Raw genomic sequence first — 144,179 nt, forward strand, 5'->3', positions numbered from 1 at the left:
AATTATGGCTCATGGGAATCCTGCTGCTATGTTCACTGTTTACTATGGGAACAATTCTCTATTACTATGTGAGCTACTCATTCACATCTAATAATGAATATTTTAGCTTATTACCTACACTGCTATTTTCTGTTTAATGTTGGTCTTTTTTTAGGCTAAGTTAACTGGTTCTTGGAGCTGTCAGTCGTGATGGAGATGTGGCCCTGGAATGCTTGGTTGTAGCTGGTACCACATGACCAGTACCCCATCCATTCCAACCCTTTCCCAGGGTGCTGGTGGATCCAATACCAGGGGTAACTGCTGGTGACAGAGCCCCCAGAGACAGAGCAGGTGAGGGAGAGGGTCTGGGAGGAGGCCACCACGCCTGTGCTCAGCTCCTGCATGGTCAGAGCAGACACAGCACCTGGGGACAAAGGCAGTCAGTCCCTGCAGTCACTCCCTCCCCTAGACCCTGTCACATCTGGGACAATCAGCCAGGGGGGCTGTCACCAGGCAGAAGAGAAGACCCCACAGAATCATCTTCTCGACCATAGCTCTGCCCTCCCCAGAGACTCAACCCTGTTTGAGTTTGTGAGCTCCACAGTCCAGAGAGCATTTGACCCCAGAGCCTGAGAGGGATTTGCATGAGGTGCCCCAGTCTGTTATATGGGGAAACTTTCTTACCTTGAACCTCCTTTTCCCAGTGGGACACTGATCTCACACACGCTGTCTGGTGGATTGAGCACTTGCCGAAGAAGCACATTGGAACAGCTCATAGGAGTGTCCTCACTTGTTTTAATAATCTGTCTTAGACAAGTTAAAATGATCACAATTATTTCAATTTCAAGTTGCTAATGAAAATAAATTGCATTGTTTACGGTTCAAAAAACTTTTTAATATAACCACCATTTAGAATGCTTATAATCATAATTATATTTAAATTTATTTCATATCTGTGTCTCTAAAAATAATACCCAAATGAAAATGATCACTTGACTTCCCGTTAATCGTTGATTTGCTTGAGCGGGCGCCAGTAACGTCTCCATTTGTCCCTGTCGCGTGCTAGTGTAGCCCAATGGCATCTGTTCGCTCTAGGAACATGAAAAGCCTCAAACCTATCGTTCAGGATCTTGACTAAGAAGTCTGACCATCTGGTAGGTGGGCGGCCACGCAGTCTTTTGACATCCCGAGGAATCCATTTGGTAACAGCTCTAGTCCAGCGGTCGTCTTTAAATCTCATTACATGACCAGCCCATCTGATTTTTAACACCTTGGCAAATGAGACAGCGTCCCTGATTCTTGATCATCGACAGATGTCGGAACTCCGGATTCTTTCTCTCATTTTAGTGAAACGTGATATTCCAAGCATATATCTTTCAATTCTTCTTTGGGAGACCCAAATAGCATTCTCATCCTGTTTGCGTAGGGCCCAGGTCTCTGAGGTATATGTTAGTGCAGGAAGAACAGTGGAATCAAAGAGTTGTGCCCAGAGCAGGAGGTTCTTCGTCCTCTTAGATATTTCTTCGACACTCTTGAAGGCATTCTAAGCCGCTCTCTTCCTCCTGCGCAGCTTGGGTGCCAGGTCATTTGTCACGTTAACTTCTCGACCTAGGTACACGTAGCTGTTGCATTCAGAGATAGTCGTTCCATTGTGAGCAAATGGGGCATCAGGAACGAGACTGTTTCTCATAAACATTGTCTTCGTAAGATTCAGCTGTAGACCGACCTTTCCACACTCACGGTCAAAGTCGGCCAACATTTGTGCCGCTTGGCTGATGTTTGGTGATATTAAACCAATGTCATCAGCAAAGCAGAAGTGGTGTAGTTGCCGACCATCTATCTTCACTCCCATGTCTTCCTATTCCAGTTGTCACATGATGTTCTCGAGGGTGGCACTGAAGAATTTCGGTGAAATGGTATCACCCTGCCGAACCCCTCTCTTGACATTGATGATTACTACTTTGTAGAATGGTGAGATCCTGGTAGTGAATCTGCAATACAGCTCACGGAGGATCTTGATGTATTGAGCTTGAATGCCCTGATTGGCTAATACTTCAATGACCGCTTCTGTCTCAACAGAATCAAAGGCCCTTTTTAAATCAATGAACGTTAGACAGAGCTGCATCTTGAACTCCCGAGAAACCTCAATGAAAATACCCAAATGAAATTGCTCTTCCCAGTACTTATTTCTTTCCATAAAGAATTATGACATAGTTATATCTAATAACTGTTTACAAAGTCCCTAGTTAATAGAAAATTCTCTTTGTGTTTTATTTATTTATTTTTGTGCCACAGTCAGTGATGCTTGGTGGTAACTCATAGCTTTGCACTCAAGAATTACTCCTGACAGTGGCTGTTTTATTTGAAGCAACCCAGGAGTTTGGGTGAGGCCCGTCCTACCCCAACCAAGCCAGCCCCAAAAGCCAAAAACCTCCAGAACTCAACTGCCGCCCTACTCACAGCCACTTTCTACATGCTTGGACATTCCTCAGTTAGGAGTGAATGTATTCTTGGACATCACACACTTTACAACACAATGTACCAAGAGTAGCATACCACATTTGATGTGGTATAAGTAGAAGGCAACCATCTCAGTGGGAAGTATATTTATACAGATGTATATAAAATCATACAAGGCCTAATCTTTAGCAACTTGTTACTAATCTATTATAGAAGGGTTTAGTGTCTCCTGGGTGAACTACAACAATCTTCCCACACTTTCTTCTAAGAAATCTTTTTCTTTCATTTTTAGTGGACTATTAATAACAAGCAATACAAAATAAATTATTTTGTTTTGCTTTGATGGCAGGTTTTGGGATTTTGGATGGAAAATATGGCAGTGGGAAGGTGAAATGGTGGTAGGAATATGCTGTTCAAAGCACATGTGGTGGGAATCGTGCTGTTCGAATATTAAATGTAATTTAATTATATATTAAATGTAATCAAATGTTTTGAACAACTTTATAAAAGCACTGCACTGTCCTCCCATTGTTCATCAATTTGCTCCAGCGGGCCCAGTAACGTCCCCATTGTGAGACTTGTTACTGTGTTTGGCATATCCAATACCTCACAGGGCAGAGCGGGGCATCGTGCGGTGGCAGGGTGGAGGATGCTCCAGGGAGACATGGTGGTGGCGCACAGGAGGGGCCTGGCTCAGTAGGCGGCAGCAGACTCCCCTTGCTCCTCACCCGTGTGCACAGGTCGCTAGTAAGCATGGTGCATTCTTGGACAAAGCCAAAAAGGAGAAGCACAATGCGCATGGTGCTGGCAAGGGCCTGTGCTATGGCCTCAGCAGCATGCATGGCTGCAGATTGAGATGGAAGGTGCGCACACGGCAGTCGGGGGCATCTACCAGGGCTTGGAAGACTGCTCCTTCTTCGCCATTTACGACGGTCAGGCCAGGACCCGCATAGCGAATTATTGCTAGACTCACTTACTAGAGCACATCACCAAGTTTTGTTTTTTTTTAATTGAATCACCGTGAGAACAGTCACAAATCCTTTCAGTTCATGGTTGGTCATACAATGACCCGTCCCTTCACCAGTGCACATTTTCCACCACCAAGAACCCCAGTATACCCCCCCTCCTACCCTCCTGTTGGAGTACACGGAGCTTAGATTTGTCAGGTTGCACCCATAACAGTGCTCCCAAGTCATTACCATTACTACATTTGTCTGTAACCACTTCTATGCTCTCTTTCCCAACCAAAAAGTTCAGTCTCATCCAAGCTAGTCAGGACACACGGAAAAGTTTCTAGGGCAGACTCTTACTTAGCAGATCTACTCACCCTAGAACAGAATTCCCTGTGTGTTTCTCCTCTCCTTGTCCAATAAACATATAAGCATACATAATGTAAATCATTTTGTATGGACACAGTAAGAAATACTTTACACTTATAGAATTGCTACCCTAGTGCCATCTCGATCTCAGACTGCAGTGCTCAGGCCAGATATCTTTCCTATTCCTAGCAGCAGGGTCCTAGTCTTATCTGTACTTTTGAATCATGACAGCATTTTTCTATGATCAAACTCTTAACCTATAGTTAAGAATCGTGGCACCTTGACCTGGCCCATCTCAATGCCAGGGTATCACAAACTTACTGGCTTGCCCTGGTTCCATCCAGTCCCTCGTCAGGACCCTGCCCTTGGAGTGCTAGGAAGTGAGGGCAACTGAGGCTTAAGTTGAGAAGGCAGATGCCCAGGAGTGAATAATATTGAAGGCCAATTAAATCCTAAGTTATAAAGCATAATATTAGTTATATTTCTGTATCTATACAAAAAGGACATTACATTAAACTATTCAAAAGACATAAGGAGAGGAGAAAGGCAATATTAACTTACAGTACAAGTTCAGTGTCCTAGAAGGATGAGACCTTACAAATCGGTTGAGGAAGAGAGCATAGAAGTGGTTACGGGCAAATGTAGTAATGGTAATGACTCGGAAGCACTGTGATGGGTGCAACCTGACAAACCTAAGCTTCGTGTACTCCAACACCCACCCCCTGCTTGTGTGGCAGATTTCCACTTTACTCTCTCTCTCTACATTGATCATATTCAATATTACGACAAAAGACCCAACATTATTATTTGGAATTTTCCCCAACATTCAGACTTGCCAAAAAGATATCATTAGATAATTTGTTTTCTATTGCTAATTATAAAGAGTATATAATGTAGTGTGACCACAATAGTGGCCACGCAAATTTGGATTTTTGATATTTTAGTAATAAAACTAGAGAGATTACTGCCAAAAGCCCCTGGGTTCCAAGACTGGTTTGTGTGCCTCTGGGATCATGGTCGTTCAGAAGCCGAAGGAGGCGTTTGAGGGTGGCAACCTAGAGCATTGTCATGGCGAGGAGCAGGGCCAACTCCACCCTTCATCTCACGAGACCTCACATGCCTCTTCAATGCAGTTTCATACCTGGCTGTTCATTAGGCTCTAAAAGATGCAGGTCACCGTGTTGTCACCGCAAGGGGGTCAGGTGGAGGGACAGACACCCTTCCCTCCCAGAAGCATAGCACCATAGTTAAATGCACAGTCAAGATGCATTTTGGTTAGGCATTATATTTTGCTCAGATTTTTCCCATCACCATTCAAACCTGTTTTTCAGGGACAAACGCTAGATCATTTACTTTCCATTTATCACTTTGCAGATCAAGAAATATCAGAAAATAGTCCTCGTTCCCGCATACCAGAGCCATGCTTATAGAAGCTCATGGTCACCGGGATTCCATCGGGTGTAGGCGGGGAGACAACACCTACCCCATCTGGGACCTCTCGGTGATATCGGCTTAGTATGGGGCTTGGAGGATTCTCCTGGAGTTGTGGAGCCCACCAGCCAGTTTTATTCTCTTCTGTGTGCTGTAAGATGGCGCTTGGGGTGGGTTGTGGGCATGACTTCCAGAATCAGAGGTTGCCTGGGAACCAGGGCAATCCCCACGCGGTCCCCACACATCACTACCTTTATAAAAATAAAATTAAATTAAGAAGAAAGAATTACTCCTGGTAGTGGTCAGGGGGACCATTTGGGATGTTGAGGATGACCCCCATTGGCGAGGGCAAGAAAAGCACTCTACAAATTGTACTATCACTCTGGCTCTGACTTTTGCATTTTGGAGACGGGATCTACCGTGCATTCTCAAGGGGTAGAAATTTATTATAGATTATATTTAAACTATTCATATACTTCTTTTAAAATATTCATGGAATCTGTGGTTTTTCTAACTTTCAAAAATTTTCCACAACTGCCCTGTCTCAATGTTTCCACTGAAGTCATTCTGCTTCTGTTTGTATCTGCATATCTTTTATCTCTATCAGAGCTTGGCTGTCCCTGCTCAAGGGTCCTGCTGTTCCCATACTTGTCACCCTCCACCAAGGCTATGGTCGGTTCTTTTGCTCCTCAGGTGCCTCTGCCATTTAACATCAAATGACACTGAAGTAGAACAAATGTCCCGGGAGGAGTGGATTTCTGGAGATGACTGAAGGGAGTGTGACAGACACTTTTCCCCAAATCCCCTCTTCACTGCAGACCAGGCACGAGCTCAGTCTGAACTGATCTGTTCATACTTGGTCATTGTTGGAAACGCTGTCCTCTCTGTCTGTCTGTCTGTCTCCTTTCTTACTTTAAACACTGTGATTTAGAAAGCTGTTTCAGGTATTCAGCATGCCAACACCAGTCCCAACACCCACGTGCTCTTCCCTCCACCAAAAACCCCACTGCCCAAGACGGCTCCCTGAGCAGGCACTAATTCATTGACTTTACACTGTTTGTTACAGCAACTGTATCCTAATGGTGTTGCTACAATCCCAGCCTGAGGAGTTCCTGAGCTTTAAGGAGCACTTTGACTTTCTGTGGTAGTGTTTCACTCATGAGCCCAGTGGGTTTCCACTCAATATTCCCATCTAATTCCCGCATTTCTCCAGGGCATCCCTGTGAAGTTTGGGGCTGTTGCACAGCTTCATAGGTGACGGCAGGCCTCAGGCTTTGAGCTGGAAAGCTCAAGTGCAGGTGATTCTCTGGCCTCTCTGAGATCAATCCTGAAGACGAGCCATTTTCTTGCAATACTGAGAGCCAGATGTGGGTTTCCCTCAGTGTGTCTCCTGCACAATAATACATGCCTTTGTCCTCCATTACTGAGTTGCTCAGTTTTAGGTAAACTTGGTTCTTGGAGGTGTCACTAGTGATGCTGAGTAGGGACTTAAGCTTTGGGTAATAGTTATTGCTTCCATCACCCCATATACAACCAATCCAATCCAGCCCCTTTGCAGGGGCCTGGCAGATACAGCTCACGCTATAGCTGGTTATAGAGAATCCAGAGACAGAGCAGATGAGGGACAGCGTCTGGGAGGGTGTCACACTAGACTTGGTCCTAACTCCTGAAGCTGTACCTGGGGCAGGACACCTGGGGTCAGAGACCCACAGTGAGTCACGGGCTCAGAGGCCCCATACCCATATTGGAGCCTGTGTCCAGGGGACACTCACATTCGGGAACTGCCACCAGAAAGCGGAGGAACCAGCACTGATGCACGTTCCTGTCCACTAGGTCCATAATCTCAGACACCATGTCAGGGGGAGAGGGAGGCCGAGTTGGGGTGAGTGTGAATGTGGTTTTAATCCTGAGTCCCGAGTATAGATTTGCATGGGGGAGCCTCTGTAGAGAAAGGAGGGGATCCAGGGGAGGCTGGTGTGTGTGCTCCCTGGGAGGAGGTGCTGAGTGTGGTTCAGAGCACTCAGGCCTGTACCTGGGGCCCTCTCAGAGCTGGGCCTTTTCCTGCAGCACAGGAAACGTACTGAGGAACTCTCAGGAAATAGGAATTGCTGAAAGGGAAACGGCAGCTGGGGAGGAGAGTCCCCGTGTCTTAGGTCCCTGATTACCAAATCCAGATGTTCTGTAAACAGTCCCCTGCCTCTCTGTGCTCCTCAGTGGTGGCTCCTGTTCTCTATCCGACTTTGCAATGTTTGTTGTAGAAATATGGTGGTAGCCAGGTTTGTTGCAGTGAATTCTGACAGAGCTTAATTCAACCCAAAGTCATTCAAATATTACAGTCATTTCTTCTCACACTTATCTTGGATTAAAATTCCTTTTCCTGGGCATATTTACCTGTAACTATTTATTCAGGGTATTTGTTAGAACGTGTATGCTACCTGATGATGGGTTTATAGCTGGACAAAAAGAGCCTCTGCACAGTGACCTGCCTGGTGTGGTTTTCTAGGTAACAGCACCTGATGCTACTCTGTCCTGTCTATAACTCAGTGTCCATAGACCAGCATGAACCTCAGGACCTTGCACTGGGTCATCACTGAGGAATCCTGACCCTGTCAGGAGCATAGAAAGAGCTAGTGGAGGACCTTCAGCACACAATCTATTGGGCCTGGAACCGGGTCTTAGTGCTCAGACTCACATATTCTATAAGTGTACAAGTGTGCTGGCCCTGAGCAGCGCCAGGCATGACCCGCCACACCCTCCCAAATGCACGGAACCTAGACATAGGCTGTGTCACATACGTGGGCCCCCTACTTCCATGAAGGACCAGAGGTTTGAATTCAATCTAAGGGGCCAGAAAATATGCTCTAAAATTTGATGTTTAAAAAGTTAGCATTGACCCGTTCGTCCTTCACACTCTACCGAGGTCACGAGTTGTCCCCCATGAGCAGCTCTCCAGCGCGACCATGGCTCCAGAGACACAATGACTTAATCCAGAGCCCGGCAGCTTGCGGCAGAAAAGTGAATGGACTATGTGTTAAACTATAGCGCCATGCCTTTCTGGGAGGGAAAGGGTGTCTGTCCCTTCTGCCTCCCCTCCGCCTCAGAGCTTATTGGAAAACCAGGTATGAGCCAGCAGGCACTGGGAAACTGCAGCCTCATGGGATGGGGAGCAGTACCGGCTTGGCCTTCATGCCCTACCGAGATCATGAGTTGCCCCCACGAGTGGCTCTCCAGCATCGCCATAGTACCAGATGCACAGAAACCAATCTCTTAAGAATCTGGCTGTTGGCAGAAATCCTTCCAGACTTAATTAGTAAAATATCAGAAATCCAAAATCATCATGTGATTCTCATAACCAGCTATAGAAAGCAAATTATTTCACAATGCCTTTTCAGTAGTTCTTATTGTTGGGGAGGAAATCTAAACAATAATGGTGCATCTTTCGAAATAATGAATGTAATCAAAGTAGAGAGAGAGAGAGTTAAAAGAAATCATATGCCTCACAGGCATAGGGAAGGGTGGGAAGGGGGTACATTGGGGTTCTTGGTGAAAAATAAGTACTGGTGAAGGGAAGGGTGTTTGATCATTGTATGACCAAGACTTAACCCTGAAAACTTTGTAACTTTTCCCAGTGATTCAATAAATTAATATGACAAAAAACAAAAAATGTCAGCATTAAGTATCAGAAGCAATCTACACACTCATTAGGCTCTACAAAATTCTGCTAAGATAGACATAAAGACACACAAACACCAACACAGGCAAAGTGAGGATTGAGATGGATGATGTCACACCTCAGGGACCAGGTGGCTATAGAATTCATAACCACTCTTGTGTATAAACACGTGACCCACAGTGTCTGTCCCCAGGTGTCCTGTCCCAGAGCTCCTGCAGGGCTTAGACAGTGAATTTTCACAGACCTGACCCACCTGTGCTGTCTCTGTATCTCCACAGTCAGCATTTCCAGGGGACCTGGACCCCCAGACCTCAGCAAGGATGCTGGGGTGCCTGGGGAATGTTGAGATTATTTCCTAAAGCTGCTGCACCAAAATCAACAGGACACTTTCTTAAAAACTGCTTAAAAATTTGTTAGAAATGCCAAAAAGTCTGCACATAGATCTTGTTTACAGTACTGGCTCTATGCAACACTTGCCACAGAACAGTGTACTGATCACCCACCCCAGGTGTTTTCTGTTGTCCTAGTAATTCCTCTTTCCCACCCTACCCAGCCTCCCACATGCTGCCAGACCATGCATACAGGTTAGACGGGTCAGATAGACACTGATTCATTGCTGAGGAGTGATCCACTGTATCAACATATTGAGCTTGTTTCTCCACACATGGATGTGCACCTGGAATTTGCTCAGTGCCTGGCTGTTATAAAGACACTCAGTCTCACTCTGTAGATTTGGAGAGGTGAAGGTATTTTGATAGCATTATGGAAAAAGCATCACGATCACGATCACGACCAGCCTGTTGTTTGTCGATTGCCTCGAGCAGGCCCCAGTAACATCTCCTTCGTCCTAGACCTGAGATTTTTTTAAAAAGTGCCATATTCAAGGCTCTTTCAGGGTTAGAAGAATGAGACTCATCATTGTTACTGGTATTTGGCATATTGGGTATACCACGGGGAGTTTGCCAGACTCTGCCATGTGGGCAGGTTACATTCGGTAGCCTGCCAGTTTGTCCAAAGTAGGAATGAGATGATAAGATGTCGCACGGCCGCAAATGTGGCCGCACGCTTCCGGGAGCTGAGTGTGATAATCTCTGGATCCTGGCCATTGTTGGGGTTACACGGCAGTTGGTGGGTGTAACTGTCTAGCTACTGGCAGGTCCAGTCCCAAACCGTGCAGGCTTGGAGATCTCAGCCCCGGGTCCCACAGACCTGGGTTCCTCTGCCAGTTCTTTTATGCGTGAGGCTCATCCAAGTGTGTGGAGAGTGGTCCCAGCATGACCTTGACTGGGGCCCGAAGGTCTTCAGCTGTTGGGCCCTGGTGGAGACAGTCAGGCACAGGTAGGAGACTCTGCCTTGTTCTCTCCTGGGAGCTGAGTGTGATAATCTCTGGACCTTGGCCGTTGTTGGGTTACATACGGAAAAAGCATAACAGAAGAAAATTAGGGAGAAGCTAAGGAACAAGTATCTCTCACTTAACAGAGAACTGAAGTAATGTCGCCAAACTCAAAGTAGAAATGGGACAACACAGATTCTGTTTTAACTAACTACTATAAAGTCAAAGACTTTGGTGACTTTGTCCTCTGTCCCTCATGGTTAGTCTTAAAAGGTTAGACAGGCTCTTTAGCATGTCCTGTCCGCAAGTTATCCTCAACAGCCTTGACCAAGGAAATAGCCTGAAAAGTTTTTTAATTGATTTTTTTCAAAAACATGTAGGGGGAGATCTTAAGCATGGCTGTGGCAGAGGAACCCAGGTGTGCAGGACCCGGGGCTTAGATCTCCAAGCCTACTCGGATCAGGACTGGGCCTCCTCCACCCAGATTGCCCATCTTCCAGCATGTAGGCATTACACTCACCAACTGCCCCCAGTGCCGTGTAATCTCATCAATGGCCAAGACCTATAGACTATAAAATTCATCTCCCGGAAACAGGAGCGCGACATCTTATTATAAAGTTCTTACTCTGGAGAACCTGGCAGGCTACTGAAAGTATCCCGCTCGCATGGCAGAGTCTGGAAAACTCCCTGTGGCATATTGAATATGCCAAAAACCAGTAATAATGATGGGTCTCATACTCCTGACCCTGAAAGAGCTTCATCTCAGGGCTAGGACGAAGGAAACATTACTGCTTCGTGCTTGAGGAAATCGATGAACAACAGGATGACAGTGAAACAGTGATACAGTGATGAAGGGGGAGAAGGTGGACCACACTTGGTGGTGATCAGGGGTTCTTCCTGACTCTGTGCTTAGAGAATCACCGTTGTGGGGCTCAGGGTTTGTGTGTGTGTTCGGGGAAAGAGAATGAGGGGTGGCAAATGATATCCAGATTGATCAAGCCAAATTGAAAGGCAAGGCCCTTCCCACTGTACCATCTCTCTGCCCCCAGTTAGGCCATTTGTTGAACACAAAATCTGATCCATTTCCCCAGTGCCTTGGCTCCAGACACATGAACCATTGTTTCCTTTAACACGTGGAAGAGTTAGATAGCTTAAGAGCAGGACTGGGATATTCACACAGCTGTGGCTTTAGGGTGATAACACAACCAGCTATTACATTTAAAGCATGACACTGGTGGTAATTTCCTACTCTGTTCTTGCCTGGAGCACAGCCCTGAGAGTTTTCTAATCTTACCTGCTTTAGAATCCCTTTAGATAGTCCCAGAATACTCAGGGGACAACTCCAACATTAGGCTCCTTATTAAGGGAACAGTGTCCCATTAGTTTCCTGGAGGTTTGAAGTTCTCCCTGGCACAGCCCTTTGGCCACTAGAGAACTCGACCTGTAGAGAGTTCCCCAGGCCCCAACTTCTCTGAAATTTCTAAGTATAGCGTAGATTATTTGGCCTTGATTTACTGGTGCCCAATGGCTTGAGATTTGTGAAAGAGGCAGCTCTGTTTTCAGCAATGCTTCAACCTTGCCTCTGTCTTAGAGCATCAAGGCCAGCGCTCTAGCTTCTTCCAGTCATAACAATTCCCTGCTTCTCTCTGCCATCTGCTCCATAGTGCTCACAGGCATTCTCCCTCTGCCCCTATGGACCATTGCTCCCCTAATAAACTGTCATATGACTAAGGGTCTAGGGCCCATGTGGGTGGCTATGTCTCGACCATGCTGCACTCATAAATCTTTGAGCAGCTACTGCTCAGACAGACTGACCATCTCCTTATTCCCAGAGTCCCTGTAGTTAGGAGGTAACAGCATTCAGGGAGACGTGGGTCCAAGTATTTTATCAATGGCTGCTGCAAGGGGGATATTTCCACAGTTCCACGGTGATGCTTCTCACTTAATGCTGAAACCTCATCAGGGAAGACAGGGCATGGAAGAAACTATCTGGGATTTTTAAACTCAACACCTTTGAGAGGAGAGGATTTTACTGAGACACTAGAAAGGCCAGAAAACATGCCCTCAGTGTCAGCCAAAACATTTCCTTTCTTTCTGTCATTTAGAATGTGACCTGAGGGTCCCTGAAGGAGATGTTGAACACAGGAGTCTGTGTGCCTTGGGCCTCCCCAGAACAGTAAACTGAAAGTCTCCTCCAGGGACTGAGTGAGGGGAACTGAGGTTCCTGTCTGTCCCTGGACACAGAAAGATGGTTAGACCTGGGTCAGGCTGAGACTCCCCCACACCTCTAATCACCAGGGAGCACTTCCTGTGGCCCATCTGTGTGCAGCTGGGACAACCATTCTGTGACCCTGGCACTGGGTGTGGGGCCTGGGAGATTGAAACAGGTTGAAGTCTTGGAGTTCAGGGAATAGGATGCTGTGAGGAATCAGAGATTGAAGTCAGGATAAAAGCCCCTTCTCCCAAAACATTCAACCCTGTGGATCAGTTCTCCTATTGCGCTGATCTTAGCCCTTGTTGCTACCTTGCTGTGGGTCCTTTAAGCCCCATAATATGAGACAGCTTTCTCTGCACGTGAAAGCCAACAGATTCAGCCCCAGAGTGGCCTTTGGATGCAATTACGCTGACTAAAAGAAGCCAGATTTGGGGAGATCTGGGGGGCTCCCAAGAATTGCCGAGGCACCCGCTGCCTGCCCTACTTGGCCAGCATGGCGGGGTTTTTCAGTGGCCCAGCTCAGCCCCTAACCCGGGGCTCACACAGGCCAGAGTTCGCTTCAGGCCCCCAAAGCAGCCCAGGTTTTTTTTTGTTTGTTTGTTTGTTTTCTGCTCGAGCGGGCCCAGTAACGTCTCCACTGGAGACTTTGTTGTTACTGTGTCTGGCATATCGAATACTCTCGGTAGCTTGCTGGGCTCTCCGAGAGGGGCGGACGAATCGAACTCGGGTCGGCCATATTGGCCGCTTGTAAGGCGAATGCCCTACCGCTGTGCTATCAGTCCAGGTCGTTCGCCTTACAAGCGGCCAACATGGCCGACCCGAGTTCGATTCCTCCGCCCCTCTCGGAGAGCCCGGCAAGCTACCGAGAGTATTTGATATGCCAAACACAGTAACAACAAAGTCTCCAATGGAGACGTTACTGGGCCTGCTCGAACATATCCACGATCAACGGGAGGGCCTTTACCTTTACCTTGTTTGTTATTTGCTTTTTGTGTCACGCCCGGCGTTGCTTAGTGGTTACTCCTGACTCTTCTAAACTCTGGAATTAATCCTGGTAGTGCTCCGGAGACCATATGGGATGCTGGGATTCGAGCCGGGTCGACTGCATGCAAGGCAGACACCCTACCAGCTGTGCTATCACTCCAATGGTAGGGCGTTTTTCCCTATCATGAGGCCAACCCGGGTTCTATTCCCCAGTCTCTCTTGGAGAGCCCAGCAAGCTATCTAGAATATCCTGCCCGCATGGCAGAGCCTGGCAATCTACCCATGGTGTATTCGATATGCCATAAACAGTAACAACAAGTTTCATAATGGAGACATTACTGGTGTCTGCTCTAGCAAAGTGATGAACAATAGGATGACAGTGCCACAGTGCTATTATGAAACAGATCATTCTGTATCTCTCCCGTTCCTTCTGAGTCATTCACTGAGCATGATATCCTTTAGTTTTTTCTATATTTTAGAAAGTTGAGTGATTTTCAGCTCAGTAAGAACAGTAAGACCCACAGAGAGTAGACAGCATTATGACTCTTTCCAGGTGTTCCTCATGGATGTGAAATTTATGAGTAAAATGTCTTCAGGGCAATGTCCTAGACTTTCTGGATTCAGTTGGAAGTGTGTAGCACTAGGAGAGTGGTTGATGATTTGAGAACGTGGCATTCCCAGTGTCATTTGAAGTTGTCACTACACACAGAGGGCAGTGGGAGACGGAGAACAGTCTAACACTTCAAACTGTAGGTAGCAGTTCAGTCACCAAGGAGCCCCATCTAGGTGCCTGCTCTGTGCAGAGGCAGGAAGGGTGCATTGAGAACAATCTAGAGGTCTGACTTATGGACTGCCCTTTCCCAGGAATCTGTATGTGCTTTTCTGCTCAACCACACTGACAATCCAGGCTGGCCTTCAGGTCGTACCCTTTAAGGTCCCTTGGGACCCCAGGGAAATTCCAGCGCTAAACTCTGCTAATTAGTAACTCTTCCTTACTTGCCCCCTCCCTGGTAAAGCCTTGAGATGTAAATTCTGTCTCCATTTGTTGACTCTTCCTAATTGGGATGTAAATTCTGTCTCCATTTGTTGACCCTTTCTTATTGGGATGTAAATTCTGAAACCATTTGTTGGCCCTTCCTTATCTGTTACCTCAGTTAGGAACTTTTCCCTTATCCAACTCCACCAGAATGCAGGGGCCATGAGCTGAGAATCAAAGGGAGTCAGGTGATAACCAAATGTCTGAGTTACCAGATACCCACTAGCCACAATGGCTATGTACATAAATGCTGATCTTTGAATCTATAGGCTAAGGAGTGATATACTTTTAAATGGATTGGTTAAGAAAGTATATGTTGTTACAAATCTATTGGCTATGAAATGTGCGGGCTTTGCTGTAACGGCCAGTGAAGGCCTATATAAGATCCCTTTTGAAGAAGCTCGAGGTCTTCCCTGACAGCTTGACCCTAGCTAGCCAGCTCAATAAGCTACCTTCTTGCTGATTGCATTCCTGCTTGGTGCTTGCTTGCGGTCGGAGATCCAGAGTCATGCCCTAACAGGCCCCTGCTTCTGTACTCTGGATTGACCTCGGTTGGAACTTTAGCCCATATTGTGCTTATCGTGCCTTCAGGAATTGAAGTGTTATCCTGATTCATGTATGTTCAATGTTCTTCTAGCGGAGTGAAGGAAAATACTCTCACTCAGATATGAGCATTTTTCTCTGTTGTTGGGAAGGAAGGGTTTTGCTCATTTTTTGTAAATTGACCATTTTGATAAATTTGGTAATATTTTTCAAAGTGGGGGTATGAATCTTGGTTTCAACCTAAGAATCAAACCTCATAGCTCAACTACAGAAGCACGAATATTCCCAGTAATACTCTGGTCTGCATGACAGATAGCTCATTATGTAGTCATGCTGTCTGAGACTTCCCAGTGGACATAAATAGGAGACATATATATGAATATGCACAAAATTAATGTATTGATCAATTAGTGACATCAGATATGAGGTAAACTCAGCTGGGATGCATGACCTGGGGTGGAGGAAGCAGCCCCTGAGGCCTCTCTCTAGATCCTGTCTGCTGGTTCATGCTACTGAAAGCCCTCCTGGGCACACCCCAGAACCTGTATCTGTCATTTGGTTATGACATTCCTCTGATCTGGGCTGAAATGCCCCCAACATCAGGACTTCACAGATCCTGACCCTGACCATTTCCATTCCAGCATGTGATAGGAGAAATGTGACTTTTGTCCCTTTAATATAGGGTCATCTCCTCCACTGGCTCTTGTTCAATGGCAGGATTCCAACTCAGGAATATAGAAATAGGGTGAAGATGTACAAAGGGTTAGGGCTGCACAAAAACTCCAGAAGTGGATCTGACCAACACCAGGATTTCATTCATTCATTCATTCATTCATTCATCATCCTGTTATTCGTCGATTGCCTCGAGCAGGCCCCAGTAACGTCTCTTTCATCCTAGCCCTGAGATTATATTCAAGGCTCTTTAGGAGAATGAGACCCATCATTGTTACTGGTATTTGGCATATTTGGTACGTCACGGGGAGTTTGCCAGACTCTGCCAGGATTTCATCTCCAAGAAAAGGATTTCTTGCAGATACAGAATTTAAAACAAAATGTGTAGACCTACAGTTCAGGAACCTGCAATAACCCCAGCTCAAACATCCATGTAGTTATTCCTGTACCATCTGGGGTGCTCCACACAAAATCCTAGACAAAAATATGAGTGACACCAGGAGTTTTAGAGAGAAGCCATCTCCCTCTGGCTGTTGCTGAAGGACAGAGAGAGATCCTGAGCTTTTCCCTCAGATGAAGCCTGACCCTGTGAGCCCCATTCTATGTCTCAGATCCTGACTCTCTGAGGAGGAAGTCAGGAGGATCAGCGTTCCTTACATCTTAAGTGGCGCAGCTGCCTCCCCTTCAGTTTTCTGACACTCTCAGGATGTGGTTGTCACACTGTGTCTCTCGCACAGTAATACACGGCCGTGTCCTCAGTGCTCAGCCTGCTCAGTTCCATGTAGGCTGTGTTCTTGGACTTGTCTGCAGTGAGTTTGAGTCTTCCCTGGAACTTTGGTGGGTAGCTTGTACCATCATTGTAAGGATATATGTAACCCATCCACTCAAGCCCTTGTCCTGGTGCCTGCCGCACCCAGTGCATATAGTTGTCAGTGAAGGTGTATCCGGACGCCTTGCAGGAGATCTTCACTGATGTCCCAGGTTTTCCCACCTCAGCCCCCGACTGCACCAGCTGCACTTGGGAGTTCACACCTGTGGACAGCAGACAGGAGTGGGTGGACTCCACCTGACTGGCCCCGTTCCCTCAGCCCAAGGCATGGGGAAGCTTACCTGCAGCCACTGCCACCAGGAAGAGAATTCTCCAGGTCCAGTCCATGGTGGAGACCGTGCACTCAGGGGCTTCTGAAGGTGTGGGTGTGCCTGCTGTGTGAGGTTGTCAGGACACAGACACATCTGTATTTAACTCAGTGTCCCTCGTGTAATTTGCATATTCATGAGGAGGGAGAATTCATAGCTGAAGGCCTGGTCCAACCTGAGAAGTGGCTGGTGGAAGCCACCCAGTTCATCCTCAAGGGAAGGGAAGAAGTCCAGGTTCTGATCCTTGTTTGAGGAGATTAGACCCTGTCCTGTCCCAGGATTCTGTGAACACAGAGCTCCCTCAGGGTCCCCCACATCTATATGCCTGGATACATCTGGACACACCTGGGCTTTGAGGTTATTTCTGGGATTCTGTAACTGCACAATGGATACTACAATGAGATTACAAAACCATCCCAATGCATGGGTGGTTTCCATTGGATATATTAAGAATTCCAGAAACACCCCCTGCATACAGGTTTTGCTGCCTTATCAATATGATAAAGGGATATCTATATGCCTCTGTGTTCTATACTTATATTAATTTTAGTTTTCTTGACAAAGCAAAATTTAGTTAGTTATTTTGAAGAAGGAAATACAGTTTCTTAGAAGATTTCTACATCGCTGCATCTCTGCCCCCATTCCCCCATCTTTCCACCCCTTCTAGCCTGCAACTCAGTGCTCTTGGGACTTGGCTCCCCCACAGCCCGGCCCCCACTCTGCAGGAAGAGCCTCTGAGCTCTCAGGGGCTTTAACCTCTTGGGTCTCTAACACAGGATTGAATCCTGGGACTTCACTTCAGAAGCCTTGCTCAGGAGTCATATTTTTTTATTGACCTTTTTGCTTGGGTTTGGAGTCACACTTGGCAGTTCTGAAGACTTACTCCTGGTTCTGTGCTCAGGAATCCCTGAGGTGAATGCATCCTAGAAAATATTGGCAAATCAAATTGTTTTATATATGTATGTAATATATATTATGTATATAACTTAAAACATGACCCTGAGTGTTCTTTGCTGAGATTATGTAAAAGTGATACAATAAATCATTGTATCACTGTCATTCCATTTATTGTCGAATTACTTGAGCAGGCACCAGTAAAGTCTCTATTCCCTCCAGCCCTGAGATTTTAGCAGCTGGTTCCCTTGGGGTGGGAAAGGCTCTCATCCACCCCCAGCCAGGCACAAAGTCCAGTGGTAGGTTCTGGGAGCCTCCTTTATGGAGATTATCTGGTGACGGCAGGGTGTGGCTTATGGATGTGATCTCTGAGTCACCGGACCTCTATCGCCCAACCACCTCCAAGCTCCAAGCTGCTTTCTGGACGCTCAAGCTGAGCCTCACGCAAGAATAAAGTCCCATGGAACCCAGACAATGCAGAAATTTGTGACCTTGGACTCTGGACTCAACAGGACCCAGAACAGAGATCCCCTGCCTGCTTCCCCCAGTCTCCAGTGACTCAGGGATACAATAAATGATTTACTCAAATAAAAATAGAAAAAGCAGTCAAAAGAGGATTTAAGTCTTTAAATAAAGACTTTAATATAAACAAAAATTATGTTAAATTTTCTAACTTAATGAAAAAATTTAAAAACCGGGCTTGAGTCTAACACAGCTGCCAACGACTTTATTACATAGTAGTATTAGTGGAAAAAGTATAAGTAAATATGATGAATAGGATGGGCTAGAGCGATAGCACAGCAGGTAGGGCGTTTGCCTTGCACGCAGTCAACATGGCTGACGCGAGTTCGATACCGAGAGTATCTCTCCCGCACGGCAAAGCCTGGCAAGCTACCCGTGATGTATTCGATATGCCAAACACAGGAACAAGTGTCACAATGGAGACATTACTAGGACCGCTCGAGCAAATCGATGAACAGTGGGAGGACAGTGACAGTGACAGTGATGAATAGGATAAAATTAATAGAATTTTATTCACATATGACTTGAACTCTGCTTTTTCAGTGATACAGAATAGTATTATTTAAAGAAATTTGCTTAGAGAATTGCAAGGGGAGAGAAAGAGAGAGGTTCACGAGAGAACATGGGCTTCTCCAAATGGGAAAAAATCCTTGAGTCCTAATTTCTGGTCAGACAGGCTAAAAGTCTGGAAACTTCTTTCCACCCAGCGCACGTGAAAACCTGAACAAGTGAAACTCAGAGATTCACTTTACATCTCTCTGTGAATAGTAGGAAAAGGGAGATGGAGAGATAAGTTAAATAGTATTATCTAACTAATGGTCCTTCTCTGTCCTTCACCCCCATACAATGAAAGCAAGCTTCCAAACCTTGACTAGTCATTAAGGTCCCTGTGTTTCCTAGCACTTAATATAATCTTTAGAAAAGTAGAAATGCAATGGAAGAGTGCAATTATTCGATATCATCCATTTCTTTCTGACTCATTTCACTCAGCCTGAAATCTTCATGTCCATCCATTTATAAGCGAATTTCGTGATTTCATTTTTCCTGGTGGCTGCATAGTATTCCATTGTGTAGATGTACTACATTTCATCTAGTTATCTGTTCTCAGATAATCAGGGATGCAGTCTTGTTTGCCAAGGCGTCAAAACTCAGATGGGCTGGACACATAATGCGATCTGAAGACTACCACTGGCCTAGAGCTGTTACTGACTAGATTCCACTCCGTCAAAGGAACACGTGGCCCCCCACCTACGAGATAGTCAGACTTCTTCAAGAATGATTTGAAGTTCTTCGTCCTGGAGCAAGTAGATGCCATTGGGCTACACTAGCCCGCAACAGGGACAAATGGAGACGTTACTGGCACCCACTCTAGCAAATAGATGAGTAATGGGATGTCAAGTGATCAAGTGATGGAAGGTCAATTTTACATATTTGGGGCAGTATCCAAGATTTTTCCAAAGAGGTCTATCCTGTTGATACTGCCACCAGTAGAGAATAAGAACTGCATTTCCCCCACATCTATGCCAACACAGAATGCTTTGGTTCTTTGTTATGTGTGCCCTTTTCACTGGTATGAGGTTATATATCATTATTGTTTTAATTTACATTTCTCCGATAAGAGATGTGGAGAGTTTGTCCATTCAATTCAATTCTCTGCTCAAAGTCTACTTTAAGGATATTTCTGTTTAATACCCCCATTTTAGATGAAGTTGACTTTTTCTTGTTAAGTTTTACAAGTGTTTTATAGGTTTTATTAATCCTACATCAAATGAGGGGTTGACAGATATTTTCCAGCAGGTTTTTGGTTGTTTTTGATTCTGGTCTTCATTTTATTTACACTCATTGTAATTGATTGAGCCTTTAAATGGGCCATTTAAAAAGGAGAGACTGACAATTACAAGAAGCACAAAATAGGTGAATAGTTTGGCTTCATGTTGATCCCAAAATAATTAGGTTAGGTGAAGGAAATTGAAAGAAAAAGACAGAGACCATGTGTTTTTTTTTTAATTTTTTATTTTATTTTTTATTTATTTATTTTTTAATTTATTTATTTATTCATTGAATCACCATGGGAAAGGCTACAAAGCTTTCAGGTTTAGGGCTCAGTCATGCAAATACCAAGCACATTTCCCTTTACCAAAACTTATTTTTTACCATGAAGAACCCCAATAAAACCCCACCCCCCACCCCTCCCAGTCCCTGTGGGGCAGATGAATTCTAGTTAACACTCTATCTGCTTTGATTAGATTCATTGTTTCAATAAAAGATTCACCACTATTATTTAGAGTTTACCCCCCACCCCCCGAATCAGACATGCCGACAAAGCATTGTGAAGTGATTTGCTTTCTACAGCTGGGTTCAAGAATTATATGTTGGTTTTGGATTTCTGCTATTTTACTTATTGACCCTGGAAGTATTTCTACTGAAAGTCAGATAGTTAAGAAATTGGTTTCTGTGCTCTGGAGTCGTGGCCGTGCTGGAGAGTCGCTATTGGGGGGCAACTGGTGGCCTTGGTAGGGCGTGAAGGGCGGACCGAAACGCCCCCCTTCCCATGAGGTTTTAGTCGCCCCCAGTCCCCCGGCTCATACCTGCTGTCCACAAGGCTCCCATGCGGCCGCCATCTTTCTTTCCAGAGAGGAGAAGGCGACTGGGGCAACACCCTTTCCCCTCCGGACAGACCTGATGGCCTGGATTAACGCATAGTCCGTTCACTTTTCTGCTCCAAGCTGCTGGGTTCTGCATTAAGTCCTTGTGCTTCTGGGGCCGTGGCCGTGCTGGAGAGCCGCTCGCGGGGGGCAACTGGTGACCTCGGTAGGGCGTGAAGGACGGACCGGAACGCCCCCCTTCCCATGAGGTTTTAGTTGCCCCCACACCCCCGGCTCATACCTGCTGTCCACAAGGCTCCCATGTGGCCGCCATCTTTCTTTCCAGAGGGAGGAGGGTGGAAGGGACCAACACCCTTTCCCCTCCGGGCAGACGTGATGGCCTGGATTAACGCATAGTCCTTTCACTTTTCTGCTCCAAGCTGCTGGGTTCTGCATTAAGTCCTTGTGCTTCTGGGGCCGTGGCCGTGCTGGAGAGCCGCTCGCGGGGGGCAACTGGTGACCTCGTTAGGGCGTGAAGGATGGACCAGAACGCCCCCTTTCCCATGAGGTTTTAGTCGCCCCCACACCCCCGGCTCATACCTGCTGTCCACAAGGCTCCCATGTGGCCGCCATCTTTCTTTCCAGAGAGGAGAGGGCGAATGGGGCAACACCCTTTCCCCTCTGGACAGTCATGATGGCCTGGATTAACACATAGCCCGTTCACTTTTCTGCTCCAAGCTGCTGGGTTATGCATTAAGTCCTTGTGTTTCTGGGGCTGTGGCCGTGCTCCAAACTTAACTATGATTTTCAGAGAGAAACGTTGGGTTATTTACTTCCCATGGATCACTTTGTATATAGAGAGATCACTTTGTATATAGGTTTTGAGGAAAAGTCCTAGTTCCCGCATACTCGAGCTGTGGTTGTAGAGGCTTCTGGTCACCGGGGTTCCATCTGGGGGAGGCGGGATGCGGTACCTACCCCATCTGGGGCTTCCCGATGATCTCGGCTCTTTTTGGAACCTGTTTTTTTTTTTCTTTCTTCGGTATCTGTGGATCCCGCCCTCCATGTTGTTCTTCTCTTCAGCTGAATGCTGTAAATATGGCGCTGGGGGGCGGGCTGTGGGCGTGACTTCTGGAATCTGAGGTTACCTGGGAGTTGCAGTCCCGGCACTTTTGAGGAAAAGTCCAAGTTCCCGCATACTCGAGCTGTGCTTATAGAGGCTTCTGGTCACCGGGGTTCCATCTGGGGGAGGCGGGATGTGGTACCTACCCCATCTGGGGCTTCCCGATGATCTCGGCTCTTTTTGGAACCTGTTTTTTTTTTCTTTCTTCGGGATCTGTGGATCCCGCCCTCCATGTTGTTCTTCTCTTCAGCTGAATCGAGACCATGTGTTTTAACTCAGCCGAGAATAGCTGCTTGTTGGCAACATAAAAAGCTTGACATGGATTGACCACAATTACAAACTCAAAGTAACCTTCAGTGTTGGGTGCACAAACAGCCGAGAGAGTCGGTGAGTCCTCAGGTGGAATTGTGGTCAATGTGGGTGGGTCATTGCAGGTCCAGGGTCAGGACACACCTCACGTGTCTTCACAGCACAGAGCCTCACTCAGCCTCTGTGCACACAGCAAGGTCCTAGAATGTGATTCCTCCTTTCACAAGTGCAAGGCAAGACAATATTGACTCTGAACTCATTCCCCACTGCCTTCTCCAAGAGTCACGAGGGCTCAGCATTTCACCTTCAAACTAAGATGAGCCTCGGGTACTTTATGTGTCTTCTGGAAACCCAAAAGCATTAACTAGTGGAGATGATCATAGTCGTGTTCACGGCAGCACCAAGTACAGTAACCAAGAGGCACACACAACACTCAACCACAGCGTTCATTTCTGTCTGTCTCCTTATTCAGCCATGGAGTCTGTTCTTTCTCTCCTTCAATTCTGTTTGAAGGACAGTGATCATTGTTTCCTTCTTCTCTCCCTGAGATTCCTGAGTCTCCCTGTCAATGTTTTCTTCAGATCATAGAGCACTGAGAGGATTGTTGCTGTCCACACACCCACAGAGCATCGGATGTTCTGATGTTCTTACCTGGCGTCAGTCACATTCATTAAAACAATAGAATTATTTTTCATTATTCCTGGTCCTCTTTGGGAGCTAAGCGTTTAAGTGCCTGGTGGTCTAGGCATGGATTGGGTGAAGTTTCTCTCTCTATTCAGCTATGGCTGTGACTCTAGTAACTTCTGGCAGACACAAAGCCTGTGGTGTTTTCTCAGTTGGACTGGGAGGGCCAGATATAAATTGACAGGAATAATATGTAGATTTTGGTACTGACGGGGCCTCATGAGGCCTGTGAAATCCCCTGGGGAATAGCCTTTCAATAATATCTTGAAACTATTTAAATTAACCCATAAGTTTCAGGAATATAAGCTCTCAGTCCAATAGTATTGAATTGAGAGCCCAGAATAAATCCGTAGATCTTTTACGGCGAATCTTTGGGAGAGGATTCCATCCTATGGAGTGAAGCAAGGAAAATCTCTTCAACAAATGGTGTTGGGAAAACAGCACCACGTACAAAAGTAACAATAAAAAGTAGAATTGAATCCATATCTCACTCCAGATACAGAGTTTAATGAAAAGTTGACTTATGGTCCAGCTTTGACAGCAGAATCTTTAAAATACACAGAGGAAAACCTTGGCCGGTCTCTCCTTGACACTGATCTTAGAGAGCTCATTTATAGTTTCACGTCATTGGCAGAGACAAGAGAAACTAAAATAAATAAATAGGACAAAATTAATTAAAGATTTTAACCAGAAATGTAAACAACATTAAAATTAAGGTACCATACTGACTGGGAGAAAACGTGTACCCACCAAACATCAGATCCAACTTAATATCTAAAAATTCATAGCACTCACCAAGATCAACATCAGAACAAATCACCCATCGGAAAGTGGTATGGCAAATAAACAGATATTTTTGTAGGCATATGAAGAGATGTTTATTCAATGCTCACTATGAGTAAAATGTCAACTTAAAGGTAAATGAACACCATCTCTGCCCAGTGACAATGGCTTATATCAAAAGTACTGGAATCAACCAGTGTTGGGACATTGTCAAAGGAAATGTTTGTGGGAACCTATCTATGGAAAATGCTAAGAGATTTCTCTAAAAAGTAAAAATAGTAGTTCCAAGTTACAAGTGTTTGTATTTTTTGTATCTTTTCCCATGTGTGAAAGCAGTTATTTGAGAAAATATATGTAAACATATGTCAGGTATAGTATTTGGAATAGTAGCCAGGGCATGGGAACAATCCTAGTGCTTAATGAGAATTTCACGGATAAGAATTTGTGGTGTATATATAAAATGGGATACTGTGTAGTTATAAGAAAATACAAAACATCAAAGTTTTCTGCACCATGGATGGAACTAGAGAATATCAGATTAAGTGAAGTTTGTCAGAGGGAGAAATTCAGACAATCTCATTCATTTGTGGTACACAGAGAACAGAGAGTCAAGATGGACAGGATCCAATGATAACGGCCCCTGCATCCTAATCACACTCTGGGTGTCCCGAGACGAGTCGGGTGGGGGCTTAGATCACTGGAAAGAAGAGGCTGAGCACAGGGGCCACAGTAGAGTAGGAAGGTCTGTGGGGATTTGGTACTGGGAGAAGCCCAGGGAGTTTGGGACCTACAGGCATCAATTTTCATACTATTGTCATCGTGTTTCGTCAGTAACAATAGTGAAGGTAATGGGGAAAAAAACTTCCTTTTGTGAAAGAAGGAGCGATCTTTATATGAAGGAAAACCGACCACACCTGACCTAAAGGAATAGAACAGTCTCTAGTGCACTGTGAGGTTAGAAGAAGAATAAATTTGTAGTAGACAAGGAAGGTAAAGGTAAAGGCCCTCCCGTTGATCATCGATTTGCTCGAGCGGGCCCAGTAACGTCTCCATTGGAGACTTTGTTGTTACTGTGTTTGGCATATCGAATACGTCACGGGGAGCTTGCCAGGCTCTGCCTGCAGACAAGGAAATAATAACTAAAATTTTTACACTTGCTTTACTAAATCTGGCTTGTATATTATAATAAAAAAGAAAATGTTCTCCCCGAAATAGAGAAAAAGAATTGTAAACAAAATGAAGAAGAAATAAAAGAAACTAACCCATATACATCGCCTCTCGGGCTGCCAATGGGCAGAGCCCTGGAGTCGCGGTAGCACACCGCCCCCTGGTGGTGACAGGCACCCCTGCAGTTCCCCTGTCTCCCTCAGCAGGTTTGTGTCTGAACTCACAGGGACTTGCCCTCAATGTGTGAATCTTGCACAAAAATACACTTGCACAAAAATACAATTACTGAGTCCTCAATTCTGAGTCCTGTGTCCTCAATTACTGAATTGCTCAGTTCTAGGTAAACTTGGTTCTTGGAGGTGTCCCTGAAGATGGTGACTCGGGACTGAAGACTTGGGTCATATTCTGTAACATATCCTGTAACCATACATAACACCAATCCAACCCAGTCCCTTTCCTGGTTGCTGGAGGACCCAGATCACACCATAGTCGGTTAGAGAGAATCCAGAGATGGAGTAGGTGAGGGACAGCATCTGCGAGGGCGTCACCAGGCTTGGTTCCAACTCGTGCAGCTGTACCTGGACAGGACATCTGGGGACAGAGACTCACAGTGAGTCATGGACTCAGAGGCCCCAAGCCCACCTTGGAGCCTCTGTCCAGGGGATACTCACATGCGGGATCTGCCACCAGAAAGAGGAGGAACCAGCGCTGATGCACATTCCTGTCCACGAGGTCCATGGTCTCAGAAACCTTTCAGGGGAGAGGGAGCCTATGTTGGGGTGAGTGTGAATGTGGTTTGAACCCTGGATCCCAAGTGCATATTTTCATGGAGGAGCCTCTGTAGAGAAAGGAGGGGACCTGGGGGAGGGTGGCGTGCGGACTCTCTGGGAGGAGGTGCTGACTGTGACTCAGAGCACTCAGGCCTGTCCCTGGGGCCCTGTCAGAGCCGGGCATCTTCCTCCAGCACAGGAGCTCTCAGGAAACAGGAATTGCTGAGGGAGAACCGGCAGCTGAGGAGGAGAGTCCTCGTGTCTCCGGTCCCTAATGAGGAAACCCAGCCCCCCACAGCCTCTTGGGCCCTGCCTCTCCATGTCCCTTGGTGGTACCACTTTGTGTGCAAATCCTGAGCCCATCATACTGTGTCATTGTCCCATTGAATTCTCACTTGTCTGGATTCAGTACATCTCAATAAAATAGGGTCGGGCTTGTGGGGTAACAGACACTTGGTAACTGTACACTGATCCCATAAACTTTGACACTTTCAAATTCTATTACCTATGTTTTAACTAACTTAAAAATTGTTAGAAATGCCATAAAGTCTGCACATAGATTTTGTTTCCAGCACTGGCTCTGTGCAACCATTGCCACAGAACAGTGTACTGATCACCCACCCCAATGATTTCTGTTGTCCCAGTAATTCCTTTTTCCCACCCTACGCAGCCTCCCACATGCAGCGAGGTCATGCATGCAGGTTAGACGGGTCAGATAGACACTGATTCATTGCTGAGGATTGATCCACTGTATCAACATATTGAGCTTGTTTCTCCACACATGGATGTTCAACTGAAATTTGCTCAGTGCCTATCTGTTATAAAGACACACCGTCTCACTCTGTAGATTTGGAGAGGTGAAGACAAGTTAATAGCATAATGGAAAATCAAAACAGAATAATGTTAGGAAGCAGCTAAAGAAGAAGTATCTCTCACTTCTCAGAGAAATGAAGTCATGCTGCCAAACTCAAATTAGAGATATGAAAACTCAGATGCTGTTTAAATTTACCACTATAAAGCCCAAGACTATGGAGCCTTTGTCCTCTGCCCCTCAGGGACAGTCTCAAAAGGTGAGACAGACTCTGTGTGGCATGTCCTGGTTGCAAGCTAGCCTCAATAGCCTTGACCAAGGAAATAGTCTGGAAAGTTTTTTAATTGATTTTTTAAAAATATGGACCACACTTGGTGGTGCTCAGGGCTTATTTCCAACTCTGTTCTTAATGATCACTCTCATGGGGCTCAGGTTTTTGAGGAAGGGGCGTGAGGGGGTGGCGGTGACATAAATCATCTCCAGATTGATCAGGCCAAATGCAAAGCAAGGCACTGCCCACTATACCATCTCTCTAGCCCCAGTTTGGAGTATAAGGTCAAGGCTGCTGCTGAGATGCCTGTGGGTTTGGTGGCCTAGCCCAGAGCCACCTCCCCACCTCCCGAGGCCTCCCCACACGTGGGGGGGGGGAGTGGGGCACAGCCCGATGCAAGAAGACACTCTGTCTCCCAGGCACTTCTATATTGCTTTCATCTTTCCCTCTAGTTGTATAAGTTACCAATAGATGCAGTTGTTTCGATAAGCACAGTAAGAGACAAAGATCTCAACACTTAGTTCTCTGGGCTCTGAGAGCAGGCAAGGCTTTTACCAGAAATTTCAGAATAAGTCCTCAGGCCAGTTCAGCTTGTATTTTCCCATGGGGGTCCTGTCTCTTAAGTTGTAACAGCTTGCATCAAGATCATGCATTTATGCTTTCTACAATGTCTCATTTTGATGCCTGGGTAGCTTTGCACTTGCCTCTGGTCCATCCCAGTCCCAAGGTGGGACTTCACTTTTGGGGCATTAGGAAATACAACAACTAATGCCTGAGTCAAGTAATTATAACCAAGTAATTATGCCCATCTTGTTGCATAGGGCCCAGGTCTCTGAGACATATGTTAATGCAGGAAGAACAGTGGAATCAAAGAGATGTGCCCGGAGCCAGAGGTTCTTCGTCCTCTTACCTATTTCTTCGACGTTCTTGAAGGCGTTCCAAGCCGCTCTCTTCCTCCTGCGCAGCTCGGGTGCCAGGTCATTTGTCATGTTGACCTCTCGACCTAGGTACACATAGCTGTTGCATTCGGACATGGTCGTTCCATTGAGAGCGAATGGGGCGTCAGGAACAAGGCTGTTTCTCATAAACATTGTCTTCGTAAGATTCAGCTGTAGTCCTACCTTTCCACACTCACGGTCAAAGTCGGCCAGCATTTGTGCCGCTTGGCTGATGTTTGGTGATATTAGAACAATGTCATCAGCAAAGCGGAGGTGGTGTAGTTGCCGACCATCTATCTTCACTCCCATTCCTTCCCATTCCAGTCGTCGCATGATGTTCTCGAGGGTGGCACTGAAGAGTTTCGGTGAAATGGTATCACCCTGCCGCACTCCTCTCTTGACATCAACGATCACTTCTTTGTAGAATGGTGAGATCCTGGTAGTGAATCCGCAATACAGCTCACGGAGGATCTTGATGTATTGGGCTTGAATGCCCTGATTGGCTAGGGCTTCAATGACCGCTTCCGTCTCAACAGAATCAAAGGCCTTCTTTAAATCAATGAACGTTAAGCAGAGCGGCATCTTGAACTCCTGAGAAACCTCAATGAGCTTGGTTATTGTGTGGATATGGTCCATGGTGCTGAATCCTTTGCGGAACCCTGCTTGCTTGCATGGTTGTCCTTCATCTAGTGTTCTGCCAATCCTATTTAGGATGACTCGAGTGAACAACTTGTAGATGACAGATAATAGGCAGATCGGGTGATAGTTGCCAATGTCATGGATGTCTCCCTTCTTGAACCGTAGTACGGTCCTGCTGGTTTTCCATTGGGACGGAACCTTGCATTCAGACAGGTAGCGAGTGAAGAGCCGAGCCAGTGTATTGATGAGTACTGACGCCAGGTTCTTCAGGTGTTCAGGTCTGACCTTGTCTGGGCCGGGTGCTGTTTGCTTCTTTACCGACGAAATGGCGTGTCAGATTTCGGAAGGAAGGGAGAATGTTGGGAACGACATATGAGATGAGACAAGATGAGAACGCTATTCAGGTCTCCTAAAGAAGAATAGAAAGAGCTATGCTTGGAATATCAAGTTTCACTCAAATGAAAGAAAGAATCCGGAGTTCTGACATCCGTCAACGATCAAGAATCAGGGACGCTGTCTCATTTGCCAAGGTGTCGAAAATCAGATGGGCTGGTCACGTAATGAGATTTAAAGATGACCGCTGGACTAGAGCTGTTACCGACTGGATTCCACGGGATGTCAAAAGACCGCGTGGCCGCCCACCTACCAGATGGTCAGACTTCTTCGTCAAGATCATGAACGATCGGTTTGAGGCCCTTCATGTTCCCGGAGCGAACAGATGCCATTGGGCTACACTAGCACGTGACAGGGACAAATGGAGACGTTACTGGCACCCGCTCGAGCAAATCGACGACTAACGGGAAGTTAAGTGATTAAGTGAATTATGCCCAGGAGCAGATATATTTCAGATTCAATCAACTTCCAAATATTAGAAGCATAGCACTAATGGTCTTTCTGTGTTTAACCAAAGAACATTAACCTATAGTAAACATATAAAAAGGCTATAGGGGAAATAGAAGAGCAGGTACAAATACACACCACTTCAAATACAAAGCAGTACAAATACAAAGTTCAGAATTACCAGAAAGTTTTGCCTTATAGGCAATCAAGGCTAACTTGGTGAACTGAGACAATGAGAGGTAAAATACAAAGGAAAGGTTAAAGATAAACTTTAACTTAATTAGAGATGCTAGCAAGCTTCTCAAGGAGGAGGAAAGGGGCAATTCAAAGAGGAAGCCTAAAACATTTTCGGGTAATATCCAACAAACACTGAGAAGAGTTCCATAGCTTAAGAGCAGGACTGGGATATTCACACAGCAGTGGCCTTAGGGTGATCACACAAGCAGCAATCACATTTAAAGTATGACACAGTGATGGAAATTTCCTACAGTATTCTTGTCTGGAGCACAGCTCTGAGAGTTCTATAATCTTGCCTGCTTTAGAATTCTTTTAATTAGTCACAGAATTCTCAGGGGACCACCCCTTTAGACTCATTATTTTTTTCCTTCTTTTTTATTTATTTTATTTTTAATTTATTCATTTATTGAATCACTGTGGGAAAAGTTACAAAGCTTTCAGGTTTAAATCTCGGTTATGCAATCATCAAACACATTTCCCTTCACCAGTACTTATTTTTCACCAAGAAGAACCCCAATATATCTCCCCTTCAAAACCTCCCAATGCCTGTGAGGCAGATGAATTCTAGTTAACACGCTATCTACTTTGATTAGATTCATTGTTTTGACAAAAGATGCACCATTATTATGTAGAGTTTACACCCCCAAATCAGAACTGCTGAAAAGACATTGTGAAATAATTTGTTTCTATAGCCAGTTACAAGAATCAAACGATGATGCAATAGCGGCCACACGATTTTGGATTTCTGATATTTTACTTATTCAGCCTGGATGTATTTATGCCCAGATAGTTATGAGATTGGTTTCTGTGGCTCTAGAGCCATGGCCTTGCCGGAGAACAGTTCTTGGGGAACAACTCGTGACCTCAGTAGGGCGTGAAGGACAAGCCCAGAACACCCCCCTTCCCATGAGGTTTCAGTCACCTCCGTCACGACCGGCTCATACCAGGCTTTCCAAAAAGCTCCGAGGCAGCTTCCATCTTGCTGTCCAGAGGGAAATAGGCAGAAGGGAGCAACGTGTTTTTCCCTCCGGGCAGGTATGGTGGCATGGATTAACGCATAGTCCATTCACTTTACTGCCGCAAGCTGCCGGGTTCTGCATTAAGTCCTTGTTAGGCTCATTATTAAGGGGAAATTGTCCCACTGGATGACTGGAGGTATTGCAGTTCTCCCTGGAATAGCCCCTTGGCCACTAGAAGACATTGGGACTGTAGAGAGTTCCCCAGGCCCCAACTTGTGACATTTCTAAGAATAATATTAATTTGCCTTGATTTGCTGGTGCCCAATGGCTCGAGACTTGGGAAAGAGACATTTTTGGTGTCATCAATACTTTAACCTTGCCTCTGTCTCAGGGCACCAAGGTCAGTGCTCCAGCAGCTTCTTCCAGTCATAACAATCCCCTGCTTCTCTCTGCCACCTGATCCTCAATGCACACAGGCATCCTCCCATCAGCCTCTATGGACCATTGCTCTCCTAATAAACTGTCATATGATGAAGGGTCTATGTCCCATGTGGGCGGCTAAGTCTCAGCCACGCTGCACTCATAAACCTTTGAGCATCTACTGGATGGACCAGCTCCTTGTTCCCATAGTTACAGGATAACTACGTCCAGGGAGACATCGGGTCCAAACATTTGATCAATGGCCTCTGCAAGGTGGATATTCCCCAGTCCCACAGAGATTCTCCTCACTTCATGCTGAAACTTCATCAGGGAAGACAGGGATCAATGGTACCAACTATCTAGGATTTTTGAACTCAACACCTTTGAGAGGAGAGAATTTTCCTGAGAAAATAGAAAGGGCAGAAAACATACCCCCAGTGTCAGACAAAGCATTTTCTTTCTTCTTGTTATTTCGAATATGACCTGAGGGTCCCCTGAGGAGATGTTGAACGCAGGAGCCTGTGTAGCCTTGGGCATCCCCAGAACAGGAAACTGAAAGTCTCCTTCAGGCACTGAGTGAGGGGAACTGAGGTTCCTGTCTCTCTCAGGACACAGGTGGATGGTTAGACCTGGGTCAGGGCTAGGAGACCCCAGCACACTTATGCTCACAAAGGAGAAATTCCTGTCTCAGTGCCCTGTCTGTGTGCAGCTGGGACAACCATTCTGTGCCCCTGGTACTTGGTGCGGGGCCTGGGAGGTTGAAACAGGTTCAAGTTTTGAGTTCAGGGAATAGGATGTTATGAGGATTCAGAGATTGAAGTCAAGGTTAAAGCCACTTCCCCAAAGTACTCAACTATGAGGATTAATTCTCCATTTGAGCTGGTCATAGCCCTTGTTGCTACCTTGCTGTGGATACTTTAATCCCCATATTATGAGACATATCATTCTATATCTCTCCATTTCCTGGACTGATTCACTCAGCAAGAGATCCTCTAATTTTTTCAGTATTGCAGAAAGTTGAGTGATTTTCAACTCAGTAAGAATGGTAATGCCCACAGAGGGTAGACAGGATTAGGACTCTTTCCAGGTGTTCCTCATGAATGTGAAAGTTATCAGTGAAATGTCTTCAGGGCAATGCCCCAGACTTTCTGGATTCAGCTAGAAGTGTGTAGCACTAGGGGAGAGGTTGGTGATTTGAGAATGTGGCATTAATAAAGTTTCATTGAACATATTTGAATTATGACTTTTTCAGTGATACACAAGAGTATTATTTAAAGAAATTTACTTAGAGAAATGCAAGGGGAGAGAAAGAGAGAACTGTGTTCAGGAGAGCACATGGGCTTCTTCAAATGGGAAATTGAGTTCTGATTTCCGATCAGACATGTTAAAATTTGGAAAACACCTTCCCACCCAGTACATGTGAGAACCTGAACAAGTGAAACTCAGGGATTCACTTTCTGTTTCTCTGTGAGTACTAGAAAAAGAGAGATGGAGAGAGATGTAAAATCGTATTATCTAAAGAAATTTACTTAGAGATGCAAAGAGAGAGAGGGAGAGAAGGAGATGGAGAGATAGAGATAGAGAGAGATAGTGAGAGAGAGAGAGATGGAACACGATTATGACAGGAAGGGCAGTCCCAACCGAGTGTCTGGTCATTATCACAACAGTCATCCTTCTCATTTATTAATCCCTAGGATTGTATATGGGTTCTCTCTCTCCCTCTCCCTCCCTCTTTCTTTCCCTCTCTCTGTCCCTCTCTCTCCTCTCTCTGTCATCTCTGTCCCTCACTCTGTCACTCTCTCTCCCCCTCTCTCTCCCTCTCTCTCGCTCTTTTGCTCTTTTCCTCTTTCTCTCCCTCTCTCTCCCTCACTCTGTCTCCCTCTCCCTCCCTCCCTCTCTCTCTTCCACTCTCCCTCCCTCTCTCTCCCTCTCTAGCTCCCTGTCTCTCCCTCTCTCCCTTTCTCCTTCTCTATGTCTTTCTGTCCCTTTCTTTTTCTCTCTTGCATGCAGGAGGGGCCAGGCCGACCCCACGGAGGGCCCTTGGGGCCGTGTCCAGCTGTGGGTAGCTTTGCCTTGGGGAGGGTTGCGGGGAATGGAGAGAGCCTGAGAGTCTCCAGGGACCGGCCAGACCCTCTGAGTCACTACCCTGGCTCTCCCCAGGCGTCACGCTGAGGCCGGATAATTCCCCCTTGGGCAGGAGGCCACAGGTCAGCATGTCCCTGTCCCCGTGTCCTCTGACAGACCCAGCTGCTCCTCAGGCGCCCGCGGCCAAGCGACGTGACTCCCGAGTATCACCCAGGGACTCTGGCAGGGCTCAGACCTGGGTGTGACTCAGTTTCCCTCCCCATGCTTCTGACACCACAAGGCCCCTGTGCACAAAATTCTGACTCTCTGTGTTTCCTCTTAGTTCGGGTCACGCGGCAGGGCTCAGGTGACTCCGGGCTCTGCCCTCAGGACCCTCCTGGGGCCTCAGGGACCGGAATGGGTGCTGGGTGTCAATCCAGGTGGACTGTGTGTAGGCGAGGGCCAATACACCATCCCCTTCCCGCACTAGGTGGCTCTGACAAGGATACTGAGGTTCCCTGATATAAAGCCTCTCACTTGCGGTGGCCTCTGTCCCCGGGTCTTTCCAGGCACCTGCGAGCCAAGGACGTGAATCCTCACAGACTGACCAACCTGCCTCTCTCTGTGTCCACCTCAGTCAGCAGTTTCCAGGGAGCTCGAACCTCAGGAAGGACAGCAGAGTGGACGGAGATGACAGGGACGGGGACCTTTACTAGAGCCACAGCAACAGAGCAATGGACACTGCTTAACTCTGTGAAAACAGGTTTCCAACCACCAACTTTAAGTTAAGATTTTTTAACCTTTGCTTTATTTTCATTAAATTGCATACATAATTTTTTTCAGTCATTCTTGATATGTTCATGGGTGTTGCATGCCTTCAGATGGAAACTAAGTAAAATATATTGTTTATAATATATAAATTGTAAAAAATATTCTGGATCATAATTAGTAATATATTATGGATAGTATAGCACAGCGGTAAGGTGTTTGCCTTGCACGCAGCCAACATGGCCGACCCAAGTTCGATTCCTCTGGCCCTCTCGAAGAGCCCGGCAAGCTACCGAGAGTATCTCGCCCACACGGCAGAGCCTGGCAAGCCACCCGTGATGTATTCGATATGCCAAACACAGTAACAACAAAATCTCCAATGGAGACGTTACTGGGCCTGCTCGAGCAATTCGATGAACAACGGGAGGGCCTTTACCTTTTTTATGGATAGTGAAAGAAATAACTTAGTAATGAAAGTATAGATCATTTTGTTTTTTCTCATTATTAAACACTCTGACAAAACAGAAAACTTTAAAATTGTTGAAAGGAATGAAGAAATTATGCAATTTGCTGCAACACGGATGGAAGTGGAAGACATCATGTTAAATGAAGGAAGTCAGAAGAAGAACGACGAACGCAGAGTGACATTCTTATATGCGGTGTTTCTGTCAACTGGATGAGGAAATGCAATGATTTAAAGGGTGGATTTAAAGGATTTGCCCCAGAATTTGAAGGAGAGGGTAGAGGAGATAGACAAGGAACAAAGGGGCAGGGCCCAAGGGGACTCGGGGACAGGGGTAGTGTCAAGAAATGATGAACATTCCAGCCACAGAGTCACAACACAGACTCAGACCTGGGCGTGTCGTCCCTCCCCTGCTCTGCCCCTGAGCAAAGAATCTTTTTCCTGTCCTTCAGCGCACACGGAACCTTGTGGAGGGAGAGTGGGGTCAGGTCCCAGGACAAGAGATTGTCCTGTGGAAGGTCTAGAAAAGGACAGGCAACTGCAGTGAGGAACTGAGCTTCATCTCAATTGTGGGATGAGAACAGAAAGTGGTCAGCAGGCTCCGCAGAGGGTCAGAACACACCTGCATGGAACTGGTCCCTGGGAAATGGAGCTGAAGCAGGGTCACCACCAGGACTAAGAAAACAAGACAGACACGTGAGAGAGAAGCACGGGGTCAGGGACTCACAGGCTCGTGGACTGAGTTCTGACTTGCCCTTCTCACTGCTCTACACCAACGGCCATCAGAACCACAGGCGCAGCAACTACAGACATTCACCTGCTCACCTGCCCAGAGAAGCTGCTCCCTATCAAAGGGTCTCTGAACTGCAGGACCGAGGGGCAACGTCTCTAAAGTGGGTTTATCTTAGGGTTGTTTCCTCTGGGAGAAAGAGCATAAAGCTTTATAGGACCCTTCCCTGACACCTTCCCCCCCTCCTCAGCAGCATTCTGTATTTACCATTTTACATTCTAGAAAGTTCCCATAGGACTTAACTTTTTGTTTCCTAGTGTTGTCAGACATCTCCCTAGGGCAAATGACACACTGGGAAACTGTATCTCGAAGACTGTTGTAGATGGGTAAGAGCTGTCTGGGACATGTGACTCCATGAGTTGGGGCTCTGCACACCTGGAGTGGTGTAGGAGGGCTTGTTTGCAGCCCAGTGTGGGGCGCTGAGCCCAGATTGATGGAAGCTGGTACCAAATGCCTCTTGTCAAGGTGTCCTCTGTTCAGACACGGCTTCTCTCAAGCTCTAGACTGAGGCACCTTGGGGTGACAAGGAGGAAAGTGTTGGGGTGCCATGTGCTGAGATGATGTCCCTGGCTTTTCCAGGTGATGGGGCAGTGATCGGCATGGGAGCAAGGAACGGAAAGGGTTCCAATGGGGGTCTGAGGTCAATTCCACCCTGGTACTGTGGGTGGGCAGGGAGATGTGGACAGATGTTGCTGTTGGACTGTGTGACACTTATGCATTTTTGCATGGATATGTGTCCCTGGATATATGTCCTCAATATCAAATAAGAGAAAGTGACAAATTGTGATTATTTATTCCGAGATTATAAATCATGCACAAAATTTAATCTCACTCAATACCATGTGTTTCCCAGGATTATCGGTCAACTGGTGAGATCAGACCTGACGTAAACTCAGCTCAGGTGCATGAGTCCTGGTGCAAAGGGATCTGCAACTGAGGCCTCACTCTAGATATTGTCTGCTGGTTCATGCTACTGCCAGTCCTTCTGGGCACAACCCAGACCGTGTGTCTGTGCTTGAATCAGGACATTCCCTCGAGTTGGGCTGAGATGCCCCCAACACCAGGACTTCACAGACCCTGACCCTGACCATTTTCTTACCACCACGTGATAGAAGAAATGTGACCATCATCCCTTTCATAGAGGGTCATCTCCTCCACTGTCCCTTCTTCATGGCAGGATTCCAGCTCAGGAATATGGAGATACAAACATGCACAGAGGCTCAGGGCTCCACAGAAACTCCAGAAGAGGCAAGGGGCCAACAGCAGGATTTTGTCTGAGAGAAAAGGATTTCTTGCAGAGACACAGAATTAAAAAAGAAGTGTAACGTTGGGAGTCTGCCATGTGTAAACCTATGGTTCAGCAACCTACAATGATACCAGCCCAAACATTCATGTGGTTCTTCTTGTACCATCTGAGGCGTTCCACACAAAATCCTAGAAGAAAATATGAGGAATACCAGGTGTTCTCGAGAGAAGCCATCTTCCTCTTGGCTGTTGCTGAAGGACAGAGAGAGATCCTGAGCCTTTGCCTTAGATGAAGCCTGGATCTCTGAGCCCCATTCTGTGTCTCAGACCCTGACTCTGCGGAGGAAGTCATGAGAATCAGTGTCCCTGTCATCTCCTCACATGGCACAGCTGCATCCCCCACAGTTTTCTGACACATTCAGGATGTGGTTGTCACTCTGTGCCACTTGTACAGTAATACACAGCCGTGTCTTCAGTGTTCAGGCTGCTAAGTTCCATGTAGACTGTGTCCTTGGACCTGTCTACAGTGAGTGTGAGTCTTCCCTGGAACTTTGTTGCATAGTCTGTACCATCAGTCTTTGTGTTAATCCTTCCCATCCACTCGAGCCTTTGTCCTGGGACGTGCCGAAACCAGTTCATATAGTAGTCGGTGAAGGTGTATCCGGACGCCTTGCAGGAGATCTTCACTGATGTCCCAGGTTTTCCCACCTCAGCCCCTGACTGCACTAGCTGCACCTGGGAGTTCACACCTGTGGACAGCAGACAGGAGTGGGTGGACTCCACTTGACTGGCCCCATTCCCTTAGCCCAAGGCATGGGTATGCTTACCTGCAGCCATTGCCACCAGGAAGAGAATTCTCCAGGTCCAGTCCATGGTGAGGACCGTGCACTCAGGGGCTCCCGAATGTGTAGGTGTGCCTGCTGTGTGAAGTTATCAGGACACAGACACATCTGTATTTAACTCATTGTCCCTCACATAATTTGCATATTCATGAGGAGGGAGAACTCATAGCTGAAGGCCTGGTCCAACCTGAGAACTGGCTGGTGGAAGCCACCGGCTCCATCCTCAAGGGGAGTGAAGAGGTCCAAGTTCTATATCCTTGTTTGAGGAGAGGAGACCGTTCCCTGTCCCAGAACTCTCCCAGAACTCTGTGCACACAGAGTTCCCCCTCAGGAGGCCAAGACCTTTCAGGATCTTCCACTCAGGGCCCCCACATCTGTATGGCCTGGAGACATCTGGGCAGATGTCTCAGAAATTCATTCTGAGATTTCTGTGTCTCTGCACTGATTTCTCTCACCTCTGCATCCATTTCAGGCCTGTAACCCGGTGCTCTTTGAGGTTATTTCTGGGATCCTGTAACTCCCCAATGGATAGTACAATGAGACTACAAAAGCATCCTAATGCCCTAGTGGTTTCCATTGGAGATAATAAGAATCCAGAAACACTACCTGCATACAGGTTCTACTGCCTTATGTTCCTCCCCAAACAATAAGTGTGCACAATTTAACTTTCTGTGTCATACGCATTTTAATTTTGGTTTTCTTGAGAAAGCAAAATTTAGTTTTATTGAAGAAGGAAATCCATTCTGAGATTTCTGTGTCTCTGCACCAATTTCTCTCACCTCTGCATCAACTTCAGGCCTGCAACCCGGTGCTCTTGAAACTTGGCGCCCCCTGCAGCCCAGACCCCACCCTGCAGGGAGAGCCTCTGCGCTTTCAGGGGCATTAACATGTTGGCATCTCTAATGCAGGATTAAATCCTGGGACTTCACTTCAGAAGCCTTGTTCAGGAGCCATATTCTTTTATGGGCCTTTTGATTTCATTTTGAGCCACACCCAGTAGTTCTGAGGACTTACTCCTGGCTCTCTGCTCAGGGATCGCTCAGGTAGATGCTTCCTAGGAAAATATTGGCAAATCAAGTGGTTATATGTGTAAAAATTAAAAAATGACACTGATGGTTCTTTGTTGAGACTATGTAAAAGTAATGCAATAAATAATTCACTCAAATAAAAATAGTAAAAATCATCAAACTAAAACAGGATTTAAGTTTTTAAAACTTTAATTGCACTGTCCTCCCATTATTCATCGATTACCTCGAGCGGGCACCAGTAACATCTCCATTGTGAGACTTGTTGTTACTGTGTTTGGCATATCAAATACATCGCGGTAGATTTCCAGGCTTTGCAATGCGGGTGAGATACTCACGGTAGCTTGCCAGGATCTCCAAGAGGGGCGGAGGAATCGAACCCAGGTCACCCAGGTGCAAGGCAAATGCCCTACCTGCTATGCTATCGCTCCAGCCCAAAGACTTTAATAGGAACAAAAATATATTAAATTTGTTAAATTAATAGAGTTTTTGAAAAATCAGACATGGGTCTAACATAGCTGCTAACAAGTTTATTTTATAACTATTAGTAGGACAAATATAGTAAATAATAAATGAATATGATGAAATTAATAAAGTTTTATGGATCATATATGACTTGAACTCTTACTTTTTCAGTGACACAGAATAGCACTATTTAAAGAAATTTTCTTAGAGAAATTCAAAGGGAGAGAAAGAGAGAACCATCTTCAAGAGACCACATGGGTTTCTCCAAATGGGAAAACTCCTTGAGTTCTGATTTCTGGTCAGACATGTTAGAAGTCTGGAAAACATCTTTACACCCAGGAAAAGTGAAAATCTGAATAAGTGAAACTCATGGATTCACTTTCAGTTTCTCTGTGGATAGTAAGAAAGGAGAGATGGACAGAGAAGCAAAATAGGATAATCTAAAGAAATTTACTTAGAGAAATGCAAGGAGAGAGAGGGGGGAGGGGAGGCACAGGATTGTGACAGGAAGGACAAAGGCAGCCCAAGTACAGAATCTGGTCATCATCACGTGAGCCATTCTTCTCCTTTTTTGATCCCTAGGGTCCTGTATGGCTTCTCTGTCTTTCTGTCCGTCTCTCTCTCAGATCTATTGATTTCTATACAGACACAAATGTTATTGTGTATATCTCTTTTCCAACTTTCAACATTTAGTTCTTGTCCAGTGATCATATCTAACTATTCCTGTCATACTGATTCTTCTCTGTCATTCACAAACCACACACTTGTAGCAAGTTTACAACCATTGATCCGTCCCACTGGCCCCTCTGTTTTCTGAAACTTAATATTAATCTCATACCAAAGTTCATATCCACAGAAGAGTGCATTTATTCTATATCTGTCCCTTTCCTTCTGACTCATTTCACTCAGCCTGATACTCTCCATTTCCCTCCTTTTATAAGTGAATTTCATGATTTCATTTTCCCAGTGACTGTATAGTATTCCATGTGTAGATGTGCTATATTTTACCCAGTCATCTGTTCTCAGATACTCGGGTTGTTTCAGAATTGGCTCTTGTGAATACAATATTGTGATGCAGTAAACATAGACATGTCCACTTAAGCAATTTGGAAATATATTTCCAAATTAGTGTTTTGGATCCTTTGGGTTGATGCCAAGAGTGGAATTTCTGGGTCACATAGAAGCTAAATTTTTAGGATATTGTGCGCTGTTCAAATTTTTCCAAAAAGTTAGATCCCGTTTATATTTTTACCAGCAGAGAATGAGGATTGCATTTCCCCCACATCTATGCCAACACAGAATATTTTGGTTTTTTATGATGTGTGCCCTACAACCTGGTGTGAGGTGATATCTTAATATTGCTTTAATTTGTACTTTTCTGATAATTGATGTAGAAAATTTGTTCATAGAGTTCTCTGCCTTAAATTCTACTTTAAAAATATGTCCGTTTAAACCCCATTTTTAGGTGGGGTTTATTTTTCTCTTAAGTTTTTCAAGTGTTTTATATAAATTGTATTAATTCTACATAAGATAAGTAGTGAGTTTTATTAATTATACCTAAGATGAGCAGACATTTTTCCCCATTTTTGGGGTTGTCTTTTGATTCTGGTCATCATTTCATTTACTATGACTGGTCCATTTAAAAAGGTAGACTGCCAACTCAAAGCATGAAATGAGTGAAAACTTTGGCTACACGTTGATTCAAAATAATTAGTTTATGGGAGGGAAATTGAAACAAGAATACAGAGACCAAGTGTTTGAACGAAGGTGGAACACAAAACATTTGTCATGGACTGATCACAATCACAAATCAAAATCACCTTAACTTTTGAGTGCAGAAAGAGCCTAGAGAGTCAGTGACCCCTCAGATGGAATTGTGACCAATGTGGGTGGGTCATTGTAGGTTCAGAGTCAGGACACAACTCAGGTGTATCACAGCTCAGGGCGTCACTCAGCCCCTGTGCATACAGCAAGGTTGTAGTATGTGGTTTCTTCTTCCACAAATGTAAGGTGAAAAAAAATAGACTGTGGACTCACTCCCCACTGGCTTCTCAGAGAGTCACCAGGGCTCAGCAATTCCTTCTCAGACTAAGATGAGCCTCGGGTACTTTCTGTATCTCCTGGAACTCAATAGCATTAACTAGTGGAGGTGATCATAGTCAAGTTCACACAGCACCAAGTACAGTAGTCAAGATGCACACACAACACACAACCGCATCGTTCAGTTCTGTCTGTTTTCTCATACAGCTGTGGAGTCCATTCTTTCTATCAATCAGTTCTGTTTGAGGGACAGTGATCATTGTTTCCTTCCTTTTCTGAGACTCCCAAGTCTCCCTGTCAGTGTTTTCTTCAGATCAGAGAGCACTAAGAGAATTGTTGCTCTCTGCACACCCACAGAGCATCGAATGTTCTGATGTTCTTAGCTGGATTCAGTCCATATTCATTAAACTATAGAATTAAGTTTTCATTGTTCCTGGTGCTCTGAGCTGAGTGTGTAATGCCTGGTGGTCTGGGTATGGATTGGGTGACGTTCCACTCAAATAAACACTCACATTCAGCTAGGGCTGTAACTCTAGTAATTTCTGGCAGCCACAAAGCTTGTGATGTTTTCTCAGTGGGATGGGAGGGCCAGTGGTCAGGTAGCAGAAATAACTGTGGGTGCTGGTGCTGACGGGAACTCACTGAGACCTGTCACATCCCTTGGGGAACAGGCTTTAAAGAATATCATGAATTCATATAAATTAACCCTTGAGTCTCATGAATATAAACTCACAGTCCAACTGTAGAGAATTCGGAGCCCAGAACAAATCTTTGCATCTTTAATGGTGTCTCTCTAGGAAAGGATTCAATTCCTGGAGTGGAGCAAGGAAAATCTCTCCTGTATAATCTCTGGGCAGCTAGAGAAGCCCTGGCGGCTCTTCCCTTTGATGCCCGAGTTGGAGTGGGTTCGGGCCGCAACCCCACCTGGGCGGCCATGTCCTGGGAGGACAGAGGAGGAAATGAGGGCCAACCTGGCTGATTAATCAGCTGCAGTTTATTCCATTCTCCCCACGAATCTGTTCCAGTATCTCTGAACCCCCCATTCTAGTCTCACACTGCCCCTTATTATTGTTTCCTTTTGTCTCTCCTTCTCATCTCTCCGCGCTCCATCTCACAGCCTGGGCTCTCTCCACGCGCTTGTTCCTTATTCTTCTACCTTCTTCCTCTGTTCCCCTTGATAGTCTCTCTGCACTACATCTTGCTATTCTGCTCTATCTCTTTCCAACTCTCTTGCTTCTCCAATTCACCAGCACTGGGGGTAGCACCACACTCTGTCAGTAGCAAGATCAACATAAGAAAACCCTTTCGACCGCCCATTAGGCTCAAGGGCTGAAATACCACTTAAGGGTGTTCCCTTCTCCTTAGTCCAGTAACTTAATCAACATCTTAATCCTACTTCTTTGTTTTCTAGTCATAAAAGTATAGTTTTTTGTTTATTTTTTTAATTTTTTATTAGTGAAACACCATGAGGTACAGTTGTAGACTTACAATGTTTTGTGCTTGGGTTTCAGTTATACAATGATCGAATACCCATCCCTCCACCAATGCTCATTCTCCATCACCACTGATCCCAGTATCCCTCCCACACCCCACTCTCCCCATCCCACCCTGCCTCTGTGGCAGGACATTCCATTTTGTTCTCTCTCTCCTTTTGGGTGCTGTGGTTTGCAAAAGAGGCATTGAGTGCAATCATGTTCTGTCTAGAGTCTACTTTCAGCATGTTTCTCCCATCCTTGGAGGATTCTCCCAACACTCTTTATTTGGTGCTCCCTTCTCTATCTGAACTGCCTTTTCCCCTAGCATATGCTGCTGGCCTACAAGCCATGGGGTAAACCTCCTGGTACTTACCTCGGCTATTCTTGGGTGTTAGTCTCCTATTTTGTTATTTTATTTTCCCAAGATGAATACAATCTTTCTATGTATGTTCCTCTCTTTCTGACTCATTTCCCTTGGCATGATACTTTCCATGTAGTACCACTTGTATGCAAATTTCGTGGCTTCATCTTTTCTAACAGCTACATAGTACTCCATTGTGTAAATGTACAAAGTTTCTTTAACCAGTCATCTGTTCTCAGGCACTCAGGTTTTTTCCAGATTCTGGCTATGATAAACAGTGCTGCAATGAACAAACAAGTGCAGATATCACTTCGACTATACTTTTTTGCTTCTCTGGGATATATTCCCAGGAGAGGTATTGCTAGGTCAAGTGGGAGCTCAATTTCTAATTGTTTGAGAATCGTCCATACTGTTTTACAAAAGGGCTGAACCAGTTGGCATTCCCACCAGCAATGAAGGAGGGTCCCTTTCTCGCCATATCCGAGCCAGCACCGATTTTTTTTTTGTTCTTTTGGATGTAATCCTGGACTTTTAAAATATGTCAACCGAGCTTTCTAGTAGGAGGGAGAAAAATGAGGAAAAGGTGTTATACATGTAACATGAATATCGAAGAGAATGCTATAAAAATAATAACAAACCAGGAAAGCACCGATCAATACGCACCCTGCCAGGCATTGGAGTCCTGGGGGCCTGATGAGGTGAGTGTCGGAAACAGGGAGGACAGATCACAGGGAGGGGGTTGGGAGTGTGAGGGTGTGACGGAGAGTGGAGCTGCTCTGGGAGCGACGGGGAAGGGTCCTAGGAAAGAGGCTGGAACTGGGCATGGATTGGAGTATGTGAGTTGATGGGGGCTGAGTGTCTCTATGTTGTGACAGAATATTGGCACGTGTGGACTTCCAGCACATGGTGATCCTCTTTTGCCCCCTGGTGGGTCTGAGACCCTTTCCCAGGTGGCTCCTGAGTGCCCTCTGGTGGTCATCAGCGCCCCTGCAGTCCCTCCTGTGGTCTGGGGGTCCTTTAGAGTCCCCCAATTCCCAGTGTGAATAGAAGAAGAGCGTTTCAACATCATCGGGGACAGGAAGTGTGAACACTAGGAAATGAGCCCAGCCTGATTCACACCGGTTTCCCCAGGGAGGTGTGTTCAGAGACAGCCCATGGAGATGGGAATTCTTCCTGCCTCCACGTGGAGGTCACTTATGCTTGAGTCACATCACAGCTCATAGTTACCATAGAATAAGTATGGTATACAGAAAAAGGATCGGATAGGGGAAGTCCTGCAAAGGGAGAGTAAAGGGTCACAGTAAAAACATAGCAATGTTGAGAAAGAAAAAATTAACTTGTGAAATAGTCTCTGGGTCTTGGCTGTTGATGGGATTACCTGGCGCCAGGGTCAATTGGTGGCTGTGACCCCTGCCTACTGGAAGATGGAGGATCTGGATGGAGGATGCTCAGCTCCGATCCGAGCAGGCTTGGAGATCTCAGCCCTGGGACCCGCATGCTTGTGTTCCTCGGCCAGTTCCTTCATGCGTGTGGAGAGTGGTTTCAGCATGGTTGTTGCTGGTTCTGGAGGTCTTCGGCTGTTGGGGCTCTGCTCAGGGTGGGGAGGGAAACTCAACCTGCCCCCCTCCAAAAGGCCCCCGAGAGGACAGTCAGGTATGGGGCCAGGAGACTCTGCCCAGAGACTATAAAACCCAGCTCCTGAAAGAGAACAGCGCAGAGTCTCCTGACCCCGTGCCTGGCTGTCCTCGCCAGGGCAACCTTGCAGGGGGGCGGGTTGAGTTTCCCTCCCCGCTCCGAGCAGCGCCCCAACAGCCAAAGACCTCCAGAACCAGTCACAACCATGCTGAGACCACTTTCCACACACATGAAGGAACCGGTCGAGGAACACAGACATGCGGGTCCTGGGGCTGAGTTCTCCAAGCCTGCTCGGATCGGGGCTGAGCATCCTCCACTCAGATCTTCCATCTTCCAGTAGGCAGGGGTCACACCCACCAACTGCCCCCGGCACCAGGTAATCCCATCAACTGCCAAGACCCAGAAACTATAAAACCCAGCTCCCGGAAGTTTAAGGCCTTGAATAGTAACAATGATGGGTCTCATTCTCCTAACCCTGAAAGAGCATTGAATATGGCACTTTTTTAAATCGCAGGGCTAGGACAAAGGAGACAATAGTGGTGCCTGCTCGATGCAATCGACAAACAACAGGATGATCATGATCGTGAACTTGTGAAAATCAATATCACTGTCAGTAGATTACTCTGGGTGTTTAATTCATAGACCAGTAAAATTTCCAAGTCCCACTAAGGATCAGTATCCTTGAATATAGGCTGGGTATTTGATACCTTGTGAAAATTTGAAGGATAAATGTCTGTGAACAGAAATATAGCTTCTTGCAGTGTCTTTGAATTCAGTGACTTTGAATATTTTCTGAACATTTTTTCTCTAGGAAATAGATTTTTTTTTCTTTAAAGTGTGCCATATCCATGCCAATCAGGTTCCAAAAGGACTAAAATCAGATGCAGGACAAATGAACTGTTATTACTGCCTCCTTCTGGGCACCTCAGCTCATTTGCCCCCTGTCTGGGGGACACACCCTGGTGGTGCTGGACATTTGAGAATGGACCTGTCCTAAGGGTGAGTGATGGCGGGGCAGGAACCCGAGGTCACTTCGACTACATGACGGATTAGTTATTATGGTGTTCTGATTCTCTGATGGACCTTAACACCTCCTGGCCTCAGTACCCCTTGCAGTCCTGAGCGACCTCTGGTGGCCCCGGAGAGCCCTGCAGCCCAGCATGTTTGTGTCTGGGTTCACCCTGACTTCCCCTCTCTGTAATACACAGCTGTGTCCTGGAGGGTCACTGAGCTCAGCTGCAGGGAGAACTGGTTCCTGTTCGTGTCTCTGGTAATGGAGATAGAGCTTTTGAGAGATGGGCTGTAGTAAGTGTTTCCATCATTACATTTGTGCCCCCCAAAGAGCAGGAGCTTCCCTGGGGGCTGGTGGATCCAGCCCCAGCAGTAACCACTGGTTGTGATGGAGAATCAGGAGACAGAGCAGGTGAGGGAGAAGGCCTGAGAGGGGGCCACCAGGCCTGGGCACGACTCCTGCAGGGTCAGATCAGACACAGAACCTGGGTACACAGGGAATCAGTCACTGTCATTCCCTGCAGTCACTCCCTCCCCTAAACCCTGTCACATCTCTGAGACTCACCCAAGGCGGCTGTCCCCAAGCAGAGGAGAAGACCCCACAGGTTCATCTTCTTGCCACAGCTCTACCTTCCCCAGAGACTCAGCCCTGAGTGAGGAGACAGCTGGGATCTCCACAGCCCAGAGAACATTTGACCCCAGAGACTGATAGGGATCTGCATGAGGTGAGCTCCTCGGTTATTAGTGTAGACCTCTGACCTCGGGTCTCCATTGTCCATTGGGGCGCCAAATTCACACACCCTGTCTGGTGGATTGAGCACTGGTCAAAGGGGTGCATTGAAACAGGTCATAGGAGGGTTCTGACTTACTCAACTTCATAATCAGAGAAGATGAAAGGATCAAAATTCCCTCAATATGACAGGTCTTTCATATATACATAAAGTAGTTCACATTTTCCCCCATCTCTTACCAACTCTAGAATTAACCCTTTTGCCTTTATTTAAACACCGTGTTTTGCAAAGTTGCTCCTAATGCAGATGCAATGGATTTTTAATATTCCCACACCAATCCCACCTCCTAATGACCTTCCTTCCTCATTGTCCCCATTTCCCCAACCACTCCTGCTACCCTGCCCTTTCAGTGGGCACAGTGGTTATTCTGTTACTTGTTACAATCAAATGACTAGAGGAGTTACCAAAATTACTTCAGTAAAAGGGGCTGAAGTGATAGAACAGTGGGTAGGGCCTTTGCCTTGCACGCGGTTGACCAAGGTCTGATTCCTCTGCCCCTCTCGGAGAGCCTGGCAAGCTACCGGTGACGTATTCGATATGCCAAAAACAGTAACAATGAATCTCACAATGGAACAATAAATCTCACAATGGAGACGTTGCTGGTGCCCACTCGAGCTGCAGGGTGAGCTTGCACCCGTGTCTGCAGAATGCTCGCAGTGCGCCCTAGAGAACAAGAGTCCTGCTGTGCTGATGGCCACAGCCCCGTGTCCTCAGATGCCCTGTCACGGCCTCTCCTGCAGTGGGGTACCCTCTCCCTCTCCCCTCTCGGCCTGAGTCGAAGTCCCTCCTGGGCCCCTGCTCAGCTTCTCTCTCTCCTGTCAGCCCTAGACACTCTGGGCTGAGCCCGGATCTGCTGTTTCAGGATCAAAGTCACCTCACGCAGCAGGATTGACCAGAGGGCGGGGAGTCCAGTCCACCCTCAGGGGCTTTCCCACCCTCAGTCACGACTATGCTCAGAATTAGAGCATTCATGCATGGGGAGTTGCCTTCTAGCTGTAGATGGTTTTACTGTTAATGTATCATCTGTAAAATTCCAACAGATTTTGCCATGAATATGTTCCTAAACCTTTCTGTTTTTTTCCAGTGAACTTTCTACTATCATGTAATTGTAGGAATGTGTGGATGAGGTTTCCAATCATGCTGCCTTCATCAATTTACATGAGCTGCATATTAGTCTAGATCGCAAGGACTATGCTGCTAGCAAGTAACTCTAGGTTTCTTTATTTCTCTTGATTCCATATGCAATAATCAACAGGAAACATGTATTCATAATACAAGCCACAGTTCCATTTAAAAAATATTTATTTTTTCAAAACCTACAGTTTGTGTTTAACAGGAGGAAGAAGAGGACAACGACAAATGACACAGCAGATGTGGACGGTCCCTGGCAATGAGTTGCTGTTAGACACTGCAGTAACTCTGTAAACCACAGATGGACAGTAATACAAACGCAATAATACGTACACCAATTACCAAAAATCGCAATAGAATAAAAACCTATTCCTATTAAAAGAATCTGTTCAGGAACAAAACATGCAACATACTTTGTAAAATGGAATTTATCAGTGCATTTGGTAGACTCTTCCACAACAAGTGGATTAAAATTCAAACTGGAGGAGGAAAGAACATATTAAAGTATGCCTACTTGAGTTTATTATATTTCCTTTATATTATTTAACTTTAAAATAACGGAAACCAGCCCTTTACAACCTCCCCCATGACTGGAACCCAGCCCTGGACTCCCAGGAGCAGAGCGCCTCCAGGTGGTCACATGCATCTCTGCAGATCCCAAGTATCCCTAAGCAGGTTTGTGTCTGGGCTCACAGGGACTTGCCCTCACTGTGCTCTCACTGTGCGTCTTGCACAATAATACACTGCTATGTTCTCAGTTACTGAATTGCTCAGTTTTAGGTAAACTTGGTTCTTGGAGGTGTCTCTGGAGATGCTGAAATGGGACTGAAGACTTCGGTTATAGTATATGTTTCCAGTACTCCCCATAGCACCAATCCAATCCAGCCCCTTTCCAGGGGCCTGGCGGACCTAGTGTATAGGATCATTGGTTATAGAGAATCCAGAGACCGAGCAAGTAAGGGACAGTGTTTGCGAGGGCATCACAGGCTTGGTCCCGACTCCTGCAACTGTACCTGGGACAGGACACCTGGAGACAGAGACCCATAGTGACTCAAGTGTTCAGAGGTCCCATACTCACCTTGGAGCCTCTGTCCAAGGGATACTCACATCCAGGAGCTGCCACCAGAAAAAGGAGGAACCAGTGCTGATGCATATTCCTGCCCACGAGGTCCATGATCTCAGACACCGTGTCAGGGGAAAGTGAGCCCGAGTTGGAGTGAGTGGGAACGTGGTTTTAATCCTGGGTGCCGAGTGAAGATTTGCATAGGGGAGCCTCTGTAGAGAAAGGAGGGGAGCCAGGGGAGGCTGGTGTGTGGGCTCCCTGGGAAGAGGTGCTGACTGTAGCTCAGAGCACTCAGGCCTGTCCCTGCGGTCCTGTCAGAGCCGGGCCTCTTCCTCCAGCACAGGAAATATGTTGAGGAGTTCTCAGGAAACAGGAATTGCTGAGGTGCAAACGGCAGCTGGGGGGGAGATCCCCATGTCTCCGGTCCCTGAGGACCAAACACAAAGCCCCCTGGTCTCTACCCTGTAGACAATCCACTGCTCCTCCATTTCCCTGTGTGGTGGCTCCTGTTCTCTCACTGCAGATGGAAAATCTGGGGCCTAACAGGCAGTATAACTGTGGAGGAAATTCTGACTTGATTTTCTGACCAATTCATGGGCAACCAATTTTCAATCTATTTTCTCTCATTCTGCATGAACATTCCTTCACCTGGAGATGCTTCACTCCTTAATATCCAAGATAGTTATTGTTTTGGATTTGTTTATTCTCTTTTGTATTGGGACAGAGAAGATGCTTCTTCTTAGCTAACCTTCTTGGTGTGGTTGGCCTCGCCAACAGCACCTGAACCTGTTCTGTCCTGTGTACAACTCAGTGTCCAAAAGATGATCATGAACGTAAGGACCCTGTTCTTGGGGGTCATCTCTGAAGAATTCCAACACTGTCAGGTGCTTAGAAAGACCCAGGAAAGAGTCGTTAGCACACTATCTATTGGGCCAGAGTTTTGGTCTTTGTGTAAAGGATCACACATTCTCCAGATGTACAGTGTGCAAGCCTTGAGCAGTGACACATGAGACCCTAGACTGCCCTCACATGCATGGAACCTAGACACAGTCAGTGTCACATAAGTGTAGCCCTAATTCCATGGAGCACCAGCGAGTTCAGTTAAATCTAAGGGGCCAGAAAGTGTGATTTATCACGATATCACTGTCATCCTGTTGTTAATCGATTTCCTTGATCCGGCACCAGTAATGTCTCCTTCGTCCTAGCCTTGACATTTTAGAAAGTGCCACATTCGAGGCTATTTCAGGGTTAGGGGAATGGGACCAATCATTGTCACTGAGTTTTGGCATATCGGATATGCCACGGGGAGTTTGCCAGACTATGCTGTGTAGGCAGGATACTCTTGGTAGCCTGCCAAGTTCTCCAACAGTAAGAACTAGATAAGAAGATGCTGTGCGGCCCACAAATGCGGCCTGCACTTCGGGAGCTGGGGTTTATAGTCTCTGGGTTTTGGCTGTTGATGGGATAACAGGGCACCGGGGGCAGTTGGTGGCTGTAATGCCTACCTTTTAGAAGACGGGGGATCTGGGTGGAGGAGGCACAGACCCAATCTAAGCATGCTTGAAGATCTCAGCCCCGGGTCCCTCATGCCTGGGTTCCTCTGCTGGTTCCTTCATGCCTAAGGCTCATCAGAACATGTGAAGAGTGGTGTTAAGCATGGTGGTGGCTGGTTCCAGAGGTCTTCAGCTGTGGGGCTCCTCTCAGAGTGGGGAGATAAACTCCACCTGCCCCCCTCCAAGGGGCTCCGGTGAGGACAGCTAGGCGCGGGGACACAAAACTCTGCCGTGATTTATAAATTGATGTTTTAAAAAGTCATCACTTAATCACTAACTCACTTAACTTCCCGTTAGTCGGCGATTTGCTCGAGCGGGCGCCAGTAACGTCTCCATTTGTTTCTGTCGCGTGCTAGTGTAGCCCAATGGCATCTGTTTGCTCTGGGAACATGAAGAGCCTCAAACCGACCGTTCATGATCTTGACAAAGAAGTCTGACCATCTGGTAGGTGGGCGGACACGCGGTCTTTTGACATCCCTTGGAATCCAGTCAGTATCAGCTCTAGTCCAGGGGTCGTCTTTAAATCTCAGTACGTGACCAGCCCATCTGATTTTTGACACCTTGGCAAATGAGACAGCGTCCCTGATTCTTGATCGTCGACGGATGTCGGAACTCCGGATTTTTTCTCTCATTTGAGTGAAACTTGATATTCCAAGCATAGCTCTTTCTATTCTTCTTTGGGACGCCTAAATAGCGTTCTAATCCTGTTTGCGTAGGGCCCAGGTCTCTGAGGCATATGTTAATGCAGGAAGAACAGTGGAATCAAAGAGATGTGCCCAGAGCTGCAGGTTCTTCGTCCTCTTACCTATTTCTTCCACGTTCTTGAAGGCTTTCCAAGCTGCTCTCTTCCCCCTGTGCAGCTTGGGTTCCAGGTCATTTGTCATGTTGACCTCTCGACCTAGGTACACATAGCTGTTGCATTCGGAGATGGTAGTTCCATTGAGAGCAAATGGGGCATCAGGAACGAGGATGTTTCTCATAAACATTGTCTTCGTAAGATTCAGCTGTAGTCCTATCTTTCCACACTCACGGTCAAAGTCAGCCAGCATTTGTGCCGCTTGGCTGATGTTTGGTGTTATTAAAACAATGCCATCAGCAAAGCGGAGGTGGTGTACTTGCCGACCATCTATCTTCACTCCCATTCCTTCCCATTCCAGTCATCGCATGATGTTCTCGAGGGTCATCCTTAAAAAGTCATCCTTAAGCATCAAAAGTAATAAAAAACACTTAACAAGTTCAACAAAATTCTACTAAAAATAAACACAGAGACAAACAGCAACTCAGGCTACATGACTATTGAAAAGAATGGATATTGCCCCTCTGGTACAAGGTGGCTCTCCTTGGATTAATAAACATTCTCTTGTAGAAAACACATTACTCGCTGTGGCTCTTTCCCAGAGCTCCTGCAAGCCCAGGCGGTGAATCCTCAAAGATCCGACCGCATCTGCACTGTCTCTGTGAACTCCACCCTTGACAGCAGTTTCCATGTGATCTGGAACCCCAGACCTCAGATACAATCTGGAGAGGACAGGAAGATGCATAATGATGGCACCGTTTTCTAAAGCTACTTCACCAGACAACAGGTATCTTGAGTCTATGAAAACTTGTTTCCAAACACCAACTTTAACTGTAAATTTTACAAAATATTTTAAAAATTACTTTCAGCATAATAAATAAGATGAATTTATTTTTTCAGTGCTTCTTGACCCATTTTCTGGGTGTTTCATTCTTAGAGATGAGTACTAAAATATTCTTATCATTAGCAATGTAGTAGAAAGAAGGTAAGAAATTAGTTAGAAATCAGTGAAAGTCTAGATCATTCATTTTGTGTTTTCTCATTATTAAACACTCCTGTCCAGAAAAAAGAACTTTAATGTTGTTCATAATAGCAATTTGGGTAGGTTCAATGAAGTTCTTTTCTTGTGTGTGTCCCAAGATAATTTTCCAGGACCACTAATGATGCCTGGCAACTACACATAGGACCAGGACACAGATAGGAAGTAAACGCAGAGTACTTCAGGTGTTTCCCAAGCCAAAGAAAAACATAGATTGCCCATATTTAGATAATTTCATTTTTACATTATGATTATATATGTCATTTATAAAATTAATCTTATTAGTTTTAAATTTAACCACAGTGAGAAACACAGTTACAAAGTTGTTCATGACTGGGTTTCATTCATATAATGTTCTAACAACCGTACCATCACCATTGTATATTTCCCACCACCAATGTCCCCAGTTTCCCTCCCAACTAATTTCCCCAGCTGCCTGCCTGTCTCTATGTAAGACACTTTAGAAAAAAAAAGTTTTAATTGAATCACCATGATTGCATTACAAAATTGTTCATGATTGGATTTCAGTCATACAGTATTCCAACACCCATCCCTCCACCAGGGCACATTTCCCAGAACCAGTGTTCCCAGGTTCCTGACCACCCCCCCCCCCCCATCCCCTGCCTGCCTCTGTGGCAGGCGCTTTTCTTTTATCTCTCTATCTCTCTATTTTTGAACATTGTGGTTTGCAATATTGATACTAAAAGGTTATCCAGACTATCCCTTACCTACTTTTAACCGTCAGATTTTGTCCAGTATGATCATTCCCAGCTATTATTTTTATAGTAGTCTCTTCTCTATCTTACCTACCCTCAGCCCATACACACTTGTGGTTAGTTCTGACTACTAAACAGTTCCTCGTCCCCTGCTTTCTTCTTTTTTTAATTATTCTTCGAATATATCTATATGCATATATATTTTGATATAGCAGAAATGAATGCGGTCATTATTTATCTGTTCCTCTCCTTCTGACTCATTTCACTCAGTATGATACTCTCCACGTTCATACTTTTCTAGGCAAATCTCTTGACTTCATTTTTCCTGACAGCTGCATGGCGTTCCATTGTGTAGATGTACCATATTTTCTTTATCCACTATTCAGCTCTTTGGCACTAAGGCTCTTTCCAGATTCTGGCCATAGTGCTGCAATGAACATATGAGTGCAGATTGTTTTTCTGCTTTTTTTGGTTCCCCAGGGTATATTCCCAGAAGAGGTTTTGCAGGGTCAAATGGGAGCTCAATTTTTAGTATTAGCAGGCACCTTCTCTCTCTCTCTCTCTCTCTCTCTCTCTCTCTCTCTCTCTCTCTCATTTATTTTGTGCACCAAAGTTTGCAATACAAATACTAAAAGGTTATTATGTTCATTGCTTTACTAATTTACAACACTCAGTGACTGTTCAGAGTGATCATTTCTCATTGTCATTTTCATACTAGGCCCTTCTCTATCCTAACTGACTGTTGCCCCCACACACTTGTGGCTAATTTCCAACCACTGAAAAATTCTTTTGCCCCTGTGTTTTCTGGCTTTGGATATTAGTCAATACTATGTTTTTATATCCCACAAATGAGTGTAGTCATTTTGGCTCTGTCTCTACTTCTGACACATTTATCTCAGTATGATACTCTCCATGCCATCCATTTATAGGCAATTTTAATAACTTCATTTTTCCTAACAGATGCACAGTATTCCATTGTGTTGATGTACCATCGTTTCTTTATCCAGGTGTGTATTCTCAGGAACTCGGATTGTTTTCATATTCTGGTCATTGTGAATAGTGCTGAAAAGAACATAGGTGTGCAGATGGTATTTTTACTGTGTGTTGTGGAGACCCCAGAGTATATTCCTAGAAGTGGTATAGCTGGGCCAAAAGGGAGTTTAATTTCTAGTTTTAGAGTAATGTCCACATTCTTTCCCAAAAGGCTGACCAGTAGGCATTTCCGCAAAAAGAGAGGAAAATTCTCTTTCTCATGCCTCACATTAGCACTGGTTCTTCCTGTTCTTTTGAATGTGTGCCAGTCTCTGTGGTGTGATATGATATCTCTTGGTTGTTTTCATTTGCAACTCCTTGCTGATTAGGAAGATTGAGTATTATTTAATGAGCCTTTGGCCCTTCTTCTTTGAGGAATTTTCTATATATTTCTGCTTCACATTTTTGATGCAGTTGGATTTTTTAAGTTTTTTTAAAATTTTTACTAGTGAAACACCATGAGGTACAGTTGTAGACTTACAAATTTTTGTGCTTGGGTTTCAGTTATACAATGATCGAACACCCATCTCTCCACCAGTGCCCATTCTCCACCACCACTGATCCCAGTATCCCTCACACACCCCAAACCCCCATCCCACCCTGCCCCTGTGGCAGAGCATTCCCTTTTGTTCTCTCTCTCCTTTTCGGTGCTGTGGTTTGCAAAAGAGACATTGAGTGGCAATCATGTTCAGTCTAAAGTCTACTCTCAGCACGCATCTCCCATCCTGGAAGGATCCTCCCAACACTCTTTATTTGGTGCTCCCTTCTCTATCTGAGTTGCCTTTTGCCCTAGCGGGTGAATCACTGGTAGACATTTACCTAAAAACATGGCTTGGAGTTGGATTTTTTAGGTAAATTTCTACCAGTGATTTATGTGACTTTGTTCATAACCCTTTATCAGATAGGTATTGGGTAAATAATTTTTCCCATTCCTCGGGATGTCTTTGTATCTTGGCTGCCTTTTCTTTTGAGGTTCAGAAAGATCTTAGTTTGATGTAGTTCCATTTGTTTATCTTTGTTTTCACATTCTTGGTCAGTGGTGTTCATCTTTGAAGATGCCTTTAGCTTCAATATCATGGAGGGATTTGCCTATGTTTTCCTCCATGAATCTTATGGATTCAGATTAACTGTTGAAGTCATTCATCCATTTGATCTGACTTTTATGCATGGCATTAGATAGAGTTATAAGTTCTTTTTCTTCTTCTTATTTTTTTAATGAAGGAGTACTGCTATTTATTCAGCCACGGATTGGTTGATTAAATTGGGCATGAACTCCAACTTATTTTTTCTTACATGTAGCTGCCCAGTTTTTCCAGCACCACCTGTTGAGCAGCATTCCTTGTTCAAATTATACTTCTCTCCCTTTATCAAAGATTAAATGATCGTATTTTTGAGGATGTGTGTCAGAATATTCAACTCTATCTCATTGTGTTCCCGTCTGTCTCTGTTTCACTACCAGCCTGCTTTAATTACTACCACCTCTGAGTACAGGTTGAAGTTGGGGAAGATAATGTCCCCCATCTTATTTTAGTCTAGAAAATCTTTAGCTATTCACAAGTATTTATTTTTCCATATGAGTTTCAGGAGTTTTTGATCTATTATTTTTTAAAAATGTCATGGGTATTATTCCCATGTTGCTGCAATAGTGCCAAGGAGCTCCCAGTTGGTGGTTGTTGTGGGAGTTCTTTTTTAAAAAATTGCAGCCCTTTCTCCCCGCTCTGTGAAGTAGAATTTTGCACGAAGGAGACAGTGGTCTGATTCCGTTTGGAATTTTGGGACAACAGTAACATCGGTCAGGCAAAACCGTGGATCGAATATGATGTGGTCTATTTCATTGTGGAATCATCCACAGGGAGACTCCCATGTCTAACGTTTAGATTCAGCCTTCTGGAACTGTGAGTTACCATGGTTGGTCTTGGTCGACATGATGAACTCAGACAGTCTGTCACCCTGTTCGTTCCATTCTAGGCCATGGGTCCCAATGTGAAGTTCTTCAGCTGATCTTCTCGGTCCTATCTTGGTATTAAAATCACCCACAATGATCTTGTAGAAAGTGTGGTCTTCTTTATAGATCTTTTCCAGCTCCATGTAGATCTTCTCAATTTCTCCTTTATCATAATTAGATGTTGGTGCATAGACAACGAAGATAGAAACTGCGAGCAGTGAGCCACATCTATTCAAATGTAAACATCCGATTCTGGTTGTTAGGCATTCGAATGAATCAATGCTCATGGCCAAGTTTGTGTTGACAAGGACACTGATGCCTCCGACACCTCTTTTATCACATGTTCTGAGGAACAATTCTTCTCCGGTGTCAAAAACGGTATGATGAGATTGGTTCCTCCTTGTCTCATCAGACCAATGATGTCGTACTAGATCTTTTGCGATTGTACCATCAGGTCTTCGATGGATGCATTTGAAGCTAGCGTACGTGCATTGAAAGTACAGATGATCATTTTTTTCTTCCTTCATTGTGACAGCCTAGTTCGGCCTTAAGATTTTATTGGCCTCTCCTTTCTCATCCGTCTCAGTGCTGCCATGTTGGTGAAGCCTTCAGGGTTAGTTGAATGAGACCCATTGCAATTACTGGTTTTGGCATATCGAATACATAATGGATAGCTTTCCAGGCTCTGCTGTGCGGGTGGAATACACTTGGTAGCTTACCGGTCTTTCCGAGAAGGATAGATCGACTGGTTCAGCACTCCATGATTGTGTGAGGAACGCCAAGAGAGAGATAGCCACAAAAAAACACCTGTCTTCTAAAACTCTTGAGCTTATTCACGAACGCGGTTTGTCGCATGCCTCAGGCAACCGCAAGCGAACGTCCGAGCTCGCAAAGAAGTGCAGAGATGCGATCAAGGAAGACCTCAAAGAGAGAAGAGCAGAAATGCTGGTAGATGCGGCAGAAGCTGGGAAAAGTATTCGTAATGACTGCCTGTTCTTCGCCAACTACAAGACCAAGATGACTGCTCTTTGACGTCCTGATGGAACTATTGCATCTTCTACAGGGGCAGTGGAGAAGATTATTCATAAATTCTACTCAAATCTCTTCGATAGCCATGTCCACTTGCCGACATACCAAATTCCACAGGATGGATATGTCATTCCCAACGTTCTCCCCTCTGAAATCCGACACGCCATTTCGTCGGTAAAGAAACGAACAGCACCCGGCACAGACAAGGTCAGACCTGAACACCTGAAGAACCTACGGTCAGTACTCATCAATACACTGGCTCAGCTTTTCACATGCTATCTGTCTGAATGCAAGGTTCCTTCCCAATGGAAAACCAGTAGGACTGTACTACTGTTCAAGAAGGGAGACATCCATGACATTGGCAACTATCACCCGATCTGCCTATTTTCTGTCATCTACAAGTTGTTCACTCGAGTCATCCTAAATAGGATTGGTAGAACACTAGATGAAGGACAACCATGCGAGCAAGCCGGGTTCCGCAAAGGATTCAGCACCATCGACCATATCCACACGATAACCAAGCTCATTGAGGTTTCTCGGGAGTTCAAGATGCCGCTCTGTTTAACGTTCATTGATTTAAAGAAGGCCTTTGATTCTGTTGAGATGGAAGTGGTTATTGAAGCCCTAGCCAATCAGGGCACTCAAGCTCAATACATCACCATCCCCCATGAGCTGTATTGCGGATTCACTACCAGGATCTCACCATTCTACAAAGAAGTAATCATCCATGTCAAGAGAGGCGTTTGGCAGGGTGATAACATTTCACCGAAACTCTTCAGTGCCACCCTCGAGAACATCATGCGACAACTGGAATGGGAAGGAATGGGAGTAAAGATAGATGGTCAGCAACTACACCACCTCCACTTTGCTGATGACATCGTTTTAATAACTCCAAACATCAGCCAAGCGGCACAAATGCTGGCCGACTTTGAAGGTGAGTGTGGAAAGGTCAGACTACAGCTGAATCTTACAAAGACAGTGTTCATGAGAAACAGCCTCATTCCTGACACCCCATTCGCTCTCAAAGGAACGACCATCTCTGAATGCAACAGCTATGTGTACCTAGGTCGAGAAGCCAACATGACAAATGACCTGGCACCCGAGCTGCGCAGGAGGAAGAGAGCGGCTTGGAACGCCTTCAAGAGCGTCAAAGAAATAGCTAAGAGGATGAAGAATCTCCGGCTCCGTGCACATCTCTTTGATTCCACTGTTCTTCCTGCATTAACATATGCCTCAGAGACCTGGGCCCTACGCAAACAGGATGAGAATGCTATTCGGGTCTCCCAAAGAGGAATTGAAAGAGCTATGCTTGGAATATCACGCTTCACTCAAATGAGAGAAAGAATCCGGAGTTCCGACATACATTGACGATCAAGAGTCCGGGACGCTGTCTCGTTTGCAAAGGTGTCAAAAATCAGATGGGCTCGTCATGTAATGAGATTTAAAGACGACCGCTGGACTAGAGCTGTTACCGACTGGATTCCATGGGATGTCAAAAGACCGCGTGGCTGCCCACCTACCAGATGGACAGACTTCTTCATCAAAATCACGAACGATTGGTTTGAGGCTCTTCATGTTCCTAGAGCGAACAGATGCCATTGGGCTACACTAGCACGCGACAGGGACAAATGGAGACGTTACTGGCACCCGCTCATGCAAATCGACGATTAACGGGAAGTCAAGTGATCAAGTGATCAAGTCATGGGTAACCTTATAGTGACTGTGTTGAATATGTACATTTCTTGGGGGAGTGTTTTCTCTTTAACAATGTTAATCCTCCCAATCCATGAGCAGGGAATGTGTTTCCATTATTTTTGTGTTCTTTTACTTCTTGATGTAATATTTTTATAGTTTTCTTTGTGTAGACCATGAGCCTCTATAGTTAAGCTGATTTGAGATACTTGATTTTGCTAGTCACTACTGTGAACAGGATTTGAAAAAATTCTCATTTCTCTCTTTCATTATTTATATATAGGAAAGCTGTCGACTTTTGTGTATTGAGTATTTAAGCTGCCACTTTACTGTACAAATAGTTTACTAGGAGCTTTTTTTGTACTATTAAGTATATCCTGAGTATAGTATGGTATCATCTGCAGATGTTGAAAGCTTGACTTCTTCCTTCACTCACTGGATTCCCTTGGTATCTTTTCTTCCCTAACTGCTATGGCAAGTACTTCTAGAACTATATTGAATAGAAGTGGAGAGAGAGGACACACTTATCTTGTTCCTGATCTTAGAGGAAAGGCTTTATTTTTTCAAATTGATAATAATGCTTGCTGTATGCCTGTGGTAGATGGATTTGACTATACTGAGGAAGGTTCCTTCAACTCCAACATTGATGACAGATGTTTTTATCATGAATGTGTGCTGGATCATATCAAATGCTTTCTCTGCATCTATTAATATGATCATGTGTTTTTAAAATTTTATTAATATGGTGAGAGCGATAGCACAGCAGTAGGGTGTTCGCCTTACAAGCCTTACAAGCCTTACAAGCAGCCAACATGGCCGACCCGAGTTCGATTCCTCCGCCCCTCTCAGAGAGCCCGGCAAGCTACCGAGAGTATTTGATATGCCAAACACAGTAACAACAAAGTCTCAAATGGAGACGTTACTGGGCCCGCTCGAGCAAATCGACGATCAATGGGAGGGCCTTTACCTTTACCTTTACCTATTAATATGGTACATTGTATTGATTAAATTGTGAATATTAAACATCTTTGCATTCTGATTGTATAATCAAGTAGGATTCACTTGTATGCATGTGTATGATCTCTTCAGTGAGTGGATTCCCTTTGATAGAATTTTGTTTAGCCTCTGTGTTCTTCAGGGATATCAGTCTTTGTGTGTGTGTGGGGGGGGGGGCGTTCTGTCTGCTTTTTTTATCGGGATGATATTTGCCATATGGAATTTGCACGGGTGTTTTTGTGTTTAATTTCTAGGAAAAGCTGGAAAAGCACTTGAAAGAATTTACTAGCTAATGAATTCAGACCTGGGTTTTGTTTTGGGAAAGATTTATAATTACCGTTTCAATTTCCTAAAGGTAAAGGTAAAGGTAAAGGCCCTCCCGTTGATCGTCGATTTGCTTGAGTGGGCCCAGTAACGTCTCCATTGGAGACTTTTTGTTACTGTGTCTGGCATATCGAATACTCTCGGTAGCTTGCCGGGCTCTCCGAGAGGGGTGGAGGAATCGAACGCGGGTCCAGTTCTTGTTTCCATTGATCTTTTGGATTCTTTCTTGTTGGAGTACATGGAGCTTAGGTATATCAGATTGTACCCATCACAGTGCTCCCGAGTCACTCCCATTACTTTGTCAGTCTGTAACCACTTCTATGCTCTCTTCCCCAACCAATTTGTAAGGTCTCATCCTTCTTAGACACTGAAGCTGTACTGTAAGTTAATATTGCCTTTCTCCTCTCCTTATGTCTTTTGAGCAGTTTACTTTAATGCAATGTCCTTTTGTATAGATACAGGAAGACAATTAATTAATATTATGCTTTATAACTTAGGAATTGATTGGCTTTGAATATTATTCACTCCTGGGCATCTGCTTTCTCAACTTAAGCCTCAGTTGCCCTCACTTCCTAGCATCCCAAGGGCAGGGTCCCGACGTGGGACTGGATGGAACCAGGGCAAGCCGGTAAGTTATGTGCTACCCTGGCATCGCGATGGGCCAGGCCAAGGTGCCACGATTCTTAACTATAAGTTAAGAGTTTGATCATAGGCAAATGATGTCATAATCCAAAAGTAACGACAAGACTAGGGCCCTGCTGCTAGGAATAGGAAAGATATCTGGCCTGAGCACTGCAGTCTGAGATCGAGATGGCCCTAGGAGAGCAATTCTATAAGCTCAAAGTATTTCTTACTGTGTCAATACGAAATGATTAATATTATGTATGCTTATATGTTGTTTGGACAAGGAGAGGAGAAACACGTCCTAGAAGCAGTTTTCTGTGTGTCCTGACTAGCTTGGATGAGACTGCTTTTTTGGAGATGTAGTTTCCAAGCTCTAGCAGACTGGTCTTTGTTGTGCTAATCTAAGTGCTTGTAGCTTGTGAAAAGGTGAGGCCAGGATTACTGGCCTGCGGATGTAAGGAAACAATGTATGTTTGCTGCCTCAATGTTCTTTCTGTTAATTTCTCCTTTTGATGACATTATTATATTGCGCCCTTTAGAGGTACTATGATCTATATAAGGGAAATTTCAGGGTCTCTGGGGGGGACACGTGCATCAGAGAACCTGGGAAGATGGGACTGAGAACAGAAGCGGAGAGAACAAAGGCGCACGTGCTCGAGGATTCCTGAGGCCTCCATGACATACATCTCTTCCATGTAATAAACGGCTACTAAGACCAACTAGCTTGGCCTCGTTTCCTTCCTTCACCTGACCATCGCCATCGACCTCCCTGGAGTGGGGAAACGGCCAGACTGCCGGCCTTTTTATTTTTTGTGTGTTTACACACTTTCTGGGATTCAACTCATTGATTTCTGCTCTAATTTTTATTGGTTCCTTCTTCCTGCCTGTTTTGGGCTTCTTTTGTTGGTCATTTTCCAAGATCTTAAGTCGTGGAATTAAATTATTTATGTAGGTCCTTGCTTCTTACCTGATGTATGCTTGCAGAACTCTTGGGGCCGTAGCACAGTGGGTAGGGCGTTCGCCTTACAAGCGGCCAACATGGCCGACCCGAGTTCGATTCCTCCGCCCCTCTCGGAGAGCCCGGCAAGCTACCGAGAGTATTCGATATGCCAAACACAGTAACAACAAAGTCTCAAATGGAGACGTTACTGGGCCCGCTTGAGCAAATCAACGATCAACGGGAGGGCCTTTTTCAATTTCCTAGATGGCGGTAAATCCATTCGTGCTTTCCAAATATTCTTGGTTCAACATTGGTAGATTATTCAAGAATGTGTCCTTTTCTTCTAGGTTCACTTTTTTCATGGCATGAAGATTCTCAAAGTAATGTCTGATTATCCTTTGAGTTTCTGTGGTTTCTGTTATGATGTTCCCTCTTTCGTTTCTGACTCAGTTTATTAGCGTTCCATCTCTTTGTGATTTACTCTTTGCTAGTGATTTACTGATCTTGTTTATTTTTTGAAAGAACCAGTTCTTGTTTTCATTGATCTTTTGGATTCTTTCTGGGATTCAACTCATTGATTTCTGCTCTAACTTTTATTGGTTCCTTCTTCCTGCCTGTTTTGGGCTTCTTTTGTTGGTCATTTTCCAAGATCTTAAGTCATGGAATTAAATTATTTATGTAGGTCCTTGCTTCTTACCTGATGTATGCTTGCAGAACTATATTCTTTTTTCTTAACACTTTTTTATTTTGTCCTACAAGTGTTGGTAGCTCGTGACCTCATTCTCATTTGTTTCCATGGATATTTAGACTTCCACTTTGATTTCCTCTCTATCCCACTGGTTGTTTAACAACGAGTTGCTCGATTTCCAGGTGGATGGTTTGATTCTCCTTTTCTCTGTGTGATTTGATTTTATTTTCAGTGCATTATGGTCTGAAAGGATTGTTAATACAATTTCTATCCTCTTAATTTTATGGAGCAATGTCTTGTGTCCCTGCATGTGGTCTATCCAGAAAAGGTCCCTTGTGCACTGGAAAAGAATCTGTATTTAGAATTTTTTGGGGGAAGCACTGTATGTATCCACTAACCCCTTCTCTTTCATTTGTTACATTAAATTCAATATTTCCTTGCTAAGTTTTAGTCTGGTTGATCTATCAAGGGGTGACAAAGCATCACTGAAATCTCCAACTACTATTGTGTCCTACCAATGTTCTCATTTAAATGCATCACACGTATTATATATTTTGCTGGCTGGCATTGGGTTCATATACATTTAAGAGTATAATTTCTTCCTGATATACATATCACTTGATTATAAGAATTGACCTTTGCTCTCTCTTATAACCTTTCTCAGCCTGCAATCTATGCCAGCAGATACTAGTATGGCCACCCCAGCCTTTTAAAACGGATTCTTTACTTAAATAATTGTTTTTCAACCTTTGATTTTGAGTCTCTTTTCCTCTGAATTTTCAAACATGTTTCTTTTAGGCAACAGAATGTTGTATTCAATTTTTCAATCCATTTTGCCACCATGGGCCTCTTAGATACTCTATTTAGACCATTGACATTGATAAAGATTATTGTCATGTGGTTTTGTGCCATCTTTCTTTAGAAAATGATTGCATTTGTCTTGCCTAACAGTAGCTTCTTGAGGTTTTCTTTCAATATTGTTTTTGAGTCTATGAGGTTTCTGAACTGTTGTTTATTCATGAATTAGTGTATCTTTCTTTTGATTGTGAATAAGAGTTACTGGGTGAAGTATTCTTTGTGAAGCTCCAGTTTGCTAAATTTTTTAACTCTGCCCCAACATATTCCTAGGACCCAGAGTATTCATTAGACAGGTCTGCTGTAAATTTAAAAATACCTCTTTGAATAAAATTTCCTTCTTTTTTCTTTCTCTTTTCAGAATTATGACTCTATGATTCTGGTCCTTCTTATTACGGTCTCTTTTAGCTGGTGTCTTTTGGGCTTCTTGTATCTGGGTGCCTGTGTTCTCCAGCTCTGTGAACTTTTTAGTCATGATGTCTTTAACTATTGCTACCTCACTGGGGTTGCCTCCCTATCGCTCTGTGACTCTGAGGATTCTTGCTTTGCTCCTCTAGAATACATCTGTCCTATGTTTAGCTATTTAGTTATTTTGAGGTCTTTTCCCAACTTTTGTTGTTGCCTGGAGATTTTCTTTATCTCATCCTTGAGCTCACTGACTCTGTCTTCTGCTATTGTTACTCTACTGATGAGGGCACCGATTGAGTTTTTCATTTTATCTACTGAAATTTTTATTAATGCCATTTCTGCTTGTCATGTCAGCCAGACTTCTCAGAGTGTAGATATATTATTTTGTTCTTATCTGTCAACATTGATGATGTAAGTAGGTCATCTGAAAGCATCAAGTGACATGACCACACAATTCATGTATTTCTTCAGAAATGGTTGCACAAATATTTCTTATTTCAGCTGCAGACATGACAGGTAGAAGAATAGTGACAATTCTGTAAATTGCTGAGGCCTCATAACAGAGATGGCAGGAGGGATTTGAGGGGACAGGCTGAAAAGGGGCTTGTGCATCCCGCCCCACATCCTACCCCCCTCATGTTGCCCAAGGGCTCAGCTCAATGCTAGGGTTCAGAATCTCCCCATAACTGACCAGACCTGGGATACCCCAGAATATTGACCAGGTTCACACACATATATCAACTGGAAAGAGGCAGGACAGCCTCCAGTCCACTGGAAGAGTGGACACAGCCTTGGAGACAATCTACTCACTGACTCCAACAGGTGCTCTACCTCTGAGCTACAACGGGACTACAGGGCTGGCCAGCTTGGCAGAGGACAGGGCCCCACACATAATGGGACAGACAAAAGAGGTGTGATGAGACCCTGGGTTTATACTCTCACTCAGCCATTACCCCTCACAATAGGGAGCTTGATGGGGAGCAGTGGGATGAGTCTCCACACAATGCCCAGGGAATGCTGTGGCCGCATAGAAGTCAAGGGGCTTCAGCACTCTGCCACGTTCCCTTCACCCTACAACCATCTGCCTGCCTGAAGTGGGAGTGCACGTTCTGCTCGGCCCATCCATCTGGGGAGAGGTCAGTAGTTCGAGGATGATACAAAGCAGTGCAGGGAGACATTGCATAGACCCACAGACACTTTATCCTTGTTTTGCAAACAAGGGGCCTGACCAGGGGGGCGGTCAGTAGCGAGAGGTGCTGGCCCAGGCGCTGCTCTGGTGCCTTCCAGAAAGCCAGAGCAAAGCAGAACTCCCTGTGCAGGTAGAGGGGCGCAGAGAGAAAACAGGGCTGCTGGGGTCTCCCGAGGGGCTGAGGAAAGGAGGAAAGCACAGGCAGAGACGGTGCCTTGGCTGAGCTACAGGGCCCAGCCCCCATACCTTGGTTCCTCAGAGAAGCTCCAGGGGTCAAGGGAGAGGAGGGAGAGAAGTGTAGGGTGACATTGCTTTGTCCTTCTTCCACAAGAAGCTTAGGTTAATCTGGTTACACCCATTAATCTGGCTACACCCATCACAGTGCTCGGAGGCACTTCCACTTCCATTGTGTTTATCTGTAAACAGTCTTCCCTATGCGCTCCTTCCCACCCAGTTAATCAGCTTTCCCCTTAATCAGACTGTTAATTTGTAAGATCAGTTTCCCAGAAATCTATGATTTTATATGTATGAATGAAATATTGCCTTTCTCCTCTCCTTATGCCTTATGAATAGTTTACCTTAAAGTAATATCCTTTTTGTATAGATACAGTAAGACTGTTAACATTATGCTTTGTAACTTAGGATTTGATTGGCTTTGAATATTATTCACACCCGGGCATCTGCTTTCTCGACTTAAGCCTCAGTTGCCCTTAGTTCCTAACACCCTAAAAGCAGGGTCCCAACGAGGGACTGAATGGACCCAGGGCAAGCGGTGAGCTACCCTGGCAATGAAATAGGTCAGGCCAAAGTGCCAGGATTCTTAACTATAAGTTAAGAGTTTGATCATAGACAAATGCTGTCATGATCCAAAGGTAACGATGAGACTAGGATCCTGCTAGGGGTGGGAAAGACTATGTGGCCTGAGCACTTTAGTCTGAGGTCGAGATGGCCTTAGGAGAGCAATTCTATAAGTTTAAGATATTTCTTACTGTATCAATACAAAATTATTTATATCATATATGCTTATATGCTTGTTGGACAAGGAGAGGAGAGACACATCCTTGGAATTCTGCTCCTAGGGTGGATCCTCCTGCTGAGAAAGGATCTGTTTTAGGAGCGGCTTTCCCTGAGGCTAAGATTTCTACCCCTATTGATTTCTACCCCTATTGATTGTGACCGCACCTATGTGCAATTGTTCCCCAATTCCTCATAGAGAAAGGATTTAACTGTACGGTGGGAGTGGGCAGGGGGGGGGCGAAGGGTGGAGAAGGAAGAAGCAGGGGATCAGGAGGAGAAGGAGGATGAAGGGGGATGGAGAAGGAGAATGAAGAAGCATGGGGGAGGAAGAAGAGGGGGCAGAGGCAGAGAAGGAAGACTGGTGTAGATGGAGAGAGAATCAGAAAAAACTAGGACTAATACCTACCAGCCTGGCCCTCGTTTCCTTCCTCCACCTGACCATCGCCATTGACCTCGCCCGAGTGGGAGAAGGGTGACACTACCGGACATGGGCAGTGGGAGAGATAGAGCCACTGCCGCTGTTTGCTGAGCCCCCTTTTGTGTGAGTTTACACAGAGAAGGACACAAGGACGAGGGTGAGGGAGAGAGAGAGAGAGAGAGAGAGAGAGAGAGAGAGAGAGAGAGAGAATGAGAGGAAGAAGGAGAGAGATGTAGGGGGGACGGTAGAAGGGAAAAGCAGGCGGTAACTGGCACAGGATCCCTGGAATGTACTGGAAGGTTCTCCCTGCTGCCGGACCTACAGAGTTGTTTCTTGGTCAGGGGGCAAAGGTCGGGCAACCCTGCCCCTCCCGCCCCTTCTGACGAACCCTCTCTAGGCCTTGCACCCCTGGACAGCCCGAGTCAGGCGCGGCCGCTGGACGGGTCAGTTGGAGCCAGTGTCTGCTTAGGCCTGTCACAGGGCTCTCTGTGTCCACACGGAGGCTCATGGGCCGCGTGCAGCACTGGCCCCCTGGCGCCGTGTAATCCCATCAACGGCCAAGACTCTGAGACTATAAAAACCAGCTCCCGGAGGAGAAGAGCGCAGTCTCCTGCCCCCGCGCCTGGCTATTCCTCGCCGGGGCCCCTTGGAGGGGAGCGGGTTGAGCTTTCCTCCCCACCCTGGCCAGGGCCCCGGCAGCCGAAGACCTCCAGGACCAGCCAGCATCATGCTGAGACCACTCTCCACACAACTGAAGGTACCGGCAGAGGGACAAAGCCACGTGGGTTCCGGGGCCGAGATCTCCAAGCCTACTCGGATTGGAGTCGAGCATCCTCCACACAGATCCTCCAAATTCCAGTAGGTGGGGGTCACACCCACCAACTGGCCCCCTGGTGCCGTGTAATCCTATCAGCCGCCAGGACTCTGAGAATATAAAAACCAGCTCCCGAAGGAGAAGAGCGCAGTCTCCTGCCACCGCGTCTGGCTATTCCTCGCCGGGGCCCCTTGGAGGGGAGCGGGTTGAGCTTTCCTCCCTGCCCTGGCCAGGGTTCCGGCAGCTGAAGACCTCCAGGACCAGCCAGCACCATGCTGAGACCACTCTCCGCCCACCTGAAGGTACCGGCAGAGGGACAAAGCCACGTGGGTTCCGGGGCTGAGATCTCCAAGCCTACTCGGATTGGAGTCAAGCATCCTCCACCCAGATCCTCCAAATTCCAGTAGGCGGGGGTCACACCCACCAGCTGGCCCCTTGGCGCCGTGTAATCCCACCCCAAGAAACATCCTGAGCAAAATGACCAAAACCTTAGATAGAGACAAAATTCTGAAAGCAGCAAGATCAAAGAAAGAAATTTCCTACAAAGGAGCATCCTTAAAATTCACAGCTGATTTGTCCGATGAAACCCTCATGGCCCCAAAACAGTGGTGGGATATAGTGAAAAAAACTCAATGTAATAAATGTCTCACCAAAAATACTTTACCCAGCTAGACTCACATTCATAACAGAAGGAACAACACACAGTTTCACAGACAAACAACAGCTCAGGAACTTCATAGACTCAAACCCATGGTTACAAGAACAACTAAATGGACTACTTTAAGAAAAGACAGGCCCCTCAAATACACAAAATTTAAACCAAAAAAATGGGACAAAACCCCATAACAATAATCTCTCAAAATGTCAATGGGCTAAACGCACCAATTAAAAGAGACAGAGTGGCAGGATGGATTAGAAAATTGAACCCAACATTCTGCTGCCTGCAAGAAACACATCTCAATACTCAAAGCAAACACAGGCTCAGAGTCAAAGGCTGGAAAACAATCCTACAGGCAAAGAGCTCCCATAAAAAAGCTGGGGTAGCCATCCTAATATAAGACCACATCGATTTCAGAGTGAAGAAGTTCACAAAAGACAGTGAAGGCCATTTCTTATTGATCAAAGAATATATACAACAGTAAGAACTTATAATACTAAATTTATATGCACATAATGAGGGACCAGCAAAGTACTTAAAACAACTACTCATAGATATCGAGAAAGATGTCAATAGCAACACAATACTAGTGGGAAACTTCAACACAGCTTTATCACTTCTTGATAGATCAACCAGACTAAAGCTTAGCAAGGACATACTTCATCTGAGGGAAATAATGGAAGAAAGGGACTTAGTAGATATATACAGGACATTCATCCTCAAAAAGCTGAATACACATTCTTCTCAAGTGTATATTGAACATTCTCCAAGATAGACCACATGCTGATCCACTAAACATACCTCCATAAAATTAAGAAGATAGAGTTTGTATCAACAATCTTCTCAGACCATAAAGCACTGAAATTTGAAGTAAATCACACACAAAAACAGAAAACTAAATAAAACACTTGGAAATTAAACAGTGCGCTATTGAACAACGAGTGGCTTAGAAAGGAAATCAAAGAGGAAATCAAAGGATTCCTAGAAACAAATGAAAATGAGGACACGAGTTACCAAAACTTATGGGACACAGAAAAAGCTGTGTTAAGAGGAAAGTTTGTAGCTCTACAGGCATTCCTCAGAAGGAGGAGCGAGCCCTCACATATAACCTAAACTCACAGATTAAGAGCTTGGAGAAGGACCAACAAAAGGAGCACAACCCATACAGGAGGAAGGATATAATAAAACACAGAGCAGAGATTAACGAGATGGAAACCAAAAAAACAATCCGAAAGATCAGTGGAACCAAGAGCTGGTTCTTCGAGAAAATTAACAAATCGATAAGCCTCCAGCAAAACTCACAAAGAAAGGGAGAGAGAAAACCCTAATAAACAGAATCAGAAATGAAAAGGGAGTCATTACAACAGAAACTATAAAAATTCAAAGGATCCTTAGGGAGTACTTTGAGAAGCTTTATGCCACAGAACATCAAAACCTCGAGGAAATGGATGAATTCCTAGTCTCCTACAGACTCCCAAGACTGAACCAAGAAGACCTGGAATACCTGAACAGACCTATTACCATCAAGGAAATTGAAATGGTAATAAAAAATCTCCCTGAGCACAAAAATCCTGGCCCGGGTGGATTCACTAGTGAATTCTTCCAAATCTTTAAAGAAGACTTACTCCCAATCCTCTTTAAACTTTTCCACAAAATTGAAATATCAAAAACATTTCTGAACAATTTCTACCAAGCAAATATTACCCTGATACCAAAAGCAGACAGAGATACCAAAAGAAAGAGAATTACAGGCCAATATCCCTGATGAACACAAATGCAAAGATCCTCAACAAATTACTAGCAAATAGAATCCAACTATTTATCAAAAAGATCATACACCATGACCAAGTAGGATTGATCCCAGTGATGCAAGGATTTTTTTTCTCTTTTTTTGTAGGAGTACTGCTATTTATTCAGCCACTGATTAGCTGATTGAATTGTGCATGAACTCCACCTTACTTTTTTTTTTCTTTTTCCATTTTTTATAATTTTATTTATTGAATCACCGTAAGAGCAGTTACAAAGCTTTTGGGTCTAAGTCTCAGTCATACAATAAAACACCCGTACCTTCATCAGTGCCCATTCTCCACCACCAAAAATCCCAGTATACCCCATCCCTCACCCTCCCCCTGCCTGTGGGGCAGATGATTTCTACATTACTCTCTCTCTACTTTGATCACATTCACTATTTCGACACCAGACCCACCATTATTTGAGATTTTACCCCAACACTCAGATCTGCTGAAAAGGCAACAATAGACAATTTGTGTTCTATTGCTGGTTATGAATAACATATGATGTCGTGTGGCTGCAGTAGGGCCATGTGGTTTTGAAATTCTGAAATTTTAACACTTAAATCTGGAGGGATTTCTGCCAAAAGCCACTGGGTTTAGAGATCTGCTCCTGAGTCTCTGGGATCATGGCCGTTGAGCAGCTTGATGAGGAGCCAAAGAGGCCGTTCGTGGGCGATGACTTGGGGTCTCATTGGGGTGGGGAAGACAGGCCCGGCTCCACCTACCCCCCCATCCCGTGATACCCAACAAGTTTCGTCACTGCGGGTCCAAGCCTGACTGTCCAATGGCCTCTGGAGGATGACAGCCACCAAGTCGCCAAGAGGGAGCAGGCGGGGGGGACAGCACCCATTCCCCCCTGGGGTGGCCCGGCGACAGTAACCTACTGTGGGGTCTGGACACATTTCTGACAAAAGCCACTGGGTTTTGAGATTTGTTTCTGAGTCTCTGAGATCAAGGCCGTTGAGCAGCTTGATGAGGAGTCAGAGAGGCCGTTTGTGGGCGATGACTTGGGGTCTCGTTAGGGTGGGGAGGACAGGCCCGGCTCCACCTCCCCCCTCCATCCCGTGAGACCCAACAAGTTTCGTCACTGCGGGCCCAAATCTGACTGTCCAATGGCCTCTGGAGGATGACAGCCACCAAGTCGCAAAGAGGGAGCAGGTGGAGGGACAACACCCTTTCCTCCCTGGGGTGGCCCGGCGACAGTAATGTACTGTGGAGTCCGGATGCATTTCTGCCAAACGCCACTGGGTTTTGAGATTTGTTTCTGAGTCTCTGGGATCATGGCCGTTAAGCAGCTTGATCAGGAGCCAGAGAGGCCATTTGTGGGCGATGACTTGGGGTCTCATTGGGGTATGGAGGACAAGCCTGGCTCCACCCTCATCCCGTGAGACCCTGTGTGTCTCGTCACTGGGGTCTCAAATGTGACTATCCAGTGGCCTCAGATGGATGACGGCCACTGGGCCGCCAGGGGGAACAGGCCAAGGCATGAAACCTATTCCCACCTGGGTTGGCCCAGGACCGGTAGCCTACTGCAGAGACCAGACGCATTTCTACCTAAAGCCACTGGGTTCTGAGATTCGTTTCTGAGTCTCTGGGATCATGTCCATTAAGCAGTTCAATGAGGAACCAAAGAGGCCTTGCCTCCAATTATATAGCTGAGCCGGAGGTGGTTTGTGGGTGTGTTCCCCACATACCTAACTTTTGGCCATTTACTTTCTTGGTAAACTTTGCCCCAAGTTTTTGGGGTCTGACCAAAGGCACAACAGCAATTTTGGGGTATCTGGAAGTCTGAAGGAGCCATGAGGCTGCTAATGCACTCGCCTCACAGGTACAATTGGACCTGCTGGCGGCACCATACCCCCAACAAGGATGTTTTAACATTCAGAAATCAAACAACGTAATCCAACATATCAACAAAAGAAAGGATAAAAAGCATATAATCATATCAATAGATGCAGAGAAAGCATATGACAAGATCCAGCACCCCTTTATGATGAAAACCCTAGTCAAAATGGGTATAGAGGGGACTTTCTTCAACATAGTTAAAGCCATCTACCACAAACCTACAGCAAGCATCATCCTCAATGGGGAAAAACTGAGAGTCTTCACTCTAAGATCAAGGACGAGACAAGGATGCCCACTCTCTCAACTTCTGTACAATATAGTACTGGAAGTACTTGCAATAGCGATTAGGCAAGAAAAAAATATGAAGGGTATTCAGGTTGTAAAGGAAGAAATCAAGTTCTCACTATTCGCAGATGATATGATACTAAGAGAACCCTATAACCTCCACCAAGAAACTCCTAGAAACAATAGACTTGTATAGTAAAGTTGCAGGCTATAAAATCAATACCCAAAAGTCCATGGCTTTCCTAAATGCAAACAGTGAGAGAGAAGAATACGACATGAAAAAAACAATCACGTTCACAATTGTGCCCCAGAAAATCAAGTACCTAGGAATCAGCTTAACTAAGGAAGTAAAGGACCTGTATAAAGAAAACTACAAAACACTACTTCAGGAAATAAAAGAGGATATGAGAAAATGGAAAGATATCCCCTACTCATGGATTGGGAGAGTTAACTTTTTTCAAAATGACAATACTTCCCAAAGCACTGTACAAAGTCAATGCAATCCCTAGAAGGATACTCATGACATTCTTCAAAGAAATGGACCAAACACTCCTGAAATTAATATGGACCAATAAGCCCCCACAAATAGCTAAAACAATTCTTGGGAAAAAGAAAATGGGAGGAATCAACCTCCCTAACTTCAAACTCTACTACAAAGTGGTAACAATTAAAACAGCATGGTAATGGAACAAAGGCAGAGCTGCAGACCAATGGAACAGTGTTGAATACACTGACATCTCCCCTCAATCATATGATCATCTAATCTTTTATAAAGGTGCAAGAAATGTGAAGTGGAGTAAGGAAAACCTCTTTAACAAATCGTGCTGACAAAACTGGACGGCTACATGCAAAAAAAAATGGACTCAGAACTCTGCCTAACACCATGTACAAAAGTAAGATCAAGATGGATTAAAGACCTCAACATCAGACCGGAAACCATAAGGTACATTGAAGACAAAGTTGGCAAAACCCTCCATGACATTGAAGCTAATGGTATCTTCAAAGATGTCACGCCACTGGCCGAGCAAGTGAAAACAGAGATAGATAAATGAACCTATCTTAAACTAAGAAGCTTCTGCACCTCCAAAGAAACAGTGACCAAAATACAAAGACAGTCTACAGAATGGGAAAGGATATTCACCGAATACACATCTGACAAGGGGTTGATATAATGGATATATAAAGTACTGGTTGAACTCCACAAGAAGAAAATATCTAACCCCATAAAAAATGGGGCAATGAAATGAACAGAAACTTTCTCAAAGAAGAAATCCGAATGGCAAAAAAGCACATGAGAAAAATGCTCTACATCATTAATCATCAGGGAGATGCAAATCAAAACCATAATGAGATACCATCTCACACCTCAGAGACTGGCTCACATCCAAAAGAACAAAAGCAACCGATGCTGGTGCAGATGTGGCAAGAAAGGGACACTTCTTCACTGTTGGTGGGAATGCCTACTGGTTCAGCCCTTTTGGAAAACAGTATGGACGATTCTCAAAAAATTATAAATTGAGCTCCCATTTGACCCAGTAATACCACTCCTGGGAATATATCCCAAAGGGACAAAAATTTATAGGCGAAGTGGCATCTACACTTGTTTGTTCATTGCAGCACTCTTTACAATAGCCAGAATCTGGAAAAAAATCTGAGTGCCCAAGAACAGATGACTGGTTAAAGAAAATTTGGTATATCTACACAATGGAGTACTATGTAGCTGTTAGAAAAGATGAAACCATGAAATTTACATACAATTGGTACTACATGGAAAGTATCATAATAAGCGAAATGAGTCAGAAAGAGAGGGTTAGACATAAAAAGATTGCATTCTTCTGTGGGACATAAAGTAACAAAATAGTAGATTAATACCAAAGAATGGCCAAGATCAGTACCAGGAGGATTACTCCATGACTTAGAGGCCATCCTGGCATTCTAGGGGAAATGGCAGCTCAGATAGAGAAGGGAGCACCAAATAAAGGGTGTTTGGAGGATCCTCCAAGGATGGGAGATGCGTGTTGAAAGTAGACGATGGACCGAACATGATTGCCACTCAATGCCTCTTTTGCTTACCACAACACCCGAAAGGAGAGAGAAAGAACAAAAGGGAATGCCCTGCCACAGAGGCAGGGTGGGATGGGGGGTATTGGTGTGGGAGGGATACTTGGATCCATGGTGGTGGAAAATGGGCACTGGTGTAGGGATGGGTATTTGATCATTGTATAATCAAAACCCAAGAACAAAAATTTGTAAATATAGCACAGCGGTAGGGTGTTCGCCTTACAAGCGGCCAACATGGCCGACCCGAGTTCGATTCCTCCGCCCCTCTCGGAGAGCCCGGCAAGCTACCGAGAGTATTCGATATGCCAAACACAGTAACAACAAAGTCTCCAATGGAAGACTCGAGCAAATCGACGATCAACGGGAGGGCCTTTACCTTTACCTTTTACAACTATACCTCATGGTGTTTCACTAATAAAAATTAATAATAAAAAAGTCCATGAAAACCTAATTGAAATTTACAAAAAGCATTTATAAAATATCTACTTTTCACATTATCTTTAACCATGAAGTGGGCTAACAGCATGCCCGTATGTGTTCAGAGGGTCGGAGGAATACTGGGATTCGTGGTGGTGGGAAATGGGCACTGGTGGAGGGATGGGTATTTGATCATTGTATAATTAAAACCCAAGCACAAAATTTGTAAGTCTACAACTGTACCTCATGGTGTCTCACTGATAAAAGAAAAAGAAAGAAAGTTTTACAATGTAATATTGCAAGATTAGCTATGAGCACATAAGCAATCTTATCATAAATTAAAATTTTCTTTTAATTGTAATTGGGCTGGAGTGATAGCACAGCGGTAGGGTGTTTGCCTTGCACGCAGCCAACATGGCCGACCCGAGTTCGATTCCTCCACCCCTCTCGGAGAGCCCGGCAAGCTACCGAGAGTATCTCGCCCGCACGGCAGAGCCTGGCAAGATCCCCATGACGTATTCGATATGCCAAACACAGTAACAACAAAGTCTCCAATGGAGATGTCACTGGGCCCGCACAAGCAAATCGATGAACAACGGGAGGGCCTTTACCTTTTACCTTTACCTTTAATTGTAATTAAATTTACTTCTAAAATAATGTCAACTGCTCTAATTTTGAAAACTCTATTTAAAATATATTTTTTTAAAAAATAAATGTGATTATTGATATTTTGAATTAATTCCTACCATAAAATTATGGTCTTATTCATGTTCCTTCCTCTTTGTCCCAGTTTTATTTTACATTGTTTCTATTAGTTGTGATTTGAATAAAATATTTCACGTAAGTTCATATCTACATGTAATTTTTTCTAGCTCATAGTGTAATTTTTTCTAGTTCATGGTGTAATTTTTTCTAGTTCATAGTTCATAGTCCTTTTTTACATATTGAATATATATATATATATATATATATATACTGCAACTAAGTGTACTTTCACGTATCAACAGATGACACTATGAGTATGTGAGTATAATGATACCTTACTCTAATTTCTTTCTTTCATCCTCTGAGTAATATTGTGATTTACAGTGAATTTATATATACTTATACATATATGTGCAGTGTCCTCATTTTTGCAGAGCCAGGCAAGCTGTCCGTGGTCTATTTGATATGCCATATCCTGTAAAAAAAAATGGATCCCATTCCCCTGACCCTGAATAGGGCAGAGTCGAGAAGGATGTGAAAGGACAGGCGGATAAAATCCCAAGGCAGAAATAGGCTGCCAAAATGAAGAAAGAAAAATATGATTGTCTGTATTTTTAATGCACTTACGCTGGCATCTGATGCATCCATCGAGGACCTGATGGTACAAGCGCGAAAGATCAAGTACGACATCATTGGTCTGACCGAAATGAGAAGACATCAATCACATCACGCCGTTTTCGACACTGGAGAAGAACTGTTCCTTGGAACATGTGAGAAAAGAGGCTTCAGTGGTGTTGGTATCAATGTCAACACAAACTTAGCCATGAGCATTGATTCATTCGAATGCCTAACAACCAGAATCGGACGATTACACTTGAATAGATGTGGCACACTGCAGGCAGATTCTATATTTGTTGTCTATGCACCAACATCCAAATATGGTGAAAGATAAATTGAGAAGTTATACATGGAGCTGGAGAAGTTCTATAAAGAAGATCACACGTTCTACAAGATCATTGTCGGTGATTTTAATGCCAAGATAGGACCAAGAATATCAGCCTATGAACTCCACATTGGGACCTATGGCCTAGAATGGGATGAACAGGCTGACAGATTGTCTGAGTTCATAATGTCAACCAACACCTTCTGTTGGGTAACATTGCTTTGTCCTTCTACAAGAAGCTTAGGTTTATCTAGTTACACCCATCAATCTGGTTACACCCATCACAGTGCTCCTAAAGCACTTCCACTTCCATTGTGTTTATCTGTAAACAGTCTTCCCTATGCTCTCCTCCCCACCCAGTTAATCAGCTTTCCCCTTAATCAGACTGTTAATTTGTAAGATCAGTTTCCAAGAAATCTATGATTTTATATGTATGATTGAAATATTGCCTTTCTCCTCTCCTTATGCCTTATGAATAGTTTACCTTAAAGTAATATCCTTTTTGTACAGATACAGGAAGGCCGTTAACATTATGCTTTGTAACTTAGGATTTGATTGGCTTTGAATATTATTCACACCCGGGCATCTGCTTTCTCGACTTAAGCCTCAGTTGCCCTTAGTCCCTAACACCCCAAAAGCAGGGTTCCGACGAGGGACTGAATGGACCCAGGGCAAGCGGTGAGCTACCCTGGCAGCGAAATGGGCCAGGCCAAAGTGCCACGATTCTTAACTATAAGTTAAGAGTTTGATCATAGACAAATGCTGTCATGATCCAAAGGTAACGACAAGACTAGGATCCTGCTAGGGGTGGGAAAGACTATGTGGCCTGAGCACTGTAGTCTGAGATGGAGATGGCCCTAGGAGAGCAATTCTATAAGTTTAAGATATTTCTTACTGGATCCATACAAAATGATTTATATTATATATGCTTATATGCTTGTCGGGCAAGGAGAGGAGAGGCACGCCCATGGGATTCTGCTCTAGGGTGGGTCCTCCTGCTGAGGAAGGATCTGTCCTAGGAGCGGTCTTCCCTGAGGCTAAGATTTCTACTCCTATTGAGTTCTACCCCTATTGATTGTGACCGCACCTATGTCTAATTGTTTCCCCAATTCCTCTTGGAGAGAGATATAATGAGACTGTAGATTGGGCGGGGGGAGGGAGACAGAGAGAGACAGGAGCAGAGACAGAAGGAGAATGAAGTAGCTGGGGGAGGAAGAATGGGGAGCAGAGACAGAGATGAAGAGAGAATTGGAATAAGCTACGACTAATACCTACTAGCCTGGCCCTCGTTCCTTCCTCTGCCTGACCATCACCATCGACCTCCCCGGGTGGGAGAACGGTGAGACTACCGAATGCGGGCGGCAGGAGAGATAGAGCCACCGCCGCTGTGTGTATGCCATGCCCCCCCCCCCTTTGTGTGAGTTTACACAACCTTCCATGGTAACTCACAGTTCCAAAAGGCTGAATCTAAACGTTGGACATGGGAGTCTCCCGGTGGACGGTTCCACAATGAAATAGACCACATCATATTCAATCAGCAGTTTTGCCTAACCAATGTTGCTTTTGTCCCAAAATTCCAAACGGGATCGGACCACCGTCTCCTTCGTGCAAAATTCTACCTCACAGAACGAGCAGAAAAGAATGCAAAGTTTAAGAAGAGAACTCCCAGAACGACCAACAACTGGGAGCTCTTTGGCTCTGTGGCGGCAACATGGGAAGATGCCATCATTGACAACGTTGATGAGAAATATGATCGAATGATTCAGCACCTCCATGATTGTGCAAGGAATGCCAAGACAGAGAAAACCACAAAAAACCGCCCTTCTTCGAACACTCTTGAACTTATTCACCAACGTGGCTTGGCACATGCCTCAGGCAACCGCAAGCGAACGTCCGAGCTGGCAAAACAATGCAGAGAAGCCATCAAGGATGAATTCAAAGACAGGAGAGCAGCGGTGCTGGTAAATGCGGCAGAAGCTGGGAAAAGCATTTGTAATGCCCGCCAGTCCTTCACCAACTACAAGACCAAGATGACTGCCCTCCGGCATCCTGATGGATCTCTCACATCTTCCAGAAGGGCAATGGAGACGATTATTCATGACTTCTACTCAGATCTCTTTAATAGCCACGTCCACTTGCCCAAATACCACATTCTGCATGATGGATATGTCGTTCCCAATGTTATCCCTTCCGAAATCCAACATGCCATCTCATCAGTAAAGAAACAAAGAGCACCTGGCCCAGACAAGATCAGACCTGAATACCTGAAGAACTTACCATCAGTACTCATCAACACACTGGCTCAACTCTTCACACTCTACCTGTCTGAATGCAAGGTTCCATCCCAATGGAAAACCAGCAGGACTGTACTACTATACAAGAAGGGAGACTTCCACGACATTGGCAACTATTGCCAAATCTGCCTATTGTCTGTCATCTACAAACTCTTCACTCGAGTCATCCTAAATAGGATTAGCAGAACACTAGATGAAGGACAACCATGTGAATAAGCCGGATTCCGAAAAGGATTCAGTACCATCGACCATATCCACACGATTTCTAAGCTCATTGAGGTTCCTCAGGACTTCAAGATGCCACTCTGTCTAACATTCATTGATTTAAAGAAGACCTTTGATTCTGTTGAGACGGTAGCACTCATAGAAGCCCTAGCCAAGCAGGGTGCACAAACTATATACATCAGGATCCTTCGTGAGCTCTATTACGGATTCACTACCAAGATCTCACCATTCTACAAAGAAGTAATCATCCATGTCAAGAGAGGCGTTCAGCAGGGTGATACCATTTCACCAAAACTCTTCAGTGCCACCCTCAAGCACATCATGCGACGACTGGAATGAGAAAGAATGGGAATTAAGATAGATGGTCGGTCCAGAAACCATAAGGTACATTGAAGATAAAGTTGGCAAAACCCTCCATGACATTGAAGCTAATGGTATCTTCAAAGATGCCACGCCACTGACCGAGCAAGTGAAAACAGAGATAGATAAATGGGACTATCTTAAACTAAGAAGCTTCTGCAACTCCAAAGAAACAGTGACCAAAATACAAAGACAGTCTACAGAATGGGAAAGGATATTCACCGAATACACATCTGACAAGGGGTTGATATCCAGGATATACAAAATACTGGTTAAACTCCACAAGAAGAAAACATCCAACCCCATCCAAAAATGGGGCAATGAAATGAACAGAAACTTTCTCAAAGAAGAAATCCGAATGGCAAAAAAGCACATGAGAAAATGCTCTACATCATTAATCATCAGGGAGATGCAGATCAAAACCACAATGAGATACCATCTCACACCTCAGAGAATGGCCCTCATTCAAAAGAGCAAAAGCAACCAATGCTGGCGTGGATGTGGCGAGAAAGGGACACTCCTTCACTGTTGGTGGGAATGTCCACTGGTTCAGCCCTTCTGGAAAACAGTATGGACGATTCTCAAAAAATTAGAAATTGAGCTCCCATTTGACCCAGCAATACCACTCCTGGGAATATATTCCAGAGAGGTAAAAAGGTATAGTCGAAGTGACATCTGCAGTTGTTTGTTCATTGCAGCACTCTTTACAATAGCCAGAAACTGGAAGAAACCTGAGTGCCCAAAAACAGATGACTGGTTAAAGAAACTTTGGTACATCTACACAATGGAGTACTATGTAGCTGTTAGAAAAGATGAAACCATGATATTTACATACAAGTGGTACAATATGGAAAGTATCATGCTAAGCGAAATGAGTCAGAAAGAGAGGGATAGACATAGAAAGATTGCATTCATCTGGGGGATATAAAGTAGCAAAGTATGAGGTTAATACCCAAGAATAGCTGAGATCAGCACCAGGAGGATTACTCCATAACTTAGAGGCCAGCCGGGTATCATAGAGGAAAGGGCAGTTCAGATAGAGAAGGGAGCACCAAATAAAGGGTGTTTGGAGGATCCTCCCAGGAGGGGAAATGCATGTCGAAAGTAGACTATGGACTGAACATATTTGCCACTCAATGCCTCTTTTGCAGACCACAACACCCAAAAGGAGAGAGAGAACACAGGGGATTGCCCTGCCACAGAGGCAGGGGGGGATGGGGGGATGGGGGTGGGGGGATATTATCCATGGTGGTGGAAAATGGGCACTGGTGGAGGGATGGGTATCTGATCATTGTATAATCGAAACCCAAGCACGAAAAATTGTAAATCTACAACTGTAAAAAAAAAAAAAGAAAGAAACAAAAAAAAATTTTAAAAAAATTTAGAAGCACTCGGATGGGGGAGATGGGGGGTGGGAGGGATACTGGGATCCGTGGTGGTGGGAAATGGGTACTGGTGGAGGGATGGGTACTTGATCATTGTATAATTGAAACCCAAGCACAAAAATGTGTCAGTCTGCAACTGTACCTCATGATGTCTCACTAGTAAAAAAAAAATTTTAATAAAAAAATAAAATCTAAAAAAAAAAAGACAAAAAAAAAGAAGTGGAAAGAAGGGGAAAAGAGAAAGAGGTATGGAGAAAAAGAAAAAAAAGATAGATGGTCTGCAACTACACCACCTCCGCTTTGCTGATTACATTGTTCTAATAACACCAAACATCAGCCAAATGGCACAAATGCTGACCGACTTCGACCGTGAATGTGGAAAGGTCGGACTACAGCTGAATCTTACGAACACAATGTTTATGAGAAACAGCCTCGTTCCTGATGCCCCATTCGCTCTCAACGGAACGACAATCTCCGAATGCAACAGTTACATATTCCTAGGTCGAGAAATCAACATAATGAATGACCTGGCACCTGAGTTGCGCAGGAGGAAGAGAGCGGCTTGGAATGCCTCCAAGAGCATTGAAGAAATAACTAAGAGGACAAAGAACCTCCAGCTATGAGCTGAGGTTCCATCTCTTCGATTCCACTGTTCTTCCTGCATTAACATATGCCTCAGAGACCTGGGCCCTACGGAAACAGGATAAGAACGCTATTTGGGTCTCTCAAAGAGGAATCGAAAGAGCTATGCTTGGAATATCACGATTCACTCAAATGAGAGATAGAATCCGGAGTTCTGATCTCCGTCAACGCTCAAGAATCAGGGACGCTGTCTCATTTGCCACGGCATCAAAAATCAGATGGGCTGGACACGTAATGAGGTTTACAGACAACCACTGGACTAGAGCCATTACTGACTGGATTCCACAGGACGTCAAAAGATCGCGTGGACGCCCACCTACAAGATGGTCAGACTTCTTCAATACCCTGAATGATCAGTTTGAGGCTCTGCATGTTCCTAGAACGAACAGATGCCATTGGGCTACACTAGAACGCAACAGGGATGAATGGAGACGTTACTGGCACCTGCTCGAATAATTCGCTGAATAACGGGGGATTAAGTGATCAAGTGATCAAGTCCTCATTTTTGAACAAAGCTATAAAAACTCTTTGCATTTCCTTAACAGTCTGAAATAACAGTTTCACCTTGTTATGCTTGTATTTTAATTTGAAGGCATCAAGGCCACCTAATTGTGAGAAATTACTAATTGTGACATAAGTCATGTGATAAGAATTTTGGGAATTTTAATTCCAAATTACTAAGCTTCAGTCCTTGGGGGAAGGAGATTGCAAATTGCGGTTAATCACCAGGACCAACAAATAACGATTCACACTTATGGAATAAAATCTACATAAAAACTCAAGTGGATGGTGTTCAGAAATTGTGGGAAGTACCATACTCAGCTAGAGCATGGAGACTCATTGTCCCTCCTACAATACTTGCCCCATGCATCTCCTTCAGCTTACACTTTCACAGTTAGATACATTTTTCTTCCAAAATCATGCATTTTAATTTAGGTACTGTGAGTTACATATGTGCTATTACTAGAGTGGATGGTTCCACAATGAAATTGGCCACATCATAGTCAATAGACGGTTTTGTCTGACCGATGTCACTGTTGTCCTAAAATTCCAAACGGGATCAGACCACCATATCCTTTGTGCAAAATTCTACTTCACAGAGCGGGAAGAAAGGGCTGCAAAGTTTAAGAAGAGAATTCCCAGAATGACCAACTGGGAGCTCTTCGGCACTATTGCAGCAACATGGGAAGATGCTGTCATTGACAACATTGACGAGGAACATCGACTGGTTCAGTACCTCCATGATTGAGCAAGGAACGCCAAGAGAGAGATAACCACAAAATACGCCTGTCTTCAAAATTGTTGAGCTTATTCACCAATGTGGCTTGGCTCATGCCTCAGGCAACCGCAATAGAACTTCTGATCTCGCAAAGCAGTGCAGAGAATCTATAAAGGAAGACCTCAAAGAGAGAAGAACAACAGTTCTTGTAGATGCGGAAAAAGCCGGGAAAAGCATTTACAATGCCCGCCTGTCCTTCGCCAACTACAAGACCAAGATGACTACCTTGCGACATCCTGATGGATCTATCACATCTTCCAGAATGGCAGTGGAGAGATTATCCATGACTTCTACTCAGATCTCTTTGGTAACCACGTCCACCTGCCCACATACCAAATTCCGCAGAATATGTTGTTCCCAATGTTCTCCCTTCCGAAATTCGACATGCCATTTCCTTGGTAAAGAAACAAACAGCACCTGGCCAAGATAAGGTCAGACCTGAACACCTGAAGAACCTTCCATCAATACACTGGCTCAGCTTTTCACATGCTACCTGTCTGAATGCAAGGTTTTGTCCCAGTGGAAAACCAGCATGACTGTACTATTGTACAAAAATGGAGACATCCACAACAGTGGCAACTATTGCCCAATCTGCCTATTGTCTCTCTTCTACAAGCTGTTCACCTGAGTCATCCTGAATAGGATTGGCAGAACACTAAATGAAGGACAACCATGCGAGCAAGCTGGGTTCCTCAAAGGATTCAGTACTATCGACAATATTCACATTATAACCAAGCTCATTGAGGTTTCTCGGGAGTTCCAGATACCGCTTTGTCTAACATTCATTGATTTTAAGAAGGCCTTTGATTCTGTCGAGGCAGTAGAGGTCATCAAAACCCTAGTCAATCTGGGCATTCACACTGAATACATCAAGATCCTCCGTGAGCTGTATTAAGGATTCACTACCAGGATCTCACTGTTCTACAAAGAAGTGATCATCCATGTCAAGAGAACTGGAGGGGCCGGGCCGGGCGGGGCTGTCGGACCTTTGCCCCCTGACCCTGAAACAGCTCCTGAGGGCCAGTGGCGGGAGCCGAGGTTCCAGAACCTTCCAGGGCTTCTGAGTCAGGTACGGCTGCTCCCCCCTTCTCTCCTCCCCCCACATCTCTCTCTCCCTCTCCCCCCCTTGCATTTCTCTAAGTAAAGAATATTCTTGTGCGTTACTGAAAAAGTCAGAGTTCAAGTCATGTGTCCAATAAAGCTTAACTATTTTATCATATTCATTCCTATGCCCCAGGCCCAGGCAGTTGGTGCGGGCAGGTGGGAAGGACGAGGAGGGGCTGGATGGGCCGCAGGTACCTCTGGGCCAAGCAGGGCCAGAACCGCCACAGGAGGGGAGATGCGCAGCGGCCAGGCCTGGGGCGGAGACTGGGGTAGCCAGCGGCTAGGACTGGGCCTCCCGCCCCTGGGATCGCACGGGCAAGGACCTGCAGCGCGGCCACAGCGCTGGCCTACAGCAGGCAGGGGCCGGGTCGCAGGGGCGAGGCTTGCATGGGGCGTGTGGGGATCCACATGTCCTGCCCACGCCCTTTCGCACTTTGGCTCACAGGGAGCGAATGGGGGCCAGACCCTGGGCTTTTGCTGGGCACGCTGTCCCTGGGGACCGAGAGCAACCACAACCGTCGTGGAGGCGGGGGGCAGGTACCCACACCAGGCCAGTCTCCTCTCTGAGCGGGCAGCATTTGTGCTGCTTGGCTAATGTTTGGTGTTATTAGAACAATGACAACAGCAAAGCAGAGGTGGGGTAGTTGCCGACCAACTATCTTCACTCCCATTCCTTCCCATTCCAGTCCTCGCATGATGTTGTCAAGGGTGGCACTGAAGAGTTTTGGTGAAATGGTATCACCCTGCTGAACCCCTCTCTTGACATCGATGTTTACTTCTTTGTAGAATGGTGAGATCCTGGTAGTGAATCTGCAATAAAGTTCATGGAGGATCCTGATGTATTGAGTTTGAATGCCCTGATTGGCTAGGGCTTCAATGACCGCTTCTGTCTCAACAGAATCAAAGGCCTTCTTTAAATAAATGAACGTTAGACAGAGCGTCATCTTGAACTCCCGAGAAATCTCAATGAGCTTGATTATCCTGTGGACATGGTCAATGGTGCTGAATCCTTTACGGAACCTGGCTTGCTCTCATGGTTGTCCTTCATCTACTGTTCTGCCAATCCTATTCAGGATGACCCGAGTGAACAGCTTGTAGATGACAGACAATAAACAGATCGAGCAACAGTTGCCAATGTCATGGATGTCTCCCTTCTTGTACAGTAGTACAGTCCTGCTGGTTTTCCATTGGGACAGAAACTGGTATTCAGACAGGTAGCACGTGAAGAGCCGAGACAGTGTATTGACAGGTACTGATAGCAGATTCTTCAGGTGTTCAGATCTGACCTTGTCTGGTGTTCTTTAAAGTCCTTGTCTGGGCCGGGTGCTGTTCATTTCTTTACCGACAAAATGGTGTGTAGGATTTCGAAAGGGAGAACTTTGGGAACGACATATCCATCCTGCAGAATTTGGTATGTCGGCAGCTGGACATGGCTATTAAAGAGATTTGAGTAGAAGTTATGGATAATATTATCCATTGACCTTCTGGAAGATGTGATAGATTCATCAGGATGTCGGAGGGCAGTCATCTTGGTCTTGTAGTTGGCGAAGGACAGGCGGACATTACAAATACTTTTTCTGGCTTTTGCCTTATCTACAGCACTTCTGCTCTTCTCTCTTTGAGGTCTTCCTTGATAGCATCTCTGCACTGCTTTGCAAGCTCGGACATTCGCTTGCGGTTGCCTGAGGCATGCGCCAAACCATGTTTGTGAATAAGCTCAAGAGTTTTCGAAGACAGGCGTTTTTTTGTGCCTCTCTCTCTCTTAACTTATAGTTAAGCATTATGGCACTTTGGCCAGACCCATCTCGATGCCAGGGTAGCACATAGCTTACCGCTTGCCCTGGTTCCATCCAGTCCCTCATCGGGACCCTCGTTTTGGGGGCGCTAGAAAGTAATGGCAGCTGAGGGTTAGGTGAGAGATCAAATGCCTAGGAGGGAAATATCACTGAGAGTCACATTACAAAAGCTATGTCTTCTTGTGTCCATACAAAAAGGACATTGTTCTGAATAAACTATGAAAAGGACTTAGGTAGAAGAGAAAAAACAATATTTATAAGTCAACAGAGCACAAATAAAGACATTACAAATAAACACAGAGGAATGGGAACACTGTGAAGGGAGCAATCCAATAAGCCCAAACTACCTGAGGCTATGCAAGAAGGACAAAATAGTGTTATCCTACAGTTGCTGCCTTCTCATCTTGGTCAGACCAATGATGTCAATCTTTTGTGCTTGCACCATCAGGTCCTTGATGGATGCATTCGATGCCAGTGTATGTGCATTGACAGGTACAGGCAGTCATTTTTGTCCTTCTTCCTTTTGGCAGCCTATTTTGACCTTGAGATTTTATCAGACTCTCCTTCCTCATCTTTCTTATTGCTGCCGTATTGGTGGCTTTTTCAGGGTCAGGGAAAAGAGACCCATTGTATTTACTGTTTTTTGCCTATCAGATACTCCACGGATAGCTTGCCAGGTTCTTCCGTGCGGGTGGGATACTCTTGGTAGCTTTACAGGCTCTCTGAGAGGGATAGAGACTTTTAGGGCAGTCTCTAACCGCCTTTAGAGGTGTTCATATGGTTCAAACCATATTTGAACCCCATCGAATATGGTGCGGTGTTCTTGGAAGATGTGTATTAAGTGTTTTATTATGTGTCCAGGAAGCGGCCAGGAGCATGCCATTGGCTGGGTAGTGGAGGTAGTTGAGGTAGTGGAGGTCTGCTGATGAGGTATTTATCTGGTACTGGTAGGGTGGGGTTTCTGGGTGTGATCCCTGGGTTGCCGGAGATGGGTGGGTGCAGGCAGAGGATCTCTGTTTCCGGGTCCCATTGAGCCTGGATTCCAAGATCACAAAGTTCCATTTACCTGGTTCTGTGGGACTTCACTCATGCATGAGTCTCGGCCTGAGCTTCCGAAAAGCGACCTGGAGTGTGGCCGCAGCTGGGTAGTGGAAGTAGTGTAGAATTAATTAATCATCATAGATTACAAAATTACAAAGCTATTCATAATTGTTGAAATTTCATTTTCACTTCTTTTAAGAAATCTCCTTAGCATTTCTTATAGATATAGAACCAAATATTGCCATTCCAAACTAACCTTGAAACTGCGTTCCTCTCTGGGGACATCCAGCTCACACTGGTTGTTTCAAGTCTTGATATTGGCCATTCTAGATGGGCTTAGAAGACCCACCACTGTCATTCACATTATTTCCCTGACAGTCCTTGCTGATAAACACTCTCTATGCCTACAGCCCACAGGGATGCCGCCTCTAGGGAAGTCTCTGTGCATGTACCCACACCATTTTATGACAAGGGACTTACAGTCAGGGATTTCCTGGTATGGAGCTTTGTGAGTACTATCAGTAGCTTAGATATTAAGGTCTAATTATGGTGTGTGATGGGTAATCTTTTCCTCCCTTTTCATCTGTTATCTTATTTTTTAGTGTAATTTGCCTTGCCAGGTAAAATTTTTTATTGATTGTTTTTTGGTTTGTTTATTTGATTTTACTTTTTCTATGTGATTTCCAATCAGACTCAAATGATTGATTATACTTCTCAGATCAGTAATGACAATTCAGCCTACGTTTTACTCAATGTTCCTAAAGAGTTTGGCGCAATCTTCAGGCCATTAGTGAACCTAAAATAATATTCTGGAAATGATCTGAGACATGGATTCAGTTGCTTTTTGTTATTTATTTGTGCATTTTCCTTGCTCTCCTCGAACATTCAAGCAACCCCTTGCCAACAATTGCTGTGGTAGATTTAAGAAATTATCTCTGGGCTGCAGGTTTCATTCAATTGTGTGATCCTTTATGTATATTCTTAAAACAAGCACATAGTTTACAGAAATCTGTGAAGCTCTGGCCAGCACCAGAGCCCACCCTGCTCATTCCACCCTAACTCAGGCCCTGCCAGTCCCACTGAGATTATGTCGCAGGCACCTGTACCTGCCTGAAGTTCTAGAGTCACAGCACTGGTCAGATATTGTGAGCAGAGCACACATCCATGTCCAGATCACCCAACGCCTACCCCCCTAATCCCACGGAGCTCCAGGAATAATGAAACACGGAGAAATATTATGATTTCAATGGCTGGGGATCAAATCAGCTAAACACTCAGGTACATCATAACATTCGATGCTCTCTGTGGAAGACCTGAGAGTAACACTTCTCTCAGTGGTCATTGAGCCTCAGAAAGCACTGTTAGGAAGACCCAAAAATCTCAATGAATGAATGAAGGAGTTAATGAAAATATCATTTCAGGGCTAGAGGGAATGTGCAGTGGACAAAGTGCTGGTCTTATGCATGACCGGCCAGGGTTTGATTATGGCTTGGCGGTGGGAACTGGGGCCATTGGTGGAGGGAAGATCACATGGATGGGACTGGTGTTGGCATGCTGAATACCTGAAACAACTGTATTGTGAAGAACTTTCCAAATAAGTGTTTAAAGTAAGAAAGGATAGAGAGACAGAGACAGAGACAGTTAGAGATGACAATTTCCATCAATGACGAAGTATAAACAGGTCAGTTCAGACTGAGCTCATGCCGGGGTTTGCAGTGGCAAGGGGATTTGGGGCAAGGGTCTGTCAGAAGCCCTCCAGTTCCTTCCGACCGACTCTCTTTGAGCCCGGCGCCCCCAGACAGCCCGAGTGGGCGCGGCCGCTGGACGGGTCAGTGGGAGCCAGTGTCCACTCAGGCCTGTACCAGGGCTCCCTGTGTCCAAGCTGGGCCGCGGGGTCATTTGGGCAGTGCTGCCCGTGGCCTCCCCCGCCCGGCCGAGAAGAACCCAGACGTGCGTCTGGATCAGACTCTTCCCCAAGGTTCTCCCCGATGCCCTGAGGCTCTGGGTCCTGCTCCCTAACGGTCACCCGAGCCGGCCTGAGTCCGACCTGACGTGAGTGTTCTCGGGGGCGTCCGGTGGTCACTTTTTCACCTCCCCAGGGGTGTTCCGAGGCCTGGGGGTGCCCCTGGCCCGTCCCAAGACGCTCAGCACCGTGTGGGCTGCAATGAGGCGTGTCCAGTCAGGGGGACGCTGCCTGGCCACTGCTGTGCTGACTGGGTCCCCGTCATCAGAGGGGTCTGTTCCGTCCCCAAACCAGGTCTGGGCTGAGTCCACACGTGCACAAAGATGCCTGCGTAGGGACCAGGATACCTCAGAGATCCTCTCAGACGCCCAGAGTCCCCTTCAGCCCACAGGGCACCTGCTGCACCTGGGGGTGCTAACCTGTGAGGGGACACGGGGCGTGGGAGTCCCCTGAGGGCCCTGGTCACCTCAGCCAGGACAGGAGACCTTCGCCAAGAGCCGCTCTCATGGGAGCCAATCATATAGGTCCGTCCCAGGTGCGGGTTCGTGTAGGAGGTTTGTGGGGAAGGTCTCTGGGGTAGGTAGGAGGGTCGTACTGGTGTAATCTGTTCTCAGGGAACACATTTGTCTCTATTGACTCAGTGTACCTTGGTTGATTTTGATATTCATGAGGAAGAATCATAGCTGAAGACCTGTCCCAAACTGCGGGAGATCAGGTGGGTGATGCAGGGTCCAGTGCTCACCGAGTGAGGAGTGTCCAAGTCCGTGACAGTGCTTATTTGTGAGTCTGACCCCTGCGCTATCCCTAACTCTGAGCAGAGTTCCTCTTCTGAGGGACAGTTCCACCAGGCCACCCCCCTCAGGTGACCCACCGCTGAGGAGCACAGAAACCACGAGTCCTGACCTAGGGTTCATATCAGAGTTTGGATACCTCCATGCTCTGTATTTGAGAGTTAGATTTCCCCGCAATAGGAATCATTCCTCAATAAAGTAATCTCATCAACAACCTCTGTAGGCTTGTAGAGTCTCAAGCAGTACTTGAAATTGTCTTTGAATTATTGCCATTATCTTTTTTGTTGTTGTTGTTTAATTCTACTCATAATATCAGTATTTATGAACAGTTCAGCCTGCCATGCACAAAGTCCTTCCCTCGGATAATTTCATTTGTTTTAATTGAATCAGGGAAACCGAGGACCTGAGGTAACACCCACTCACCCCCCTGTGCCTCCTTCTGGGCTGCAAACTTTGTGGGGACCTGAGCGCCCCCTGCTGCTCAGTCTTCTTCCATTATTTCAGTGACTAATCACCTTGCAATATCTGGATTTCTGGAGGCTCCTTGAAGGGCTGCCACCAGATCACTGTCTCCACCTCATTCCTCTGTAGGTCCTGCAACTCACCTCCGCTCTGAGCACCGGGAAATCATATCTGGATGCGAATATGGTGCACAGCTAGGACCGAGTCCAGGTCAGGCCCAGACACAATCTGTCTAAAGTTTGTCCAAGTCAGGATCCGCGGGAAACCGTTTCTGCCCCGTCCTCACTCACGGTCCAGACAAGGGCTGTCCCAGAGGAAATTGCATCTAACACAGAATTTGCACACCCACAAGAAGGACATCAGGATTACATGAATATTTAGTGAGTAAAAAGGAGGGTAAAACCAAATAATTGATCCATGAAAGAATTCCTTGTGTATTTTAATGTTTCTACGGGAATTATACAATTTTCTCAGTCATCATCCATGATATTGAACCTGTAAAAATCCTGACTGTAGGTATGAAGCAGATACATTAGCTGATTAAACACAAAGCTATCATAATATCTAATAAGTAAGTTTTATTGATGTACTATGCAGAGGAGAATTTAACTTTGATCCATGAACTTGATTACCATTATCAACATTGTCATTAGAATAATTAAGGTGGGATAGTCCGTTGTTAGTAACATGAAACCAGTACACCAGGACAATAATAATTCCGAGATCTTTTCCCAACTTTGCAGAGACCTCTCTTAGCTGATGCCATCAGTATGAGAGAGATTCCCTTCACGGTAGTCAGCCCCCGGCATTCCTCTCTGCCAACTGCTGGGGATCTTTTCTCTCTCCTGCCCTTACTGAGGTGGGTTTCCACTATGTCACTTAATCACTTAAATCATGTAACTTCCTGTTAGTTGTCGATTTGCTCGAGCGAGCGCCAGTAACGTCTCCACTTGTCCCTGTCGCGTGCTAGTGTAGCCCAATGGCATCTGTTCGCTCTAGGAACATGAAGAGCCTCAAAAACCGATCTTTCATGATCTTCACAAGAAGTCTGACCATCTGGTAGGTGGGCGGCCACGCGGTCTTTTGACATCCCATGGAATCCAGTAAGTAACAGCTCTAGTCCAGCGGTCATCTTTAAATCTCATTACGTGACCAGCCCATCTGATTTTTGACACCTTAGCAAATGAGACAGCGTCCCTAATTCTTGATCGTCGACAGATGTCGGAACTCCGGATTTTTTCTCGCATTTGAGTGAAACGTGATATTCCAAGCATAGCTCTTTCTATTCTTCTTTGGGAGACCTGAATAGCGTTCTCATCCTGATTGCATACGGCCCAGGTCTCTGAGGCATATGTTAATGCAGGAAGAACAGTAGAATCAGAGAGATGTGCCCGGAACCGGAGGTTCCTCGTCCTCTTAGCTATTTCTTCGACGTTCTTGAAGGTGTTCCAAGCCGATCTCTTCCTCCTGCGCAGCTCGGGTTCCAGGTCATTTGTCATGTTGACTTCTCGACCTAGGTACACATAACTGTTGCATTCGGAGATGGTTGTTCCATTGAGAGCGAATGGAGCATCAGGAATGAGGATGTTTCTCATAAACATTGTCTTCGTAAGACTCAGCTCTAGTCCTACCTTTCCACACTCATGGTCCAAGTCAAACAGCATTTGTGCCGCTTGGCTGATGTTTGGTGTTATTAAAACAGTGTCATCAGCAAAGCGGAGTTGGTGTACTTGCAGACCATCTATCTTCACTCCCATTCCTTCCCATTCCAGTCATCGCATGATGTTCTCGAGGGTGGCACTGAAGAGTTTCGGTGAAATGGTATCACCCTGCCGCACCCCTCTCTTGACATCAATGATCACTTCTTTGTAGAATGGTGAGATCCTGGTAGTGAATCCGCAATACAGCTCACGGAGGATCTTGATGTATTGGGCTTGAATGCCCTGATTGACTAGGGCTTCAATGACCGCTTCCATCTCAACAGAATCAAAGGCCTTCTTTAAATCAATGAACGTTAAACAGAGTGGCATCTTGAACTCCCGAGAAACCTCAATGAGCTTGGTTATCTTGTGGATATGGTCGATGGTGCTGAATCCTTTGCGGAACCCGGCTTGCTCGCATGGTTGTCCTTTATCTAGTGTTCTGCCACTCCTATTTAGGATGAGTCGAGTGAACAACTTGTAGATGACAGACAATAGGCAGATCGGGTGATAGTTGCCAATGTCATGGATGTCTCCCTTTTTGAACAGTAGTACAGTCCTGCTGGTTTTCCATTGTGATGGAACCTTGCATTCAGACAGGTAGCTAGTGAAGAGCCGAGCCAGTGTATTGATGAGTACTGACGGCAGGTTCTTCAGGTGTTCAGGTCTGACCTTGTCTGGGCCGGGTGCTGTTTGTTTCTTTACCGATGGAATGGCGTGTCGGATTTCGGAAGGGAGAATGTTGGGAACGACATATCCATCCTATGGAATTTGGTATGTCGGCAAGTGGACATGGCTATCGAAGAGATTTGAGTAGAAGTCATGGATAATTTTCTCCATTGCCATTCTGGGGGATGTGGTGGATCTATCAGGACGTCGGAGGGCAGTCATCTTGGTCTTGTAGTTGGCGAAGGACAGGCGGGCGTTACAAATACTTTTCCCAGTTTCTGCCGTGTCTACTAGTACTTCTGCTCTTCTCTCTTTGAGGTCTTCTTTGATCGCATCTCTGCACTGCTTTGCGAGCTCGGACGTTAGCTTGCGGTTGACTTAGGCATGTGCCAAACCACGCTGGCGAATAAGCTCAAGAGTTTTCGAAGACAGGCGTTTTTTTGTGGCTATCTCTCTCTTGGTGTTCATCGCACATTCATGGAGGTGCTGAACCAGTCGATCATATTGCTCGTCAATGTTGTTAACAATGGCATCTTCCCATATTGCCTCAATAGTGCCAAAGAGTTCCCAGTTGGTGATCGTTCTGGGAGTTCTCTTTTTGAACTTTGCAGCCCTTTCTCCCCGCTCTGTGAAGTAGAATTTTGCACGAAGGAGATGGTGGTCTGATCCCGTTCGAAATTTTGGGACAACAGTGACATCGGTCAGGCAAAACCGTCGATTTTATATGACGTGGTCTATTTCGTTGTGGAATCGTCCACTGGGAGACTCCCATGTCCAACGTTTAGATTCTGCCTTCTTCAACTGTGAGTTACCGTGGATGATATTGGTTGATATGATGAACTCAGACAGTCTCTCAGCCTGTTCATTCCATTCTAGGCCATGGGTCCCGATGTGAAGTTCTTCAGCTGATCTTCTCATTCCTACCTTGGCATTAAAATCACCCACAATGATCTTGTAAAAGGTGTGGTCTTCTTCTTTTTTTTTTTAAATAAAAATAAATTTTTATTTCATCAAGCATCAGGAATATTCAACCCTCTAAATGAAAATTTGGGGAATAGTACCTGTTAGGAGCAATCTAATCTGTTCTTTCACCTTAAAATGTGTGAGACGATTTGACAATTGCATTTAGTTTATCTGTATGAGTTTCCCAGAATTTCTCTTTTAAAATTTTGGCCACACTGAGCAGTTTTCAGGGCTTACTCCTGGTTCTGTGCTCAGGGATCAAACCTGCAGTGCTCAGGGGATGATATGGGTTGTCAGGGAGAGAATCTGCTGAACTATTGCTCCAGACACAACATTTATAGTTTTGATAATTTTTTCAACTGGCCAGAATAGAATAGTTCTGCCTACTAAGCTAAATGATAGGTCATACTACCTTGGGTCTTAGACACAAAGAAGGATAATAACTCTAGAATGAAGGGTAGCATTTTGTGTTTTTCTTCTGCAAAGAAACAAGTTTTAGATTGCTTCTCAAAATGGACACTAAAATTCAGCATCTGTAAAATAAATTTTGGTTCATTCTTTGTCTCTTTGGGCTAATACTGTCTGAAGCAATTAAGAGAGCATTATTTTCCCAGATATTTCTTGTAATATAGGACAAAAACACTAAGTAGACAGCACTCAGTGTTGCTGCAAGATGCACTGGCATGTTGGAAACAGCTAGTTTCTAAAACCCCCATGCTCATCCTAAGTTACAGTTCTTTATAGAACTTCTCCAGCTCCATGTAGTACTTCTCGATTTCTCTTTCATCATAATGAGATGTTGGTGCGTAGACGTACAGACGATCATTTTTGTCTTCCTTCATTGTGGCAGCCTAGTTCGGCCTTGAGATTTTTTCGGCATCTCCTTTCTCAGTAACTACAACGTGTTAAACCAGTAACTTCATCTGGTCTCATTCCACTATGTCATTATGGAAATTTCCACCCCATTATCTAGTTGCTCCAGTCCAGCATTGTGTTATTGTTTTAGTGTCTCCCAGGAAAATGTATTACATGATTAGGAATGAGTAAGAACTTTAAGATGACGAGTACAGTGGTTGTTGCCTTGAGAACTTGGGGAATTCCGGGTGACATCTGAGATTGGCTCCATGTACAGAGAAAGAAATGAGGGTAGACTGAGATACTGCACCATAGTAAGCAGCAGCTTAATATCCAGGGACCCACATAGGTGTCTGTTTGGGGGCACAGACAGGAAAAGTGCATCAGAAACAGTCACAGAAGCTTCATTTCTGGAATTGACCCCCTGTGAAAGTTCCTTTGCCTGTCATAGATTTGTGTTGGCACACATGTTCTCGAAGCTGGCCCTGAGTTAGGGTCTTTGTTTTCTTGATCTTCTTGGCCTCTGTTGGAACAGATTTGTGCCCATATTTGGAATAAAATTCTAACAGGGTTGTATAAGAATCAGTAGGGCTGTGGGTGGGCAATGTTCCCCTTGGAGAGGGAACAAAGGGTGTCACTGTGGGGGCTCTGAGCCCAGTTCCCTGATTCATAAATTGTTAATTCACCACTACTAATGTAATTTGGGGATATTTCAAAGGGAAATATTGAGATGTAGGGACAGCATAATAAGTAAAACTAATACTACATCTTCTGCTTCCCCCAGATGTCCAGGAAGACTGTGGGCAAACAGACATGTGGCAGCTCGTCCCGTGGCCTCTAACATATCTTCATGGAGTCTCCATGGGCTAATGGAAGATGTGCTTATTTCTCAAATTACCGATTCTCTAGGGTTTTCTTTGTTTGTTTTTGCTTTTTGGATCACACCTGGCTATACACAGGGGTTACTCCTGGCTCATACACTCAGGAATTACTCCTGGTGGTGGTTGGGGGACCATATGGGATGCTGGGAATCGAACCTGGGTCGGCCGCATGCAAGGCAAAAGTCCTATCCTCTGTGCTTATTGCTACACCCGCCGATTCTCTAGTTTTTATTTCTGGGTTTTGTCACTTTTCTTTAGGTTCTTAAAACCAGGCTAATTTTAATGTTAAGAGTCCAGGCATTTCTCCCTCAGTATCTGTCCTCTCTGCCAACAGATACCAAGTGGAATTATTTGGTTATTCATTTTGCATCTCAAAATACTTCCAAATCTGGCTCAATAAATGGCATTTATTTCCTAGGGATTTTAATCACTTAATCACTTAACTTCCCATTAGTCATCAATTTGCTCGAGGGGGCGCCAGTAACTTCTCCATTTGTCCCTGTCGCGTGCTAGTGTAGCCCAATGGCATCTGTTCGCTCTGGGAACATGAAGCGCCTCAAAATGATCGTTCATGATCTTGACGAAGAAATCTGACCATCTGGTAGGTGGGTGGCCACGCAGTCTTTTGACATCCCGTGGAATCCAGTCAGTAACAGTTCTAGTCCAGCGGTCGTCTTTAAATCTCAGTACGTGACCAGCCCAACTGATTTTTGACACCTTGGCAAATGAGACAGCGTCCCTGATTCTTGATCGTTGACAGATGTCCGAACTCCGGATTTTTTCTCGCATTTGAGTGAAACGTGATATTCCAAGCATAGCTCTTTCTATTCTTCTTTGGGAGACCTGAATAGCGTTCTCATCTTGTTTGCGTAGGGCCCAGGTCTCTGAGGCATATGTTAATGCAGGAAGAACAGTAGAATCAAAGAGATGTGTCCGGAGCCGGAGGTTCTTCATCCTCTTAGCTATTTCTTCGACGTTCTTGAAGGTGTTCCAAGACGCTCTCTTCCTCCTGCGCAGCTCGGGTTCCAGGTCATTTGTCATGTTGACTTCTCGACCTAGGTATACATAGCTGTTGCATTCGGAGATGGTAGTTCCGTTGAGAGCGAATGGGGCATCAGGAACGAGGATGTTTCTCAAAAACATTGTCTTCGTAAGATTCAGCTGTAGTCCTACCTTTCCACACTCACGGTCAAAGTTGGCCAGCATTTGTGCCGCTTGGCTGATGTTTGGTGTTATTAAAACAATGCCACCAGCAAAGCGGAGGTGGTGTACTTGCCGACCATCTATCTTCACTCCCATTCGTTCACATTCCAGTCGTCGCATGATGTTCTCGAGGGTGGCACTGAAGTGTTTCGGTGAAATGGTATCACCCTGCCAAAACCATCTCTTGACATCAACGATCACTTCTTTGTAGAATGGTGAGATCCTGGTAGTGAATCCGCAATACAGCTCACGGAGGATCTTGATGTATTGGGCTTGAATGCTCTGATTGGCTAGGGTTTCAATAACCACTTCCGTCTCAACAGAATCAAAAGCCTTCTTTAAATCAATGAACGTTAAACAGGGCGGCATCTTGAACTCCCGAGAAACCTTAATGAATTTGGTTATCATGTGGATATGGTCGATTGTAACTACAACTGGTCTCATTCACCTAAGGATTTTACGGCAGGTGAATTAAGGTGCCACCTCTCCTCAGATGGAGGCGCTGGTTTCTGGCATTGCCAACAGGGTCCCCTTAACCTTGCTCAGGAACCACTGCTGCTGCCCCTCAGGGATCAGTTCCTCTGCACACATTCCCCTGGTGTCTCTGCACTCTCCGAGTGAAGCTTCTCCTCAGCACAGACATGATTCTTCCAAGGTCAGAGGTCACAAGGACAGATGGAGAGTCACGCACATTTCATGCTACTGCATCATGGTCACAGAGGAAAGTCACAGCAAAGTTGGGAAAGGACACGGACAAGCTCTCATTACACAAAACCATGTGGCCCTTGACTTCTGACCGTGGCCATTAGCCTAGTGTGACCTTCTCCACTCCCAGTGTCCAGTGGCGAGATTCCAGCTCAGGAATACAGAGATGCAAATACGCACACGGGACCTCACCCACAGCTTCTCAGAAAGGATCTCCCAATACCTGGATTCCGTCTTAGAGAAAAGGATTTTCTGTTGGCACATAGCAGATGAATATGTGCATATTTAGATGCTTGGATTATTTCTATTTTACACATTAGTCCGGAGTTCGATTCCTCCGCCCCTCTCGGAGAGCCCGGCAAGCTACAGAGTATTCGATATGCCAGACACAGTAACAACAAAGTCTCCAATGGAGACGTTACTGGGCCCGCTCGAGCAAATCGATGATCAACGGGAGGGCCTTTACTTTACTTTACTTTACACATTAGTCCCAGGAATGTCCCTGTATTTTCAGGCACAAACCACAGAAATGAGGTCAGGAAATGACTCTGATGCACTTGGGTCACTCTTCCCCACAGCTGGTGTCCTGTGTCCCATATCCTGCCAAGTGCCACCTGTGTGATGCTGAGAAGAGGAAATGAAGTTCAGCATAGAACTCTGTCCACTTAAATTTTCCAAAGAACAACTTTCTTTTGCCCTAAAATGTAGAATAATCAAAGATATTGCTGGAGCTGGAGCTATGGTCCCTAATCTACAATGGTCCCAGCACACACTGACATGTGTTAGCTCCTATGACAAGTGTGAAACACAAGGAGCTCAGCCACACATGAAACAGGAGTGAAGGACTGTTCTTGAGGAAACAGTCCAAGAACCTGCTAAGCCCCCCGCAAATCCTTAAAAGTGATTCTTCCTCTAGCATCTGGGAAGCACCAGTGTACAATCCAACAAGAATATATGAGTAACTGCAGGTATTCTAGAGAGAAGCCATCTTCATCTTGGCTGTTGCTGAAGGACAGAGAGAGATCCTGAGCCTTTCCCTCAAATGCAGCCTGGCCCTGTGAGCCCCATTCTGTGTCTCAGACCCTGACTCTCTGAGGAGGAAGTCAGGAGGATCAGCCTCCCTTGTCATCTCCTCACCCGGCAGAGCTGCCTCCCCCTCAGGTTTCTGACACACTCAGGATGTGGTTGTCACACTGTGTCACTCGCACAGTAATACATGGCCGTGTCCTCAGTGCTCAGCCTGCTTAGTTCCATGTAGGCTGTGTCCTTGGACTTGTCTGTAGTGAGTGTGAGTCTGCCCTGGAACTTCGGTGCATAGTATGTAGCACCAGAGTTAGGGTATATACTTCCCATCCACTCGAGCCCTTGTCCCGGGGCCTGCCGCACCCAATGCATGTAGTAGTTGGTGAAGGTATATCCAGATGCCTTGCAGGAGGTCTTGACTGATGTCCCAGGTTTTCCCACCTCAGCCCCCGACTGCACCAGCTCTACCTGGGAGTTCACACCTGTGGACAGCAGACAGGAGTGGGTGTACTCTACTTGACTGGCACTGTTCCTTCACCCCAAGGCATGGGGACGCTTACCTGCAGCCACTGCCAGAAGGAAGAGAATTCTCCAGGTCCAGTCCATGGTGGGGACCGTGCACTCAGGGGCTTCTGAAGGTGTGGCTGTGTCGGCTGTGTGATGTTCTCGGGACACAGACACATATGTATTTAACTCAGTGTCCCTCGTATAATTTGCATATTCATGAGGATGAGAATTCATAGATGAAGACCTGGTCCAACCTTAAAAGAGGCTGTTGGAAGTCACCGGGTCCATTATCAAGGGGAGTGAAGGGGTCCACGTTCTGATCCTTGTTTGAGGAAATGAGACTCTGTCCTGAATTCACTGAAACAAAAGTAGTAAAAAACGTCAAACTAAAAGAGGATTTAAGTCTTTAAGTAAAGACTTTAATAGCACTGTCCTCCTGTTGTTCATCGATTTTCTCAAGGGAGCCCAGTAACGTCTCCATTGTAAGACTTGCTGTTACTGTGTTTGGCATATCAAATATGTCACTAGGAGCTTTCCAGGCTTTTCTGTGTGGGCAGAATACTCTCGGTAGCTTGCCGGGCCCTCCAAGACGGGTGGAGGAATCGAGCCCAGGTCAGCCGCGTGCAAGGCCAACACTCTACCTGCTATGCTATCGCTCTGGCCCAAAGAATTTAATAGAAACAAAAATATATTATATGTTTTAAATTAATAAAGAGCTTTTCAAAAACCAGACGTGAGTCTAACACAGCTGCTAACAAGTTTATTCTATAACTGTGTTAGTAGGGCAACTATAAGTAAACAGATAATGAATATGATCGAATTAATGAAGTTTAATGGAACATATGACTTGAACTCTAACTTTTTCAGTGATGCAGAATAGCATTATTTAAAGAAATTTTCTTAGAGAAATGAAAATGGAGAGAAAGAGAGATCCGTGTTCAAGAGAGTACCTGGGCTTCTCCAAATGGAAAAAATCCTTGAGTTCTGATTTCTGTTCATACATGTTAGAAGTCTGGAAAACATCTTTCCACCCAGCAGGAGGGAAAACCTGACCAAGTGTAACTCAGAGACTCACTACTTTCAGTTTCTCTGTGAATAGTAAGAAAGGGGGATGGACAGAGAAGTAAATTAGGATTATCTAAAGAAATTTATTTAGAGATATGCAAGGAGAGAGAGAGGGGAGGCACAGGATTATGGCAAGAAGGAAAATGACAGCTCAACTACAGAATCTGGTCATTATCACTTGAGCCATCCTTCTCCTTTATTGATCCCTAGGAACCTGTATGGGTTCTCTGTGTGTCTCTTTGTCTCTCTGTCTGTCTCCCTCTTAGGTGTATTGATTTCAATACAGACACTGAAACGTTATTTTGTATATCCCTTTTCCAACTGTTCTACATTTAGTTCTTATCCAGTGATCATATCTAACTATTCCTGTCATATTGATCCTTCTCTGTCCTTCACAAAACACACACTTGTAGCAAGCTTTCAACCATTGATCCGTCCCACTGTCCCCTGTTTCCTGTCATTGAATATTAATCTCATACCAAAGTTTATATCCCACAGAAGAGTGCATTTATTCTATATCTGTCTCTTTCCTTCTGACTCATTTCACTCAGACTGATACTCTCCATTTCCCTCCTTTTTTGGGGTCACACCCAGAAATGCACAGGAGTTACCCCTGCCTCATGCACTCAGGAATGACTCCTGGTTGTGCTCGGGAGAACGTATGGGATGCTGGGAATCGAACCTGGGTCAGCCGCGTGCAAGGCAAACGCCCTACCCACGATGCTATTGCTCCAGTCCTCCTCTTCCCTCCTTTTATAAGCAAATTTCATGGTTTCATTTTTCCCGGTGACTGTATAGCATTCCATTGTGTAGATGTGTTGTATTTCATCCAGTCATCTGTTCTCATATACTCAGGTTGTTTCAGAATAAGCTATTGTGAATATAATCTTGTGATGCTATAAACATAGACATGTCCATTTAGAAAATTTGGAAATATATTTCCAATTAGTGTTTTGGGTTCTTTGGGTCGATGCCAAGAGTGGAATTTCTGGGTGACATAGAACCTAAATTTTTAGCACATTGTGCAGTATCCAAATTTTTCCAAAGAGTTTGATCCCGTTGATATTTTTACCAGCAGAGAATGAGGATTGCATTTCCCCCACATCTATGCCAACACAGAATGTTTTGGTTCTTTGTGATGTGTGCCTTTCTCCCTGGTGTGAGATGATATCTCAATAGTTTTTTAATTTGCATTTTTCTGATAAGTGATATAGACAATTTGTTTATACCATTCTCTGCCTCAAATTCTACTTTAAGGATATATACGTTTAAAACCTCATTTTTAGATAGGCTTTATTTTTCTCTTAGTTTTTTCAAGTCCTTTGTATAAATTTTATTAATCCTACATAAGATAAGTGTCTGGGTCTTGCACAGGGACTATAAAACCCAGCTCCAGGAAGAGAACAGCAAAAAGTCTCCTGCCCCCGCACCCTACTGTCCTCTCTGGGAACACCTGGGTGGGGGGGGTTGAGTATCCCTCCCCTCCCCGAGCAGAGCTCCGGCAGCCGAAGACCTCCAGAACCAACCACAACCATGCTGAGACCACTCTCCACACGCATGAAGGTACCGGCAGAGGAACAAAGGTATGCGGGTCATGGGGCTGAGATTTCCAAGCCTGCTCAGATCGGGGCTGAGCATCCTCCACCTAGATCCTCCATATTCCAGTAGGCAGGGGTCACACCCACCAACTGGCCCCCTGGCGCCATGTAATCCCATCAATGGCCAAGACCCAGAGACTATAAAACCCAGCTCCCGAAAGTGTGCGGCCGCGACATCTTATTATCTCATCTTGCTTTGGACAACTTGGCAGGCTTCGAATATAACCTGCCCACATGGCAGAGTCTGGCAAACTCCCCGTGGCGTACTCTATATGCCAAAACCCAGCAACAATGATGGGTCTCATTCTCCTAACCCTGAAAGGGCCTTGAATATGGCACTTTTTAAAATCTCAGGGCTAGGATGAAGGAGATATTATTGGGGTCTGCTCGAGGCAATTGACGAACAACAGGATGATCGTGATTGTGACAAAAGATAAGTAGTGAGTTTTATTAATTCTACATAAGATGAGTAGTTAGCAGATATTTTTCCCCAGTTTTGGGGTTGTCTTTTGATAATGGTCATCATTTCATTTACTATAATTGGGCCATATTAAAAAAGTGGCATATTAAGTAACTGGCATGCTACCAAATGTAAACTGCACACGGCGGAGTCTGGCAAACTCCCCGTGGTGTACCCAATATGCCAAATACCAGTAACAATGAAGGGTCTCATTCTCCTAACCCTGAAAGAGTCTTGAATCTCTGGGCTAGGACAAAGGAGATGTTAATGGTCGTGATCATGATCGTGATTAAAAAAGTGGCTGACAACTCAAAGCATGAAATGAGTAAAAACTTTGGCTCCACATTGATCCAAAATAGTTTATGGGAAGGAAATTGAAACAAGAAGACAGTGACCATATGTTTGTACTCAGGTGAAACACAAAACGTTTGTCATGGGCTGATCAAAATCACAAACCAAAATCACCTTCAGTGTTGGGTGCAGAAACAACCTAGTGAGTCAGTGACCCCTCAGATGTAATTATAACCAATGTGGGTGGGTCATTGCAGGTTCAGAGTCAGGACACACCTCACGTGTCTTCACAGTTCAGGGCTTCACTCAGCCTCTGTGCACACAGAAACGTCCTAGGTTGTGATTCCTCCTTCCACAAACACAAGGTGAAACAAAATCGACTCTGAACTCACTCTCCACTGCCTTCTCAGAGAGTCACCAGGGCTCAGCACTTCCTCCTCAGACTAAGATGAACCTAGGTTAATTTCTTTGTCTCCCGGAACCCAAAAGGATTAACTAGTGGAGGTGATAATAGTCGTATTCACGCAGCACCAAGTACAGTAGCCAAAATGCACACACAACACACAACCACAACGTTCAGTTCTGTTTGTTTCCTCATTCAGCTGTGGAGTCTATTCTTTCTCTCATTCAGTTCTGTTTGTAGGGCAGTGATCATTGTTTCCTTCCTTTTCTAAAACTCCAAAGTCTCCTTGTCCATATTTTCTTCAGGTCAGAGAGCACTGAGAGGATTGTTGCTCTACGCACACCCACAGAGCATCGGTTGTTCTGATGTTCTTATCTGGATTCAGTCCACATCCATTAAACAATAGAATTATGTTTTCAAAGTTCCTGGTGCTCTGTGGGAGCAGAGCATGTAAATGCCCGGTAGTCAGGGCATGGATTGGGTGAAGTTCCTCCCCCCAAAAAACTATTTAGCTAGGGCTGTGACTCTAGTAACTTCTGGCAGCCAAAAAGCCTGTGGTGTTTTCACAGTGGAACTGGGAGTACCAGACGTCGGTTGGCAGAAATAGCAGTAGTACTGACGGGATATCACTGAGTGCTGACGGGGCATCACTGAGGCCTGTGACATCCCTTGGGGAACAGGCTTTAAAGAATATCATGAATTTATAGAAAATATCCCATGAGTCTCAGGAATATAAATTCTCAATCCAATTGTATAAAATTCAGAGCCCAGAACAAATCCTTGCATATTTATTGGTGAATCTTTGGGAAAGGATTTCATCTCCTGGAGTGGAGCAAGGAAAATCTCTCCTGTGTAATCTCCGGGCGGCTAGGGAAGACCCAGGGGCTCTCCCCTTCACTGGCTAAGTTGGAAGCGGCTTGGGCCTCTCCCCCACCCTGGCCGGTCCATGTCCTGGGTTGATGGAGGAGCAAATGAGGGCCAACCCGGTTGATTGATCAGTTGCCTTTTATTCCATTCTCCCCACGCGCCTGTTCCACTCTCTCTGAGCTCCGCATTCTAGTCTCACACTGGTCCTCATTCCTGTTTCTTCCTGACTCTCCTACTCTTCTGTCCACACTCCATCTTGCAGCCTGGTCTCTCTCTCTCTCCAGGCACCTGCTCCTGTATTCTTCTACATTCTTCTCACTCTGTTTCCCTTTCTAGTCTGTCTACGCTTCATCTTGCTGTCCTGCTCTCTGTCTCTCCAACTCTCTCGCTTCTCCAGTTCCCCAACACTGGGGGTAACAACCACACTCTTTCAGTAGCAAGATCAACATAAGAAAACCTTTCCTGACTGTCCATCAAGCTCAAGGGCTGAAACACCATTTAGGGGTGTTCCTCTTCTCCTTAGTCCAGTAACTTAATTAACACCTTAATTAACATCATAATCCTACTTCTTAATATAAGTTATTTTGTATGGACACAGTAAGAGATACAATGAGTTTGTAGTGTGGCTCTCCCAGGAACATCTTGCCACGGACTGATATTATAGTGCTCAGGCCAGATTAATCTTTACTAACCCTAGGAGGAACAGAATATAGTTATTACTGTTTTGATCATGACAGAATTTGTCCATGACTATGCTCTTAACTTATAACAAAGTATTATGACACTTTGGCCAGGCCCATTTCGTGCCAGGGTAGCACATAGCTCACAGCTTGCCCTGGGCCCATCCAGTCCCTCTTCCGAACCCTGATTTTGGGGTGCTAAGAAGTAAGGGCAACTGAGGCTTAAGTAGAGAGAACAGATTTCCAGGAAGTAAAAATCATTCAGGGTCAGTTAACTCCCAAGTTACTAAAGCATAGCATTAACTGTCTTCTTGTGTCCATATAAAAAGGACATTGCTCTGAATTTACAATGCAAAGGACTTAAGAGGACAAAAACAATATTAACGAGTCAACAGAGAACAAAGAAAGAAGTTACAAATAAAAGCAGAGAAATGGGAGAACTGTGGTGGGAGCAACCCAATAAACCTAAGCTCTCTGCGGCAAGACAGAAAGGACAAACCAATGTTATCCTATACTCTACAACAAATGGTGTAATGAGAAAACAACACCACATACAAAGACAACAATAGAAGATAGACTGAATCCATATCTCACAGCAGATGTATAATTTCATTAAAAGTGGACTTATGGTTCAGCTTTGACAGCAGAATCCTTAAAATACACAGAGGAAAACCTCGACCAGTCTCTCCATGACACTAATCTTTATTTTTTTTTAATTTATTTTTTTTATTAGTGAAACACCATGAGGTACAGTTGTAGATTTACAATTTTTTGTGCTTGGGTTTCGATTATACAATGATCAGATACCCATCCCTCCACCAGTGCCCATTTTCCACCACCATGGATAATATCCCCCCGACCCCCACCCCCCTTCCCCCCCTGCCTGACATTAATCTTTAAAGGGCTCATCTATAGTTTCATTTCATTGGCAAAGAGAAGAGAAACTGAAATAAATAAATGGAACTAAATCAGTTTTGCTCGAGCGGGCCCAGTAACGTCTCCATTGGAGACTTTGTTGTTACTGTGTCTGGCATATCGAATACTCTCGGTAGCTTGCTGGGCTCTCCGAGAGGGGCGGAGGAATCGAACTCAGGTCGGCCATGTTGGCCGCTTGAAGGCGAATGCCCTACCCGCTGTGCTATCACTCCAGCCATTACAAGATTTTAATGAGAATGTAAATGATATTAAAATTGAAGTAACAACTGACTGGAAGAAAATGTGTACCCACCAAACATCAGATATTCATAGCACTCACCAAGCTCAACATCAGAACAAATAGCACTGTAGCACTGTAGCACTATCCTCCTGTTGTTCATCGATTTGCTCGAGGAGCACCAGTAACATCTCCCAACAAATTGTGAGACTTGTTGTTACTGTTTTTGGTATCAAATACATCATGGGTAGCTTGCCAGGCTTTGCCATGTGGGCAAGAAACTCTCGGTAACATGCCGGGCTCTCTGAGAGGGGCAGAGGAATTGATCCCGGGTCGGCCCGTGTGCGAGGCAAACACCCTACCATCTATGCATCACTCCAGCCCATCAGAACAAATAACACACGATAAAATGGTGTGGAAATAAATAGATTATTTACTAAAGCAACGTTTCTGTGGGCCGTAGACATATTAAAAAGTGTTTATCAACACTATAAAGGAAATGTTAATACAAAGGACAATGAAACTATCTCTTCCCGGTGAGAATAGGTTATATCAAAAATACTGAAAACAAATAGTTTTGGAAGGATGCCAGAGAAAACAACGTTTCTATGTTTGTGTGAACTAATCTAAGGAAAACACTATAAGATTTATCTAACTAGTGAAAATAGAATCTCCAAGTTACAACTGATTCTATTTTTGGTAGCTTCACCCTAGCTTGAAAACAGTCATTTGAGAAAATACATGTAGACATATGTTTATTGCAGCGTTTAGAATAGTTGCCAATGCATGGAAACAATCCTAATGCCTAATGACAACTTTATGGATAAGGAGTTGTGGTATATATACACAATGGGATACTGTGCAGTTATAAGCAAAAACAAAATAGCAGCGTTTTCTGCTCCATGGATGGAACTAGAGGATATCAAATTAAGTGAAGTTAGTCAGAGGGAGAAGAATAAAGTCAGACAATCTTATTCACCTGTGGTACACAGAGAACAGAGCGTCAGGATGGACAGGATCCAATGATAACGCCCCCTGCATCCTAACCACACTCTGGGGTTCCCGAGAGGAGTCAGGCGGAAGCTCAGATCCTTGGAAGGAGAGACCGAGCACAGGGGTCGCAGCAGAGTGTGGGAGTCTTGAGAATTTGTTGCTGGGAGAAGCGCAGGGAGTTTGTGACCCACCAGCATCAACACTCAGGCTATTGTCATCGTGTTCCCTCAGTGACAGTAAGAAGGGGAGGAGAGAAATCTCTCCATTCTGTGAAGAGAAAGATCTTGATTAAAAAAAGATCAACCACACCTGACCTAGCAAGACATAACATTCTCTAATGGACTCTGAGAAAGGACGAGAAATAAGCAAATTTGTAATAGGAGAGAAAGCAATTATTAAAATGTATTACAATGTATATAGGTGATATATTTAATTTTATTCATATATTTCAATTAAGTAGTAAAGAGGCCCACCCGTCCCAGCCTCTCTCCCCTCTCTCCTCTTGCCTCTGGAGCACAGCCCTGGAATCCCTGGATCACAGCACCCCCTGGTGGTCACAAACACCCCTGCAACTCTCCTGTCTCCCTCAGCAGGTTTGTGTCTGGGCTCACAGGGACTTGCCCTCACTGTGTGTATTTTGCACAATAATACACAGCTGTGTCCTCAGTTACTGAGTTACTCAGTTTTAGATAAACTTGGTTCATGTAGGTGTCCCTGGAGATGCTGACTTGAGACTGAAGACTGGGTTTATAGTATGTACTTCCATGACTCCACATACCCCCAATCCAATTCAGTCCCTTTCCAGGGGCCTGGCCGGCCTATTGTACATCATGGCTGGTTAGAGAAAATCTGGAGACAAAGCAGGTGAGGGACAGCCTTTGCGAGGGCATCAACAGGCTTGGTCCTGACTCCTGCAGCTCTACCTGGCACAGGACAACTGGGAACAGAGACCCACAGTGAGTCACGGGCTCAGAAGCCCCATGCCCTGCCCACCTTAGAGCCTCTGTCTAGGATACACTCACAGCTGGGAGCTTCCACCAAAAAGAGGAGGAACCAGCGCTGATGCACGTTCCTACCCATGAGGTCCATGATCTCAGACACCGTGTAGGGGGAGAGGGAGTCCATATTGGGGTGAGTGTGAACGTGGTTTTAATCCCGGGTCCCGAGTGAAGATTTGCATAGGGAAGCCTCTGTAGATAAAGGAGGGGATCCGGCAGAGGCTGTTGTGTGGGGTCCCTGGGAGGAGGTGCTGAGTGTGGCTCACAGCACTCAGGTTTGTCCCTGGGGCCCTGTCAGAGCCAGGCCTCTTCCTCCAGTACAGAAAACGTGCCGAGGAGCTCTCAGGAAGCAGGAGTTTCTCAGGGCGAAACGGCAGGTGGGGAGGAGAATCCCCCTTGTCTCGGGTCCCTGATGACCAAACCCAACCCCCCAGGGCCTCTACCCTTTAGACAGGCCCCTGACCCTCCGTGTCCCTGTGGTGGCTCCTGTTCTACCACTGCATATGGAATACCTGGGGCCTTACAGGCAGTGGAATTGTCCCTGTGAATTATGACTTGACCTGTTCTAATCCATGTCAATCAAATTTCACATTTTTTTTAAACTCAGCGCTCAGGTGCTCCATGGAATTATGAGATGAGTTTTTACACACATTTATTTATTCATGTACCTTGGATAAAAATCCATTTTCCTTGAGCAGCTACACTCTAAAATAGTCAAGGTAGTTATGATGGTGGATTTGTTCTTTCTCACTAGTGCTGAGCCTACTTAAGGACAAGGAAGATGCCTCACCTAGAGACCTTCCTGGTGTGGTTAGCGTGGCCAGGAGTCCCTCATCTCCTCTGTCCTGTATGTAACTCAGCACCAGAAGATAACCATGAACCTCAGGACCCTGTTATTGGGGTCATCACTACATAATCTCAGTCCCATCAGGTGCCTGGAAAGAGTTCATGGTGAGCCCTCAATCCCAAACTATTATACCTGGAACCTGGTCTTAATGCTCAGACCAACACATTTTATAAGGGCACAAGCATGCTGACCGTGAGTAGAGGATTGCCCTCTAACCACCTCCCAAATGCATGGAACCTGGACACAGGCTGTGTCACATACTTATACCCCGTAATTCCATGGAGCACCCAAGAAACTAAGCACCAACATCCAATTATGATGAAGAAATTGAGAAGTTCTACAAGGAGCTGAAGAAGTTCTATAAAGAAGACCACACCTTCTACAGGATCATTGTCAGTGATTTTAATGCCAAGAGAGGACCAAGAAGATCAGCAGAAGAACTCCACATTGGGACCCATGACCTAGAATGGAATGAACAGGGTGAGAGACTGTCTGAGTTCATCATGTCGAACAAGACCATCCACAGTAACACACAGTTCCAGAAGGCAGAATCTAAACGTTGGACATGAGAGTCTCCCGGTGGACAGCTCCACAACGAAATTGATCGCATCATATCCAATCGACGGTTTTGACTGAACAATGTTGCTCTTGTCCCAAACTTCCAAATGGGATAGGAACCACCGTCTCATGTGTAAAATTCTACTTCACAGATCAGGGAGAAAGGGCTGCAAAGTTTAGGAAGAGAATTCCCAGAACGACCAGCAATTGGGAGCTCCTTGGCAGTATTGCTGCAACATGGGAAGAGGTTGTCATTGACAACATCATCAAAGAATACGACTGACTGGTTCAGGACCTCCATCATTGTGTGAGGTACACCGAGAGAGATAGCCACACAATAAAACACCTGTCTTCAAAAACTCTTAAGATTATTTGCCAAGGTGACTTGGCGCATGCCTCAGGCAACCACAAGCAAACGTCTGAGCTTGCAAAGCCGTGCAGAGAAGCAATCATGGAAGACCTCAAAGAGAGAAGAGCAACAGTGCTTGTAGATGAGGCAGAAGCCGGGAAAAGTATTTGTAACCCGCCTGTCCTTTGCCAACTACAAGATCAAGATGACTGCCCTCCGACATCCTGATGAATCTATCACATCTTCCAGAAGGGCAATGGAGAAGATTATCCATGACTTCTACTCAAGTCTCTTCGATAGCCATGTCCACCTGCTGACATACCAAATTCCACAGGATGGATATGTCTTTACAAATGTTCTCCCTATCGAAATCTGACACGCCAGAGCCTGACAAGCTAGGCGTGGCGTACTCGATATGTCAAAAACAGTAACAATGAATGGTCCTCATTCTCCTGATCCTGAAGGAGCCCACAATATGTCATCAAGCCACACTGACACATAACCCACATGACAGGGATGAATGGAGATGTTACTGGGCCCGCTCAAGCGAATTGGTGAACAAGGGGGTGATAGCGATTTTCACAGCAACTTGAGCAGGATCAATAGAATTGGAGCATCTTTGCACATGTTCATTTTTATGCACCACTAGCCTGATCCCTGAGCACTATAGGGGAGACAGACAGAGTACACCCAGGGGTGCCTCCACAACTAAAAAACACAGAAAATCCACCTTTGAATTTCTCTTTCTGATGAAATGACTCTTAAGCATTGCACTACCTCCACTACCCAGCCGTCGCCACACTCCAGGACGCTTTCTGGACCCACGTGGCAGCTCTGGCCAAGACTCACGCACGACTGAAGACCCACAGAACAAGATAAGCGGAACTCTCTGAGACCTTGGACTCCAGCTCGGCGGACCCAGGAACAGAGTTTCTCTGCTTGCTCCCACCAACCACAGGTGACAAAAGGATTCTAATCAGGAGGCCTACCCTACCCTGCCCTGTCTGCTTCTATCAACCACCCATGGATCGGATCGCACACAGAAGACCCACCATACCCAGATAAATACCCCACTGGCAGACTTACACTATCGACACTACCTCCACTACCCAGCCATCGCCACACTCCAGGACGCATTCTGGACCCGCGCAGCCACTTCGCGGGCACACGACACATCATAAGACACTAAATACCCATCTTTCGGAATTGTCATACCATATTTGATAGGGTTAAAATATGGTAACACCTACAAGGGTGATTAGAGGTCGCCCAAAAGCCTCTATCCCTCTCGGAAAGACTGGCAAGCTACCAAGAGTATTCCGCCCGCACAGAAGAGCCTGGCAAGCTATCTGTAGTGTATTCGATATGCCAAAACCAGTAACTACAACTGGTCTCATTCACCTGACCATTCACCTTCAGGCTTCACCGACATGGCAGCACGGAGAAGGATGACAAAGGAGAGGCCGACAAAATCTCAAGACCGAACTAGGCTGCCACAACAAAGGAAGACAAAAATGATCGTCTGTACTTTCAATGCATATTCGCTAGCATCAGATGCATCCATCCAGGACCTGATGGTACGAGCGCGAATGATCAAGTATGACATCATTGGTGTGACCGAGACAAGAAGGCACGAAACTCACCATGCCGTTTTAGACACTGGAGAAGAATTGTTCCTCGGAACATGCGATAAAAGAGGTGTCGGAGGCGTCGGTGTCCTTGTCAACACAAACTTGGCCATGAGCATTGATTCATTCGAATGCCTAACAACACGAATCGGACGTTTACATTGGAATAGATGAGGAACACTGCCTGCAGTTTCTATCTTCGTTGTCTATGCACCAACATCTCATTATGATGAAAGAGAAATCGAGAAGTTCTACACGGAGCTGGAGAAGTTCTATAAAGAATACCACACCTTCTACAAGATCATTGTGGGTGATTTTAATGCCAAGATAGGACCCAGAAGATCAGCTGAAAAACTTCACATTGGGACCCATGGCCTAGAATGGAACGAACAGGGTGAGAGACTGTCTGAGGTCATCATGTCGACCAGGACCATTCATGGTAACTCACAGATCCAGAAGGCAGAATCTAAACGTTGGAAAAGGGAGTCTCCCAGTGGACGATTCCACAACGAAATAGACCACATCATATAAAATCGGCGGTTTTGCCTGACTGATGTTGCTGTTGTCCCAAAATTTCGAACGGGATCGGACCACTGTCTCCTTTGTGCAAAATTCTACTTCACAGAGCGGGGAGAAAGGGCTGCAAAGTTCAAAAAGAGAACTCCCAGAATGACCACCAACTGGGAACTCTTTGGCACTATTGAGGCAACATGGGAAGATGCCATTGTTGACAACATTGACGAGGAATACGATCGACTGGTTCAGCATCTCCATGATTGTGCAAGGAACGCCAAGAGAGAGATAGCCACAAAAAAACGCCTGTCTTCAAAAACTCTTGAGCTTATTCGCGAGTGTGGTTTGTCACATGCCTCAGGCAACCGCAAGCTAACGTCCGAGCTCGCAAAGCAGTGCAGAGATGCGATCAAAGAAGACCTCAAAGAGAGAAGAGCAGAAGTACTGGTAGATGCGGCAGAAGTCGGGAAAAGTATTCGTAACGCCCACCTGTCCTTCGCCAACTACAAGACCAAGATGACTGCCCTCCGACGTCCTGATAGATCCAACACATCCCCCAGAACAGCAATGGAGAAGATTATGCATGACTTCTACTCAAATCTCTTCAATAGCCATGTCCACTTGCCGACATACCAAATTCCACAGGATGGATATGTCATTCCCAACGTTCTCCCTTCCGAAATCCAACACGCCATTTCGTCGGTAAAAAACAAACAGCACCCGGCCCAGACAAGGTCAGACCTGAACACCTGAAGAACCTGCCGTCAGTACTCATCAATACACTGGCTCGGCTCTTCACTAGCTACCTGTCTGAATGCAAGGTTCCATCACAATGGAAAACCTGCAGGACCGTACTACTGTTCAAGAAGGGAGACATCCATGATATTGACATCTATCGCCCGATCTGCCTATTGTCTGTCATCTACAAGTTGTTCACTCGAGTCATCCTAAATAGGATTGGCAGAACACTAGATGAAGGACAGCCATGCGAGTAAGCCAGGTTCCGCAAAGGATTCAGCACCATTGACCATATCCACATGATAACCAAGCTCTTTGAGGTTTCTCAGGAGTTCACGATGCCGCTCTGTTTAACGTTCATTGATTTAAAGAAGGCCTTTGATTCTGTTGAGATGGAAGCGGTCATTGAAGCCCTAGTCAATCAGGGCATTCAAGCCCAATACATCAAGATCCTCCGTGAGCTGTATTGCGGATTCACTACCAGGATCTCACCATTCTACAAAGAAGTGATCGTTGATGTCAAGAGAGGGGTTCGGCAGGGTGATACCATTTCACCGAAACTCTTCAGTGCCACCCTCGAGAACATCATGCGACGACTGGGATGGGAAGGAATGGGAGTGAAGATAGATGGTCGGCAAGTACACCACCTCCGCTTTGCTGATGACATTGTTTTAATAACACCACACATCAGCCAAGCGGCACAAATGTTGGCTGACTTTGACCGTGAGTGTGGAAAGGTAGGACTACAGCTGAATCTTATGAAGACAATGTTTATGAGAAACAGCCTCGTTCCTGACGCCCCATTCGCTCTCAATGGAACGACCATCTCCGAATGCAACAGCTATGTGTACCTAGGTTGAGAAGTCAACATGACAAATGACCTGGAACCCGAGCTGCGCAGGAGGAAGAGACCGACTTGGAATGCCTTCAAGAACGCCGAAGAAATAGCTAGGAGGACGAAGCATCTCCGGCTCCGGGCACATCTCTTTGATTCCACTGTTCTTCCTGCATTAATATATGCCTCAGAGACCTGGGCCCTACGCAAACAGGATGAGAATGCTATTCAGGTCTCCTAAAGAAGAATAGAAAGAGCTATGCTTGGAATATCACGTTTCACTCAAATGAGAGAAAGAATCCGGATTTCCGACATCCATCGACGATCAAGAATCAGGGACGCTGTCTCATTTGCTAAGGTGTCAAAAATCAGATGGGCTGGTCATGTAATGGGATTTAAAGAGGACCGCTGGACTAGAGCTGTTAGTGACTGGATTCCACGGTATGTCAAGGACCTCATGACCACCCACCTCCCAGATGGTCAGACTTCTTCATCAAGATCATGAATGATCGGTTTGATGCTCTTCATATTCCCAGAGCAAACAGATGCCATTGGACTGCACTAGCACGCGACAGGGACAAATGGAGATGTTACTGGCGCCCGCTTGAGCAAATTGACGACTAATGGGAAGTTAAGTGATTAAGTGATTAAGTGATTAAGTGATTAAGTGATGGCTAGCGATGTGGAGCATTTTCTCATATGCCTTTTGGCCATCTGTATTTCTTTTTTGAATAAACTTCTGTTTATTTCTTCTCCCCATTTTTTGATGGGGTTGGAAGTTATTTTCTTGTAAAATTCTACTAGTGTCTTGTATATCCTGGATATTAATCATTTATCAGACGGGTCAGTTGATCACTTGATATCCCATTACTCACCTATTTGCTCGAGCGGCCACCAGTAATGTCTCCATTCATAAGTGTCACATGCTAGTGTAGCCCAATGGCGTTTGGTCGATCTAGGAGCGGGAAAAGCTTCAAACCTATCGTTCAGGGTCTTCACAAAGAAGTCTGACCATCTCGTAAGTGGGCGGCCAGGCAGTCTTTTGATGTCCCTGGAATCCAGTCTATAACTGTTCTAGTCTAGCGGTCTTCTCCAAATCTCATCACGTGTCCAGCCTATCTGATTTTCGTTGCCTTGGCAAATGAGACAGCATCCCTGATTCTTGACCATTGACGGAGGTCAGAACTCTGGACTTTTTCTCTCATTTGAGTGAGGCGTGATACTCTAAGCATAGCTCTTTCAATTCCTCTTTGGGAGACACGAATCGTGTTCTCATCCTGTTTTTGTAGGGTTCAGGTCTCTGAGGCGTATGTTAATGCAGGAAGAACAGTGGAATTCAAGAGATGTGCTCAGAGCCAGAGATTCTTTTACTTCCTAGCTCTTTCTTCGACACTCTTGAAGGCGTTCCAAGAGTGCCAAAACCAGTAAATACAATGTGTCTTATCAGATAGGTATTGGGTAAATATTCTTTCCCATTCTTTGGGTTCTTTCTGTATTTTGGTCACAGTTTCTTGTGAAGTGCAGAAACTTCTTAGTTTGATGTAATCCCATTTGTTTATGTTTGCTTGCACTTGCATGATCAGTGCTGTTTCATCCTTAATGATGCTTTTATCTTCAATGTCGTGGAGGGTTCTACCTACATTTTCCTTCATGAATCTTATGAATTCATGTCTGATATTGAGGTCTTTAATCCACTTTGATCTGACTTTTGTGCTTGACCTCAGAGTTCATTTTTTTTTTTTTTTGCAGATAGCTATCTAGTTTTCCCAGCACCACTTGTTGAAGAGGCTTTCCTTGTTCCACTTCACGTTTCTTGATACTTTGTCAAAGATTAAGTGATCATATATTTGGGGGTCTGTGACAGAATATTCAGCTCTGATCCATTGGTCTGCGGGTCTGTTTCTAGCCCAATACCATGGTGTTTTAATTACTACTGTTTTATAGTAGAGTTTGAAGTTGGGGAAGGTGATGCCACCTATCTTCTTTTTCCCAAGAATTCCTTTAGCTATTCTTAGAGGTTTATTGTTCCATATGAATTTAGGAGTTTTTTTTGTCTATTTCTTTGAAAAATGTCATGGATATCCTGAAAAGAAAAATAGGGAACGCATTAAATTTGTATAGTGCTTTAGGCAGCATTGCCATTTTGATAATGTTAATCCTCCCCATCCATAAGCAGGGGATGTGTTTCCATTTCCTAGTATACTCTTTCATTTCTTGAAGTAGTGTTTTGTAATTTTCCTTGTAAAGGTCCTTCACCTCTTTGGTTAAGCTGATTCTGAGGTACTTGATTTTCTGAGGTACTATTGTGAACGGGATCGTTTTTTTAATGTCTCTTTCTTCTCTTTCGTTATTTGTATATAAGAAAGCCAATGGACTTTTGGGTGTTGATTTTGTAGCCTGCCACTTTACTATACCGACCTATTGTTTCTTGGGGCTTTTCTGTAGAGTCTTTAGGGTTTTCTAAGTATAGTATCATATCGTCTGCAAATAGTGATAGCTAGACCTTTTCCTTTCCTATCTGTATGCCCTAGATTTCTTTTTCTTACCTAACTGCTATGGCCAGGAGTCCAGTATTATATTGAATAGGAGTGGTGAGAGCGGGCAACCTTGTCTTGTTCCCGATCTTAGAGAGATAGTGTTTAGTTTTTCCTCATTGAGAATGACACTTGCCGTGGACTTGTGGTATGTGGCTTTGACTATATTGAGAAAATTTCCTTCGATGCCCATTTTGCTGAAGGTTTTCATCATAAACGGGTGCTGGATCTTGTCAAGTGCTTTCTCTGAGTCTATTGATATGATCATATGGTTTTTCTCATTTCTTTTATTTATATGATTAATTATGTTATTTGACTTGCGAATATTAAACCATCCTTGTATCCCTGGGATAACTCCTACTTGGTCATGGTGTATGATCTTTTTGATGAGTCGTTGGATTCTATTGGCTAATATTTTGTTGAGGATTTTGTGTCCGTGTTCATCAGGCATATAGGCCTATAATTCTGTTTCTTTGTGGTATCACTGTCTGCTTTTGGTATTAGGGTGATATTTGCTGCATAGAAACTATTTGGAAGTGTTTCTGATACTTCAATTTCTTGAAAACCCTTAAAGAGGATTGGGAATAAGTCCTTTTTAAAGATTTGGAATAATTCAATAGTGAATCCATCTGAGCCAGGCGTTTTGTGCTTGGGGAGACTTTTTATTACCATTTCAGTTTCCTTGATGGTTTTATGTCTGTTCAGGTATTCCAGGTCTTCTTGGTTCAGCCTTGGGAGGCTATAGAGATCTAGGAATTTATCCATTTTCTTGAGGTCTTCTTGTTTCATGGCATAAAGATTCTCAAGGTAATCTCTAAGGATCCTTTGAATTTCTGTAGTTTCTGTTGTATGTCCCCCTTTTCATTTCTGATTCTGTTTATTAGGGTTTTCTCTCTCCCTTTTTTGTGAGTCTTACTAGAGGTTTATCGATCTTGTTTATTTTCTCAAAGAACCAGTTCTTGTTTTCGTTGATCTTTTGCATTGGTTTATAGGTTTCCGTCTCGTTTATTTCTACTCCAAGCTTTATTATTTCCTTCCTACTGCCTGGGTTGGGCTCCTTTTGTTGGTCCTTCTCCAAGTTCTTGAGCTGTGAGGTTAGTTTATTTATGTGGGTTCACTCCTCCTTCCTGAGGAATGCTGGTAGAGCTATAAAATTTCCTCTTAACACAGCTTTTGCCCTGTCCCAATAAGTTTTGGTAACTTATGTCCTCATTTTCGTTCGGGGGTACCTGGGTGCATGCAGAAAGAAGCTACCCAGAACTTGGAGCTATAGATGGACATTGTGTGCCTTGGTTCCCATCCCTCGCAGTTCCAGGTAAAAACTGGCCGGGAGGGGCTTCTTGGTCCCAGGCAGTCACAGCTCCAGGGAAACTGACATTTTTAAAAATTTTATTAACTATGTTACAACTAACTTTAAAAAATTTGTCAGAAATGCCATAAAGTCTGCACATAGATCTTGTTTACAGCACTGGCACTGTGCAAGCGTTGCCACAGAACAGTGTACTGATCACTCACCCTAGGAGCTATGTGTTGTCCCAGTAATTCCTCTTTCCCACCCTACCCAGCCTCCCACATGCTGCCAGACCATTCATGAAGGTTATAAGGGTCAGAGAGACACTGATTCATTGCTAAGGAGTGATCCACTGTATCAACATATTGAGTTTGTTTTTCAACACATGGATGTGCAGCTGGAATTTGCTCAGTGCCTGGCTGTTATAAAGATATTTAGTCTCACTCTTTAGATTTAGGAGAAGACAGGTTGATAGCATTATGAAAAAAAAATAAAATTAAGTTAGGAAGCAGCAGAAGAACAAATATATTTTACTTCTCAGAGAACTGAAGTCTTGGTGCCAAACACAAAGTGGAGATGGGAAAACTCAGACCCTCCTTTAATTTACCACTGTAGTGTCAAAGACTAGGGTGCCTTTTTCCTATGTCACCAAGGGTCAGTCTCAAAAGGTGAGACAGAATCTGTGGCATTTCCTGGTTGCAAGTTATCCACAAAAGCCTTGACCAAGGAAATAGCCTGAAAGGTTTTTGATTGATTTTTTAAAAAAATATGTGACAGCGATGGGAGGTCAGAGGTGATGGGCCACTCCTAGTGGTGCTCAGGCCTTATTCCTGACTCTGTGCACAAAGAAACACTCTTTTTTTTTTCCTTTATTTTATTTTATTTTTTTTAAAGTTGTAGATTTACAATTTTTTGTGCTTTGGTTTCAATTATACAATGATCAGATACCCATCCCTCCACCAGTGCCCATTTTCCACCACCATGGATAATATCCCTCCCACCCCCATTCCCCCCATCCCCCCTGTCTCTGTGGCAGGGCAATCCCCTGTGTTCTCTCTCTCCTTTTGGGTGTTGTGGGTGCAAAAGAGGCATTGAGTGGCAAACATGTTCAGTCCATAGTCTACTTTCGACATGCATCTCCCCTCCTGGGAGGATCCTCCAAACATCCTTTATTTGGTGCTCCCTTCTCTATCTGAACTGCCCTTTCCTCTAGGATACCCGGCTAGCCTCTAGGTTATGGAGTAATCCTCCTGGTGCTGATCTCAGCTATTCTTGGGTATTAATCTCATACTTTGTTACTTTATATACCCCAGATGAATGCACTCTTTCTATGTCTATCCCTCTCTTTCTGACCCATTTCGCTTAGCATGATACTTTCCATATTGTACCATTTGTATGTAAAGTTCATGACTTCATCTTTTCTAAGAGCTACATAGTACTCCATTGTGTAGATGTACCAAAGTTTCTTTAACCAGTCATCTGTTCTTGGGCATTCAGGTTTCTTCCAGTTTCTGGCTATTGTAAAGAGTGCTGCAATGAACAAACAAGTGCAGATGTCACTTCGACTATACATTTTTGCCTCTCTGGGATATATTCCCAGGAGTGGTATTGCTGGGTCAAATGGGATCTCAATTACTAATTTTTTAAGAATCGTCCATACTGTTTTCCAGAAGGGCTGAACCAGTGGACATTCCCACCAAGAGTGAAGGAGTGTCCCTTTCTCGCCACATCCACGCCAGCATCGGTTGCTTTTGTTCTTTTGAATGTGGGCCAGTCTCTGAGGTGTGAGATGGTATCTCATTGTGGTTTTGATCTGCATCTCCCTGATGATTAATGATGTAGAGCATTTTCTCATGTGCTTTTTTGCCATTCGGATTTCTTCTTTGAGAAAGTTTCTGTTCATTTCTTTGCCCCATTTTTGGATGGGGTTGGATGTTTTCTTCTTGTGGAGTTTAACCAGTATTTTGTATATCCTGGATATCAACCCCTTGTCAGATGTGTATTCGGTGAATATCCTTTCCCATTCTGTAGACTGTCTTTGTATTTTGGTCACTGTTTCAAAGAAACACTCTTGAGGGGATCAGGATTTGTGTGTTGGAGGGACAGAAATCATATCAGGTTGCTCAGGCCAAATGCAAGGCAAGGTCCTGCCCATTGTGCCATCTCTCTGGCCCCAGTTTGACCATTTATTGAACACAAAATCTGCTCCACTACCCAAGCACCTTAGCTCCAAACACATAAACCACTGTTTCCCTTAATACGTGTAAGAGTTAGATAGTTTAAGAACAGGATTGGGATATTCACACAGCTGTGACCATAGGGTGATCACACAATCAGCAATCACATTTAAAGCATGACACAGTGATGGTAATTTCCTACTCTATTCTTGCATGGAGCACAGCCCGGAGAGTTTTCTAATCTTGCCTGCCTTAGAATCCCTTTAGAGAGTCCCAGAATACTCAGGGGATCACCCCCAACTTTGGGCTCATTATTAAGGGGACGGTGTCCACTGGATGCGTGGAGGTGTTGGAGTTCTCCTTGGCACAGCCCTTTGGCCACTAGAGGACATTGGACCTTAGAGAGTTTCCCAAACCCCATCTTTTTTGACATTTCTAATAATAATGTAGATTAATGGGACTTTATTTGCTGTTTACCAGTGGGAAAGAGACATCTCTGGTGTCAGCAATACTTCAACCTTGCCTCTGCCTTGGAGCATCAAGGCCATTGCTCCAGCTGCTTCTTCAAGGCATAACAATCCCCTGCTTCTCTCTGCCACCTGCTTCTTAGTGCACACAGGCATTCTCCCTCAGCCTCTATGGACCCACAGCTCTCCTAATAATCTGTCATATGACTAATGGTCAATGACCCATGTGGGCGACTATGTCTCAGCCAAGTTGCACTCATGAACCTTTGAGTGTCTACTGCCCAAGACAGACGAACCATCTCCTTGCTCCCAGAGTCCCTGTACTTATGAGATAACTACGTGCAGGGAGATGGGGGTCCAAGCATTTGATCAATGGCCTCTGCAAGGGGGACGTTTCCCCAGTCCCAAGGAGAAGTTTCTCACTTCATGATGAAACCTCATCAGGGAAGACAGGGCATGGAAGAAACTATCTGGGATTTTTTTTTTTTTGGGTTACACCCGGCGATGCTCAGGGGTTACTCCTGGCTCATGCACTCAGAAATTGCTCCTGGCGGTGCTCAGGGGACCATATGGGGTGCTGGGAATCGAACCTGTGTCGGCCATGTTGGCTGCGTGCAAGACAAACGCCCTACCCGCTGTGCTATCACTCCAGCCCCTATCTGGGATTTTTGAACTCAACACCTTTGAGAGGAGAGGAGTTTCCTGAGACTCTAGAAAGGGCAGAAAACATGCCCTCAGTGTCAGCCAAAACATTGCCTTTCTTCCTGTCATTTAGAATGTGACCTGAGGGTCCCCTATAGAGATGTTGAACACAGGAGCCTGTGTGCCTTGGGCCTCCCCAAAACAGGAAACTGAAAGTCTCCTCCAGGGACTGAATGAGGGTAACTGAGGTTCCTGTGTGTCCCAGGACACAGAAACATGGTTAGACATTGGTCAGGCTAGGAGACTCCCCCACACCTCTGTTCACCAGGGAGCACTTCCTGTCCCAGTGCCCTTTCTGTGTGCAGATGGGACAACCATTCTGAGCCCCTGGGACTTGGTGCAGGACCTGAGAGATTGAAACAGGTTCAAGTCTTGGAGTTCAGGGAATCGGATGTTGTGAGGATTCAGAGATTGAAGTCAGGGTTAAAGCCCCTTTCCCCAAAACTCAACTGTGTGGATCAGTTCTCCTATTGTGCTGCTCTTAGCCATTGTTGCCATCTTGCTGTGTATCCTTTAAGCCCATATTATGAGACAGATGATTCTTTATCTCTCCCTTTTCTGCTGACTGGTTCACTCAGCATGATATACTCTAGTTTTTCCTGTGTTTCATAAAGTTGAGTGATTTTCAACTCAGTAAGCACGGTAAGGCCCACAGAGGGTAGACAGACTCTTTCCAAGTGTTCCTCATGTATGTAAAATTTATTAGTAAAATGTATTCAGAGCAATGCCTCAGACTTTCTGGATCCAGTTGGAAGTGTGTAACACTAGGAGAGTTGTAAAAAAATCTCTGAGGGTGGCCAGGGGGTGGCCCCAACGGCTCTTCCTCTGGCCGCCCAGGATTCTGGGATGCCCAGGACACTCTCCCAGCCCTGGTTATGGGGCAGACGGTGCATGAAGCGAGGACCAAGTCAGTTGATTGATCAGGTGCTTTTTATTCCATTCTCATCCCCCTTCACTCCTCTCTCTCTCTCTCTCTCTCTCTCTGTCTCTCTCTCTCTCTCCTCTCTAGGGCCCCAGTCTGGAATTCCCGGTCCTTCTCGCTCTGTCTCTGGCCCTTATCCCCCAGCCAACTCTTACAGTCTAGTTAAATCCCAAAACCATGAGAGACTGGACTCACACATAGGTGTGGTCACACTCGTTAGCGTTAAATTCCTCTCCCTCAAGGGATGCTGCTTCTAGGACAGAGTCTCTTTCAGCAGGAATCCCATGGGTGTGTTTCTCCTCTCCTTGTACAACAAACATATGAACATTCAAAATATTAATCATTTTGAATGAACACAGTGAGAGATGCATTAAGCTTATAGAATTGCTCTCCTGGGGTCATCCCAATCATAGCCTACAGTGCTCAGGCCAGATTAGTCTTTCTTATCCCTAGCAGGGTCCTAGTATCGTCGCTACTTTTGGGTCATGACAGCATTTGTCCAGGATCAAACTCTTAACTTATAGTTAAGAATTGTGGCACTCATGGCCCCAGAAGCACAAGGACTTAATGCAGAACCCAGCAGCTTGGAGCAGAAAAGTGAATGGACTATGCGTTGATCCAGGCCATCAAGTCTGCCGGAGGGGAAAGGGTGTTGCCCCATTCGCCCTCTCCTCTCTGGAAAGAAAGATGTCGGCCACATGGGAGCCTTGTGGACAGCAGGTATGAGCCGGGAGTGTGGGGGCGACTAAAACCTCATGGGAAGGGGGGCGTTTCGCTCCGCCCTTCACACCCTACCAAGGCCACCGGTTGCCCCCCGCGAGTGGCTCTCCAGCACGGCCACGACTCCAGAACACAGAAACCAATTTCTTAACTATCTGACTTTCAGTAGAAATACCTCCAGGGTCAATAGGTAAAATAGCAGAAATCCAAAACCAACATTTAATTCTTGAACCCAGCTGTATAAAGCAAATCACTTCACAATGCTTTTTCAGCATGTCTGATTTGGGGGGGGGTAAACTCTAAAAAATAGTGGTGAATCTTTTATTGAAACAATGAATCTAATCAAAGCAGATAGAGTGTTAACTAGAATTCATCTGCCTCACAGGGACAGGGAGGGGTGGGGGGTGGGGTTTTATTGGGGTTCTTCATGGTAAAAAATAAGTATTGGTAAAGGGAAATGTGTTTGATATTTGCATGACTGAGACATAAACCTGAAAGCTTTGTAACCTTTCCCACAGTGATTCAATAAATAAATAAATAAGTAAAAAGAATTGTGGCACTTTGGTCAGGCCCATCTCGATGCCAGGATAGCACATAGGACATACCGTTTGACCTGGTTCCATCCAGTCCCTCGTTCGGATGCTGCTTTTGGGGGCACTAGGAATTGAGGATAACTGAGGCTTAAGTTGAGAAAATCGATGCCCGAGAATGAATAATATTAGAAGTCAATTAAATCCCATGTTACAAAAGCATAATATTGTCTTCTTGTGTCTATACAAAAGGACATTCCTTTAAAGAAATTCATCTCAGAGAAAAGGATTTCTTACAGAGACAGAATTTTAAACAAAATGTGGAGCAATGGGGTTCTGCCATGGGTAGACCTAAAGTTCAGAAACCTGCAATGACCCCAGCTCAAACTTCCACGTGGTTCTTCATGTACGATCGGGGGTGATTCTCACAAAATCCTAGGAGAAAATACGAATAACACTGGGTATTCTAGAGAGAGATCATGTTCCTCTTGGCTGTTGCTGAAGGACAGAGATACTGAGCCTTTCCCTCGGATGAAGCCTGGCCCTGTGAGTCCCATTCTGTGTCTCAGACCCTGACTCTCTGAGGAGGAAGTCAAGGATCCGCATTCCTGTCATCTCCTCACCAGGCACAGCTGCCTCCTCCTCAGTTTTCTGACACTCTCAGGATCTGTTTGTCACACTGTGTATTTCGCACAGTAATACACGGCCATGTCCTCAGTGCTCAGCCTGCTCAGTTCCATGTAGGCTGTCTCCTTGTACATGTTAACAGTGAGTGTGAGTCTGCCCTGGAACTTCGGTGCGTAGCTTGGAGCACTAGTGTTAGCGTTTATCCATACCATCCACTCGAGCCCTTGTCCCGCCGTCTGCCTCACCCAGCTCATTATCGTAGCTGCTGAAGGTGTATCCGGATGCCTTGCAGGAGATCTTCACTGATGTCCCAGGTTTTCCAACCTCAGCCACCGACTGCACCAGCTGTACCTGGAAGTTTACACCTGTGGACAGCAGACATGAGTGGTTGGACTCCACCTGACTGGCCTCGTTCCCTCAGCCCAAGGCATGGGGACGCTTACTTGCAGCCACTGCCACCAGGAAGAGAATTCTCCAGGTCCAATCCATGGTGGGAACCGTGTATTCAGGGGCTTCTGAAGGTGTGGGTATGCCTGATGTTTGAGGTTGTTAGGACACATGCATATCTGTATTTAACTCAGTATCTCTTGCATACTTTTCATATTATTGAGGAGGGAGAACTCATAACTTAAGGCCTGGTCAAACCTGTGAAGGGGTTTGTGGAAGCCTCCATGTCCATCTTCAAGGGGAGTGAATAGGTCCACATTCTGACCCTTTTTTGAGAAGATGAGTCCCTGTCCTGGAACACAGACAGGGAATGACGTTATTTCTGGGATCCTGTAACTCCCGAAGGCATACTACAATGAGACTACAAAACCATCCTAATGCCCCAGAGGTTTACATTGGGGATATTAAGAAGTCCACAAACACCTCCTGCATACAGATTTTACTGCCTTATCAATATGATAAATGTTCCTCCCCAAACAGTTAAGTATGCACAATTTAACCTTCTGTGTCTTATGCTTATTTTTGTTTTGGTTTTCTCAACAAAACAAAATTTATTTTTCTGGTGTTTTAAAAATGCTTTTATTTATCATTTTTTAATTAAATCTCTGCGAGATAGACCCTTACAAAGCTGTTTGTGATTTGATTTCAGTCACACACTATCCCTGTTTTTGAAGAGAAACCCTTTTCATCTCTGCACCCCTTCAGGCCTGCAAGTCTGGCCCTGGGTCTTGGCGCCCCCTGCAGCCCGGTCCCCACCCTGCAGGGAGAGTCTCTGCACACTTGTTGTCTCTAACAGGATTGAATCCTGGTACTTCAGTTCAGAAGCCTTGTTCATGAGTCATATTCTTTTCTGGGCATCTTGTTTTGGTTTTGAGCCATATCTGGCAGCTCTGAGAGCTTACTCTTGGCTCTGTGCTCTGGAATTGTTCTGGTAGATGCATCCAAGGAAAATATTGGCAAATCAAGTGGTTATATTTCTAACAATTGAAAGGTGATACTGAGTGTTCCTTCCTGAGATTATGTAAAAGTAATACAATAAACAATTCACTCAAACAAAAGCCATCAAAATAAAAGAGGATTTAAGTCTTTAAGTAAAGACTTTGATATAAACAAATATATATTAAATTGGTTAAGTGTATGAAGACTTTTTCAAAACCCAGGCATAAGTCGAACACAGCTGCAAATAAGTTTATTTTATAACTCTATTAATAGGACAGATATAAGTAAATAAATGAATAGCACTGTAGCAGTGTCCTCCCATTGTTTGCTGGAGTGGGCCCAGTAACGTCTGCATTGTGAGACTTGTGATTGTGTTTGGCATATCAAATGCGACATGGGAAGCTTGCCAGGCTCTGCCATGCAGGCGGGATACTCTTGGTAGCTTGCCAAGCTCTCTGAGAGGGGTGCAGGAATCCAACTTGGGTCAGCTGGTGGGCCACATGTAACGCAAACGTCCAATCGCTGTGCTATTGCTCTAGCCAACTCTCTCCTAACCACCCACGCAGTTTTATCCGGTAATTCGCATGATCCGAGGTCTTGGGACAAAACTATGTCAACCTATTTGCCCAAGTAAGAATGAAACTCATGGAAAAGCCTCACTTAGGGTCTGAAATCGTAGGGGGGGGGGGTCAGCATGGTGCAACTTCCCCCTCTGGCTCCTCCAGTATTTACTCACTGGCCAGACCCGCATGGCAGTGCCCAGGGCAGACACTCACAGGGGGTCGGGCAGCATCTGCTGGGTATGGGGCGAGAGTCCCCGGGTCTGATCTCTGGCTCTGGGTCCCGGCTTCCCGCGTCCTGTCCTCTGGCCATCGTGCGGCGGGTTGCATGCCTAGAGACTCGCGGGTGGTCCCCATGCGCCCCCAGCTGAGGGGCTCCCTTCGGCTGGGTGAAGGGGGAGACTGGCCTGGCGTGGGCTGCTGCCCCCGCTTCGAGTTGGTCGTGGTGGCCCTGGCTCCCCAGAGACAGTGGGCCCAGCACGAGCCCCGGACATGGCCCACACGCGCTCCTGGCAAGCTGAGTGGGGAAGGGCGCGGGCAGGACCCGCAGCGTCCCACGCGCCCCACATGCCCCACGCGCCCCTGGCCCGGCCGCTACCTGCTGTTCGCCAGCACTGTGATCTTGCTTGGGGTACTGCTCTTGTGACTCCACGGGCAGGAGGCCCAGGCCCAGCCCCCCGGCAGCCCCCACTCCCCCCTCAGTCCCTTGCCTGGCCTATGCGCATCTCCCTGCCCAGCTGGGGTTCCGGCCCTGCTTGGCCCAGAGGTACCGGTGGCCCATCCAGCACCAGAGCGTCCTTCCCACCCGCCCGCATCAACCACCTGGACCTGGGGCATAGGAATGAATACAATAAAATAGTTAAGCTTTATTGGACACATGACTTGAACTCTGACTTCTTCAGTGATGCACAAGAAAAAAGAGATTTACTTAGAGAAATGCAAGAGGAGAAAGAGAGAGAGAGGGAGAGAGATGTAGGGGGAAGAGTAGTAGCAGGGAGCAGCCAATACCTGGCGCTGGAGCCCTGGAAGATTCTGGAACCACCCCTCCCGCTGCCTGCCCTCAGGAGCTGTTTCTGGGTAGGGGGCAAAGGTCGGGAAGCCCCGCCCTGGCCCTCCTGCCCCCTCCGACTGACCCTCTCTGGGCCCTGCGCCCCCCGCCACCCAACAGCCTGAGTCAGGCGGGCCGCAGGACCGGTCAGCGGGAGCCGGTGTCCACTTGGGCCTGTCCCGGGGCTCCCTGTGTCCACCCAAGACAGCGGGGGCTGCGTGGGCAGCACTGCCCGTGGCCTTCCCCCTGCCGAGGCAGACCCGGACCTGCGTCTGGATCAGGCTCAATCCGAGGTGCTCCTTGGGGCCCCGACGCTCTGGGTCCTTCTTCCTAACGGTCACCCCAATACCACATCCCTCCGACCCTGACGGGAATGTCCTCGGGGGCATCCGGAGGTCACTGTCCCGTCTCCCCCCAAGTAGCCCGCACGTGGGGGGTCCCCCTGGAGCACCCCGAGACCCCAGACGCTCAGCGCCGTGTGGGCTGTGCCGAGACGTGTCTAGTCAGGGGGACGCTGCCTCGCCACTGCTGTGCTGACTGGGTCTTCCTCATCAGGTGGGTCTGTCCTCTCTCCGAACCGGGTCTGGGCTGAGTTCACACGCGCACAGAGACGCTGGCATCAGGGACCAGGATGCCTCAAAGACCCTCTCAGATGCCCCAGAGCCCCCCTCAGCCCACAGGGCACCTGCTGCACCTGGGGGTCCTCCCCTTTGGGGGGACACGGGGCGTGGGCTCCCCCTGAGGACCCTGGTCCCCTCAGTCCGGAACAGGAGACCTTCACTGAGGGCCATTCTCAGTGGGAGACAAACATATAGGCCCGTCCGGGTGTGGGTTCATGTTGGAGGTTTGTGGTGAGGGTCTCTGGTGTAGGTAGGAGGGTCGTACTTTTGTGACCTATTCTCAGGGAACACATTTGTCTGTATTAACTCAGTGTACCTTGGTTGATGCCAATATTCATGAGGAGGAATCAGAGCTGAAGACCTGTCCCAATCTGAAGGAGATCAGGTGGGTGACGCAGGGTCCATTGCCCACTGAGTAAGGAGTGTTCAAGTCCATGATGGTACCCATTTGTGAGCCTCACCCCTGCCCTGTCCCTGAACTCTGAGCAGACAGAGCACCTCCCCTGAGGGACAGTCCCGCCAGGCCACTCCCTTCAGGTGACTGACCCTGAGAAGCACAGAAACCACGAGTCCTAACCTAGGGTTTATATCAAAGTTTGGATACCTTGATACCCCGTGTTTGAGAGTTAGAACTGCCCCAATAGGAATCATTTCTATCAATAAATTAATTGCGTCACCAAGCTCTGTAAGCTTGTAGAACCCCACTCAATACTTGAGATTGTCTTTGAATTATTGTCATTATATTTTGTTGTTGTTTTTGTTTTGTTCTCCCAATATCAGGTATTTATGAACAGTTCAGCCTAGTATGCACAAAGTCCCTGGGATAATTTCTTTTATTTTTTTTAATTGAATCAGGGAAACCCAGGACCTGAGTTAACACCCACCCCACTGTGCCTGCTGCTGGGCTGCAGCCTTTGTGGGGACCTGATCATCCCCTGCTGCTCAGTCTCCTTCTGTTATTTCAGTGACCAATTGCCTTGGAATATCTGGATCTGGAGGCTCCTTGAAGGGACAGTGAACCAGGTCACTGTTTCCACCTCATTCCTCTGTGGGTTCCGCAGCGCGCCTCTGCTCTTAGCACCCAGAAATCATATCCCTTGCTGCTTCTGGGGTAGAACGGGTGTGTAGTCCTGAGTTGGGGCGACCCCTCCTGGAGACTCTCTGGGACCTGTAGGACTGCACATACTCCCCACACTGCCTCCATCTGCCTCTATTGTGCCCTAATGGGGAAATAGGCTCCCACTGTCCATCAACTGTCCATCAGGGGGCTTAGCTGGTCCAAGGCCTGAAACACAGTCACCATGACCAGGGAGAATAATGCAGATGCGAATATGATGCACTGCCAGGATCGAGTCCAGGTCAGGCCCAGACACAGTCTGTCTAAGGCTTGAGCAAGTCAGGCTCCTCGGGAAACCATTTCTGCCCAGTCTTCACGCACAGTCCAGACAAGGCTATTCCAGAGGAAACTATGCATCTCACACAGAATTTGCACATCCACAAGAAGGACATCAGAAATCCATGAATAGTTTGTGGGATTCAAATGATTTAATATGAAAGTAAACACCAAATAATTCATCCATGAAAGAATTTCATCTGTTTTTTAATATTTCTACTGGCATGGTAAAATTTTCCCAGTAATGTCCCATCGCGGCCGCGTGATTATTTATTTACTTTTCTCTAAGTTTTCAGGGTACCTTTAAATATCCCACCCGCACGGGAGAGCCTGGCAAGCTATCCGTGGTCTATGTCAAACAGACCAAATTGATATGCCAAATCCAGTAATAAATGGATCTCATTCCCCTAACCCTGAATATGGCAGAGTCGAGAAGGATATGGAAGGAAAGGCTGATAAAATACCAAGACAGAAATAGGCTGCCTAAACGAAGAAAAAACAAAAATGATTGTCTGTACTTTTAATGCTCGTACACTGGCATCTACTGCATCCATTGAAGACCTTATGGTACAAGCACAAAAGATCAAGTACTACATCATTGCTCTGACTGAAATGAGAAGACATCAATCACATCATGCCGTTTTCGACACTGGAGAAGAACTGTTCCTTGGAACATGTGATAAAAGAGGCGTCGGTGGTGTCAGTATCCTTGTCAACACAAACTTAGCCACGAGCATTGATTCATTCGAATGCCTAACAACCCGAATCGGACGATTACACTTGAATAGATGTAGCTCACTACCGGCAGTTTCTATCTTTGTTGTCTATGCACCAACATCCAGTTATGGTGAAAGAGAAACTGAAAAGTTCTACATGGAGCTGGAGAAAGTTCTGTAAAGAAGATCACACCTTCTACAAGATCATTGTCGGTGATTTTAATGCCAAGATAGGACCAAGAAGATCAGTTGATGAACTCCACATCGGGACCCATGGCCTAGAATGGAACGAACAGGGTGACACACTGTCTGAGTTCAGCATGTCAACCAAAACCTTCCATGGTAACTCACAGTTCCAAAAGGCTGAATCTAAACGTTGGACATGGGAGTCTTCGATGGACGGTTCCACAATGAAATAGACCACATCATATTCAATTGGCAGTTTTGCCTAACCGATGTTGCTGTTGTCCCAAAATTCCAAACGGGATCAGACAACCGTCTTCTTCGTGCAAAATTCTACCTCACAGAACGAGGAGAAAGGAATGCAAGGTTTAAGAGGACTCCCAGAACGACCACCAACTGGGAACTCTTTGGCTCTGTTGCGGCAACATGGGAAGATGCCGTCATTGACAACATTGATGAGGAATAGGATAGAATGATTCAAAACCTCCATGATTGTGCGAGGAATGCCAAGAGAGAGATAACCACAAAAACCGCCTTTCTCCAAACAGTCTTGAAATTATTTGCCAACGTGGCTTGGCACATGCCTCAGGCAACCACAAGCGAACATCCGAACTGGCAAAACAGTGCAGAGAAGCCATCAAGGATGACTTTCAAAAACAGGAGAGCAGCAGTAATGGTAGATGCGGCAGAAGCTGGGAAAAGCATTCGTAAAGCCCGCCTGACCTTCACCAACTACAAAACCAAGATGACTGCCCTCCGACATCATGATGGATCTATCACATCTTCCAGAAGGGCAATGGAGAAGATTATTCATGACTTCTACTCAGATCTCTTTAATAACCACGTCCATTTGCCCACATACCACATACCACATGATGGATATGTCATTCCCAATGTTCTCCCTTCTGAAATCCAACATGCCATCTCGTCGGTAAAGAAACAAAGTGCACCTGGCCCAGACAAGATCAGAACTGAACACCTGAAGAACTTACCATCAGTACTCATCAATACATTGGCTCGGCTCTTCACACACTACCTGTCGGAATGCAAGGTTCCATCCCAATGGAAAACCAGCAGGACTGTACTACTATACAAGAAGGGAGACATCCACGACATTGGCAACTATCGCCCAATCTGCCTATTGTCTGTCATCTACAAACTGTTCACTCGAGTCATCCTAAATAGGATTAGCAGAACACTAGATGAAGGACAACCATGTGAACAAGCCAGATTCCGAAAAGGATTCAGTACCATCGACCATATCCACACGATTACTAAGCTCATTGAGATTTCTCGGGAGTTCAAGATGCCGCTCTGTCTAACGTTCATTGATTTAAAGAAGGCCTTTGATTCTGTTGAGACGTAAGCGGTCATGGAAGCCCTAGCCAATCAGGGCGTACAAACTCAATACATCAAGATCCTTCGTGAGCTCTATTGCGGATTCACTACCAGGATCTCACCATTCTACAAAGAAGTAATCATCCATATCAAGAGAGGGGTTCGGCAGGGTGATACCATTTCACCAAAAGTCTTCAGTGCCACCTTCAAGAACATCATGCGACGACTGGAATGGGAAAGCATGGGAGTGAAGATAGATGGTCGGCAACTACACCACCTCCGCTTTGCTGATGACATCGTTCTAATAACACCAAACATCAGCCAAGCGGCACAAATGCTGAACGACTTTAACCGTGAATGTGGAAAGGTCGGACTACAGCTGAATCTTATGAAGACAATGTTTATGAGAAACAGCCTTGTTCCTTATGCTCCATTCGCTCTCAACGGAACCACCATCTCTGAATGCAACAGTTATGTATACCTAGGTCGAGAAATCAACATGATGAATGACCTGGCACCTGAGTTGCGCAGGAGGAAGAGAGCGGCTTGGAATGCCTTCAAGAACGTTGAAGAAATAACTAAAAGGACAAAGAACCTCCATCTACGAGCACATATCTTTAATTCCACTGTTCTTCCTGCATTAACATATGCCTCAGAGACCTGGACCCTACGAAAACAGGATGAGATCGCTATTCGGGTCTCTCAAAGAGGAATTGAAAGAGCTATGCTTGGAATATCACGATTCACTCAAATGAGAGATAGAATCCGGAGTTCTGCTCCTCGTCAACGCTCAAGAATCAGGGACGCTGTCTCATTTGCCAAGACATCAAAAATCAGATGGGCTGGACACGTAATGAGGTTTACAGACAATCGCTGGACTAGAGCCATTACTGATTGGATTCCACGGGACATCAAAAGATCACATGGACGCCCATCTACAAGATGGTCAGACTTCTTCGTCAAGATCCTGAATGATCGGTTTGAGGCTCTGCATGTTCCTAGAACGAACAGATACCATTGGGCTACGCTAGCACGCAACTGGGATGAATGGAGACATTACTGGCACCTGTTCGAGTAAATCGATGAATAACGGGGATTAAGTGATTAAGTGATAAGTGAATGTCCCATATGATTTTGAACCTGTAAAAATCCTGACTGTAGGTGTCCAGCAGATACATTAGCTGATTATACACAGAAACTATTATAATCTCTGAAAAGAAGTTTCTTTGATATATTATGCAGAAGAGAATTAACTTTGATCCATGACTTTGTTTACTATTATCAATATTGTCATTGGAGTAATTAAGGTAGAATTATCCATTGTTAACAATGTGAAACCTGTATACCAGGACAATAATAATTCTGCAATATTTTCCCAGCTTTGCAGAGACGTCTGCTAGCTGATGTCCCTGGCATAAGTCACTTGATCACTTGACTTCCCATTAATCATCTATTTGCTTGAGTGGGCGCTAGTAATGTCTCCACTTGTCCCTGTCATGTGCTAGTGTAGCCCAATGGTGTCTGTTCATTCTAGGAACACTAAGAACCTCAAACCAATCGTTCAGGGTCTTTACAAAGAAGTCTGACCATCTTGTAGGTGGGTGGTCACACGGTCTTATGACGTCTGGTGGAATCCAGTTGGCAATGGCTCTAGTCCAGCGGTTGTCTTCAAATCTCATTATGTTTCCAGCCTATCTGATTTTCGACACCTTGGCAAATGAGACAGGTCCCTGAAGCTTGACCGTCGACAGAGGCTGGAACTCGGATTCTTTCTCTTATTTGAGTGAAGCATGATACTTTAAGCATAGCTCTTTTGATTCCTCTTTGGGAGATCTGAATAGCGTTCTCAACCTGTTTTCCTAAGGCCCAGGTCTCTGAGGCGTACGTTAATGCAGGAAGAACAGTGGAATTGAAGAGATGTGTCCAGAGCCGGAGGTTCTTTTTCCTCTTAGCTATTTCTTCAACACTCTTGAAGGCGTTCCAAGCCAATCTCTTCCTCCTGCGCAACTCAGTTGCCAGGTCATTCGTCATGTTGACTTCTCTACCTAGGTACACATACCTGTTGCATTTGGAGATGGTCATTCCATTGAGAGAGAATGGAACATCAGAAACAAGACTGTTTCTCATAAGAAACAGTCTCATAAGAAACAGTCTCCTTCCTGGCATAAGTAAGAGAGAGATTTTCTTCACAGTAGTCACCGCTCAGCATTCCTCTCTGCCAATGGCTGGAGGTGGGTTTCCACTGTGTGTAATTAGGGAAATTTGCACCCTGTCGTTTAATTGCTTTAGACCAGAACTGTGTTATTGACAAAATGCTTCCCAGGGAAATATGTTCTGTGTTCAGGAATAAGTAAGAACTTTAGGATAACGAGGCCAGTGGTTGTTGCCTTGAAAAACTTGAAAATTTTTGGGTGACATCTGAGAGTGGCACTATGTAGAAAAGAATGAGGGTAAAACTGAGACATTGCACTATTATAAGCAGCAGCGTAATACAGAGGAACCCACATAGGAGTCTGTTCTTGGGCACAGAGAAGAAAAATGCATCAGGCACTATCACAGAAGCTTCATTTCTGGACTTGACCCCCTGAGAATGTGCCTTTGCCCATCATAAATTTGTGTTGGCACACATGTTCTCAAAGTTGGCCCTCAGTTAGGGTCTTTGCCTTCTTGATCCTCCTTGGCCTCTGTTGGAGCAGATTTGTGCCCATATTTGGAACAAAATTCCAACGGGTTATCTAAGCATCAGTGGGGCTTTGGGCGGGCAATGTTCCCTTTGTGGAGGAAACCAAGGGTGGCATAGTGTGGGCTCTGAGCTTATTTCATGATTCATAATTTTTAAGTCACCCCTGAGCTTACTCCAATTCATAAATTCTTAAGTCCTGCCCCCGTGCCTGGCTGTCCTTGCTGGGGCACCTTAGAGGGTGGCAGGTTGAATTTCCCTCCCCACCCCGAGCAGAGTCCTGGCAGCCGAAGACCTCCACAACCAGCCACAACCATGCTGAGACAACTCTCCACATGTATGAAGGTACTGGCAGAGGAACAAAGGCATGTGGGTCCTGGGGCTGAGATCTCCAAGCCTGCTCAGATCAGAGCTGAGCATCCTCCACCCAGATCCTCCATCTTCCAGTAGGCAGGGGTCACACCCACAAACTGGCCCCCAGCGCCGTGTAATCCCATCAACTGCCATGACCCAGATACTATAAAATCCAGCTCCCGGAAGCATCTTATCTTATTCCTACTTTGGACAACCTGGCAGGCTACCGAATGTAACCTGGACAATACCAGGACAATAATAATTCTGCAATATTTTCCCAGTTTTGCAGAGACGTCTGCTAGCTGATGTCCCTGGCATAAGTAACTTGATCACTTGACTTCCCATTAATCATCTATTTGCTTGAGTGGGCGCTAGTAATATCTCCACTTGTCCCTGTCATGTGCTAGTGTAGCCCAATGGTGTCTGTTCATTCTAGGAACACTAAGAACCTCAAACCAATCATTGCCCACACTGCAGAGTCTGGAAAATTCCCCGTGGTGTACCCAATATGTCAAATACCAGTAACAATGATAGGTCTCATTCTCCTAACCCTGAAAGAGTCTTGAATATGGCACTTTTTAAAATCTCAGGGCTAGGGCGAAGGAGATGTTACTAGTGCCTGCTTGAGGCAATCGACGAACAAAAACTACTCTAATATGTGGTTATTTTAAAGGAAAAATTGAGTTGTTTGGGACTACCTAAGAAAAACTTATACTACTTCTACTGCCCGCAGATGTCAGGGAAGACTGTGGGCAAACACGCATGTGGCAGGCATCGCATAGCCTCTATCATGTCTGCATGAACACATCTTGGACACTAATGGGAGATGTGATTAGTTCTCCAAGTAGCAATTCTCTAGTTTTTAATTCATGGGTTTTGTCAAACTCTTTTCCCTAGATTCTTAAAACTATGCTCATTGTTAATGGTAAGTGTTCATGTATTTATCCCTGGGTGTCTATCCTCTCTGCCTACAGATACCAAGTAGAGTTGTCTGGTTATTCTTTTTACATCTCAAAATACTTCTAAAACTGTCTCAGTAAATGGTATTTATTTTCTAGGAATTTTATGGCAGGTGAATTAAGGTGACACACCCTTTAAGCTGGAAGTGTTGAGTTCTGGCATTGCCAACAGGATCCCCTGAACCTTGCTCAGGAACTGCTGCTGCTGTCACTTGGGGATCAGCCCTTTCGAACACATCCCCCTGGTGGCCCTGCACTCTCCAAGTGAAGCATCTCCTCAGCATGGCCATGACGCCTCCAAGGTCAGGGGTCACAGGGGCAGAGGGAGAGGCATGCATGATTCGCTCTACTGCATAATGGTCACAGAGAAAAGTCACAGTGAGGTTGGGACAGAACACGGACAGGACACGCTCTCATTACCCAACACCACATGATCCTGGGCTGTGACTGTGACCACGACCATGATTTCACCTTATCCACTCCCCGTGTGTCTAGTGGCGGAATTCTAGCTCAGGGATACAGAGATGCAAATACGCACAAGGAGCAGGGCCCACAGCCTCTCAGAAGGGGTCTCCCAAGACCTGGATTCCATCTCAGAGAGAAGTATTTCCTGCTGGCCCACAACTGGTGAATATGTGAATATTTAGATGCTGAAGTGTTTTCTAGTTTTACACATTAGTCCCAGGAATGTCCATATCTTCATGGCACTTGCCTTGCACACGGACGACTCAGGTTCTATCCCTAATATTCCACGAGGACTCTTTGCACCTTAGGTAATTACTCTTAAGTAATTCTCGAATACAGAACCAGGATGAACCTCTGAGGATCACTGGGTCTGACCCTAAAACTAAAACCAAATGAACAATAAACCCGAACTAGCAACACAATAAAATATGGGCTTGATAACTGTCAAGAACTTTTTTCCTGTAATAAGAACAGGATGTCTTTATTGTGTTCTTACCTGGAGTATGTTAAAGACTAGGGTGCATGAAGGTGGATGGAGTGTGACTTCACATCAATTTTGGCTCTGTCTCTCCTTCTTACCATGTAAGCATTTGATTAGTAATAAAATTCACAACAGGCCATGACCTAAACAGAATAAGAATTATAGATCAGTAATGTTTAATGAGCACTGAGATAAATGTACACCCATGCAGTGATCATCACACCCAAAACAGTGCATAAGCCCATCACCACAGTGTTTCCTCTGGGCCATGGTATTCCTCCCCCCACGCCTCATCCCTTCCTCATGCTCTCTGCAGTGCTTCCTATTTGTGTAAGTGTGTGTAGGGTGTGATGACAGAGACTCACTCTCAATAGCCTCCCACTATAGGGATATATAATGGCTTTTTCTCGTGACTAAAGGCGTCTTGGATTACTCTCAGTCCTGGATCTTTAAAATAGGTCACACGAGCTTTCTAGAAGGAGGGAGAAAAATGAAGAAAAGCTGTTCTCATCTTACATGAATATCAAAGAAGAAGCTATACAAATAATAACAAACAGGAAAGTACCGATTAATATTCACCCTGCCAGTCGAGTATGGAGTCCTAGAAGCCTGGTGGGGTGAGTGTGGGGGGCAGGGAGGACATATCACAGGGAGGGGGTTGGGAGTGTGAGGATATCACTGAGAGGGGAGCTGCACTGGGAGCGACGGGGAAAGGTCCTAGGAAAGACGCTGGAAGTGGGCATGAGTGGGAGTGGGGGGGGGGGTTGATGGGGGCTGAGTGTCTTAGTGCTGTGACAGAATATTGGCCTGTGTGGGCTTCTAGCACATGGTGACCCTCTTTGCCCCTGGTGGGGCTGAGACCTTTTCCCAGGTGGCTCTCAAGTGCCCTCTGGTGGTCGGCAGCGCCCTTGCAGCCCCTTCCCCAAGGAGAAGGGAATCCTTCCTGCGTCCACGTGGGGGTCACTCAGCCTGAACCACATTACAGCTCACAGAGACCTTAGAGTAAGTCTGGGTTACAGAGAAAGGCCTGGATAGGGGGAGTCCTGCAAAGGGTCACGGTATAGAGGTGGAAATGCTAAGAAATAAATAACCTGTGAAAATCAATGTCACTGTCAGTAGTTTACATGGATGTTTGATTCATTGACCAGTAGAATTTCCAAGTCTCATTAAGGGGATTTGGAATATAAGCTGGGAATTTGACATCTTGTGAAAATTTGAATAACAAATATTACTTCTTGTAATGTCTTTGAATTCAGTGTTCTGAATATTATCTGAACATTTTTCTCAAAAAAATAGATTTTCTCCATAAAGTGTGACACCAACCAGGCCATTTAGGTTCCAATCGTCTAAAATCAGATGCAGGAGGAATAAGTGTTATTCCTGCCTCGTTCTGGGCATCTCAAATTATCTGCCCTCGTCTGGGGAAAACACTGAGGGGTCTGGATCTCAGGGTGTAGAATGAGAAGGAATTGATCGCTTGATTTCCAGGTTTCCCACGTGCACAGGGGAAAAGATGTGAATAATTCATCATCATTGATGTCTCTTATTCAGACATACATCTCATGGCAATCAATGAGCTTTCTAGCTACAGGATCAGTGTTTTACTTTTATCCAGTGCAGTTGTGATGCCCACAGCATTTTCCTGACCGTAGTCACTAGTGAGTGACAGAGAACCTTCCTGAAGGCCCTGCAGGCGAGTGCCCAGGAGTGAGCTGAGGGGTGTAGGCTGGAGCTTCACAACGAGTCTTCCTGCAGCCCCTCCCTTAGCCCCGCACAGAGGGACACAGCAGAGTGAGGAAGAAGAGGAGGCTCAGGGGTCACAGGTGGTTCTTCAGGTGACCAGGCACCCTGTCATGCGACTCAGCTGAGCCCATCTCTGGGGGTCCCTGAGCACAGGAGTGAGACTCTCTGGGGAGCAGATAGGAGGGGAATGTGCGGGTTCACTGCAGGGAGAGTCAGAGACCATAAACTCCAAATGGCTGGGCGGAAACAGGGGTTGCAGGAAGTGTGAGATCCTGGAGGAAGTTGGTACAGAGATCCTTGCGGGAGATTTGAGAATGGACCTCTCCTGAGAGTGAGTGAAGGCAGGACAGGGGCTCCTGTGTGACCCTGCGGTCACTCTGAGTACAGTGTGTGTTAATTACTGTGCTGTTAGGATTCCCTTTGTGGGCCTGAACACTCCTGGTCCTTGTGCCCCTCTCAGTCCTGAGCGCCTTCTGGTGGCCCTGGAGAGTCCTGTAGCTCAGCCTGTCTCAGCAGGTTTGTGACTGGGCTCCCCCGACTTCCCCTCACTGTGTCTCTTGCACAATAATACATGGCCGTGTCCTCGGGGGTCACTGAGCTCAGTTGCAGGGAGAACTGGTTCTTGTCTGTGTCTCTGGCGATGGAGATGCGGCTCTTGAGGGACGGGCTGTAGTAGGTGTTTCCATCAAAACATATTGCCCCCAATCAGAGCAGGCCCTTCCCTAGGTGCTGGCGGATTCTTTCCCAACAGTAACCACTGGTTGTGATGGAGAATCCAGAGACAGCGCAGGTGAGGGAGAGGGTGTGGGAGGGGGCCACCAGTGCTGGACCTGACTCCTGCAAGGTCAGAGCAGACACAGCACCTGCGGACAAGAAGAATCAGTCACTGTCAGTTCCTGCAGTCACTCCCTCCCCTACACCCTGTCACATATGGGACACTAACCCAGGGGGGCTGTCACCAGGCAGAGAAGACCCCACAGAATCATCGTCTTGACCACAGCTCTGCCTTCCCCAGAGACTCAGTCCTGAGTGAGGAGACAGCTGTGAGCTCTACAGCCCAGAGGGCATTTGACCCTGGAGCCTGAGAGGGATTTGCATGAGGTTACTCAGTCTGTTATAAGGGGAAACTTGCTTACCTTGGATCTCCTTGTCCCATTGGGTACTGAACTCATACACCCTATCTGGTGGATTGAGCACTGGGGCACATTAAAACAGTCATTGGGGCATATTATAACAGTCATAGGGGGATCATGACTTACTCATCTTCATAATCAGAGAAGATCACAGATCACAGATCATCCTGTTATTCGTCGATTGCCTCGAGCAGGCCCCAGTAACGTCTCCTTCATCCTAGCCCAGAGATTATATTCAAGGCTCTTTAGGAGAATGAGACCCATCATTGTTACTGGTATTTGGCATATTGGGTATGACACAGGGAGTTTGCCAGACTCTGGTGTGTGGGCAGGTTACATTCGGTAGCCTGCCAATTTGTCAAAGTAGGAATGAGATGTCATAATAAGATGCCTTGCGGCCGCGAATGCCAGTACCTTCAGGTGTGCGGAGAGTGGTCTCAGCATGGTGGTGTCTGGTCCTAGAGGTCTTCGGCTGCTGGAGCCCTGGTCGGGGCGGGGAGGAAAGCTCAACCCGCTCCCTCCAAGGGGCCCCGGCGAGGAATAGCCAGGCGCGGGGGCAGGAGACTGCACTGTTCTCCCTCCGGGATCTGGTTTTTATAGTCTCTGAGTCTTGGCCGCTGATGGGATTACATGGCGCCAGGGGGCCAGGTGGTGGGTGTGACCCCCGCCTACTGGAATTTGGAGGATCTGGGTGGAGGATGCTCGACTCCAATCCGAGTAGGCTTGGAGATCTCAGCCCCGGAACCCACGTGGCTTTGTCCCTCTGCGGGTACCTTCAGGTGTGCGGAGAGTGGTCTCAGCATGGTGGTGTCTGGTCCTGGAGGTCTTTGGCTGCCGGAGCCCTGGTCAGAGAAGATGAAAGGATCAAAATTCCTTAATTAGTTCACCTTTTCTCTTTTCTATCTCTCAGAAACTCTAAAATTAAACTTTGTTTTCCTTATTTAAACACTGAGGTTTTCAAGTTGTTCCTAACGCAGATGTAATAAGTTTTTAATATTCCACCACCAATCCCACATTCTAGTGACCTTCTTTCCTCAGTGTCCCCATTTCCCCAACCAACACAACAAGCTTGACCTTTCAGCAGGCACATAATCATTTATTCTATGTTACTTATTACAATCAAAAGACTAAGGGAATTATGAAATTACTTCAGTGAAAGAATATTTGTGCAACTGTTCTATCTCACCTCAGGGTTGTGGAGCCTTTGTCTGAGAATTTACTAAGCTGTTGGTCACTGGTTGAGCCTTCTATATTACTGTTTTATTGTTAAGTTTAGTTGGCTTCTATGTTACTTTCTCATCTAGTTTAGTGGCTGCAACTGGAACTTCAGTTCTGAAGAATCAGGAGGTGTCACTGAGTCCAGAAAGTTTAGGATGTGTAGGACTGGGATGAGTCTGAGAAGACTCTCAGTGAAGCCCTGGAGTTAGACCTTGGGCAGTAGGTGTGGTGGGTCAGTGGGGGTGGGTGCGGCTAATGGGCCCTCAGCAGGGTGGGGACAGGGCCCGTGCCCTGTAGAGCGCCCTCTAGTGCTCAGTCGGGTTCGGTGTGTCCGGGAATTCCAGCTCCTGGGCTGTCCTTCCTGGGAGAGGTCTGGTGGGTGAGCGGAATTGAGGCATTTGTGGGCGTGGGTGCGGCTGCCTAATATTCATATCTAAGATTTGATTAAAACTCTTTTCCTGTCTGAGATGCCAAGACAAACCCAAAGAACAGACGTGTTCCTCTCAGACCCCACTGCTTTCTAGGACAGAACTACGGCGGTTACTGACGAGCCACGAGACAGAGTGTATGGAGGGTTCGAACCCTGACTCTAGGATTGATGGTTTAGAGTTGGGGCCTGCTGGGCTATGCCCTGGAGCAGACAACTCTTATAGATTATCACTTAATCACTTAACTTCCCGTTAGTCTTCGATTTGCTTGAGCGGGCGCCAGTAACGTCTCCATTTGTCCCTGTCGCGTGCTAGTGTAGCCCAATGGCATCTGTTCGCTCCGGGAACATGAAGGGCCTCAAACCAATCATTCATGATCTTGACGAAGAAGTCTGACCATCTGGAAGGTGGGCGGCCACGTGGTCTTTTGACATCCCGTGGAATCCAGTCGGTAACAGCTCTAGTCCAGCAGTCGTCTTTAAATCTCATTACGTGACCAGCCCATCTGATTTTTGACACCTTGGCAAATGAGACAGCGTCCCTCATTCTTGATTGTCGACGGATGTCAGAACTCCGGATTCTTTCTCTCATTTGAGTGAAACGTGATATTCCAAGCAAAGCTCTTTCTATTCTTCTTTGGGAGACCTGAATAGCGTTCTCATCTTGTTTGCGTAGGGCCCAGGTCTCTGAGGCATATGTTAATGCAGGAAGAACAGTGGAATCAAAGAGATGTGCCCGGAGCCGGAGGTTCTTTGTCCTCTTAGCTATTTCTTCGACGTTCTTGAAGGCGTTCCAAGCCGCTCTCTTCCTCCTGTGCAGCTCAGGTGCCAGGTCATTTGTCATGTTGACCTCTCGACCTAGGTACACATAGCTGTTGCATTCGGAGATGGTCGTTCCATTGAGAGCGAATGGGGCGTCAGGAACGAGGCTGTTTCTCATAAACATTGTCTTCGTAAGATTCAGCTGTAGTCCTACCTTTCCACACTCACGGTCAAAGTCGGCCAGCATTTGTGCCGCTTGGCTGATGTTTGGAGTTATTAAAACAATGTCATCAGCAAAGCAGAGGTGGTGTAGTTGCCAACGATCTATCTTCACTCCCATTCCTTCCCGTTCCAGTCATCGCATGATGTTCTCGAGGGTGGCACTGAAGAGTTTCGGTGAAATGGTATCACCCTGCTGCACCCCTCTCTTGACATCAACGATCACTTCTTTGTAGAATGGTGAGATCCTGGTAGTGAATCCGCAATACAGCTCACGGAGGATCCTGATGAATTGGGCTTGAATGCCCTGATTGGCTAGGGCTTCAATGACCACTTCCATCTCAACAGAATCAAAAGCCTTCTTTAAATCAATGAACGTTAAACAGAGCGGCATCTTGAACTCCCGAGAAACCTCAATGAGCTTGGTTATTGTGTGGATATGGTCGATGGTGCTGAATCCTTTGCGGAACCCAGCTTGCTCGCATGGTTTTCCTTCATCTAGTGTTCTGCCAATCCTATTTAGGATGACTCGAGTGAACAACTTGGAACTCTTGGCGTTCCTCGCACATTCCTTATAGATTATATTTCAACAAAATCCAACACATATTTTAAAATTGTTCTTCAGACTCTAGTTTTCTTTAATCTTCTTAATCACACAAAAAATGTCAGACTTCACAACTTTGACTGAAAATCGGTATGTTTCTGTTCATTCTGTCTGTCGTGTTACCCTGAATTATTCGTGACTGAGTTTCTTGCTGTGCTCACCTTATCACCCTCCATAATGCCACAGACTATTGCTGTTCCTCCATCAACTGCCTCTGACAAATTGTCAAATTCTTTGTGGCATCTGAGGGGTATTGAAGAAGTATCAAGTAGGAATTCTATGGCCTGTAATGGCCCCTGTCCCACCCAAACCCAGAGTCAGAGTAAACCCTCCCCTGAGTGTGTCCATTGTCCTTAGGACAGTACTGCTTTCCTCTTAATGGCTGATCCTCAGGCAGGACACAGGAACCGTGAGCTAGAAATCAGGGTGTGGGACTCAGCATGCCCCCCTCCTACTGTGGGGACCCGAGTGGGAAGGGGGCAGTTCCCACAGCCCTGAGCTTTCCCCTGAGGGTGAGAGGGGTCAGTCATTCTCAGGAAGCCCTAACCTTTGGCTTCTTGTAGGATAATGTTTGTTTGTCGTTTCTCCCTGGCCACAGGGAGCTTAGGGTTGTTGGGTTAAACCATTCACAGTGCTCCCAAGGCACTCTCATTCGTGTATGTTTATCTTTAACCTCTTTTTTGTGCTTTCTTTCCCCAACCAATTAATCACCATTTTCTCCTAAGCAGTACTTGTGACTCGTGAAGTCAAATTCCTCAGAAATCTCTGATTTCTGATTTGCAAGTGAAATATTCGGTTCTCCTTCTCTTATGTCCTTTTGCATAGTTTGCATCAGAGCAATGTCCTTTTTGTATAGGCACAAGATGTCAGTTAATGTTATGCTTTTGTAAGTTGGTAGTTAATTGACTTCGAATGATATTCACTCCTGGGCATCTGTTCTCTCGACTTAAGCCTCAGTTCCCCTACTTTCTAGCACCCCAAAAGCAGGGTCCAACAAGGAACTGGATGGACCCAGGGAAAGCTGTGAGCTACCCTGGCATTGAAACGAGCCAGGCCAAGCGCCATACTTAAATGCTAATTAAGAGCAGGTCGTGGACAAATTCTACCATGATCCAAAGAGTAACAACGGATAAGTACCCTGCTTAGTGTTTAAAAATACTAATCTGGCCTGAGCCTCCGACCAGGGCTCCGACAGCCAAAAACCTCCAGGACCAGCCACCACCATGCTGAGACCACTCTGCACACATGAAGGTACTGGCAGAGTGACAAAGCCACGCGGGTTCCGGGGCTGAGATTTCCAAGCCTACTCGGATCGGGGCCGAGCATCCTCCACCCAGATCCTCCAAATTCCAGTAGACGGTGGTCACACCCACTAACTGGCCCCCTGGTGCCGTGTAATCCCATCAGCGGCCAAGACTCAGAGACTATAAAAACCAGCTCCGGTAATCTCGCGGCCGCAAATGCAGCCGCGCGACATCTTATTATGACATCTCATTATCTCGTTCCTACTTTGGACAAATTGGCAGGCTACTGAATGTAGCCTGTCCACACAGCAGAGTCTGGCAAACTCCCCGTGGTGTACCCAATATGCCAAATACCAGTACAAATGACTGGTCTCATTCTCCTAAAGAGCCTTGAATATAATCTCAGTGCTAGGATGAAGGAGACGTTACTGGGGCCTTCTCGAGGCAATCGACGAATAACAGGATGATTTGTGATTTGTGATTGTGAATCTGGCCTGAGCACTGGAGTCTGAGATCTATACCTTAATGTATCTCTTACTGTGTCCATAAAAATGACTAATATTAAGAAATAGAATTAAGATAAATGTTTCAATGGTTATTGGACTAAGGAAAGGAGAAACACACCCCTCGGTGGTATTCGGCCATTGAGAAGATATCCTGGCTGCAGGAGATCAGGAAGGGCTTTCATATGTTGATTGCACTACCTGGACCTAGGTATGGTTGCTACCCCCAATGCTCTGAGGTTGGATGCTAGATCTGAGCTGCAAGGCAGGAATGAGGGGCAGCATGAGACTGGAATGTGGAACTTGGTGAGACTGGAACAGGTGCGTGGGGAAAAGGGAATAAACGGGAACTGATCACCAACGGGCTTGGCCCTCTTTCCTCCTTTGTCTGCCCATTGCCATTGGCCATCCCAGGAAGGGTAAGTGGGTAAGTGGGCGAGACCACCAAATGCAGGTGAGAGAGAGCTGCGGGCTTCGTTTTTTTTTTTTTTGATTGCACAACTTCTGACCAGGTCAAGAGCCCCTAAATATTCTGCATTTGAAACCCAAATAGGACGCACCCCCATATTCCAGGGGACCAAGGAGAATGGTCAGAGAATCTTGGATCTAAATAGTCCCTGAGGAACTCTAGACAAGGAGCCCTTTAACCTCCTTCTGCACCTGTTGCTGTGCTGACCCAGAGTGCAAAGAGAGGTAAGTCCCAGGAACCTGCAGATCAGCCCTCTGTCCCCCTGAGGAAGGCATGTGTCTGGGATCCCACCCACTTCCCACCCTGGGTTCCACACACACAGCCCTGTTGTCCTTGTGACCACTGGGCTCAGGGCACAGAGGACAGTGCCCTTGGCTGTGTCTCTGGGATGGGTCACCATGGGGGTTGTGTGTAGTCTGAGCTTGAGAAGGACCAAAGGTACCATCCACTCCAGCCCTTCCCTGGAGTTTGGTGATCTGGCCATGCCACAAGCAGAGGATTTGCTGGGAACCCAGAGACAGGACAGTGAGGCTGTGTCTGCGTGGGCTTTTCTCCTCCTGATCCATCTCTTCCATAGCCGGGGTCAGAATCTGAAGATTTCCGTGGTCAGGGAGAACAGTGGACACCCCTGTCAGACTGTCCCCCATGTGAAAACTTCCCAAAGATGCTCACAGGTGTAGCTGTCATCAAGAGAAGTTACAGAAAAATTCAGCGTCTGTGGGGCTGAGCTTTGACTCTCAGAGACTGTCCCTGAGGGGCTCCTGCCCTGAGAGCAGAGGGGCTGTGTTTCCCAGGAGTCCAGGGGTGAGCAGCAGTGGACAAACTGTGCAGGGAGGGGCAGGAGTCCACGGCCGGTCCCTCCCCTCTGGGATCTGCTGAGAGGAGGTGCTGGGTGGGTCCTGGTGGACGTGAGATCTGAGTTTCCTCCCCAGGGGTCTTTCTTCTAGAGCAGGAGTGGCCGTGACAGGGCGTCCGAGGACACGGGGCTGTGGCCGTCAGCACAGAAAGACTCGTGCTCTCCAGGGCGCTCTGTGAGCACTCTGCAGACACGGATGTGAGCTCACTCTGCATCGGGGCAGCCTCTCCCTCTCCCCTCCCGTCCCAAGTCTCAGCCCCTCCTGGGCCCCTGCTCAGCTTCTCTCTCTCCCGTTAGCCCTGGACACTCTGGGCTGAGCCTGGATCTGCTGTTTCTCTTTGTCCCAGTATCAGAGTCCACCTCAGCAGGACTGACCAGAGGGCGGGGAGCCCAGTCCACCTGCAGGAGCTTTCCCACCCTCAGTCACAACTGTGCTCAGGATTCGAGCTCCCTGCATGGGGAATTGCCTTCTGCTGTAGATGGTTTCACTGTTCAGGTATCAGTTGTAAAATTCCAACAGAATTTGCCGTGAATGTGTTCCTCAGCCTTTCAGTTCTTTCCAATGAACTTCCTCCTATCGTGTAATGGCATGAATGTGTGGATGAGGTTTCCATTACAATTATTTAACCTCCATTAATTTTTATGGACTACATTTAGTCTAGTATCAAGTACCATGCTGCTCGCAAGAACTCTAAGTTTCTATATTTCTTTTATCCCACATTCAATAACCAAAAGGAAACTTCTATCCACAATATAAGGCACAGGTTGAATTAAAAATATTCAGTTTTACAAAAATTACACTTTCTGTTTACCAGGAAGAAGAAATAGCCGACTACAAATGACACAGCATGTGTGGACGCTCCTTGGCAATGAGTTGCTTCGTAGAAAGCGCAGTAACTCTGTAAACCACAGATGGACAGTAAGAAAAATGCATCTATATGTACACCAATTACGAAAGATTGAGAATGGAAAAACAAGACTTATTCCTCTGAAGGGCTGGAGCGATAGCACAGCGGGTAATGTGTTAGCCTTGCATGGAGTCGACATGGGTTTGATTCCTCTGCCCGTATTGGAGAGCCCGGCTAGCTACTGAGAGTATCTCGGCCACCCAGCAAAGCCTGGAAAGCTCCCCATGACATATACGTTATGCCAAAACCAGTAACAACGGGTCTCACAATTTCTTGACACGTTTCTGGTGCCCACTCGAGCAAATAGATGAACAACGGGAGAACAGTGCTATTCCTCTGAAAAGAATTTCTGTTCAGGAACACAGCGTACAACAGAGAGTATTTAGTAGTCTTCCAAAAAATGGCATTAAAAATTTATACTAGAGGGTAAAAGAACATATTGATGTATGCCTACTTAAATTGATTAAATATCCTTTATATATTTAAACTTTAAAATAAAAATGGAGTTCTTTACAACCTACCCACAGAGCCCAGCCTTTGTAGATCACGAATAGACCGCCCCCTGGTGGTCATAAGCACCCCTGCAACTCCCCTGTCTCCCTCAGCAGGTTTGTGCATGGGCTCACAGAGACTTGCCCTCACTGTGTGTCTTTTGCACAATAATACATGGCTGTGTACTCAGTTACTGAGTTGCTCAATTTTAGGTAAACTTAGTTCTTGGAGGTGTCCCGGGAGATGTTGACTCAGGACTTAAGATTTGGGTTATAATCAGTGCTTTCATCACTCCGAATAACATCAACCCAATCCAGCCCCTTTCCAGGGGTCTGGCGGACCCAGGTTACACCATAGCTAGTTACAGAGAATCCAGAGACAGAGCAGGTGAGGGACAGCGTCTGCGAGCGCGTCACCAGGCTTGGTCCTGACTCTGCAGCTGTACCTGGGACAAGAGACCTGGGGACAGAGACCCACAGTGAGTCACGGGCTCAGAAGCCCCATGCCCATCTTTGAGTCTCTGTCCAGGGACACTAACATCCAGGAGCTGCCACCAGAAAGAGGAGGAACCAGCGTTGATGCATGTTCTTGCCCACAATGTCCATAATCTCAGTCACCCTGTCAAGGGGAGAGGGAGCCAGGGTTGGGGTGAGTGTGGACATGGTTTTAACCCTGGGTCCCGAGTGAAGATTTGCATGAGGGGGAGTCCTCTGTAGAGAAAGAGGGGACGCAGGGAGGCTGGAGTCTGGGCTCCCTGAGAAGAGGTGCTTACTGTGGCTCAGAGCACTCAGACTTGTCCTTGGGCCCTGTCAGAGCAGCGCCTCTTCCTACAGCACAGGAAACATGCTGAGGAGCTCTCAGGAAACAGGAATTGCTGAGGGGAAACAGCAGGTGGGGAGCAGAATCCCCGAGTCTCAGGTCCCTGATGACCAAACCCAG

The 144,179-nt window shown here is 45.7% G+C and overlaps 1 pseudogene and 2 gene segments (V, D, J or C); all 3 read right to left on the reverse strand.

Annotated features, from left to right (window-relative positions):
* Nucleotides 1-155: 155 nt before the first annotated feature.
* LOC130023157 (immunoglobulin heavy variable 4-39-like) lies at nucleotides 156-7,043 on the reverse strand. The segment is given in 2 exon segments: nucleotides 156-403; nucleotides 6,962-7,043. Coding segments are annotated over 2 exon segments (330 nt in total).
* Nucleotides 7,044-10,469: 3,426 nt separating this feature from the next.
* LOC130023158 (immunoglobulin heavy variable 1-2-like) lies at nucleotides 10,470-96,663 on the reverse strand. The segment is given in 3 exon segments: nucleotides 10,470-10,535; nucleotides 16,379-16,677; nucleotides 96,587-96,663. Coding segments are annotated over 3 exon segments (411 nt in total).
* Nucleotides 96,664-120,526: 23,863 nt separating this feature from the next.
* LOC130023159 (immunoglobulin heavy variable 1-8-like) lies at nucleotides 120,527-120,968 on the reverse strand (annotated as a pseudogene).
* Nucleotides 120,969-144,179: the final 23,211 nt, after the last annotated feature.

Source organism: Sorex fumeus, unplaced genomic scaffold (assembly GCF_029834395.1).
Source record: "Sorex fumeus unplaced genomic scaffold, SorFum_2.1 ptg000022l, whole genome shotgun sequence".
In the NCBI taxonomy this organism is placed as follows: domain Eukaryota; kingdom Metazoa; phylum Chordata; class Mammalia; order Eulipotyphla; family Soricidae; genus Sorex; species Sorex fumeus.